Below are 103,766 nucleotides of genomic sequence, written 5' to 3' on the forward strand. Positions count from 1 at the left end.
TGAATCAGTAAAGCAGCTTCCTACAATTGATGTTAATAATGTAAAATAAAAGCTACGCAGTTCTAAAATGGTCCAGTAGGTAGATTTTTTTTTTTTTTTCCCCCAGAGAGCTAGGGAACCAAAAGAACTTTTTTCTAACTTGAGCATTAACTGACAGTCATGATAGTAGAACCATTAGATTTTTAGTTTTTAATATTATATGTGTGTTATCTTTCATCAGTTAATAATGAGTCAGCCTATTCAGAGAAAAAAAAAGTAAACTGATCAAAACCTTGGCATCTCCAGCCTTTCATTTCCTGCTGTTGAGGAAATTGCTGAGAACATCTTGATGTCCTTCTTGTTCTTCCTGGACAGGGGCTTTTGGGGAGTTTTTTTCTACTACGTAATATAATATCTACTTCAGAGTTTTAAAAAATCGTAATACATTTAGTAAGTTGAACTTTTGTCAAGTTCTATTATTTTAAAGCTACTTGTTAAAAACATTTTTACTAAACAGTCTGAATTTCTCTTTAGCCCATTTTTTATATGGAAATGATACTAATGTAGTGCTAAGTAAAGTCTTACTTAATTAGAGTCCTCAAAATCCAGTTATCAAATACCATGTGAATTTGAGCTCTTTGATATTGCTAAAATAGATAGTTCAGGTAAATGTCTTAGTCTAACTTTTTAAAGATTTGTTTCAGTTTTCACAAGATGCTCTGTCCATGCCGATAACATGTAAAATATTGTGTGCTATATTATGTGATATTTAAAGTTAAAATTCAAGTAATTTAGCTGTAAAACGTATTTTCAGTTCTGATAGGAGTCTATGGGAAACCTTTTTGCATTGGAGATCATTCCTATTTTGATTGTTTCGTGTGTCGAAGATTCTTCACCTCTTTATAATGTTAGAAACTTGGTGATGACTAAAGCTTTTTTGAGTAAGGAAAACAACTTTTTGAGAATGATAGTGATTCTTGCTGAACCTGACCTTTCCAAAGGTTTTTATGGATGCCAACTAATTCTTACGGGAAATTGATGTAATTATGCCCATTATCAAAGCTACTTTGTATAAAGTAACCCAAAATGTTTACTGAAGAACCTAGAATTTCACTTGACTTTGTGTGTAACTATGTAATAGGTAACATTATTCCAGCTTGCATTTCTTTACTTGGGGTTTCAGAAGATGCATGAACCTCTTATTGTATTTGAAATCTTGTGAGTATACATGCATATTTAGGAGGAAAGGTAATATAGTTTCTCAAAAGTTTCTCTGATTTTCCCCAAAAGTTGAAAACCATTGTTATAAATTGTATAATGTGAGGATAATGACGTAATTTGACCCACGCTAATGATTTTATGTGCTGAACCTCCATTAATTAAAATATCTTTAGAGTGCTCATTTCCAAATTCTTGGTCTGTATTGTCAAAATACATGTCCAGGCTCTACTTCAGAGCTACAGAATCAGAATCTTTGGAAGTGAGGTTAAGGAATCTGCATTTTAACAGGCTTCCATGTGGTTCCTGAGCCTCCCTGAAGTTAGAGAACTGGCATTATATAGTGTATTTTATAGTTTAACATTTTGACTTATGGTCAGATAGGCAGGTCCTTAAGTTTTTAGAAAGTAGTTCCTTGATTTTTCTCAGGTGGATTTGCCCTAGTTCTGGTCACCGTTTTTAGTAAAAAGTGATGACAGTCATCTTAGCCCATAGGTTCCCCCTCCATTCTTACATTTTGAAGACAAACTTTCAGTGTCATTTTATTTCTGAACATGAAACAGGATTAAATTTGAGATGAATCTGAAAGGTTTCCATCAGTATCTAATGTGATTATCCAGTACTAAACATCTGTACTTATTTGTACTTTCAATGTGAATACTGCCATTTGAATGATATAATGTATTTGGCCTATTCTCCCTTTGGGTCCTTATAATATGCGAGTTTTAAGTTATAGATTTTTGAGGATTGCTCTCATTGCAAGTATTTTTCTCACTGTTTTATAAATAGACTCCTATTTTTCAGGTTATCTGTCCTGACTTAAGGAAAAACAGTGTGTCATCCTTAGATGCAAAGGTGGGGTGGGGTAGGGCAGTGCGATTGGACATACTTCTATAACTTTTGGGTTATCCAAAAGCACTCTTTTAGCCCATGGGAAGCTACATTGTTAACAAAGTCACTGTAAAGAAAAACTGATTGTAATCTAAGTCTCTTCTTCAAGAACTATCAGGAATCAGAAATATCATATTTGCCTAATGCAGTTCAATCCCTAAAGTTAGAATTGAAATGTTAGAATAATAGGTCGGCTGTTAAATATGTTTCTCCTCAAATATCTATGTGGTATATTGTTCCTCACATCTCTCTCTATGTGAAAAAGTAGACAGAGTGAAAAGAACAAATTCCAGTAAGCTTAGCTGTGATCAGTGAGCAGTCCAGTTCTCTTTCAGCTTTTTTTTAATTAAGAAGACTATCAACTTCAGAAATGGGCTTTTGCTGTAACAGTCAATAATAGATATTTCCAACACCACACTAGTCTGGAGGTACCAGACCCAATGGGTTAGTAGACTGCTTTAAAAAAAAAACTAGAGCTGTTTTTAGATTGCTTTAGATGTTGTATGGCCAAATTGTGTATCTCTTTTCCATGGGTGTTGCAGGCTCACTTTCATCTGCTGTAGTACGGGTTGAAGTGGTGGAGGCCACTTGAGTTGATATAGCTTGGAGCTTTTCTTCATGTGAGCACAGGCCCATCCCTCATTCTGACTATCATGGCATAACCAATTTTATGAAGACTTCTCATTCAAAGCATGGGATCTTCTAAGGTCTCAGGTGAGCCTAAGCCTTTTTTCCCCCGTACTGCTACCTTTTTTTTTTAATTCATTTGTAGATACTTAACAGGATAGACGACAGCTTCATTAACTATGTATGTGACATTGGTTTGTGAATATGTTGAAAAGAAAATGCTGTTACGTAGAAGCCTGCTTGAGTTTCTTAAAAGTTAGTCATGGCAGGCTCATTTCATTTCCTTTTATTGATAGTATACTACCAAATCAAGAAAATACTTTAGCTATGGCATAAATTTATTTTGGTATGGTATTCATGTGGTTAGGTTGGAGGAATTAGGAGTGGATGGTAGTAATAGTGAACAATTCCTGCCAAAGAACCTAAAATGTACCCTGTAAGCTCTAGGAGTCAAATGTCAATGGGAAAAAAAATCCAACCAAACTGATTGTTAGGTTGGTTTTGTGCTGTAAAGTTCAACCTTTTCTCTTCTCCTATTCAGTGTACTTTAAGGACAGAAGGCATACATGTCAAATTTGCTTGTGACACAATCAAGGCTGGAATGATGGCTTAAAACCAAAAAGACAAGCTACTTAAGGGAAAGAGATCAGACTTTTTGTTGATTCCCAATCTCAAAGTAATCACTATTGATTTTTTTCCAAATATCTCCATACTCTCACATCCCGTATCTATCCTTTAATAAATTCACCTGCCTTCTCCGTTCACCTTGGGGAATGACCAGGAGAATTCTTTCTTACTTTCAGTTTATTTCCTTTTATCCTTCCCCTCAAACACATTTCTTTACGTCTCTGAAGCTTAGCTTTCCTTTGATGACATTTTATTCCCAGTTGGATTTTTATTTGGCCAGGGTGGCGAGGGTGAATGGTGAGGGAGGGAGGGAAGAGTAAGAAGTCCTCGGGGTCTCTCATCTTTTGCCTACAAATGGAAGTATGTGTGTGTAGTGGGGGAAGTTGATAGGAGTGGAAAGATGGGTCTGACCCAGTTGTGCACCGTGGATACTCCTTTGTTTATTTATATCACCTTGTCCATATTTTTTTCCTAGAAGTCTTCAGCCTCCTAGGATCTACTTCCATTTTCCAGGTGGTTTAAGGACTGGCTTATATTATTTCTCTCTTGTTTTTACAACTGTCTTCAGTAGGACAGATACCTACGTTGAGGACTCATTGATGCCCTTAACATAAAACTTCCCTAATTTCATGGACCTTGTCTCATCTGTCAGCTGTTTATCAGCATGGCCATTCATGATCACATGGCCCTCTTCATCGGTAAGATCTTGTGTTTGAAGGTCTCCTTATCTGGCAATATCTCACCTTATACTTTCCCACTTTCTGACTCTTGGGCTCTGTAACTGCTTGGTCCAAGCCAATTCTGTAGGCTCTTCTTATGACTGTTGGCTGCCTGGTTATCGTGGACTCTAAGGACAGTCACTTCATCAAAACCTAGGTATATGTATCTCCTTAATTTCTGCTAAAGATTCCAAACCATTCCCCTATTTATATCACTCTGGCTTCAGAATCAGTGAAGGATAGGGAGATAACTAACACTTTGAGCATTTAGTATCTGCCAGACACTGTGATAAGCACTTTATACACATCCAATTTAATCGGCATAATAGCCCTATAAGATGTAGGTATTAAGACTTCCCTGGTGGCACGGTGGTTGAGAATCTGCCTGCCAATGCAGGAGACATGGGTTCGAGCCCTGGTCCGGGAAGATCCTACATGCCGCGGAGCAACTAAGCCCGTGCGCCACAACTACTGAGCCTGTGCTCTAGAGCCCACAAGCCACAACTACTGAAGCCTGCGTGCCTAGAGCCCGAGCTCTGCAACAAGAGAAGCCACCGCAATGGGAAGCCCACGCACCACAATGAAGAGTAGCCCCTGCTCGCTGCAACTGGAGAAAGCCCGCACGCAGCAATGAAGACCCAATGCAGCCAAAATAAATAAATAAAATAAATAAATTTATAAAGAAAAAAATGTAGGTATTATCGCCCTGTATTACAGAAATGAAGGCTGAGAAATGTGACATAACATGTCCTCAAACACAGCTAGGTAAGTGGCAGAGCTAAGATTTAAACTCAGGTTTATCAAAACCAATGCCCTATTTCTCTGCAGTATAGTTTATTTTTAAAAGTTTTAGTTTTGTCATCAACATCACACATGCACATGGTTTCCACAAGATTTGTTGTTACGAGAATTTTTTTTCCTTCTCCCTACCCTCCAGTTCCTCCTCCCAGTGGCAAGACTTTCAACTTACAGCTGATTCTTTTGGTGTTTATTTCCATATCTCTCAATGCTGTGATATGCTTGTATTGCTCCTACTTTAATTTCCAGTTTGAAGAATTATCCATTGACTCCCTGTCTTCAAAGATGGAGACTTAACTTTCTTCCCCCTCCCCTCAGTTTCCACAATATACCCTTCTTTATTGTTCCATCTTCCAATATAGTTGATATAATATTGGCTAGGGCAATGCAGTTCTTAGCTGAGACATGTCTTTCTTTGGCCCTTTCATTTTTCTTTGGGGGTTAATTCTTATTAAGGTTTTTTGTTTTTGTTTTTTTGGGTTTTTTTTTTCTTGCTGATTTTATATATAATTGTCACTAATCCAGTCTACCAAATGTTTAAATTGGGGCTTGTCAACTACGGGGGCTTTATCATAGGGTAATCTAATTGTTCCATTTTGTTCAGAGCTCTTAATGTATTTTTAGGTTTTTCCTTTTTTCCTGGTCAGAGTCTCCAAGCTTTTCCCATTACCTCTCAGAGTGATACTATTCTCAACCACGTCTAGTGCCCTTCAAACCGGAGGCCCTCTGTTTTACCGTGCCCAGAGAATAAGCTCCATTCATCTACCTGGGAGCAGGAGGGGAAGTGGCTTGGCTATGTAGAATAGAGGGGAATATGGGGTTTTAACTGCCTTTAAAAGAAAATAACAGTTTCATTAGGATATAATTTATGTGCCATAAAATTCACTCTTTTAAAGTGTGCAGTTCACTGGTTTTTAATATATTCACAGAGTTGTGCACCTATTCCAATATCTAATTTTAGAATATTTTCATCACCGTCAGAAGAAACTCTGTACGCGGTAGTAGTCATTCCCACCTTCCGACTCCCTCCAGCCCCTGGCAACCACTAATCTACTTTCTGTCTGTCTGTCTGTCTCTCCTCTCCCCCATCCCTTTTCTTGTTTCTTTTTGCCTCTTCTAGACATTTTATATAAATGGAATCATACAATATGTGGTCTTTTGTGACTGGCTTCTTTAACTTAGTATGATGTTTTCAAGGTTCATTTATGTCCTAACACATTTCAGTACTTCCTTCCTTTATATTACCATTTATGGACATACCATGTTTTGTTTTGTCTTCTCAGTAGTTGATATTTGAATTATTAGGAATTTTGTTTTTTTGGTTATTATGAATAATGTTGCTATGAACATTCACGTACAAGTTTTTGTGTGAACATATGTTTTCATTTTAGGTGTATACCTAAGAGTAAAATTGCTGAGTCATGGTAACTCTAGGGTTAACTTTTTGAGGAAATGCCAAACATTTTTCCAAAGTGACCACACTGTTGTAACATACATCTAGGAGTAAGATTGCTGGGTCATGTGGTAACCTGATAGTTAACATTTTGAAGGACTACCAAACAAAGTGGCTGTATCATTTTTCAATCCTGCCAACAATGTATGAAGCTTGCAGTTTTTCCACTTCCTTCCAGTACTTGTCTGTCTGTTTTATCTTAGCCATCCTAGTGGTTTATAAAGTGGTATCTCTTTTTGTGTTTGATTTGTATTTTTCTAATGACTAATGATGTTGAACATCTTTCCATGTGCTTATTGTCTATCTAGTCTTTGGAGAAATGTCTGTTCAAATGCTTCGTCCATTTAAAAATTGGTTTACTTGCTTTTTCATTGTTGAGTTGGTAGAGTTCCTTATATATTCTGGATACTGTCTCCTTTGAGATACATGATTTATAAATATTTTCCCCAGTACTGTGGGTTGTCTTTTAATTTTCTTTATGATGTCCTTTGAGGCACAAAGTTTTTAATTTTGATGAAATCAGACTTATCTTTACATTTGGTTGCTTATGCTTTTATCATATCTAAGAAAAAGTTGCCTAATCCAAGGTCATGAAGATACTCCTATGTTTTCTTACGAGTGTTACAGTTTTAACTCTTAAATTGAGGTCAGTGATCCATTTTGAGTTAATTTTTGTGTATGAAGTAAGGTAGCTTAACCGAAAGTGGGGCCCAGCTGCTTGCTGACTGCTCGCTGCTCAAAAGCCAATAAAGAGGTGATCTTCAATAAGTGGTCCTGGGAAAACTGGACAGCTACGTGTATAAGAAGGAAATTAGAACACTCCCTAACACCATACACAAAAGTAAACTCAAAATGGATTAAAGACCTAAATGTAAGGCCAGACACTATAAAACTCTTAGAGGAAAACATAGGAAGAACACTCTATGACATAAATCACAGCAAGATCCTTTTTGACCCACCTCCTAGAAAAATGGAAATAAAAACAAAAATAAACAAATGGGACCTAATGAGACTTAAAAGCTTTTGCACAGCAAAGGAAACCATAAACAAGACGAAAAGACAACCCTCAGAATGGGAGAAAATATTTGCAAATGAAGCAGCTGACAAAGGATTAATCTCCAAAATACGCAAGCAGCTCATGCAGCTGAATATCAAAAAAACAAACAACCCAATCCAAAAATGGGCAGAAGACCTAAAGAGACGTTTCTCCAAAGAAGATACACAGATTGCCAACAGACAAATGAAAGGGTGCTCAACATCTCTAATCATTAGAGAAATGCAAATCAAAGCTACAGTGAGGTATCACCTCACACCAGTCAGAATGGCTGTCATCAAAAAATCTACAAACAATAAATGCTGGAGAGGGTGTGGAGAAAAGGGAACCCTCTTGCACTGTTGGTGGGAATGTAAATTGATACAGCCACTATGGAGAACAGTATGGAGGTTCCTTAAAAAACTAAAAATAGAAGTACCATATGACCCAGCAATCCCACTACTGGGCATATACCCTGAGAAAACCATAATTCAAAAAGAGTCATGTACCCCAATGTTCATTGCAGCACTATTTACAATAGCCAGGACATGGAAGCAACCTAAGTGTCCATCGACAGATGAATGGATAAAGAAGATGTGACACATATACGCAATGGAATATTACTCAGCCATAAAAAGAAACGAAATTGAGTTATTTGTAGTGAGGTGGATGGACCTAGAGTCTGTCATAGAGAGTGAAGTAAGTCAGAAAGAGAAAAACAAATACTGTATGCAAACACATATATATGGACTCTAAAAACAAAAAACAAAAGGTTCTGAAGAACCTAGGGGCAGGACAGGAATAAAGATGCAGACGTAGAGAATGGACTTGAGGACACGGGGAGGGGGAAGGGTAAGCTGGGACGAAGTGAGAGAGTGGCATGGACATACACACACTACCAAATGTAAAACAGATAGCTAGTGGGAAGCAGCCGCATAGCACAGGGAGATCAGCTCAGTGCTTTGTGTCTGCCTAGAGGGGTGGGATAGGGAGGGTGGGAGGGGGACGCAAGAGGGAGGGGATATGGGGATGTATGTATATGTATAGCTGATTCACTTTGTTATACAGCAGAAATTAACACACCATTGTGAAGCAATTATACTCCAATAAAGATGTTAAAAAAAAAAAAAGACAGTAAAAAAATTTAAAAATAAAAGAGGCAAGGTCAGTGGAAAGGAAACTGCTTTATTTTGGATGCTGGCAACTGGGGGGTGGGGGTGGGGTGTGGGACGGACGTCTGTCCAAAGGCCGACTCCCCCCCCCCCCTCCACTGACAGTCAGTGGGCAAGAGCTGTTATAGACAGAGGGAGGGGCTACGTGCAGAAACAGCACAGTCGGCTCTGACAGTCATCTTGAAATTGGTCATTGGTGGTCTGACCAGCGTCATCTTGATTTAAGTACAGTTAATCTTCAGTTCTAGAATCGGTTTGTTTCCATTTCTTTGAGGCCAGTTCTCGGAATTGTGGCAGCTCATGTCATGACTGTAGCCTGGTCATCATGTAGTTGACTTCTTCCACCTGCTGGGGGTTTCAGTATCTTTAAGACAGCCCTCAGGATATGGCTCAGAATATTATCTACAGCCCTTGAGGAGGAACTAAAGATCCTTGACTGTGCTTAATGACTGAACTATTATTATTTGGTCTCCTTTGACTGTTTTCCTTTGTTTCTGCATTTTCTCACTTCTCTGATTAAACTTATACTTTGGCTAAAGTTTTTCCACAGATAAAAGGCAGCCTGAAGACATGGGGGGCAAGGACCATAGGGTCCTGCTCCGCTTCAGTAGGAGTCTGACTTCATTGTTTTTCAGGGGGATATCCAAAGTTATTCTTTCGCTATTGAACTGCCTTAGCACTTTTGTTGAAAATCAATTGACCATAAATGTAAGAGTTTATTTCCGAACTCTAAATTCTATTCCATTTACCTGTATTTCTATCGTCTTGTAGTACCACACTGTTCTGATTAGTCTAACTGTTGTTAAGTCTTGAAATTGTTTCACAGCTTCTTAAACAGTCTTTGAGCCATTCTTTTTCCGTCTCCATTTACCTCTACTTCTAGAGGTATTTGAGCCTTTAGGGGATTCGACAGTGTTAACTGAGTTGCTTCTCAGTCTTCTTCACTGATAGCTTAGGGTTCAGCTTTCTCATGTCTGCAAAGTCTTTGATCATTTGTTCATCTCCTTTTAAGCTTTCAATTTTTTTGTTGCTGTTGTTTCTCCAATTTATGCTACTCTTCTGTGCCTTAAAAAGGAAAGGAAATCTTTTACTGTTGCTTTAGTAGGATTTCTGGAGGGAGCAAAAGTAGTGAAATCTACACTCAATTAGAAAGAGTCCTTTAAAATCTCATACAAATGATCTAGACCTATTGCCTACACTTCAGCACCCACACCCTTTAACTCCTGTAATCTGGGTCTTACTTCCTCTCTCTTGTTAAAACTGCACTCTTTAAGGTCACCAGTGACAGTTTCATCACCAAATCTAGTGGTCTTTCTGTAGCTCTCATTCTTTTCCTCTTCTCTGTTCTAGTTGAAACCGTTGACCACAAGTTTTATCTTATCTCCTTTCTATGTTTCACCTCCTTTAATCATCTTTTTACTTTGACGACTTCTCTTTTTCATTCTGCCTTTAATTGTGAGCATCTTTCGTGGTTTAGTTCCTGGGTTCTCTATATATTTATTATTTTAAAAACTTTAGATTGTGGTAAAATGCACATAACATAAAATTTACCTTCTTAACCAATTTTAAGTGCATGGTTCAGTGGTGTTAAATACATTCACGCTGTTGTGCAACCAACCTCCAGAACTTTTTATCTTGTAAAACAAACTCTGTACCCCATTTTCCACTCCCCCCAGCCCCTGGCAAGCTCCATTTTGCTTGTGAGTTCAACTACTCTAGATACTTCGTATAAAAGGAATCATACAGTATTTGTCTTTTTGTGACTGACTTATTTCACTTAGCATAATGTCCTCAAGGTTCATCCATGTTACAACATTTGTCAGAATGTCCTTCCTTTTTATGGCTGAATAACATTCCATTGTATGTATATACCATGTTTTGTTTATCCCTTCATTCACTGATAGACACTTGTGCTGCTTCAGCCTTTTAGCTCTTGTGAATAGCAATGCTATTAACATGGGTGCAGAAATATCTCTTTGAGTCCCTGCTTTCAATTCTTTCAGAAGTGGGATTGCTAAATTGTACGGTAATTCTGCTTTTACTTTTTTTTTTTTAATAGATTTATTTTATTTATTTATTGGCTGCATTGGGTCTTCGTTGCTGTGTGCAGGCTTTCTCTAGTTGTGGTGAACGGGGGCTACTCTTCATTGCTGTGCGAGGGCTTCTCATTGCGGTGGCTTCTCGTTGCAGAGCACAGGCTCTAGGCACACAGGCTTCAGTAGTTGTGGCTGGCAGGGCTCTAGAGTGGAGGCTCAGTAGTTGTAGCACACGGGCATAGTTGCTCTGCGACATGTGGGATCTTCCCGGACCACGGCTTGAACCCGTGTCCCCTGCATTGGCAGGTGGATTCTTAACCACTGTGCCACCAGGGAAGCCCCATGCTTTTACTTTTTTGAGGAGGCACTTTACTGTTTTCCACAGTGGCTATACCATTTTATGTGTCCCTCAATAGTGCAAAAGGGTTCCAATCTCTCTAGAGAGGCTTTTTCTCTCTATGTATTCTTTTATTTGGAGAGTTCATGTCCAACATCAGCTACCATCACTGAATTACTCTCAAATTTCTGTTCCCAGCTCTAATCTATTTCCCAAATTCCAGTCTCACATTTATAATTGCATGCTATTTAAAGTCACTTGATAGTACTGCAGTCAACTCAAATTCACTGTCCCTAAAACTCCTGTTTTTTTCCCAAAACATTCCTTCTTCAGAAATAGTGGAAATACTACTATTTACAACATGAAAGCTTGATAATTTAGTCTTTTTCTTATATTGGAATTCACCTATTTCCGAAGTAATAGGTCCTCGCCCCGCCCCCTCAGGCTCCTCCTCCTCCTCCCCCTCCGCCTCCCGCTTCCCCCCCACCACCTCCTCTGCCTTTGCCCTGCGCTCCCGGGCGGCAAAATGGTGGCGCAGCCACAGGACCGAGAGGGTAGTGTGTTGCTGGCCAGGCTGGGGCCCCTGGCGGAGGCCGAGCCCCTGGGCTGCTTCCAGTGTCCCGTGTGGCTAGAAGCCAGTTCAGGTGCCCCATGGACACGTCCTTTGCTCTGCATGCCTGCAGGAATGTCTGAAACCAAAGAAGTGTGGAGTGTGTCGCAGCACTCTAGCACCTGGCTTCGGAGCCCTGGAGCTCCAGCGACAGATTGACAGCACAAGCACAGAGACTTCTTGCCATGACTGCCCTAAAAACTTCTTCCCATCCAAGATCTGGGCGCACGTGGCTACATGTTCCAAATACCAGAATTACATCATGGAAGGTGTGAAGACCGCCACCAAGGATGCATCCCTTCAGCCAAGGAATGTCCCAAACCGTTATACTTCTCCTTGTCCTTACTGCCCCGAGAAGAATTTTGATCATAAAGGACTTGTGGAACACTGCAAGTTTTCCCATAGCACAGACACCAAATCTGTGGTTTGTCCAATATGTGCCTCAATGCCCTGGGGAGACCCTTTTGTTCCACTACCTTCGGCCATTTTTTTCAGGCAACTTCATAATTCCGTTTCCCCAAAACTTTTTATCTTTTTGAGCAAAGAACTGTTCCAGGTGCCATTTAGTCTTCCAGGGAATTGAACATTTCTCCATTAAGGTAATTTTGTAAAGACCGAAATGAAATCTGAAGGTGCAATGTCTGGTGAATACGGCAGATGAATCAGAACTTCCCAGCCAAGCTGTAACAGTTTTTGCCTGGTCATCAAGGAAACATGCAGTCTTGCGTTATCCTGACAGAAGATTATGTGTTTTCTGTTGACTAATTCTGGATGCTTTTCGTCGAGTACTGCTTTCAGTTGGTCTAACTGGGAGCAGTACTCGTTGAAATTAATTGTTTGGTTCTCCGGAAGGAGCTCATAATACAGGACTCCCTTCCAATCCCACCATATACACAACATCACCTTCTTTGGATGAAGACCGGCCTTTGGTGTGTTTGGTGGTGGTTCATTTCACTTGCCCCACGATCTCTTCCATTCCATATTATTGTACAGTACCCACTTTTCATCGCCCGTCACAATTTGTTTTAAAAACAGAATGTTTTCATTACATTTATTCGTTTTGCTTTTTAAAATTTATTTATTTTATTTATTTTTGGCTGCATTGGGTCTTTGTTGCTGTGCACAGGCTTTCTCTAGTTGCAGTGAGCGGGGGCTACTCTTTGCTGTGGTGCGCGGGCTTCTCATTGCAGTGGCTTCTCTTGTTGCGGAGCACGGGCTCTAGGCACGCGGGCTTCAGTAATTGTGGCATGCAGGCTCGGTAGTTGTGGCTCGTGGGCTCTAGAGCGCAAGCTCAGTAGCTGTGGCGCACGGGCTTAGTTGCTCCGCGGCATGTGGGCTCCTCCCGGACCAGGGCTTGAACCCGTATCCCCTGCATTGGCAGGTGGATTCTTAACCACTGCGCCACCAGGGAAGCCCTCATTACATTTAAGTAGAGAATCACATGCGGAAATACCGTCAAGGAGGGTTCTTTTTGCTTATGTGGAACCCAAACATTAAGGCGATTAAAATACCCAAACTGGTGCAAATGATTTTCAGTGCTTGATTTGGATATTTTGAGTATTTTGCAGGCTATCTCCTGCATGGTATAATGTTGATTGTTCTCAGTTAATGTCTCTGTTTGATCACTATCAACTTCAGCTGGTCTACCTGACCGTGGAGCATCGTCCAGTGAGAAATCTCCAGCACAAAACTTCGCAAAGCACTTTTGACACATTCAGTCAGTCACAGCACCTTCTCCATACAATGCACAAATCTTTTTTTGCATTTTGGTTGTGTTTTTACCTTTCTTGAAATAATAAAGCATAATATGCCGAATATGTTGCTTTTTTTCTTCCATCTTTAATATTAAAATGGCTACACAAAAATTCACCAATTTTGATGTCTTTTTTAAAATACATGCTGATATGACAGCTGTCACATACAATCTAACAAAATTGTTTTGAATGAAGTTAAAGACAACTAAGTGCTACTACAGCCACCTTATAGAAAAAAACCGAATGAAACTTTTGGCCAACTCAATAGCTTACGGGAGTTGAAAGAGGCTTCTAGGAGATGTTGCCCGAGCTGAATATTTAAAAATAAGTTTGTATTTGTTAACTGGAATGGAATGGGTGATAGTAAGGAGGTGATTCCAGGTAGAGAGAATTAATATAAGACAATATATAGAGAACTGTTGTTGCTCAACAATGATGGAGTGTGGGTTTGGGGCAAGGGTGCCAGTGAAAGATAAGACTGAAGAGGAAAGTGGGATCCCAATCCTGATAAACCTTGAATGGCATTCAGTGGGCTTTTCACTTTATCACCTTATCCTGTAGGGGAAAGAGATCAATTGGAAGGGCTTTGTGCAAAGCAATAGCATAACCATACTGGTATTTTAGAAAAGTAGCAGCTCAGAGGAGGACTTTAAGACTGAAGGCATAAACCACTTAGGAGTTGAAATATAGCCAGGAGATTTTGACCTGGATTAAGGCAATAGCATTAAACATGCAGTGAGAAGAAAAAGAGATGTTAAGATGTAAAATCCATAGGACAACATGTCTACTTGGATGGGGGAGCAGATAAAAAGGTGCCAGAATAACTCCCAAGTTTCTGACTTGGGGGACTGGGTAAATTGTGTCATTCAATGAACCAGACCACACATAAATAATAGCAATTTAAGGAAAAAAACTCTTCGAAGTTAGATCTTATACATATTGCATGTGAATGGCCAAGTGAAGCTGTCCAATAAGCATTTGAATATATGGGTTTAAAACTTGATATGAGACCTAAGCTGGTTATAGAGATTTAGGTATTGTCAAATAACTGAATCTATGTGATATAGCTTCACTCACAATATATTGTTTGAGAAGAGAGTCAAGAATAAAACCCTGTGAAACACCAAATTTAAGAAGCAATTTAAAAGAAAAACAAAAAACAAAAAAAAGAAAAAAAAATTTCAGAGAGGTAGAAAAAGGAACACCAAGGGAAGATAAGTTTTTGGAAGACAAATATTACACTTGAAAGACAGATTGAAGGACTGATTATTTGGAAATTTGAATGCCAGGATAAAAAATTTATATTTAAAAAGGAAGCATTTATTATTTTTGTATCGGGACTATAGCCTAATGAAAATGATGCTTTAGTAGGATGTAGTCTAGGCAGGAAAGTCTGTTAGAGGGAAGAAAATTGATAAAGGCTTCAACTAGAGTGGTGGCAGTTATGACTAGAAAAAGGAATGTCAAAATAAGAATCAACAAGGAGTTGGTGACTCACTGAATATTACTTCTTTTTTTGGATAAATTATGAAATTTATTTATAAAATTTTTCCTTTTAAAAGCCAGAACATAACAAATATCACTTTCTGGAAACTCATCTTATTAGAAATATCAATAACATTGAGCACTGTGTCCTCTGTGCTTCTAACGTCTTCTGTAGAGAATTCAATGTATTTTATTTCACTTATTTATTTGCACGTATATTTCTTTCAGCTAGTCTGTGATTTGCTTGAGGGTAGGTACTGTATCTCATTTATCTTTGCATCCCCAGGACTCAGTTTCAGTGGCTAACAGAGTGAGTGCTTAGCAAATCTTTACAGCTTCCCAAAATTACACAGCTTCCCAAGTCCTGTTCTAGCTGAAGTAATCCATGTATGGTTTCTTGAGCCTACCTTGAGTGACCTTGTTACCTACTTTCTTGAAAGTACTTTCTTGAAAGTTACCTACTTTCTTGAGTTACCTTGTTTGGAACACTCAAGGGGCTGTGTAATGTAATAGTTGAGAGCATGGATTTTGGAGCCAGACTGCCTGAACTTAAATCCTGCCTCAGCCACTTTTTAATTGTGTAAACCTTTGGCAAGTTACCTAAATTCTTTGTGCCCCAGTTTCTCCGTATATAAAATGGAAATAATAGTTACTGCATTGTAAGTGTTGTTGTGATGATGAATCACATTTTTATCTAAAAAAGTGTTTAGAATAAGAATTGGCAAATACTAAGCACTCAGTAATATTAACTATTATTATTATTACTTCAATGTATTTATTGATTTAATATTTATTTATTTTTGGCTGCGTCAGGTTTTCTTAGTTGAGGCATGCGGGATCTTCACTGAGGCATGCGGGATGTTTCGTTGCAGCGTGAGCTCTTTGTTGTGGTGCGCGGGCTTCTCTCTAGTTGTGGCGTGCCTCTTCTCTAGTTGTGGTGTGCGGGTTCCAGAGCGCATGGGCTCAGTAGTTGTGGCACGTGGGCTTAGTTGCCCTGTGGCATGTGGGATTTTAGTTCCCTGACCAGGGATCGAACCCGCATCCCCTTCATTGTAAGGTGGATTCTTTACCACTGGACCACCAGGGAAGTCCCAATCGACGTATTTAAACTTCACTTTCCTATTAGGTTATCAGAGCTGATTTTTAGAGGAAATTCAAGCCAAATGTTTAATATTTCAAAGATTAGATCAAGTAATAATTATGTCCCCTCCAGACTCCAGAAACAATTAAAATCCAGTTAATTTTTGCTCATCCATTCCTGTTTTGAAAAGTTTTCATCCTGTTTTCTATGTAGACAAGTAGTGCCAGTCCTAGGTTTTGTTTAGTTTTACAGTCAAACAAGTCCATTTGGTCAAGAGTCTTCCATCCTTCAGGAGGCTGGTAATATTTTCCATGGTTATTTTATGACTTACTAAAGTTTGAATAGTAAGTACATCAACTGATCTGTGCATTTCAAATTGTTGGACTTGTTCTAGTTTCAAGTCATCAAAGGAATGACTATATGGGCATTTCATTTCCTTTTCCTTCCCACTTAGGAAGATTCTAGGGTTAGTGTCTCAACTATATCTATATGTGGCTAAATCACAGCCTCACATTTCCTTTACAATACAGTTGCCTGAACATCATTGCATAGTGGCATCACATGATTGGAAAGCAGTGCATTTTATGAACGCCATCACACACACAGTCATAACACATCAGATCAGAAAAAGCTTATTAACATAAAGTAAAATGGCTTAGGGATTCTGCAGTGCTGATCTTTCTTGAATTATTTTCCTTGGAAAACTTTGAATTCATAGTTACCTAAAGGCTGAGGTTAACTTGCCAGTAGCAGGTTTGAGAGATGAGAGCTAATGTCAGGGGATAGATGTTTTCTTTTACAAATAACACCGTTAGATACTGTTCTCCACCACCCACGCCCAAACCGCTACTCGACCTATGAAACAAATAGCACCACAAACACAGATAACCCCAGGCTTCAGGTCTGTAATCTGACTGTGGCCATCGGCAGCCAGAAATGAGTTTCTTTCTAATCAGCCTTCCATCAGTCCCCAGTCACTCATATAAAGGAGCCTGGGAAGGGGAAGATTCACATTGCTTTTTCTTCAGCAACAGGGTTCTGGGCAACGCCCTGAGAGGTCCACTGCTCGCACGCCTCTTCTCTCAATCTCCACCAGCGCTGCCACTGCCCCTCTAGTCCCCCCTGCTGCAGAGAGAGAAAATTACATCGGAATCCATGCAGCCGGCAATGATGATGTTTTCTAGTAAATACTGGGCAAGAAGAGGGCTTTCTCTGGATTCAGCAGTGCCCGAAGAGCATCTGCTGCTTGGCAGCTCAACAGTGAGTACTGAGTAGCTGGCACTCTCTAGAGGAGTGTTTTCTAGGGTAGCGATAGTTATCCTTGCCATTTGGACACCTGCTGTAAACACCTCAATTCTTTCCTCTATCATCTGTCTAACCTGCCTCCACTCTTCCTTCTCTCTCCATAAAGTAAAGCGGGTGTCCTGATGGCTACGTGCTAAACTTCCTTTCCTCAAAGTTTATAAGTTGAAAGTAAAGAAGTTCCCGAACATTATGAATGAGAGGTTGTATAAACCAGTGTCTTATATCAAAACCAAAAAAAAAGGGTGCAGAATTTTGAAAGGCCATTTATTATGAGTTGGAACAGGGCGAAGAAATTAAATAGATTTCTATGGTTCCTGCAAGATTATTGTGTCTTCTGTACCCCCTTCCATCTACAAAACCTGGTCTTTAAACACAAAGTAATATTTTCTGTTTTTGTCTGTAGGTGCCGGTTATTGGAATAAGAGAAAGATCAGATTCCTCTCAAAAGTTTTCCTGTGTTCCTTATTACTCCATTATTTTTCGGTTTAACTGATGGAGTAATGAAAGCAATACACCACTTATTTCAATGTTTAAGGCAGTTTCTGTGTTTAAATAATAACAGAATAAAAAAGTAATATTTTGCAGGATTTTAGATCCTGATATAGGGTAATAGTCATAGGATTTAATAAAAAAGATAGTGAAAGAAAAATGTATTCAGATTTCTACTTACTAAAAATATTAAATGATATTTCATTACTGTCTACCAGAGTTTATCAACCAATTGCAATTTAGTCTGTATCATAGAAGAATCTGTTTTAGTATTGTAGCTCCAAATATGTGCCAGAGGGTTGTATTGTACTGGTATATTATTACACCTAAAAATGTTGAAAAGTAATCAGGGCAAGTTTTGGAGAGCTGTTTAAATCAATTTGCAAAAATGAGTCTAAAAACATACATAGGTTTTCTAACATTTAAGTATCATGTATATTTGAATGCGATATTACAATGAGGAATTCTGAAGCCATAATGAACTGCTAGAAGGAAAACAAGGAAAACTCAGAGTTATGGTTAATGTATAATAATCCTTTCGTATAAAAAATGCTACTTAAATATATAAGATCTGTGGCAGATGTTGAGAGTACTACAACATTTGAGCTTTTAATGACTAAACATACTGTCAAATGCGAATGCCTATATAAATTTCTTCTCTCCCTCAAGTCATAAATTATAAAATATTTATTTCTATGACATATAAATCTAGTGAGTGAGGCAATAGTAACTGCGTGAAAATAAAGCCAGTAGAGAAATCAGAGGAAGAAAATAGCAAAGCACTATTCACTGGGTTCCATATCAAATGTACATTTTTCAGTTTCATGAGGAAGTAATAGATTGGAATGACTGCATTATATTACTCTCTGCCAGGGAGAAAGTTCTGTTTGCCCAGTTCTTCATTTGCATATGAAGAACACGAAAAAGTACACTCTAATTTGATTTGTCTGTTAAGTAAAATTTTCCAGCTTTTTAATTGTGTATTTCTGGCAATGTGATCTGAGTTTCTGGAATCTGCCATTTTTGTCTTTAGCCAATAGGACTAACAGTCATTACTTAGTCATGTATTATAGTATTTGACTGGCCAATGAAGTGGTAATCTTTTCCAGTTTCTCAGATTCTCCTCTTGGCTCCTGAGGATGAGCTAGTTTTTCTTTCTTTCTTTTCTTTTCTTTTTTCTTGTGGCTGAATTTTAATAACCACTTTTCAGAGATCATCTGCTGACACAGACGGCCTTAATTGAATACACTCTTTGTGGCGAACTTCTGCAGATAGATTCACATTGACGATGTGGATCTAATTACAGAATGTAAGGTGACCAATTTTAGTGCCTGTCCTGACATATTTCAGAACAAAACGAATATTTTGTTTTTAAGATTTAATCAAAACAAAAATTATTGTGAAAAATATATGTTTAGTCTTAATTTTGTTACGTTTAGTAATTAATATAGCTTCTATTTGATTCAGCTAGGCTAACAGATCAAATTTCATGCTGTAAAATAAACCTAGAAAGAAAGACAGGAATTATTCATACATGATACTTTATACTTTATGAGGATCAGATTTTTGTTGCTATTAAAGTGAAGTAAGTATGATTCCCCTTTCATTTCAACCACTGGTGATATCTTTGAGCATTGGAAAATAGTGTCCCTGAGTAAAGTAGACTTGTACTTCCGACTGAAAGTTATGAGTGACTTGGCAACTTCTCCTCGAGCTTGTGAGATTGCTGGGGCTTCCAGCATATGAATGGATATTATAGAGAACTCTGGAATCCTAACTAATACTTTTATGTGTGTGTTTCTACCTTCTTGAAGCTAAATAAAACTAACGCTGGCAAAAATGATGATAAAAAAGGCAACAAGGGAAGCAGCAAAAGTGACACTGCTACCGAGAGCGGCAAGATGGCAGTTGTCTTCTCCTTGAAAAATGAAGTTGGTGGATTGGTCAAAGCACTGAAACTCTTTCAGGTGAACGTAAAATATCATTATCTAACTTTAAAAGCGTCTGTGTGCCGGGTTACAAACGTGTCATCTGTTACGAAATATTACTGAATCCATTTCTGGATAATGTGTTGAACGTTCAAAGAAACCAAGCTTCATGAGGCTTTACAAGACGAGTTGGTCTGTCAAACAATGAAATAAGCAGATTCGTGGAAACCGTGTTTTATTAATTCAGCGTCAGCCTATTAGTAATTCTGCAGACTGTTGCCAGGTGAGGAAGTCAGTAATTAAAAAGTGTGAGCCTCACACCTGGAAATGCAAACACAAAAGCGGTCAAAGAGGTTATCTTTAAACATCAAGAGCCTGCAGCCTGATTTGATTTGTTCATATTTGAATCGTGCACATGTCCTAGAGCACATTTATTGCATAAAATGAGATATATTAGTATAGGTACTCGGTATTCCCCGAAGCCTCATTGTTTCAAGAACTTAATGTGTCTTTTGTAAAGATGAGTCATTCTCCTTATATATGATCTAGGGCTAGCTCTCTTTTTATCTTGTAGAAATGTAGTAACCTTTTCCTAAGCCCAGGTGGGTGGTTTGTAACCTCAAGAAAGAGCCCCGTTAAGGGAGAGGTTATAAAAGGCCAGGAAAACTGTTGCCTTTTTGCCAGGGCACACCTGATGGCTCCCCTACCCTTCAGCAAGCGCCTCCTTTGCCAGTGCATTTTGTTTGGGGGCATGGGCTGTGATTAGAGCTGTAGGATAGGGAGCTTAGCTCTGCATGGTGCCTTGGGCTGCTGGTGCAGTGGAAAGAGGGTTGGAATTGCAGTCAGAGGATTCAGACCTGTGTTCTCCTGGCTTGGCTAATCACTAGCTGCTTCCTAGGTTCAATTGCTTCATTTGTAAAATAGCAATAATAATTCCCACCTAACAGGGTTGTTGTGATGAAATAATATGAGTGGAAGTGCTTTGTAAAGCGTACAGATATGAGGCATTATTGTGATGCCTCTTTGAGGACCATAGAGGGGGAATTAGCAGCCTGTTTTTGCAGATATTTCCTTGTTCTCTTTTGACCTTGAAGAAAGGATCAGGCACCATAAAGAGTGGTAATGGAAATCTGGGGAAATATTTTACGCATAATTATATCATCCAGCACTATCTCCATACAGTTCCCAAAGGCAGGGCAATTCAATTAGACAGCTGGGTGCAGTGGAAAAATCCCTGGAGAACGAGTGAGCAGCCATGAGTTTTCACTCGGCCATCAGCTAGTCATGGGGTCTTAGTTACCCCATCTGGTTAGTTAACCCATCTGGACCTCAGTTTCCTTGTCTAAAAATATCCACTTTGCTTCAACCAAAGGACATTAAAAGCCCAAAGTGACACAGTGTGTGAGAAGACTCTTGAACTTTGAACCTAATGTTAGTCTTACCTTTATTATCTGCTGATTTAGAAAATATGGCATTATTGCAAAAGTTATTAAAAACAGAAATAGAGCATTTAATGTCCTGGTCAAAAAACTAGTTTCTTTATACAGAGAAGGATGTCATCAGATTTATCTTAGTCTGGTACCGGAAGCTACCTATCTGCTGCTGTGCTGAAAATTCTGAGGTCATCCAGGATTGTATGTGGAATTGTGCTGATAATCAGAGTGTACCATGGAGTGATGGGGAGGGATCTGCTTATTTGGGGGTGGGTTAGGGTGGAGAGGAGAACTTAGTCTTCAGTTAACTCAGGACAAAGGAAGACTATATCACTGGGAAAATTTAAACCTGAGATTTAAGTATTAAATTGCTGCCCTCCTACGAACACCTTATTGTAAGGAGATTTTACCCATGAAACCCATCATGATAGTTGCAGCAACACATCCTTGGATGAAGGTAGCCTGGAGGTAGCTGAAAGAGACCAGTTACTAAGTGGTTCCATTAGGGATTCTTCTTCTTCTTTTTCTTCTTTTTTTGCCTGCAGAGATCCTTTCTTCGCTACTTTTCTTGCTTCCTTTTTTTTTTTTCCCCCTACAATGGGGCCACACTTTGGCCAGTGTTTCCCAAACTTCAGTCATTTTCATATCACTTTCCCGGTTTCTGCCTCATTTGCCTGCTATTCATACTATTAATTATTTTTTCAAAGATTTTAAGCTTTATTTCAAAAAGAGATGTTATACTACCAGAAAATCAGGAGTTTGAGTTTTAGGTTTTTTTTTTGGAAAATATATAAAAATAAATAAATAAATCTGGGGATTATATGACAATAAACTAATTTCCTCCCAAACAATCATGCATACCACCAGTGGGATGTGGACTGATCTGGGAAATGATAAAGTTCATAATTATCACACATTTTATAGGGCCCTTTATATATCTGAATGTCCCCCCCCCCTTGTTAAAAATGAGACAGGAAATCCTACACACAGTTACTATTCTTATTAATAGAGACAATGGTTGGAAAACATTTCCATGTTTTAGTCAAGCAAACGGTGAGAAGGTCGTCTTTTCCTCTTTTGTGGGCACTTGGTACCTTTTTGCTTACGAGTTGAACAAGAGCAGCCCATGGCATCCCTTTTATTGTGCCCTGAAGGTGATTAAGAGATGTTGCTTGTATTTCCACAGGAAAAACATGTCAACATGGTTCATATCGAGTCCAGGAAATCCCGGCGAAGAAGTTCGGAAGTTGAAATCTTTGTGGACTGTGAGTGTGGCAAAACGGAATTCAATGAGCTCATTCAGTCACTGAAATTTCAAACCACGATCGTGACGCTGAATCCGCCAGAGAACATTTGGACAGAGGAAGAAGGCAAGGCCAGTTTTTGCTTGTCGGGTGATTTTGCAATCTGACAAATGTTGCAAAGGGGAAAATACAATCTGTGAGCTAATATTTTGAACCTGCACTGTGTTTCCAGCAGAGCTAGAGGATGTGCCCTGGTTTCCCCGGAAGATCTCTGAGTTAGACAAATGTTCTCACAGAGTTCTCATGTATGGTTCTGAGCTGGATGCCGATCACCCAGTAAGTGTGCAGTCAAATCCATCCCACGTGTGCTCTTCCAGCTCCGCCCGTCTGCCAGGCAGTGTGCCATATTCTGTGCTGTAATGCTGTATTATAGAGCAATTTATTATTTATTCCCCATAACTGAGAGCAGACTTTTAAATGATAGTTTCCCTGTACATATGCGTTGGCTGGAAGCAGGTTAGAAGGATGGCATTTCCACCTAGCATTTATTTTTAAAAGGGTTGGAGAGAGGAGGAGGGTATAAACCTTGGAGAATATTTCCGTAGAATTAGACAGCCTGAAATATACTTGCAGATGGTGACCCTTGGAAAAACAATGAACTGAAATTGATCACCTCTTTGGGAAACTGGGGAGGACTAGGCATTATGGGGCTCGGTGAGAAAGTAAAATTCTCCTTGTTCTTTTCCTTGATTGGAGGTAGTAAGGGGTAGAGTAATGTGGTGGACTTTAGTCTCAGTGGAAAGGCAGAGGGTGATAGAATAAGACCATAATGGAAAATGCCTCTCTTTCCCCATCTACCCTGAATCTATTTATCGCCATCTCTCCTCTACTCCAATAAAAATGACCACCTTTAAAGAAATATGATATGTAGTAAGCATTTCCCATTATTCCCTCTCTCCCCCTTTACATCAGTTTTTATTTAATACAAGAGGCCTGGAGCCTCTTTATGGTCGGAATGAAGTACAGTTAATAGTCTGGGAGAAGCAATCAATATACTCATTTGTTACAAGCAACTTTTTCCCCCGGTGCCCCTTCTCTAAAAATGAGCATATATAAAGGGTGAAACCCAGGCAGATTGGTCATGATTATAGGAGACTTTGTGGTCTGAGGGTAATGGTTTTCAGATATTCATTTTATTTAAATGGAGGATATCTGGAAATCTGATAGTGAGACTGTATGCAGTGGTTCTCTAAGTGTGGTCCTGGGACCAGCCACATCAGTATCACCTGGGAGCTGGTTTTAACAAGCCCACACTTCGGTTTGAGAACCATTGCTTTAAAGGAAACTATGACAACTTCAGCAAGAGGGAATTTTTCAGTCAAACCAGTCTTCTGGCATAAAATACAAATTCAAACCAATTCATAGCATACCATTCAAACGAATGGTCAAAAAAACCTAATTCAATTTCATGATTTTCAAAAAGCTGAATTCGCTCAAAGACACTGTGTGTTATATTCGCCAGCATAATTCCCAGCAGTTCACATGTAAGGCTCCTGAACTTTAGAAAAATACTCAAAAGTGTCTTTAATAATCATCCATTTGTTTATCTTCCCCTTCCCCACCTCAGAGGAGTCAGAATTAGCACAGAAGCCTGATTTAAGAGCTTAGCAGTTACAGGACTGCCCAGACACCAGCTGTTAATTTGCAGGATGACCTTGGGCAAGTTCCTTTACTTCTGCAACTCAAATTCTTTATGCAAAAAGTGGAAATAAAATGCTTATTGAGCTCAAAGGGGGTGTTTGAAAAGCCTAGTTAATAAAACAACTGGAAAGCATTTTGGCAAGAGTGAATGCTTAATTCCAGGAAAGGAAATGCTGTATTAAATCATCCTGATCAATGCCTGGACAGTAAAGGATTTTTTGCTAACCTCTTATTTCCAAATGCTCCCCTTAGTCTAGTTTGGAAATTACTCAACCTGGAGAAGGGGGTCAAAACAACCACAGGAACCACTGACCTTGCTGTGAAAAAATTTATTCTAATACCCAGCATACATTTTCCTGGGCTTAATTTTGTTCCATTACTCCTAGTTACACCCACCTTATGATACCTTCTCTTATTTTCTATGCAGCCATTTGAAATAATTGCAAGTACTTAGCAATCTCCTACCTCACTCATCATTTTTTTTTTACACCGTATTTCTTTTATAAGCACATCAAATATTCATTATGCAAAATTTGATATTGGTAAGTTGGTGGTTTTTTATAAGTTATTATTTGATGAAGATAGAAAAAAGTTTCTAAGGAATTTTTGTGCTTGGGAATAATTCCAGTCCTAAGGCAGGGCTTATTACGTTAGGATGGCACTCTTGTGCGGAGATGGCTCAGAAGGGGCTTGGAATGTGTCAGGCTGCTGAGGCTCCCTAGAAAGGGTTAAATATGTAGGTCCGTCCATCTTAAACTTTAATGGACAAACAGATCATGTGAAGGATCTTTGCAAAATGCAGATGGGTGCACCTGAGAGTCTGCATTTCTAGTGAGCTCCCAGTTGAGGCTTACAGTGGAGGTCTGCGGACCACACTTTGAGTAGCAAGGATCTACACTGAGAGGGTCTTTCAAAGTGTGATTCAACGTCCCCGCACAAGGTGCTTATTAAAAATGCAATATGTTGAGGCTCATCTGAAGCCTACTGAATCGGAACTTCCAGGGACGGACCCTGGAATCTGCATTTAAACAGATTTGCCGGAGATTCTGATGAACTCTAAAGTTTGAGAACTAATGTCCTAACTCAGTGATTCTCGGCCCTAGCTTTCCATTCAAATAATCTCTGGGGAACTAAAAAATTTCCTATGCCAGGGTGTCACCTCAGAGTGCTTAAATCAGAACCTCTGGGAATGTGTCCAGGTTTGGAGTGTTATTTAAAGCTCCGCAAATGATTCCAGTATTCCCCCAGGTTGACTTTTTGGGAGAGCCAACGTACATTCAGCTGAGCACTTTTGGGTACCAGCTGGGTCTTGATTTAAATCAAGTTCCTCTTGATTTAAATTGAGAGAGGAAGGGTGGTGTGCAGCAGATACTCTCTGAGTGCTAGTGTTGCCAGATTTAGCAAATAAAACTATAGGCTGCCTAGTTAAATTTGCATTTCACATAAACAACAAATTTTTTTTAGTATAAGTATGCCCCAAATATTGCATGGGTCTTCTCTATTTTATCTGGTAACCTTGTCCCTGGCATCAATTTAGAATGGCTGGCCAAGGAATGCTGTGTCTCTGTAATCGCTAGTGTAGGCTAGCATTGTTTTGCCAGTCCACGGTTCAATGCTGGAAGCTCTGGTTCACCCATAACACTTGTGTAATCACCGCCACACTAGGCTGATGAGGCATGATGAGTAAATCACTCTCTTTCATGCCTGGAAAAGGTGCAGGTGTTTGCCGAGGAGAGCTACTCGAGATTCTTTGGGAAGCCCAGCAGATTACGGTGCTGTTACCATGGTGTCCGGTTTGGCAGGAACCAGGGAACAGATGCTGAGCTTTTCACATAACTCTTTTCCTTTTGTCACGGGCTGCTTTCTTTTTGAGTAATCAAGGTGCTTGGAATTCTTGTTTACCACCACCAGGTTGCTTGGTGTGACTAGTGAGTGTTGAAATTCATACTTTCTAGCGACCATGTCTACCCTCTATGGCATAAGACCTTTTCTTAGCTCACATACCCATTTGTAAAGGTGGTCACACATTTTGTAACTATGGTCACAAATTTTGCATATACACATTTGAAGGCTCCACAAGCCTGCCTATGAACTCCAGTTTAAAAACTCCCAATTTGTAGCAGAAGAAAGAAAGTTCTAGCTTTAAGGGCAGGGGTACTTCACTTCTGCAGGGCCTTTGGGTGACCTCAGGGCACTCGCTCTCTGCCTCTGTTAGTGACCTTTTGTCATTCCTGAGAGAAAGGCTGTTGGCAATGGACGTTCTTTGTTTCTGTTCAGCGTACAGTCCTGTGACGATTTCTGACCTCAAGGCCAGTTCTCCTTCAGCTGGAAGAGAGAACAGAACGAGTTTCTCTGAGTTGAGGTTCCTCTTGAGCAGCCCCCTTGCGTAAGGGTCTGAGTGGACACTGGGTGAGCAGAGGTAGTCCAGGCCTTTGTGGGCCTGTCCCAGTTCTCCTCCCAGAGCCCACGACCCCTGCGGCCTGTCTCCTTGCCTGGCCTCCCTTCTCAGACTGGTCAGCATGTCCTGGTTTCCCTTCGGGTTTTCAGGGGTTGTGCAGGTAAGAAGTTAAATTGAAACAACTCCTGCTGGGCTTCCAGCTGTCTGAAGAAACAACCCTGGAAAGAACTGATTGTCTGAAAGTACCTGAAGGAAAGGAAAATGGAAAGTCTGTTGACAAGAGGAGATTCTTGAGTAAACCAGGAAGTCCTCTCAGGAGGATTCCACTTGATGGGAGAATGGCAGACAGGAAGTTTAATTTCCCAAGTGCATGATGATGGGTAAAATCTTGAACTTGGCTGAAGACTAGTCAGAGCCATAGGAACTCAGAGGGGAATGGAGCTAGCCGGCTATCTCGCGTGGATCCCTTGTAATCGATTTTGCATTGTGTGGCTGCGCTCATAACATACAGCAAAACCTCTTTATTCATCCTAATTTGGGGTGTTGATGATTATTCTGAACGATAGAATTTTAATACATGTACACTTATTGGTAATTTACGCAAAGCAATTAAATTTAGGTTCTTAGTGAAAAATCCGTGTTAAAGGGACCTATTTTAATGAACAGATAAGATTAATTTGTAATTAAGATCAATTACATGTAAATGATACTTGAAAACCAAAGGATATTTTTCACAATATCAATTTGCTTAACTAAGCCGGTCTGCCTACTTCATGGAAAGGTTAACTTTAGTCTGAATTCCCACACATCCCAAATTAAGACAGCCCAAATTTAATGAGGTTTTACTGTAAGTACAATTCGCTTCTGCCTGTGTCATCAAGGTGGTTATCCAAGGGAAAAAATTTACATTTGAATTGGACACTCAATAAACATCACAATGATTTTTTTTTAGGTCTTCTGCAGCTAATTTTTTTGGCAGTCCGTTAAATAACTTAATCTCTTTTCTGTTGAAGGGATTTAAAGACAATGTCTATCGACAGAGAAGGAAGTATTTTGTGGATGTAGCCATGGGTTATAAATAGTAAGTACCTGTGTAACTCTTTCCTGTGACTTGTTGCTGGCGAGTTAGGAAAAACACATGCTGTGTTAAACAGACCCGTCTTCTACTTCACTTTAACTTTTGCAGAAAGTAGACATGAAGCATTTTAAACACTCACCAGCTCTGTAGGCTTTAAATGCCAACACGGACATTTGACATCCGGGATATAATTGTAAAATAATGAGAGCTGCGGGCCACCTACCAAGTGCTACGTTTTCACCATTGTACTCATAGCTCAGCTAAGGCAAGGAGCCATTTTTGTACACTCTGCAGGGCCTGGAAAATGTGTTTTAATTTTACTTTTGACTTGACTTTTTAGCAACCCCCTTCCATGTCCGGCTTCCCCAGTGAAAGTAGAGGATTCAGCAAGAATGGTGAAAAGACTCATGTAAGCAGCCATCATAGAAATGTGTTTGCTTTACAGGAAAAGGGAAGCTTCCTATAAGCTGGAGGGTTTATGGAAGAGTTTCATATCCAGTCTGGGATCAGTGTTGGGATGGAACTGGAGAGCCTCAGGACCGGGCTGAGGATGTGCAGAGTGCGTGGTGCTAAGTGGCAGTGACAGGAGGTTTGTGATCGGCAACAATGCAGTGGTCGTGACCGCAGGCCACATCTAGAAAGCTGGAATGGATGTTAGGCCTCTGTTTATTCTGCTCACACTAATAAAACTTACAGACCATTGTAGCTCAGTCGCTGTCTTTCCTTTGGTATGTGATCAGCTACATGAATCTTCTGATCAGAACAAAACGTAAATTCATACCTGGTAGGGAAGTGTCTTTCTTATTCTAGTTGAGACTAGTGAGAATCTTGACTGTCCTGTAGGGCAAGTTTGTCTTTGGTGAGAATTTAGGACATTACGTGTGTTACAGTGGGTACCAGTGTTTGCTTTTTTTTTTTTTTTTTTAAAGGAATCTGACATATAGGTGCTTAAAGCAAAGTGAGAGGATTCCCAGCCACACCTTTGACTGCCAGTCATTTGCTCATTTCTAACCTCCTTTGTTGCTTTGTTGCTCTTCTCTTCCTCCTCCCAAGCCCCAGGCATCCTTCATTCTTTCTCCACCATGCTTATTAGCATGAAAACCAAGATTCTTTGGCACACGCTTTTCCACGTGTGTCTACTCCAGTCCTGTCTCCTCTGTTCCAAGCAGGTTCTTGACCCTCTTTAGACAACTGTGACTTTCTGCCCCATCACAGCGTCAGCATGCTCACGGCTTGTCCTGGCCCGAGCCCAGCCTCATGCCCCCTTTTTACCCTCAGCGCCATCACTCACTAGCTCCATCTCCCAGTGTTTCCCAGGCAGATGCCAAGAGAGGACTCTGATAGGCCACATTCACTTTTTCACATCAGGCCCTGATAAATGGTTATGAGCTTTAATACTGGTACCCCTTGGTTCACAGATCCTCCCTGTGGAATCAGGTCCTATCTGCATAGATGGGTGTAAGCAGGACAGGCCTTTGGGGCCTGACCTGCCTAGGACTTGGTAAAAGCTCAGTTCTTGGCAGAGACTTTCTCTTTAGATAAAACAGATAGATAAAAATGTATTTTGTACATAGATGCTGTATGTGATGTATTATATATATAAGAACAAAATATGTATGTATGTACATAAAAGATTTTGTTAGCATGGTGATCAAGGGACTACCTCAAATATTAGTTATTTCTTCCTACTAGAGCCAAGAAACTGGACAAAGGCAAGCTGATAATGTGGTGGCACTAATAAAACTGGTATGTATGAGTCAACCAGTTTCAAGGAACATTGATAATGGGGGGTCTTATGGTTTTAAAGAAAACATATTTATGTGGAGAGGAGAGGAAAAGAGCATATAGTTAAAACGATGGAGGGTGAAGCCCTCAAAGTGTTAACAAGAGTTTGCATTTGACATTTTTCCCTTAGCTAAAGCGTGAAATTGAGGTGTGGTGTCCATGGAAGGCCAAAGTAAAAACTGGAGGTTGGACGTGGTGGAGGTTTTCTACGAAGGAGGGCTGCATGCAGGTAGAGCATTCCAGGATCTGGTCCCGGTTTGGAGGGGCCTGACTCTTAGTTCAGGAGGCTGAGGTAGGCAGGGCACCACCAATTCATCATTACACAGGGAGAAACCACTCTCACAGGACTCACAAAACTCCCCCTGTCATGACGCCGGAGAGGCCAAATTACGCTATTCGGTGGATACAGAGTCAAAGCAAAGGGCGTTTAGCTGAGAGAGTCTGGAATCCAGGGACATTAACCCTCTCCCTTGGGCAATGCTGACTACGTAGAATAACAAAGTGATTAAAACCTAGGGTTTTGGAGTCAGACAACGTGGGGTTCGAGTTGTAGCTCCACTACTTCCTAGCTGGGTGAGCCCCCTCACTCTGCCTCTCAGGTCCTCCGTCTGGGACGTATGTCAGGATTACGAAAGAGAATGCATGTGCTGAGTTGAGCACGGAGATGGCACATGATTTGTGACCATAAGTGCCTGTTACTGCTATTACATCCTCCCTCTCCCTTTCCTCAGGCTGTCTTCAGTTTCCTGTTGATCTGCTGGTTTATTCTTTAGCTATGTTAACGCCATTGTTTATGCTCCAGCTTAGCAAATACTATAGCTCAAACGTCCCTAGAAGTAATCCTTGAAAGGAAACTCCTCCAGTTTCTCACTTAAAGGCTGTTCATGTACTGATACTTTTCGTGCTGACCAACCTCGCTCTTTATGGAGAGATTTCATAGAAAGCGATCGTATTCCCATTTGGGTGTGCGGGAAGCTGCCAAGATACTGAGAACAGATCGCCAGTTGCCTTAGGTGCTTCTTGTACGTGGGCAGTGTGAGGAAAGTGCCTGCCAGGAGTGGTTAACCCTGGAAAACCCAAACCTAAGACTTGAGGAAAGTAGAGAGAAAAGGATCGTTCCTTAATGCCCCTCATGCCATCATTGCTGTGGCTTCTCTGAGTACGACCTTGAGAATGGATAAGGGCTAGCCATTGTGTGTGTGTGTGTGTGTGTGTGCACATGCATGTGCAAGCTCATGCAATAGTGCTGGTGGGGTGGGGCACAGGTGCTCACAAATCCCAAGTGGGTCTGAGCCACGGTCTCCATTGTGCCATGCAGTAAGGAAGGTTTCCTTTTGGTTTAAAAGAAAATAAAGATGCAATTTCTAATTGCAATACGTATTTTTCTAGTGCTGATGGCTTTCCAAGTGAGCAAAGGAAAAAGACGTCAATACAATAATTACTTAAAATAAGCTCATTTGTGTGGCTTCTGGCAGCCTGCTGCGATCTGATTTTCCAAAACAAAGCTTGGAACCACTGGCTTGAAGAGAAGATTATCTGAAATTGGGGTGGTCCTGAAAAATCCAGCATGTGCCATCTCTGCAAATATAGTTTGGTAATACTAAAATTAGGGACTATTTGGACATGGGGAGAATAACTCAATTCCCTGTTGGTAATTCGTTCAGGTTTATGGGCACTGAGAAGAAGTCAAATATATGGTGGTGTATTTGGTGGTGGTGTTGTAGCAATTGGCAGGATGGAGTCTGAGGTGTCAAAAGATAAAGAGAAGGAAAAGAAGAGAAATACAGAATAATGTATATTGAAACCACGGCCAAGAAGCCCTCTGGGGAATTCGTGTTGAATACTGTATTTTCTCTGATAGTCTTGAAAGGATAAAGCAGGGGGAAAGAATCAACACAAGCAGAGAAAAATGAAAAAAAATTCCACTCGATGATGGAAAAACAGCAGGCTCAAAGTCTGTGTTACCATGAAACCTAAAGGGGAGAGGGAGTGGGGACGTTCAGCATGCTGGGAACTGTCAATAGGTGCCACTCAGGGGAGTTTCTGATTGACAGCGCTGCCAAGAAACAGGGTTGACGACCCAGAGGCCCGCAGACAGACCTGAGCAGCGGGGCCACGAGGGTCTGGAAGGCCCAACTGCCTGACCAGTAACAGCAGAGGAAACATTCATTAATGCAAATATCATTCTCCATAGCAGACCTGAGAAGGAAGGCTGCGGATGGGGAGGGCACTGTTTCTAAAATAATCGGTGAGGCAACGGGCAGATCACACCCTGTCCTCCTCCACCCAAATAAAAGAAATCCTAGTATAAACAGAAAAAGAAGCCCCCCGTGATTAGACAATGTGAAGGGCCTATAGACGTGCAGTTCAGATGAAATGGAAGTGCTTGGGGGAGGGGGGCAGATGGCATGAGGAGGAAGAGAAAATTATGACTGTGATGGTGTAGCTGTTAGGTTTGTCTGAAACTCTCCAGTTCTCTGCCATTGGCACCTTCATATTTTAAGCCTGGCATTAGCTTTGCTACGTTTCTGTAGGTTTCACAATTGCTGTATTGTTGGGGAAGAAAACTCAGTAATATCTATTTTTTCAACTGACTAGGAATAAACACCTTTTTCTTTGGGAGCTACTGTAATGATTATTCCTCAACAATGGGCATGCATATTTAATTTAATTATATCTTTGGTTGGGGTAGCCCTAGTTATTTCAATCCATCTTACTGTCTTGGAAAGAGGCCCCGAGCTCTGACTTTAATTTTGCCACTCTTGTTTGCTTAAATTGAATATTACTGTGATTGTGTTTTGTTTTGAATGTGTTTTCTTCTGGTTGAAATTGAGGTGGTATATGATTTTCATGTTCTTTCCATGGGGCTGTTTCCTCTTTGATTTATTATTTTGTTAGTCCATGGAATCTGAAATGTAAACAGGTAAATGCAAATATCAATGAGTAAGGTAAACAAGGGAGTTCCAACATATCAGAATTTGCTTGAAGTTGAAAAATTCCCTAATTTGCCAAGAAAACTCATTTGATTTCACATTGAGGGATCCAAGTGATTCCTTAACATCACTCAGCCTCAGTAAAATAGAGATAATAGTATCTCCTCTGTAAAATGGAGATAATAGTATCTTTTCTGCGTCTCTCCTGGGAGTGTTTTAAGGGTTAAATGAAATCAATGGAACATTGCTCTGTGGTGTACTTTATTATTACCTTTATCAAAACAATAATGAAGGAATCTAGACCAAAAGCTTGGGGGTTTACTCAGACCCCTGACCCACTTGGAGGGCTTTTGTTGCTTTCTCCAGTTTCTCTTTTGATCTGAGAGACAGTGTGTGGAGGGGTTAAGAGTACAGAAATTGGAGCTGGACTGCCTGGGGTGAATTCCAGCTTCACCACTTACCAGCTGAGTGACGCCTGCAAATTATTTGTCTTCTGTGCCTCAGTTTCCTTGTCTGTAAAGTGGGGATAACTCTACCACTGCTTTATAGGATTGTTGTAAGGATTAAATGAGCTAATATATCAACAGCGCTTTGAACACTGCTCAGGAACTGCTGTATAAGTATTTGCTACTACTGTTATAATATTTTTCTCACTTCAACCCATCTCTCCTTTTTGTCTACCCTCATGCACCAGATCTTTTTATTACCCTTTGGTGAATACCCTTCTTCACTCCCCTTGGCCAAGGCTTTCTTTAAGTCCTGACTTCCGTCTGATTTTTGTACTGTATCATTCATTGCTGTGTAACAAATGACCCCCAAATTGGGCAGCTTAAAACAACAAAGTTATTATCTCACAAAGTTTCTGAGGGTCAGGAATTAAAGAGCAGCTTGGCTGGGTGGTTCTGCATCAGGGTTTCTCATGAGGCTGGAGTCAAAGTGTTGACCAGGGAAGCAGTCATCTGAAGGCTGGATGGGGGCTGGAAGATCTGCTTCCAGTATGGTTATTCACATGGCTGTTGGCAGGAGGTCACAGTTTCTTGCCTGAGTGTCCTTAATATAGGGCAGCTGGCTTCCTCCAAATCAAGTGGTCCAAAAGAGAACAGGGCAGAATCTACCATGCATTTTATAACCTAGCCTCAGAAGTGACTTACCGTCACTCCTGATATACTCTGTTGGTTTCATAGCCCAACTCTGATACACTGTGGGAGGGGACTACACACAGGCATTGATACCAGGGGGTAGGGTTCACTGGGGACTGTCTTGGAGGCTGCCTACCAAATACCTTTAACTTGTGTTTAATTTTATTTCTTTAAGACCCTCCCTAACTGCTCTACCACAGTGGGAACTAATGCATTTTCTGCAGAACTAATTCTCATGAAAGCAGAGGGAGCATGGTGTAGTGGAACATGTGGCAGAATGTATAGGCTTTGGAGCTAAACAGAACTGGGTTTGAATTCCTGCTGCATCACTTACAAGCTCTGTGGCTATGAGCACTGACCTAGTCTCTGGGTCTCAGTGCCCTCATCTTAGAATAGGCACAATATCTACCTTGTATGGTTGGGAGGATTGTCAGTGATTACAGGGCTGATTGGTAGAAACTGGTGTTGAATCTGTGATAGATATGATTATTATTATCAAGTGTTCAGTAGCTGAAGGTTCCTCGATTCCGTGTTGTCATCTGTTAAGCTCACCTAAAATGAACAAAGTACCTGAAGGAGTGAACGAATTAGGGAATTTCAGGCTCCATGATGGACTGGGTTAAAAGAGCTTTTAAAAAAATATGTGGGGTGTGTGTGTGTGTGTGTGTGTGTGTACACTACAGTTTCAGGTAACTCATGCATGCACACAGCTTGCTTCTTCAGTCTGAAAAATTGACTCTCTCCAATGCCTTCGCAGGCCAGTGAGTCTCAGCTAAGGTTAGAGGGAGCGGATGGTGGCTGGGCTGTGTTGGACTCATTTCTGAGTGGCTGATGGTGGTAGAAATGTTCACCAAAGCTGGACTTCTCTGCCGTCAGGCTCAGGTAGTTTTAGCTTCCTTTTGTTAAATTCCTGCCATGTGCTGGACATTGTGTTAAACATGTTGCTTATAGTCTCTCATTAGCCTCACAATAAGCCTTTGAGATAGGTGCCATTACTGCTCTCATTTTGAAGATAAGGAAACTGAGGTTCAGAGACATTAAGAAACTTACTAAAGGTGACACAGCAGATTGTGTCACCTGCATAAACACCAGTTGTTGATGCTTTAATTTCTCTGAAATTGAGTAGTAAACTGAAGAGTAGAATGAAAGTAAATATTTTGTAGTTCTAGGTTTATTTCCCAGTGACCAGAACAGTTTCTGAATAAGATCACTTTCACGGGTACCTGTCTTATAGAATCTAAATGTCTTTCTTTGCTCAAGAAGGCACATCTTTTCTTTCCTTCTTCTCCTTTTTGGTCTGGAAGTGGCCGTAGCACTTCCCTTTGACATAGGTGGCATCATACACAGGTTGAATATAACAGTGACAGAACTCAGGGACTTGGCATTTTAAAAAGTCATTCTTCTCTTTACAGAATTCAGCATATTTGAAATGCACATTTCTTGTGTGTACTTAATACACTTCAGACTCTGTGGAGCCAGGGCTCAAACCAGCCCTGTCTGACTTCAAGGCTGTGCTGTCTCTCCGAGGCGCCCAGGACAGGCGCCCAGGACATCTGCCTGGCCCTGGCACGGCAGGGCCACGTCCTCGCCCTGCACAGCGACTTTGCTCTGCTCTCTCAGGCCCTGTGCTCCTTTCCTCCCGCCCGAAGCCTGACCCTCGTGGGATATATATCGGCTGGAAATAAACACAGCTGGCCTGAGGCTTGAAAAACAATTGCCAGGGATTTGTCCCTCTCTGGCTTTTTCTATGTTGCTAGCCTATTTATTTCTTGATTTTTTAATTTACAAAATTGCACCCTTTGTGATTCATTTGCTTGGAGTGTAAGTACACAGCTAAACAGAGACTCTAAAACAAAATAGCCCCAAATGGGGACTAGCATATTTGAAAAGTGCAATCACCCAGCCCAGCAGGCTCATTCAATTTGGGTGAGCTTGTGAATTTTCTACTCAGCGCCATCGGGGGGAGAGAGAGAGAAAATTCTCTCATTCAACATGGTATAGTGATGATTCTAACCTCCTCTCCCCATCAAAGCAGAGAGGGGCATTTTCTTACCACCTTCCTTCCTCCCACCCACAGCCCCAAATACCCACGTGTTGTCAGATGACACCTTCTGGGGCTAAGATTCAATAATATGCGGTGCATTCTAAGATGTTGAATAGATACATAATTGTGGAATGGATTTGCCTTGGAATAAACATATTGGGCTTCCAAGCCAGCACCTCACTTCTCAGGAGGTCTCCTCAGTTTTCCCTTCACTAGGTGACTCAGCAGGAGTCAGCCATAGGTTTGTACAGAAAAGGAAGGAGATGGATGATCAGAGACAAAGGCTCCGGACAGATATGGGGTAGAGCTGTTTGCTGCCCCTCCTCTTACCTCCGGATGCCCAATGCTGTGCATACTGGGGTTTCCCTGCTCCCAGGTAGCTGTGATGATTTAGCTTACGTGTGAGCTGGAGGATTACTGATGCTGAGTTTTTCCTAGGAGGCATTTGCAATTATTGCAAATTGCAGAAAAATAACTGGGGTGGCTCCACCTCTCCACCTTTCCAGAAATTTCAGTTGACCCTAGCATTTCTCATTTCATGCAAGAAGAGGCATGATTTATGGATCCCGCTTGGTTTTAGAATGTAGCTTAGAGGAATACATTACTAACAGGGCTCGTGAGTGCCACATTACCGATTTTTAGATAGACAAATCTTAATTGGAAACATAAATAGAAGGGAGAGGAAGAATGAAAGGGAAAAGTTATGCTTTCTTAGTGGGAAAAAAACGGGGGTTGCAAGTTTTATCCTTAATAACATTTTCCTTATCAGTTTCATTGGCAGATGGTCACCTTGATGAATTGTAGTCTTTATTGTGATGAGGGTCCAAGTTTTAATTTTTTCCCTTCTCTGCCCTTTTGAGAAGAGGCACCTGAGAAGGCAAATATGTTTTCTTCCCGACTGAGCTAATTTTATCCCGTTCCATTATCCTCCATTGATTTGCTTTCTCAGCTTTTGAATGAAGCTGAGATGTATGCGGCTGTTGAGGTACTTTGTGAGTCCTGCATAAGCACCAGTTGTTGATGCTTTAATTTCTTTGAAATGGAGCGGTAAATTGCAAAGCAGAACAAACCCAAATATTCGTCGTGCTGGGGTCATTTCCCAGATGACTTGAATAGTTTCTGAGGAAGGTCACATGAGGGATTTCAGGAGTCCCTCTCTTGCAGAATCTAAATATTTTTTCTGCCCAAGAGGCAACACTTTTTTCTTTTGGTTTTCTTTAAAAAAAATCTGCATAGCTACTTCCATTTGACATAGGTGGTATTATACACAAGTTGAAAACAAGAGCAACAGAATTAAATGACATGGGTTTCTAGAAAGTTATTCTCTGTATAGAATTCTCTGCATATTTGAAATGCACAGTTCTTGTAAGTATTTAAAAGACGTCAGGCTTTATGGGAGAATCATTTTCATGCCAAATGTTTCTCTCTACCTGGAGTTCAACTCAATGGCTGAAAAGGAAGGGAGCCTGAGAGTCGCAAAGAAAGACAAAAGGGAAAATTGATCTGGAAAAGGTTTCGCCGTTCCACTTTCGGGGCTTGGTGGGTTTTTTAGATGTGCGTCAATGCCTCAGTAGGATGTTGTCTGATTATAGCACGGCTCCCACAGCTGTGGAAAACGTTAACACAATACGGCATACTGACAAGGACAGAAGTTGCACCAAATTGTAATGTCTTTCACGGAGAATGAGGTATGAGTACTTTTACTTTGAAATGATTTCTGCAAACATGAAGGATTAAAATTACTTTCACAAGTAATGTCTGAGAGGTGAATGGATTTATACGGAAGAATGTGGTTTTTTATCTCCAGACCCATTTCCGACCCTGCAGGGAAGTGATGAAATGTTTTTTTTTGGTTTCTATACACCTGGAGGAAGTGAACCAACTATATCGAGTACCTGTTAGGTACTAGGCATTGGCCCTGGCACTTTGCAGATGATGCCTCATCTGATACTCTGTGTTGTGTGGTTGTCTTACTTCCCTCAGTTTCAAATGAGGAAACAGAGGCCAAACTCAATGCTAGGTACTCAAGACCTTGCTCTGAGGTGTGTTGGTTTAGAGTGGGGTCTCTAGGGCTAGGCTTCCTGAATCCAAGTACCTGCTATGCCACTTACTAGCTGTTTGATCTTGGATAGATGACTATGTCTATAAGCCTTAGTCTCAACCATAAACAGTCATTTAATCGCTGTATAAGGTGAGCATTATATGACAAAATTCATGTCATGTGCTACTATGTTATTGTTATTGCTACAGTTAGATGGATGGATGAATGGATGCTATTATTAGGCCTATGAACTGTAGGATAACTGCATTCCCTCATCTACTACCGAAAGAGGGAGGTCAGGGCCCAGTGGTCAGCAACATTTGGTCCCTGTTGATCAAGATGCAAGATATATGGGATTGAACTTGGAGTTCTTGGAGAGCCTAGCCTGTGTGTCTTCATCCTAGTGGCCTGAGATTGTTGGCTGCTCTTAACTTTTAGTTCTCTTCTGGATTGCATTCTCCGAGTTCCCCTTGTATATGTTGAGCCTGCACATGTTGGTGGATGTTAGACCCACTGTTGCTGCTGTTGATATTTAATTTCATGGTAGTTTTGGCAGAAGAAAATCACTCCTCTAGAATGTGACAAGGGCTTTCTGCAAGGTGAGCAAATGGTGAGAAGCCCTATCCTGGGGTGCACAGGACAAATAAAAACAAATAATTTCCAGGAGTTAAATCTTCCCTCTTCCTGAGGCTCCCTAGGTGCAGTAGTTTATTTTCATTATGTCTCTTGTAAAGGCAGCACCAATATTAACAATGTGAACAAAACAAACTAACGTTTCTGTTTGCTACCATCTGAAAGTTCCTTAGGGCCCGTAGACTCATTTACGAAAATTCATGTGCGCGAAACTCATTTGCAAAAGCAAATAAAATATGTGATCACAAATGCTCTTTACCTGACTAGCCTAGGGGACTTGCTGAAAATGAGTTTGTGCCTTTACAGTTATCTTTCTGGTGTAATTTACCTGTCCTAGTCTGCCCAGTCTCCTCATCAAATGAACCCCTTATCGAGCCACTTAATGTCCGATGACTTGAATGGTTTCAAATCTTGGTATAACTCAAGATTTGGTTTGTGAGTTTCCTTTTTGAAAAATAGCATTTAATCATCGTGCCTGTGGCTTTGAGAGTTCATTCATTAAGATATCTAGCCAAGGGAACATCTCTGTGTTTATTTATGTCTCTTTGGGTTTGCATAGGCCGCTTTCTTTCCAGGTGAAAATTTTGGCTACAAGTGTGATGGGTGACAATGCCTAGAAAACCTGAGTGAGAACATTAGAAAAGAGAAACCCTACCTGTAAAGTAAGCAGGACATAAGGTTAATCGGAAGTTACCAGAAAACCTCTTAAAATCTCAGTCTTAGAGTTGCTTTTTCCATAGCAATTAAAATACATGAGGTAGGGATGAGGTAAGACAAACGCCTATCTGCCAGGCTTCCTGATAAACAACTATACTTTTTTCTCAAACTTTAAGTGCGTGGCTTGTTTTGGTCTGATTGGTTGATTTACATGTTCAACGAATATTATTTATTGAACACCTATCCGTTCTAGGCTTAATTCTGCGGGGCAGGGATATAAAAATGAACAAAGCAAACAAAAATTCCTGTCTTCAAGGAGTGTACATGGTAATAGGGGGATAGATTTAGCAGAATACTAATTTTGGATATTTTACTTGTTTTTTTCCCCTGAGTATTACTGATAGTATTTTATCATAAAGTTATTGAGTGTCCTCTATGGTCTGAATTCTGAAGTGTAATTTTATCAGATTCGAGAGCCTTAGACTTTTCTCACTGACTCTTAAAAATCAGTAGATGAAAATGGCATTTGCTTTCTGGTTAAACTTTAACGGAATTCATCCACTTTACTGAGGATTTTTTTCTTCTGGCTTGTAGCAACATTTTTTTCTGGTCTCAAAGGCATAAGCCATCATCTTGTGGAACACTTATTGACTATATGGCTCTACTCTGGCGACACCTGGCTGCAGGTGATACTATTTATGAAGGGGGTACCAGCCAGCATAGTACTAGGTGACACTACGTCACTGGCTATGGGTGAGAGTCAGTACTCAGTACTGATTGAAATTTCTACACATTGGTGTGTCACCTCAGTTGTTAGAAGTATAACAAATGCTGGGTAATAATTAATAATTAAGTTTTGTGAATGATGACTGTTTCCTTTTTAAAATTACATTAGATCAAAATCAAGATTATTCTTAGAATAATGTTGGAATAATGTCAGTCTCACTTTTCCGTATTCTTGTGTGGTTTCTTGAATGAGGAGAGAGGGTGAGTTATAGATAGCTCCCTGGAAATGATGCAGAATTCAGGGTATGCCCATTGAGGAGTGCCGCACACACATCTCATAACTCGAGGAAGAATAGAGACCTCCTGCCTTCATGCTCCAATAATCGTTCTCCAAAGGCTTTGTCCAAACCCTTAGAGGAACCGCTAATTCCTAATGAGTTGCAAAGATGGTGGATTTTTACATATTTCCTGTTCTCATTTCCCTTCGGCACCCCCCGGGTAGAAGTGTCAATCACAAGAGAAATGCCTAAGGTGGGGAAGGAGAGAAGAGATGAGGCGGAGGTGAAAGGGACGGTTTATTCCAGGCAGATAAACAGGTCTTGAATAAGTGAGGCATCTCCAGCCGGGAGGAACCTGTAATGAAATAAAATAGAAAATGAGTTCATTCCTAACTGTTTCTATGAGATTCACTGGTCCCCCCTCAACCAATTCTCCGTTTCCCTTCTGCTCTGTTTCGTCCTTGCCACTGAGGAAATCCAACTGTTTCCAAAGAACACAGTCTGCACTGTGATTCAGTCAGTCTCGCCATCTTGATGTAAATACTATCAACTTCAGCCTGTCTCGTCTTCCTCCACTGAATAGGGGAATTGCTTCCCCGCACTGGAGTTCCTCTAAAGATAACACAAGCAGAGAAACTGCATCTCACGTTAGGAATTCTAGCAGCAAGGACTCCAGGAGGTAGGCAGGCTGTACCAACATAATCAAATGTTTTCCAATTCCCCAAATTAAAAAAATATGTATAAGAAAAGGAGCTTGCTGTTGGACCTGCTGGAGGAGAAGATCAAACAAATAATTAAAACAAAAGCATTATTGCTTATTCATCTGGCTGGAGAGAGAACTCCCATAATTTCAGCCCCAGTGGGGTTTATGTCCCTGGATTTCAGTGTAAAAATGTGTTTGTTAAACAGCATTGTTCTAACAAGCTCAGGACTTAACATAGAGTAACTCTATCGGTACCTGCCCCCAATTAGGTTTGTCTATGCACTTTCTACTTTCTCCTCTCTGCAGGGAATGCGCAGGTTTTTCAGAATCATCGCCCTGCCTCTAGGAAGAGTGGGATTTAACCTTACAGGCAGAAAGATGCCTCCCACAGTCTTCCGTATTTCCAGAGAAAGTTCTTAGTCATCTCTTAGTCACGTATTGCACCAGGAAGCTTTTCCTATTGTCAAGCTAAACCCTGACAGTGAAGGTTTCAGCCCTTTTCCTTGTACTGTCTTCACTGAGCAATGGTTCCGTGTCGTGTTTGTAAAGTCTTAGTTTGCCATTCTTTGGCAAGAGGGCAGAATCTGCACTGAGTGGAAACTGCTGAAAGTCACATCTGTTTTTCTCCAGTAAATTAGGAATCTGTGAATAATAATTTTGGTGGGTGTTAAGGATTCTGGAAGCCCAACTAATTCCATATAAGTGGAAGAGATTCCCTAGAGATCTAAAGATAATATTCACTTGTAATTAGTTTCTTGAGGAGTCTCATCTTGTTGGGGTTTATACCAACGTAAAATGGTTTTATTTTCCCTACTCACTGCTTTCCACTGTATTGTGTTGAATCCTACTTTCCTGCTGGGAAGCAAGTTCCTTAGCAACAACTGATTTCCTTTCATGTTCAATTATTAGTAGAGTCTCATTGGGGTATTTAAGACCTAGTCCCATTCATTTAAAAAAAGATTAATCCTAAATTTGATTCAAAGTGTGTTCTCCTCCTCCTCAGTTCTTTGGAGTGTGTGTGTGTGTGTGTGTGTGTGTACGGTTCTGAGATACCTTTCCTTCTCTCTTCTATGACCTAGTTCCTCTGGAGTTGGGAGCTGAGAGGAGGGAGAGAGGAGGCTGAGGGCTTTTTGCAGGCTCGTTAGAAGGTCAGGGGTGGGCAGGCCTCTGGCCGCTCTCCGCCTGGTTCGGACAGGTTCTTTCTGAGGCGGTGGTCTCTGTTGAAGTGTTCTCTGCACAGTGCTGTGTGTAGTCTTCCTGGGGTTGGACCATTTCCTCCACTTCCACCCCTGCAGATAAGCTTCCTGTCCTCCCTTGGCCTTTCGGTGCTCACAACATCATCCTTTTCTCCAGGTTGGCCACGTCGTAACTTGGGTACCCCTCATGCACCTGGCCCTTAGTGCTTCCTCGTCAGGGATGAGGGGAGCCCCCGGAGCATTCTTCTGTCTCCTGAGAACTGAGCAGACCTGGATGGGGTGGGGCTTCCCTATCTTCCTACCGGGCACACCACATTGGGTCCCATGGGAATTTCTAGATGTCCCTGGGCATCAGGCTCCATGTTCACACAAACCTCAAGTTTCAGAGGACACCTGTCAAGGGTCCCCTCGTCTCCCCCATAGCACGCCATCGTCCTGGGCTTCCAGACACTCTCCCAGGGCCCATCTCTATTGCTCCAGTCTGGTGGCAGCACCAGGGGGAGCAGGGCATCCTGCGGCTCAGCAAGTGTCCAGATGGGAAAGCAGAGGCCAGACCCTGCTTCTTGAGGGCGCCTGCAGTCCTTACAAGTGATTCTTGTGGCACAGCCTGCCCTCCTCCCCTAGGGAAGGAGAAGGAATGGGGCCTTTCCTTCTAACACCAACCTTCCCCACAATCCTGCATGTCTGATTCCCTGTTAGACTGGTAGGTGAAGTTTGGGGGTGGGGTGGAAAGGGTGGTATGAGGGGGGTTTGTTGGTGGTAGAGCCATTTCTGCTGCCTCTTCACAAGCCCTGCAGGGAGATGGTTGGCTCCAACTGCTGGGAGCTTTCTCTAGAATGTGGAGTACTTAAGTGACTTTAGTTGTAGGCCAGAGCAGAGTTTTAGGACACTGGGATATGATGCTTATTACATACATGTTATGACATGTACTCAGAGATAGATGCATAATGATATGGGGGTATATGTCCTAGGCCCTAGAAAGATCAGGACACCCCTCTGTCATTCTTCTCATGTATAATTCACAAAAAGCCCACTAACCCATAACAAGTACCGAGAAGTACAACACATTTTGATTTTTCTTATGACAATTTTTATTTTTCCAAATGTCAAATTACAAAGTTTTAAAAAAATAGGTGTCCCTGCATTCCTGGTGCCCCAAGCATTACCTACCGGTCTTACTGAGAAGGTTAAATGAGTGAATAAATATGAAAGTATTTTATGTGATCTATACAAATACATGCGAGTATCATGATTACATGATTGTATATGAGATTTTCTATATATAAGTGCATATACCTATAAGCCTTATTTTAATTTGGTATGTGAAAATAAGCTGGTGCCTGGGATAAATTTTTTATTTCATTGGTGTACACTAATCAGTTAAGACCACAGCCAGTCCTGAGCCTGACAGACTGGGTTTTAAGCTTGGCACCATGAGTTTAGTCAAATGGCTTAGTTTCTCTGAGCCTTAATATCCTTATCTGTAAAATGGGGGGGGGGGGTCTACCTCAATGGAGTTGTGAGAATCAAATGGGCTAAGTTATATAAAAACACTTAACTTTAAAAAAGTGCCTGGCCAATAGTAAGTTCTCAAAGATGAGCTATTATTATATACCTTTATTAACTACATGGAAGAGTGGGAAATTTCTTATTTTTTCTGTATTTGGGATATGTTTTAACAGAAATCAAATGGATAAGAGTAGCCTTTACTTTGTGTGAAGTTGATTTTTAAACATTTACCTTAAATAGTTACCCGGGATATGGGGGTCAGAGCGGTGTGAGAAATCTCTTGGCGTGACCAGTCAGACTGACCCGTTCAGGGTAGCTGCAGGGTACTGCACCAGCTATTAACTTAAGGAGAAGGCTCATTAGTTACCCAGGCAGGACAGACAAGTGGAAACAGATGAGACCGTATGCGTGGTCATTTGTATTCCCAAGGTCGTGATGCTAGGAATTCATTATTAACTGACAGATACGTGCTGACAGGGCCCGACTTAGGATGACTCCACTTCGCCGTGGTGTGAAAGTGAAATGCGTTCAGTAGAAACCGTACTTCGAATTTTGAATTTTGATCTTTGTTTTCAGTGCACTATGCAGTGTAATTCTCTCTTGTGATGCTGAACCGTGGCAGGGAACCATGGTCAGCCCCCCCTCGATCGCCAGGGTGAACAAGCGATACACCTACAATCATCCTGTAGCTAGGCAACCGTTCTGTTTTTCACTTTCAGTACAGTATTCCATGAAGTACATGAGCTATTCAACACTTTATTATAAAATAGGCTTTGTGTTAGACGAGTCTGCCCAGCTGTAGGCTAATGTAAGTGTTCTGGGTACGTTTAAGGTAGGCTAGGCTGAGCCATGATGTTTGGTAGGTTAGGTGTATTGAAGGCATTTTCGACTGATGATATTTTCAACTTACATTGGGTTCATCACAAGGTAACCCCATTGTAAGTGGAGGAAGGTCTGTATAACTCCTTCTTCCTACCCAGACCCACACTTGGCTTTCTTCTGCAGCTTCCTGTTGGCTACAGTCAGTTCCCCTTTGAAACGCTGCATGTTTGCAGACTGATATCGAAGGGAAAAGTTTGACCTAATGATTCTTTTCAAATGGCTTCTCGGTATTTCATTTATTGTTTCAGCCTCATCGCTTTCCACCTTCTGATTGTGCACAGCCCTTATCAGCTTTATTGGCTTCCCCGACTCAGATTGATTTTGTTGACTTTTCTGGTACCCGAGGCAGACCGTTCATGTTTTTATTTCCTTACATCCTTTCTATTTTTATCTTTCCATTTCAAGCTTTCTTCTAAATTCATCACAGAGGCTAAGCCTTAGCAGTCTTGATCTTCTCAGCAAATATTTGTCAGGTTGTAGTTTTTTATTTGTTATCAAGAGTCATATTTAAACAAGGTTAATCTTGTTCTAATTTGGTTTGTCATAAGCCCTAGTCTTGGTACTCAGAGAAAATAAATGTTAATTTCTGTTTTTTTTCTTCAGTGTGTGTTGTTCCCTCATCCCTCATGTACTGCAGTTAATTTTTTTCAGTAAAAATAATTTGAGGCAGTAGGAATCACATTTGGACCTGAACCTTCAACAGAAAAGATTTTGGTAAGAATACTTTGAAGTATGCAGAGAGCTGGGGACAGGGCTCTGCTTATGAGTCTGCTCTTCTTACTGTCCTCCTGCCCTTTTTTCTACCTAAGGGGGCGCTTCTGAATGACCCCAGCTTGCTGAAGGTGCCCGAGGCTGCAGCAGCCCTGAGGGCCAGTTGCTGCTTGTGCAGGCTGGGTTACTGGATTACATAGCTCACAGGGGCAGAATCCCTAGGTTTATGTGTATATATTGGACTTCCATATGTTGTGTGGGTCTTTGCTGACTGCAGGGGCAGAATCTGTGACAAGTGGCCAGGGAGGGCAGTGGGGGACTGCTGCAGGTAACTGTTGAGCAGGTCATGAGAAGTTTTCACTTTCAGGATAGGTTTCTTAATCAGAGGCTAAATTCAGATTCTGGCTCTTCAAGCCACAGTTTGCAAAAAGCACGTGTCCATAATCTCTCCTTTCTCCTGACCTCACGTGGCCTCAGGAGCTATGGTCCCTGCTCATGGCTGCTGGCTGCTGTTAGAAGAGCATTTTTAAACTCACCTTTCTTTCTGTCAGGGCACCTGCAGATCCTACCTGGCCAACAAGTCTCGGCTTAAGTTGTGCCTTCTCCAAGGAAGAGCCCTGACCACCCCGGTCCAGGGCTGCCTCTCAATATTCCAAACCAGGCATCGGCTCCCTATGACTTACAGGCTGAATCTGGTCTGTTTTTGTAATGCAAGTTTTATTAGAACATAGCTATGTTCATGTGTTTACATATTATCTGTAGCTGTTTTCAAGATATAGTGGCAGACCTGGGCAGTTTTGATAGAGACTGTATGGCACACAAGCTTAAAATATTTACTTTTTAGACCTTTATGGAAAAAGTTTGCTGACCTCTCTCCTAACTGACAGGGCTTAATGTGTACACCTCTCAGCATGATGTATAATAAATGTTCCTATTTTGCAGTTGGCAAAACTCTCACTTTTAAGTTTGGCATAGGCTTTTAGTATTTCCCAGACATTTCTCTCACTGAATAAATAACCTCAAAATTACACTAGGAGATTGGGGTGAGTTTCCTACAAAGGACAAAGAGGACCCACAGGCAACTTTATTTTCAAAAGACAACATCCATTTATTACTGTTGTCAGGTGATTGCAGAAAAGGTTCTCAGAGCACGGCTTTGGACCTAAACCAGTTCCTTCCAACCCAGAACTCTTAACTTGTTACTGATCCCAGTGTCAGAGCAAAAATCTTATCAAATGTCCATAAGGATGTGTGAAGACGTAACTTAAATCATTTATATGAAAGTTTAAACACAGACACAAAATTAGAAGGTTAGCATTTTCTTCAAAAAATAATACTTAGTGGGATCCTTTCGGACACTCAGGTGTCCCACTTTACAGGAATCTGACTCACATAGGTATGAAGGTGAGAAAACACTTAGCCCAGTGACCCAGAGCTAGATTCATTCATTTCTCTTCTCTCCTGCCTAGTGGTCAGCCCATCCCCAGAGTGGAGTACACAGAGGAAGAAACTAAAACTTGGGGCGTTGTGTTCCGAGAGCTCTCCAAACTCTATCCTACTCATGCTTGCCGGGAGTATTTGAAAAACTTCCCTCTGCTGACTAAATACTGTGGCTACAGGGAGGACAACGTGCCCCAACTTGAAGACGTCTCGGTTTTCCTGAAAGGTAAGCTTCACACGGGCTCTCTCTTCCTACCCAACATCCTCATGGGCCGTCTAAGGACACACCTGGCAGCAATCGCCCTTTTTCCAAATAAGAGCTCCCTTTGATTTAAAAAGAGGAGCGCTGCACCAACAGTTACCTGGGCCACCTGTGGGAAGCAGAGCAGGGCCTCTGGGCGGGGAGATGGACTCAGCTTTTCACCCAGCCCAGGGCCTTGGTGAGGTCTCTCTGGTGGGATGTTTTATACAGCGAACCCCAACCGACATTTGCAAGTTCAGCTTTGAGCTTTTTCTGATCCAGGAACGACTCTGTTGGGCTACATAGGCGTGGAATGATCTCAAAGGTAGCTCTGTATTTGCTTTGCTAAGAATGATGTGCTGGATGAAGGAATATCACGGATAATGTTGAGCATAGTGGCTTTCCTCTGGGGAGGAGGTCAGTCAGTTAATCAGATCGCTACTGTAAAGTATAAATCGTGCCCGGAACGGTATTGCTGGCGTGAGAGCAGGGAGCGAGGCGAAGCAGAGTCCCCTAGCGTCCACCTTCTCTGTGTGGTCACTCTCCTCGCTGACCCTCCTGGGACAGCAACTGGGAAAACTTCAGGCTCTTGTGGGGATGGGGGTGGAGGTGAAGTTTTACAGTGGCCGCACTTCCTTCTGTGTCCTTCACTGCAGGGAAGTCCTCGGGTTCTACTCTTTTCTCTCTCGTCCCCATTTCAGGCACAGCAGTTCTAAAAGCTAAAGCCTTGCCGCCCACCTCTTTCCCTGGAACCCCCTTCCTACCCCGTCTTCCCTGTTTCTATCAGCGATGATAGGTTCTCTAGACTCATCAGGCTCTAAGGATTCCTGGTGCCGAAACTCGGCCTCTGTTCACTGGTGCCGAATAGAAATGCGGAGACAGAGTTTGGGGTGAAGTAGAAAAGAATAGCTTTATTGCTTTGCCAGGTAAAGGGGGCCACAGAGGGCTAATGCCCTCAAGACTGTGTGTCCACCCTGGAGGGGGTAGTGAGGAGTCTTACAGTGTTCAAGGAGCAGGGCGTGGTCAGCTCATGGACGTTCTTCTGACTGGCTGGTGGGGAGGTAATTGGGAGCCAGAATCAACGACCTTCTGGCTCCAGCCGGTCTGGGGTCTACGTGCTTGTGGGCAGCATACAGTTAACTTCTTCCACCTGGTGTGGGTTTCAGTATCTGCAAAACAGCTCAAAGGACGTGGCTCAGAATATTATCTATATAGTCCGTGAGGAAGAACTAAAGGTCCTTGACTTTGTTTAATGGCTAAAGTATTATTATTTTGTCTTGCTTGACTGTCTTCCTTTCTTTCTGCATTTTCTCACTTCTGATTAAATTTATTCTTTTTTAAAAATTTAATTAAATTAATTAATTTATTTTTGGCTGTGTTGGGTCTTCGTTGCTGCGCGTGGGCTTTTCTCTAGTTGCCGTGAGCGGGGACTACTCTTCTTTGCGGCGCGCGGGCTTCTCACTGCGGTGGCTTCTCTTGTTGCGGAGCACGGGCTCTAGGTGCACGGGCTTCAGGAGTTGTGGCTCGCGGGCTCTGGAGCGCAGGCTCAGTAGTTGTGGCGCACGGGCTTAGTTGCTCCACGGCATGTGGGATCTTCCCGGTTCCAGGGCTGGAACCCGTGTCCCCTGCATTGGCAGGCGGATTCTTAACCACTGCACCACCAGGGAGGCCCCCCTCATAGGGTTCTGCTCGGTTACACTCCTCCTCTGAAGTCCTACCCCGCTCCCCTCACTGCCACACTTAATCAGCCTTTGTATAAGCTTCTTATTCAGCTGTAACACATTACCGCAAACTTAGTGACTTAACATGAATGTATTATCTTACAGTTCTGGAGATTAGAAGTCTAAAATCAAGGAGTTGGCAAGGCTGTGTTCTTTCTGAAGGCTTCTGTTCCCTTGCCTTTTCAGCTTCTAGAGTCTACCCACATGCCTTGCCTCGTGGCCCCTTCCTTACCTCACTCCAGCCTTTGCTTCCATTGTCACATGTCCTCTGACTCTGACCCTCCTGCCTCCCTCTTAAAAGAATGCTTGTGATTATATCGGCCCCACCTAGATAATCTAGGATGATCTCCCCAGCTCAAGATCCTTAACTTAATGACATCTGTAAAGTCCATTTTGCCATCTAAAGGAACATATTCCCAGGTTCAGGGCATTAGGGTAGGGGCTTATTAGGAGGACCTAATTAGGACTGAACTTACCCCAGTCTCCAGGTATTGCCACTTCTAGCTTTGTGACCCATCGTGAACCTGTCCTTTTCTTTCCATTCCGCTGCTACCATCCACATTGAGGTCCCCATCACTGCATGGACACCTGTTTCTTCTCCCCTCTACTCACCTGCCCACTGTTTCCAGATGAAGCTTCCTAAAGCATTTCTTCGTTCCTGACATCTCTGCTCAGAAGCTATCAGCGGCTCCCCTTTGATTTTACTGGGGTTGGCAAACTATTTATTTTTTTGTAAAAGGCCAGATAGATAGTAAATATTTTAGACTTTGTGGGCCAAGAGGCAAAATCGGGGCTATTAGGTAGGTACTTATTATAACCCTTTAAATGTGACCATTAAAAAATGTAAAGGGAGTTCCCTGGTGACCTAGTAGTTAGGATTCCGGGCTTTCATTGCCACGGCCCTGGATGAAATCCCTGGTCGGGGAACTGAGATCCCACAAGCCGTGCGGCGTGGCCAAAAAAAATGTAAAAACTATTCTTAGCTCACAGGTGTACACAAACAGGCGGCAACCCGGATCTGGACTACAGACCATAGTTTGCTGGCCTCTGGTTTGTACGCGCAAGTTCTGAACTGCTCAGCCTCAACTCACGGCCCTGACTGAGCTTTCCAAGTGCGTCTGCTGCTATGACTGCACCACACAAACCCTCTGTTCTAGCTGTGGGTCTTCATACCACTGCTTAGGCTCTGTGCCTTGCTACAAAAGTCATTCCTTCACCTGCTCAGATTCTACCTGTTCTTCAAGGCTCAGAGCAAGTCCTGCCTTCTTTATGAATCCTCATCATAAGAGCCACCACAGTTTCATCCTAGCTCATGTGTGTATCAGGAGAGAGGTAGGCATGGCCTGACAGCTGGTCCACTGAGAACCACACTTAGCGTGATGGGAGGGCCCCATGCGTGGATGTCACCCATGATATTTGTTACCGAGAGAAAGAGATTGAGGACCATTGATCAGTGTCATTTAATTACCGCCTAAATGCATAATGCCTTATGCCGTTGCTTAACTAGATTATATTCTCCCTAACGGCCCTGCCTCTGGCATGTCCCTCTTTGTTTCCCATGGAGTTATGTGCGTATTATATATTTACCATGGTCTTGATTATTCCTATGTGGGGATGCTTTTTACTGCTTTGTTTCTCAAACCCCAGGAATTAGATTACCATCTCATAAGTTTTGCCATATCTGTCACCCAACTTAATATTTTTATGAGGGGCAGTATAGTACAGTACAGATTCTGGATGCAGAATGCCTGGGGTTGGGTCATGCATGGCTCTGCCGGTTCCTGGCTGTGTGACCTTAGATAGATGAATTACCTTAACTTCTCTGTGCCTCAGTTTCCTCTCTGCAAACAGATAATAATTTTATCTACCTTACAAGGTTGGGAGGGGAAACTAATTGATATACCCTAAAGCCCTAAAGTTATTGCTTGACACACATTAAGCATAGCAGAGTTTTAGTTACTATTACTACTATTATTGTTATTGACTTTCACACCTTTGATGAACTGGGTACTGGGCACTCAGTTTGCATCATTCATTGGTACACAGCAAGCACAATGTAAATGTGTGTATTTTTATTTCTTTTAATTGGCTCACTTTTAAAATACCAAATTTATTTTTAAAAGGAAACTTTTTAAGCAATGGTAGTCACAAATTCAAATTTCTTGATGTGATAGATACATATATTTTTAAATTTATAAGAAAATAAAATACGTAACTATTAAACTAAAGGATGCTTCCCCTGTACCCCACATGTGGGATACTGACTTTGTTGACATAAAATTCAAAAAGAAAAAAAAATACACTTATCTTTTTGATTTTCAGTGGAGAACAATCAATCCACCTGAGAACTTTTGGAATAAACTGAACACTGTTAGAATTACAGGTCTGAGGAGGCCTGAGAACAGGGTTATTTCCTTGTAGGTACCCAGAATCCCAGGGTGGACTTGTTTTATATGCTTAATTGCTTTTTATCTTTCAAAACCATTTCTAACCATTCTGAGATGCTTTTCTAATGAGCTGAGGTTTTCAGAATGGGAGCCTTTACAGTGCTGGCATCAGAAGAAGAACCCCTCCTGTTGAAATTTTCTGGGCCTTCATGAGCAGGAAGTATTAAGCAGTCCTTAACTGGGTTAGCAGTCTAGGCTGATTTCATAGATTTTATTGTATTCTGCTTATTTTGTTTTTTTCCTCTTACCATAAACCAGCAAAGCATGCAGAGCTTTAGCGTACCTTTTCAAACTGCGGTAATTAATATAATTGTTTTCATAATATCAAAGAAATGGGATATTGCAATGTGGAATGAAGGGGTTAGGTGGTTTTGACAATAGAAAGCTGTCGTGTGAACTGATTCCAGGATGCTAGTCAAGGGGGTGAATTAGCTCTGTGTTCACTGACCACGTACACGCAGAAAGAATCCCTATCTAGGTGTGTCTTTAGAAAGATATCAGGTAATCTGTAGTAAGCATCACTTTATTTATTTATTTATTTATTTATTTATTTATATTTTTTAGCAGCTTCATTGAGGTATAGTTTACATAACATAAAATTTACCCACTGTAACTGTACAATTCAGGGATGCTAGTAAATTTATAGAGTTGTGTAACCATCACAGCAATTCAGTTTTACAACATTTCCATCACTGCAAAAAGTTTTCTTTTGCCCCTTTATGGTCAGTCCTTGTTCTTACCCCTAGCCCTGGGCAACCACTGATTTGCTTCCTATCTATAGATATTCCTCCTCTGGACATCATATAAATAGAATCACAAAATGTGTAGTCTTTTGCATCTGATGTATTTTAAAAAAATTATTTCTTACTGAGGTCACATTGGTTTAGAATATTATATAAGTTTCACATGTACAACCTTATATTTCTACTTCTATGTACACTACCTTGTGCTCACCACCAAAAATTTAGTTTACATCACTTTAGATTGTAATCTTCTCCTGCGTATTTGAGCTTTCTTATCCTAATTTGGCCTCTGAATTTAAATCCTTAAGGTTTTTTTTGCCTTTCTTTCCATTTTAATGAACGTCTTATTCCCCTGGAAACCATCATTCGTGAGTGTATTTTAGTCATCCGAAGCCACAAACACGATAGCTGTTAACAGTGTATGTCATTCAGTTGTCAAGAGTTTTAGGACCTTGATTACTTTGTTTCTAGAACAGCCTTATAAATAATAGGAAGCCCTGCTTGGACCATCAAGTCCTGTCGGGTTAATATTTAGTTGACTCTTTCTGTTTCCTCTTTAGAAAGGTCTGGCTTCACCGTGAGACCAGTGGCTGGATACCTGAGTCCTCGAGACTTTCTGGCAGGACTGGCCTACAGAGTGTTCCACTGTACTCAATACATCCGCCATGGCTCGGACCCCCTCTACACCCCGGAACCGTGAGTACCCACACTGGAAAGCTGGGCTGGATGGAGACCGCCACATTGGAAAGTGGTCAGGGCTCACTTTACTTGAGAGTAAATTGGGTCCAGGAACCCTAAAGACCACTGTCCTTAGGCCACCGAGTTTATCACTTTGCTTATGATGCTGTTTTACCTGAATAGTCTTGTGATTAATGGGCTGCCAAGGTCTTCAGGGGAGCAGAGAGCAGTAAAGTAGCTGATGGTGACAGAAGTGGGCGGGGATTAGAGCTGAGTCTCCGAAGCCCCCTCCCCTTCCTAGGGGACAGAGGTTCACTGACCAGCTGGGTCCCTGCAGGGTCACTACATTGTTTTTTTTTCTTTTTTTAGCTCCTTTCAGCATCCCTGAAAGTGTTTTCAGGGTAAACAAAGGTTACTTATAGGACTCCAGACATTTGGGAGAGAAATGCTTCTTAGAGTGGATGAATGCTCAAAGGAGAGCTGTCAGAGCTAAGAAAGGCAATCTCTAAATCTAGCCCAGAGGGTTTACAAATAGCAGGCACTTTGTTAGTTGCCTTTGAATAACTGGTCCTCCTGAGACCCGCGGTAGCTGCCACAGTGTATGCAGAGAGAGAGGGCAAAGAAATGAGATTTTAGCCACAGAGGTCTATAAAATTGGAGGAATAATGTGTTACATTTTTACCAACGTACTTTCAACCAATTCATTCAGCAAACATTTATGTGCAATGCTAGCAGGGAGGTGCAGCGGATTCAAAGATGAATAAAATGTAGCAGCTGTTTTTTTAAAGCCTCTCTCATTCTGGCCGGGGAGATAGAAACATAAATAATTACAAAAGAATGTGTTTAGGGCTGTAAGGGTGTGTGTGTGCAGAGTATCAGAGTAGCAAAGGGGAGGGAACAGTCCCGAAAGGCATTTCAGAGAAAGTGAAAAGTGAGTGGGGATCTAGAAGGGTGGGTTGGAATTTCTTTTTTTGGGTAAAGCTGAGTGGGGAGGGAGGGGAAAGCTTTCAAGTCAAGGAAAACAACCAGTACAAAGATGTGGAGGCATAAAAGAGGCATAAATGAGCAAGGCTTGTTACTTTAGAGTGGCCAGAGCATAGGTATGTGTTAGGGATGAAATGACTCTTCTGTCCACAATGAAAACAGTCATTTGTCAAAACAGGACCTTTGGGCTTAATTCTGTAGGCGGCAGGGAGCTGTCCAAGGTCCCTAAGCATGATAAGATAATCGTCTTTGAGAAAGATGATGAGGGTGGGCACTGGGAAGTATGGAGACTGAACTAGCTGGAAAACCAGCAGGAGCTCCCGTTCCAGTGAAGGAATACAGTTTATAAGCCATCAGTGGGATAGGACGAGAGGTCACCTCGGAAAAACATCATCAAGATGGAATTAACAGTATTTGGTGACTATAATGAGGGCCAGGAGATGAGAGGGTCCCTAAGACAATGCTAAGGTTTTTATCAATAGATTGGGAAGCTGAATGGGTAGTTTTTTCTAATAATAATTGAAAATATTGGAGGGGGATTAGGCTTGGAGGCAAGAGGGAATAAAAGAGGGAGAAAAGAGGAGGATTTGTGTTTGGAGCATCCTGTCTTTGAGGGGCCCACGGGTGGGACCTCCAGTTGGAGAAGCGCCTGGTAGTTGGAAATAAGGGCTGAGAGTTCAGAAGTGAATTAGAGCTCCTGCTGTCGATCTGAGTGATTTCTTCTTCCATGACTCCTGACCACACAGACAAGAGGAAGCTAAGTCAGAGCATGGAAACTCGGGATTCACTACCTTGGGGTTGTTTTGGCAGGCTCCTTTTTGTGGGTTTTATGTCATTCATTTGTTTCTTAAATTATTCTTATGATTTTATGAGTAGGTAACACATGCACATGATTCAGCATTCAAAGCTTACGAAAGGGCACACTCTGAACAGTGACTTTTTTCCCTCCTCTGCTCCCTTGACACCTGCTGCATCCTCCCCAGGGGCAACCACTGCTACCAGTTTCCACTGCGTCCTTCCAGATATACATTGTGCAGACACAATTCTCTGTAAAGGTCCCTTTAATCCTTATGTATAACAAAGTCCCAAGTCTCTTCCCAGCCACATGCTGTAGTTTGAATCTATGAAAGACTAGATCGGGAGTGCTGTTTCCTGCCCAAGCACTTTGGCAGGCATTGTCTTTGAAATGCAGTCCCATTTCCTCAATTGAGAACCAAGAGGGCAGCTTCTCCAATTTGTGAAGTTCAGCTTGGCTCCTGTGTTTTGTGCTTGTACTCTGCTTCCAAGTAACTGCTTCTAATTGCTGAACTGTTGTAGTTGAGGCAGCACTAATGAGACAGAGACGGGCCCTGAAGAGGCAGCTAGAAATGAGAGTGAAAGCAGTGAAAATACAGTATCTGAAAAAAGAATTTTGTTATTTTCCTCTTCACTGTGGGAAGAATGTATTTTGATAGCCTAGCTCTCAACACATATTGGGTGTTAAACATAGGTTGTTTTACCATTTTACATTTTAAAACTGGTCAGGTACTGGGGCTTGAATTTAAAAAAGCAGTGGCAGATTGGGTTGCTTCCCTGGGGAGGTTCTGGCCTGGAGGACAGTAGAGAAAGTCCTGGAGAATCAGTGACTCCTGATTTTCTTGGTGGGAAGGGTTGCTTTTCCATGTGTTTCTACCTGGATTGAAAGGTCACCGATTCTGCTAGAAGCGAGGCTCTTTCTCCCTGGAGCACTGCCTGAGGCAGGGATCCTGCACACTGTTGTCGCATAGCTACTTATTTTGATTAGCTGTGATCGCAAGCAACTTTGTCACTAATCGAGTATTGAAGTTTACAAATGATTTCTTTTAAAAAAAAGTCAATTGGGTCAAATTCAAGGTTATTCCAATAAGAGCATCCCTCTCACTCAGTGGAATGACAGGGAAAGAGACAGAGCTCTACGTTACGTGGGTGTGCGAGCATCACCTGGCATGCGAATAGTGGCAGAACAAAAATTTGAGAAGACAATCCCCCAGTCTCCTGCTCTCCTCTTTGCTTCTCTGGGAAGTCCACTGTGTTCTGTGTCATATTGCACCCTCTGGCCACTTTATCTTTTAGAACAGGGTTTCTCAACCTTGGCGCTATTGATATTTTGAGCCAAATAATGCTTTGTTGTGGTAGGATGTTTAGCGGCATCCCTGGCCTCTACCTGCTAGATGTCAACAGTACACTCCCACCCGTGCCAGATGTGACAACCAAAGATGTCTCCAGAAACTGCCAAATGTCCCCAGGGGGCAACATCTTCCCCAGTGAGAACCACTGTTTGAGAAGAAGAAATTTGGCAGGTCATTGTTGCTCTGTCTGACAATTATTTTTCTCTTAGAAGCAATCTGTAGACTTTGTTTCCGTTCTAAAACACCAATCTGGCTGTAGCATTCCCTTGTTTGACCTCTGTTGGTTCCCTGTTACATACAAGGAAAAAATTAAAAATGTTTTATGTCATCAAATCACATCTTCTGTCTCTCTTTCTACCCCCCTCCAAAACCTTATGCTCCAGCCGTACTGGACTTCTCACCGTCCCCGTGAGCCTGTTGGTTCATGCCTTTGCACAGGCATGAGCCAACGCAGGTGGTTCATTTGGCCTGGAATGACTCTTGTGAAATCATTTTAATTCTCAGGATTAAAGCTCAGTAGCAACCTTTTCTGTGAAGACTTTCCCAGGCAGAGCTAGATATTCCTGTAATACTTTTCCTTCCTTCTATTTTAACACAACACTGCATGGTAATTATTTGTTCATGTGTCAGTCTCCTTCATCAGACTGTAATTAACTCAAGGCCAGCTGACAAAGGCAATACAGGAACAAGAAGATCCAGACTGAGGTTGGAGTGGATCCCCAAACCTGGCATATAAAGTAAAAACTGAGTCCACAGTGGGCTGAAGCCGTGAATGCCACTGCCACCAGAAGGTGCCGGGTTTGAGACATGCGCAGAGTTCCAGGCTCAGTCTGAGATCTGTGGAGTGAAGGGAACAGGGGAAGCCCCAGCTGCACCCTGTGTGGTGGTAGCACCTCCATCTGCAGGGTTGCAGCCCTCCACTCCTTCCTGCAGCTTTACTTTGATTTCAAGAGCTGCTGCTGGACACCCCTCCATCAATAAGGCATTTTAATATATTCAGTGTCTTCAGGCAAAGTCATGAACCATTAATGGTGGAATTTTAGACACCAGTTGAGACTGGGAGGATAGGTCACTTGGACCAGAATAGTCTTCTCTCCACATCACACCCAGGAGGGGCAACCTATTTTGCTCATCTGTTTTGCTTTGGGAATGAAGATCATTTCAAAAGAAAAAAATGGTTGTTCACTGTGAAGCTGAAGGAGAGGAGGGAAAAGAAATGTGAAGCTTGTCCCCACCTCCCCCTTATGAAAATAAGAGAGAGAGAGAGAGAGAGAGAGACAGAGGGAAGGAAAGAAAAAGAGAGAGACCCAACTGCACTTCACAGGGTGCTAAGAAGACATTTTCCCCCTTTGGGTAACAAACCCTGAATATAGTCTCACCTTAAAGGTAGGAAAGCTCATTGCCCTCTCTTAAAAAACAGTGTCAGTCTGTGATGTGTTCTGAGTTTTATTTGAACTTCTTAAATGTGACGTCAAGAAGATACGCTCTGAAATTGGCAAGCAGTGGTGCAGGTCCCTGCAGGACTGTCCTGCGTGTGGGCGTGCTGTGCATGTCTGAAATCAGGGGGAGGACAGCGGACCAGAACAGTGGTAGGAACATCTCTGGACTTGCCTCTAGAAGATTCTTGCTGGAGAGGGGCGGTGGAGATCCAGTGTGTTTCCTAAACTGGTCTTGGGCACACTGCAGGGAGAAGAGAGTTGGAGGGAGGTATCTTTCCCTCACTCCTTGGTCTTGTCTGGTCTGGTCTCGTCTCTGATGTCAGCCTTCTGGTGTTCAGAGGGCACTTTGGATTTTCAGCTGTCGTAGCATCCTACCCGCCCACTCCCAGTTCCTCTTTAGTTCGTTTGGCTTTTCTTCCCCGGACACTTCCTTCTAGGGGATCTGTGGTCTCTGTGCTTCGTAGTTTCAACAGACTTCTTGAACGTGTTTTGTGCAAGGTGGAGGTTAAATACTTGCTCACTGAATTTGCATGTGCACATGTACTTGTGTATATGATTTCCAATTTTATCTGTAGTCCTGACGGCCAGTGGTATCTTAGAAATGCAGAGCTCTTTAATAAGAAATAAGGTTTAATAAAACCATATTTTCCTGGGGCCAAATCTCATGCTTTTCTTCAGAAGCTGTGTGGACTGACAGAGGTCTTGGAAATGAAGGAGGGTAAGGCAAGAAGGTCCTATTTTCTAAGGTATTATAATCCAGTCTTGTTCTCTCCAATATAGCCCAAACCCACCCATCCCATCTAGATTTCTGAATGAAGACCAGAGGCGGCCAGATGCCTCAAGGTTCTGTACCTTTGTAACATAAAACATTGCCCAGAGCAGTGTTGAAACACACATCCACAGCACAACCCTCTCACCCCTTGTCCTCTGCTCAGGGGGAAGCAACCGGGCATTTTCAATATAAACATACATTCTTCAACATCAGTTCTTGGAGGTCAAGCCAGTACAATATCTGTCTTTCCAGTAGAGCTATTGCCAAAGTAATAGTGCAGTTTTGCACCAGAAATCCCTTTAAAAAAATGTTTTAATGAAAACATTTAAAAATATGCCTTCTGTTTTGTTTTTCAGATGTTGTGCTTAATATACTAGTAACAGAAATATCCTTTGCACAGCATAGCATAAGCTTATTCAGTCAGGGAGTTTCGGATTCAGGGCTGCATTGGGATGATTGAGGATTCAGTACAGACTGATGCGGGTCTATCTTCTTCTGCTCTTTCCCGCTGTGTCACTTTTCAAATCAGAGAGCAAACTTTCACCACTAGGAAAAAAGTCATGGCACCATTAACTCTTATTGCACTGTTTACTGCCATAATGCAACTAAATGCATCTGCGTTAAGGAAAATCTTTCTTGTCACAGTTGGACACTTTAGGGGCAATTAATGTTATTTTTAAATATAACTGTTTTAAAGTTTAAAAAAGGTTTTGCAGTCAGGTGATTTTTCTTATCATTGCTGCTGTGTTCCACTTTTACAAGAAAAATAAAAGTGAATTATTTCTAACTTTAGTTTTCATCTATTTCTAAGCTAAGCAAGTGAATTTTATGCTTAGCCCTTGCTTATTAGAACAGAACCCTCTCTAAAACTGGCAGATGTCATTCATTTCCTTTTCCTGTGGGTCAGTCATTAATGCTGACATTATTTGTTAAATAACAATACCAGCAGGTGAAGACACAGGCTTTCAAATTTATAAGAAACATTGACTGCCCCTCTCTTGATCAAAGAGATGCCTTTCACTAGGTCTGTAATGAGAGGGAAGATAGGACCTTTCCTTCTGTGACTTTCCCTCCTTGCTGCCGTCTGAGGGATTCTGGGTCTGTGAACTTGTCTGCTTTAAGCCCTGACCGTGATGGGTGTTTTTAATATTGGGCCTTGCTGAAGTCACATCTGGGCAAGGTCTTACTGAAGAGGCAGGAAGATAAGCCAGGGTTTTATAGAGTTTAACCTTCATTCCTATGAGCTCTGGTTTAGCTTAAACTTGCTCTTTCCCACAGATCACCCTCATCCCTGCCAAGCGCAGTGCCAAGCTTCCTGCCCAGCCAACTGGCTTCCTCCATGGTTCTGTCATCATTTTGCTGTTCAGGAGAGCAGAGCAGCATCGTACCAGCGATTCTCAGAAAATGACATGTTCTCAGAAAGCTGATCCCATCTGGCCTCCCTTTCCTGAGTTTTATCCCGGAGCTCACACTCCAAGCTTAGCAGCCATTGTCTCCCTCGGGAGAAACTTGGTTTGGGCTACACCCAGGGTCAGTTAAGACGTTAGAGGCCCTAAGCCGAGAATATTTTCACCCCTTCCATTCTCCAACATAGATAAGTTCAACAACAACAACAGCAGCAGAAGCAATAATAATATATTTTTTTACTACAAATAGCCAACATGTATATATCAATATGTGCAGGCACTATTTTAAGTGTTGTATGTGGATGAACTCAATAATCACGACAACCCTCTGAGTTGTGAGTTACTATTATTATTCTGAATTTATGGATGAGGAAATTGAGACACAGAAAGGTTAATTAACTTGCTCAAGGTCACACAGCTGATAAATAGGGGAGTCAGGATTTGAACTCAGGGAGTAGTGCCAGCATCTGTTGGATTAACCACTATTCTATATTAAAAAGTAACACTATAGAGGAAAAGTCAAAACTTGTATATGTGCTGAAGTTGAATAGCTTCTTTCTTGATTTTCCAATTATAAATTTTATGTAAGATAATTGAGAGTGACACTTTCTTTCTTTAATTTGGTGGCCCTGCTTTGCCAGAACCCTAAGTACTGGATGTGCTTATTGGATGGTCTAGTGCTGTGCTGTCCCATCCAGTGTTCGGTCCAACTACCAGGCTTTGTTAGAAGCCCGCTGTCTCCTTTGATCTTCACAGGGCCACCGTTAGTCTGCCCCTTTATCAAGAGGAGGCATCTTTTATTTCACTGAGAAAAAGAAGGGGAAAGTGCCTCACTACAGAGCAGTGATGCCTCCTTCTGTCTGCATCCTCAGGCAGAAGGCCCTATGGACCGCATGCCCAAACTCCAGGCCCCACCATCAGCTCTCAGTGTGACTGTTGGTAAGCCACTTAACCTCCCTGTGTGAGGGCTGATGAAATAATGCTTTGATCTTTGCAGAGAAAAAGGCTTTATATAAATACCAAATAGGTCTACTCTTCCTTGCCACCTCTTAAATTCACGTGGAGGCTGAGGTGCCTTGTAACATTCCAGAGCAGCCTTAGTTACAAGGCCCGCGTTCCTAGACCTGGACTCCCAAGTTTTCAATCCTAATACTGTGTCTAGTTTTGTGAGGTGCCTCAAAGCAAAAATAACCCCTAGGACTTTTTATGGGAGCCTTTTGTCTCCAAAGCTCCAAGCACTCTAACAATAGACATTCTATAAAAACCCCCGCACACAACCCTATACATTATTTAAAACCTGTGCATTTTGAAACCAAATTTGTACCTAAGTGCCTGCTACAGCCCTGTTGTTCTCTTAGGCTGTTCATGGTAGTGACTTGGGATACAGCTTTCAGCTTGTGTATGTATATATTTTAGCAGATTCAAAGCAGGATTCCTTTTTTTCCCACCGCTCCACCCTCGCCAAGGTTTGCCTTCCTCGTGTGGTGCCTGTCACCCACAATTAGCACTCATAAGCACCCACACCTGAGTCACAATTCATAGTCCCTCAGTGCCATGTCGTCGGGGAGAAGCTCATTTATGTACCTTCAGGTGTGGAAGACGGGGGTGACCTGGGAAAAAAATTATTTTAGGAATATTTGCTTTTTAAAATTGCAAGTTCAGAAGAAATTCAAAATGACTGAATTTTAGGCAAGGAAGAGGTAACCACTGGTTGTACCTCTTCACCACCGTGTCGAGAATTATATCTATTGACAGGTAGAGAAGCCACCACAGGAGAGAAGGAGAAATGTCCTTTCTGACATTTCCCACATGTGCTCTGTTCGGCTGACGTCATTCCACTCATGGCTACGAGGTAGGCAGGATTGTCACCATTTTACAGATGGCAGTTCCAAAGATCAATGAAGTCAGGTCATTTCCCTATGGACACACAACTAGAAAATACCAAAACCAAGGTCTCGTCCAAGCCCTTATGCTACACTGGAAATTAGGAAAACTATGCTTGGGATTTATTTAGATTTACCTCTATATGGTACAGTAGAACCCCACCATCTCTGTTTTATTCTGTTGAGTTCAGAAAGCAGTTACTGAACATCTATTATGTACCAGGCTTTCCTAAGCACCAGGAACCCAAAGATGAACATGGCATGACCTGTGTCCTGGAGAAACTTACTGCTGCTTATTTAAGTGATAAAATATCTTCCAAAAGGGCAAAACCTCCTGAAGTACAATAGACTTAGGTGTAAGTATAATTTAATGTGCAATAATACCTAACTTGTTGGGAATTTATGTTTCTAATGTATTATCTTACGACATTGTTTAAGAACTCCATGAGATAAGGACCCTTATAATCTCTAGTTTACAGATGAAAAAACAATACATCCGTGCTGTCCAATATGGTAGACATGTGACTATTTAAATTTATTAAGTAAAATGAAATAAAACCATAAATTTAGTTCCTCAGTAGTGCTGGTCACATTTAAGATGTTCAGTAATCGCCTGAACCAAGTGGCTTACCATATTGGACGATGCAGATACAGAATATTTCCATCATTGCAGGAAGCCCTATTGCACATCACTGCTCTAAGTAACTTGCCTACACAGGAATGTGTAACATGGACTTAGGGCTGACTCCTGACAATATACAGTTCTTATAACCCTTATGTTATATTACCTCCTTAATATCTAGTGAAAATTTGGGGAGGAGGAGCACACAGGGAAAGAGTTAAAAAAATCTCTTATTTATTCAAGAGATGAGAAATACCTGAGATGATGGGGAACTGGAGACCTATGGACAGTTTCCCTTGAAGCCCTTTTGTGGTACTTGTAAGAACTGGAAACTATTTCTTTCACTAGATCAGGAAAGTTAGTACTTGCCGTTTGCTCTTTTATGGAACCATGAGGTAACTTTTGCTCAGGGTTATTCTAGGATTATGTCTTATTTACTTTTAAGTCTCAGTTCCTAACATAGCACTTGGCATATAATAGGTACACAAAAATGCTTCTTGAACTAAATTCCAAAAAAAATAAGTGTAATATCTTCTGCTGGTCTTAATAGAGTTGTACTGAAGAAGAGTAACATTGATGGCCTTCCTTATGATTCCTAGGGGGAAAAAAGGAAAGAAGATTTCCACCAGGGCAATATCCAAGTGCTTGGCTTCATAAAAAGAGGGCCACATATGTATTTATCTATAACCTGACAGGGACATAAGGCGGAGTGATCATCAGAACGGCCTAAAATCTTATCGGCCTAAAATCTGATCTTATCGGCCAGATTTTACAGTATGCTATTTTAAATCTAAAGAAACTCTGTATATGGCTCTAAAACAAGCACTGAAAACAATTGCCCCAATACCAAATTAATTCCTGTTATTATCTCCTCAGTGAAGTGAAAACAAACCAAGTCACCCCCTTTTCAATGTGTCCCGGTGTGTTATCCCAGATTACTTGCACTTACCCATCGAAGGTTGTGTGAAAGCTGAAAAAATACCCTGTTTTGGCTTCCAGCTCCTCCTCCTGTTTCTTTTCATCAGTGCAACCTCCACCCCCCATCCCCCAACCCCATCTTCCTTTTCTTCTCTTCATGATTTAGCTAAAGTGTTGGCTTCTGTGATATTTAGAACAAACAAAACCTATAGAAATAGGGTTTCAAAGACAGATGTGCTGATTTGGGATGGGAAGCAAATGCTGCATGCCCACTCACTGCTTCTTAAAAGCTTTAATTTACAGCAAAAATAAAAAGTTGTTCAACACGAAGCAGGACGAGTCAGCTTTGAAAACTGATAAAGAGGAGAAGAATGCCAGACCCATTTTGAATTTGAATTTAACAACTAGGACCCTTCTTTTCCCAGCAGCAAAGTGATTGCAGCTTCCTTAGAATGATTTAAGAATTCCCTGGAGGCATTTTGCCCAGGTCCCTTTGTAAGCTTTAGAATCCTCCTAACAGGGCTTATCAGAGAAGATTCCAATTTAGAGCAGCAAAAAGTTTAGTGTCTGTTATCAGCTCTAGCTTTTCTTTTTCTATTTTTTTTTTTTTCAAAAGGAGACATGATGTTTTACAGTGTTAACAGTTTTGAAAGGTCCTACATTTCCAGTGAACAGAGTGCTTCTGTGAAAAGGGCACTGAGAAGCATTATTCAGGCGAAAATGCATCAAAGGGATGTGAGTTAAAAAGAGAAAAGTTTGCCGATGTGGATGGAGATTGGAGGCAGCGTGTGCTGACAGGTGCAATTATAGCCAAATAATTGAATCTTTTAAGAGAGATCTGGTGAGATAAGGCAGTAGTTGTGGACTCACATGGGAAACCTGTTCATAATTAGATATTCAGGGTTCCAGCTGTGGATGAAACACCAGCAAAGGGATCGTGAACTACTTTACAGGCAGGACATAATAACTATTGCACTTTGTGAAGCGGTGTGAGACAGCATGACTTCAGTCCCAGGGAAATTAATTGATACAAAGTTTGGAGAGGAGGCTCAGTCTTCTCCTGCAGATTCGCAACAGTCTGGAACCTCTTTCAGCCCCTGAAAGCTAGTCAACCCAGCTTCCAAGTCCTTTGGTCTCAAAGAAACAAAAAAAAAATGTCAACTTTTCAAAGTTAATTAATTGCTTTAGTTAGCAACATTAAACATCTTTCTTTGTTGTTTGAAGAGTTTCCAGGCACTTCAGTTTCCTTTGTCCATACCACGTGTCTTAGCCAAAGACACTGGGATGAGAACAATCCGGTGTTTATTTCTGAGAATGTTCCACCAAAGTCATAAAAGATAATAACCTTATTTATGGTCTTGAAATATAGGTGCTTGAGCCTTGACTCAATGAGAAGTGGGGTTACTGTACGAACTGCATCTCTACTTGCTCAGAGATCTGAACAGCAGTTCCTTCTTAGGGTCTCTACGTGGAGACAGAGCGGCAAAGAAGGTACAAACTAGCGCAATCATTTCTACTTAGAATAGGGCAAAGGCATCCCCAGCATTCCATTAGTAATTCTGTTAGACTTCTTGCTTCAGGTTTTCATTCTTAATGAAACAATATAACTTATTCTGCTGTGCTGTATGATTTTTTTCTTTCAAATTTATAATTTATCTTCTATGTATGGTTGGATTACCTTGTAATGCTATTAAAGGTTCTTAAGTTGGCTGTGAGTTATAGGTTTCTGATAATTACACCTTAACTTAAATCTCAGGTGATAGTTCCTTTTCTACCACAAAGAATTGACTCCTTAAAGCCTTTGGATCTCTCGTATTTTCCTTCTTCTTTCCTTTTTAACTGCCAACTTTTCACTTTCCCTTCTACCTATAAGCCTTTGGACTCCATTGGTACTTAGGCAGGTAGAAGACTGTCTTCTTCAAGTATTTAACAAGCTCAAAAGTAAACCCAGTTTTGCAACAAGAATCCACCACTGTAACCATGACCTATCCCATTCTCACATTAGGAAGCACGCAGCACCCTGCCTGACCCATAGGAAGCATTCAATACATGTTGGCCACAATAGTTGTTCTTTTAGCTACTGTTTAATTTATTTATTCATACCATGAGCTAATACTCACCATCTTTAGTATTTCCCTGGAGTTTGACATCTGGTCTAATTTTGAAATTATTGTTGTCATATTTTCTGCCTGGTTCAGTAAGGGTGTTTTAGTATTTACATCATAAGCTACAATGGGGGTACTCAGATTTATCCATGGTGGGCCTCTCAATTCCAACACTGGTGCAGACTGCGTGACCTTTAAAAAACTGATCACAGGAGTGAGTCTACAGGGTCCACTCTCAGCGTAGAAGTATGCTGAATCAAACACCTTTAACTGATCTCTGAGTCAAGTGCATGTGGAGGAGTAACTTGCTACCTAGTGAACTTTCCTTACCACCTTTCATTGTTCCTCAGTATGTATGTATGTTTGTATGATGTAATTTTAGTGGCATTAAATTTGGGCAGCTCAAAATTACATAATCACATTTAGCTTTAGTTTTAAGTACTAGTTGCTTGAAGCCTGTTCAGGGTGTTCCAAGCATCACCTGTTATGCCAGGGCGTCTCCACCCTGCCTGTGTCTTATGATCACCCTGCGAGCTTTCAAAACAATGTAGCTGCTCAGGTCTGTCCCAGAGAGTCTGACTGCATTGCTCTTATGTAGCGCCCAGTGATTGGTATTTTTAAAAAGGCTCCTCGGGTAATCTGGAGGGTTGAGGACTGAGTGGCAGGAAAAGAGACTTAGGACACACTGGCTACATTTTTACCTGTGCTAACCAGCTTGGTTAAACTTTCCCCACAACTGAAGCTGTGCCCCGCCCAGCCCTTCTCGTTTACTCCACCTTGTAAGTTAATAGAACAGAAGGAGCATAGCTTTGAGTCAGAGGAATCTGATTTCAAATCTTGTCTCTGTCTCTTATTAACAGCGTGTCCTTGGGAAAAAAATGCTTAAATTTACTGAATGTTAGTTTCCCCGTTTATCAAATGGGTATAATAAGACTTCTTTGTAAGTGAAGATGAAATTACTAATGGGATATGAAAACATTTAGCCCAGTACCCAGCATATAATAGGAGCTCAGTATATGTTAGCTTTCTTTTTTTTATTCTTTTAATAAATTTATTTATTTATTTATTTTTGGCTGCGTTGGGTCTTCGTTGCTGTGCACGGGTTTTCTCTAGTTGCGGCGAGCGGTGGCTTCTCTTGTTGCAGAGCATGGGGTCTATGCACGCAGGCTTCAGTAGCTGTGGCTCGAAGGCTCTAGAGCGCAGGCTCAGTAGTTGTGGCGCACGGGTTTAGTTGCTCCGTGGCATGTGGGATCTTCCTGGACCAGGGCTTGAACCCATGTCCCCTGCATTGGCAGGCGGATTCTTAACCACTGTGCCACCAGGGAAGGCACTATGTTAGCTTTCTTTTTTTCCTCCATCTGTCTTTAATTTCTTCATAGGTAAAATGAGGGACTCTGATAACATTTAAATTCTCCTTATTCCCTAAAATCCAATGAGTCTGATTCACCACCTTAAGGAGTATGACTGGAGAGTAACCACCACATATGCTTTTCCACAAATTCAGTTTCTGTACAAAAAGGAGGCTGTTGGCACCCAGTTGATAGAGAATGAATTTGGAGTTTCCTTCAGTATCATGTCCACGTATTCTCAGTTGGCTGCTTTTTCAACCTGATGTGTCTGGGAAGTGGCTGGCCAGGGTTGGGCATGTGGTTTGAGCTGTGGGAACAGAACTTTTTGACCAAGTAATGCCATATGTCTTATGTTGGCACCCATCATCTGCCCTTGACCACCATTCCCCTGCTTCAGCCTCATGACCATCCAACTTACTTTATACTTGTGATATTGGTGGTAGTACCTGGCATTTATGTTATAGCATCTATTTGAAGTGATACACTTACGAGGAGCCCAGGTGAAATTAGGAAACATCTTTCAATTACTACCTGGCTCATTAGTTTTTGTCAAGAAAATAAAATATTGTTGCCTTTTGATTCATTTCCAGTGAGTCATATATTCCAGGATAGCTTGGTATCAGGAAACGGTTTGTGATTCATGGCAATGACTCAGGAAGGCATCCGCCTTGCTTCATTGTGACACATACCTGCCTTTGCCTGGTCTCTGGCTCCAAGTGGAAGCACAGGCAAATGAGAGAGGATGTAAACTTCTATTATTACCTAGTTCAGGCTAGCCAAAGCAGGGGACTGGGAGGGTCTTCTAGTGTGAAGGCTCAAAAGAGTTGCTTGTGTTGTAGACAGATAAATGGTCCACGGGAAAAGACATCTGTTGATGACAATAGGATCTTCTGCTGTTTCCCAGTGCCCTGCAAAGTGTAACATGGGATGCAGTGTAACTTAAGGGTTGAGAGCAAGAGTTTAGAAATCATGATAAGCTGGATTCAAGTTTTGGCTTTATCACTATCTGTAGCAAGAATCGACAAGCTTTTTCAGTAAAGGTCCAGCTAGTAAATGTTTTAGGCTTTGTGGGCCATATGGTCTCAGTCACAACTACTTAACTCCGCCGTTTTAGGCAAAAGGAGCCATAGACAATACATTAATGAATGGGCATGGCTGCGTTCCAATAAAACTTTATTTACAGAAACAGGCAGTAGGCCAGATTTGACCTGCAGCTGTAGTTTGCACACCCCTGGTCTATAGAACATTGCACCAATAAGTTACTTTAATTCAAGTTTCTCTTGAGTATTCAAAGAGACAGTGCATGTAATAAAACACTTAACACATGTTTGGCATATGATACGCTCTTGAAAATAGTAGTTGCTATTATTTTGTTAACATATCGTATATCATATAATTTAAGATGCCATGGTTGTAAGATGTATCTGGATTTCAGAGTTGATAAAAAACCTTAGGATTGGTGAAATTTGGTAACATTAATTACGGTAACAAGGTTATAATTAGAATTTTAGGTCTTGTTCTGCCAGTGATAGCTTAACTTGTCTAACATTTCTCTGTGATGTTTTTCTTTTCAGAGACACATGTCACGAACTCTTGGGACATGTCCCTCTACTTGCGGATCCTAAGTTTGCTCAGTTTTCACAAGAAATAGGCCTGGCATCTCTGGGAGCATCAGATGAAGACGTTCAGAAACTAGCCACAGTGAGTTCATTTTCAACCTAAAAACCCATTCTGTTTATGTCCATTTGTAAGGTAAAGAAAGTTTTAGAGTTACTGACTGTGAGTGATAAGGCAAACATTCTGGAGAGGGCATGGCGTGTTTACTTTTCCCCATGTGTGTTCCTTTGAAGCACAATGTGTTCTTGGCCTATTAACTGTCAAAATCTTTGTATTTTATCCTTCTCATTCAGGGATTGGCTAGATTGTAGATATTTGAGGCTTGCAGGTCATGAGGTCTCTGTCATAACTACTTAGCTCAGCCACTGTGGTGTAAAAGCAGCCACAGACAGTACATGAATGAATAAGTGTGGCTGTATTCCGATAAAACTTTATTTATAAAAGCTGGCGGTGGGCCAGGTTTGGCCTGTGTGCTGCAATTTGCCAACTCTTGTTCTAGTTCAATGTTTATTTCCTAGAAACATTTGTAATAATGAAAATTATGCATTTATGGTAAAGTAGAGGTTGTACTCGGGATTATTTCTGATTAGTCAGTATGGGTTTGGTCAGACACAATTTGAACCAGCAATAAGCAGCTCATGCTAAACAATTATTATAAGTGAAAAACCAGAAAAAGATTTAATAAATACTATAGTCTCAGCAAGGTTCTTCTCAAAACAAGCAGTATGAGAGGAAAGGTGTAATGTTGGCGGCTACCTTTAAGCTGCTGAAAAGCCAGATCTAGCAAGCTCATATGCCTCATCCTAGCCCCATTTCAAGGAGCCCCGAGTAAGAAAGAGCAGGTTTAGCAAACTCACCTACCTACAGGGTCCAGTGTGTTAGCCTCAATGAGCAAAGGTACTGGAGGAAGAAAATATAGGATCCTAAATTGTGTGTATTTGACACAGACACACATTGATGGCGTATTAGGCATGTAGGAATATTCTTCACTCCCACCAAGAAACAAGTGTTCTCCTAGATTTCTTAAGATGCAAAGCCCTTTCAGTATACCTTTTGTTTCCTAATTTTGATAGAGATACAGGAACTGAGAAATATTTTTCTACTAAAAGAGCAATAGCAGTGCAAAAGCCATGCTGTTGGTGTCAGTGTGGGGATGAGTAGGGTTGAGTGGGGACTGCGGTGAACTCAGGAGAGCATGCCTCTTCTACAGCAGAAGCCTGCCAGGTGGGAATGTGGGCCTTTGTGTGGCTGGATCTCCAAAATTTTGGGAGAGGCTGGAAATCTAGATTTCTAAGCGAAATTTAATGATTTTAAAATGTTGGCTCTTAAAAAGAAATCTACCATTACAAGCTGAGGAAAATATATTTGTAGACTGAATTAGGAGCTAAGCTTCCAATTTGTAACCTCTACTCTAGGGATTGTATCTCACGTATATTGGCTATCTATTACTGCGTAACAAGTAATTCCAAAATTTAGTGGCTTAAAACAATAAACATTTATTATCTCATAGTTTCTGTGTTTGGAGATTTGGGAGCAGCTTAGGTGAGTGGTTTTGGCTTAGGGACTTTCCTGTGGTTGGCGTTAAGATGTGGGCTGGGCCCGTAGATGTCTTCAGGTTTGGGAAAGTTCTCCCAAGATGGATCAGTCATGTGGCTGTTGGCAACAGGCTTCCTTCAGAAGAGAGAGAGAGAGAGACAGAGAGAAAGAAAGAAAGAGAGAAAGAGAAGGGAAGAGACAGAGATAGTTACTGAGGGAGGAAGTTGTAATGCCTTTTGTGGCTTGATCATATGCTGATCACATCAGCCACATTTTATTCATTAGAAGGGACTCACTCCAGCCCATACGCAAGGGGAGGAGAAATCGTCTCCACTGTTTGGAGAAAGGAGCATCAAATTATTTGTAGATGTATTTTAAAACCTCCACAACATAAGTCCTGTTATTTAATTCTCAAACCTAAGCTCCAGCCTTAGACTCCACATTTTGGAACTTTTCTGTGTCTTTCAAATTTCTCTTGAAATGTTTTGGTTTCAGCCTTTGATCCCTACAGTTTATACTCTTGATCAGAGAGGAATGTTTTGCTTACTAGTCTTATTCTGAACAGCTACAAACTGGGATTCAACCTTGCCAGGCGGTGTGAGTGTGTGTGTGTGTGTGTGTGTGTGTGTGTGCGCGCGCGCGTGTGTGTGTGCGCGCGCGCGCGCGCCCGTGTGTCCAAAGAGAGGAGGAGAAGGAATGAGGTAGGACTTCATGGATGTGAATGTAGGTAGATCCTAGTGGGTGATCTAATTTCTTTCTTAAAAGTAGTGACAAGAAAGCAGTTTTATTGCCCCTTCCATTAAATGATGATTGATTAATTCCATCATTCAAACTAACATTTACAAGGAATATGACAGGGTCCTCACTTTTCAGAAATTCATAGTCTATATAGATAAAACTAAGATTTGTCAGAGGAGAGAAACTTTGTGCTGAGTCTTGAAAGCTGAGAAAAAGCCAGCCAAGTGGTGAAGGGGGAAAGGAAGAGTAGAGGGACAATTTCATTTAGAATAAGAAATCTTTCTGGTTTGGGGGCTAGACAGGGAATGCCAGGGAATGCTGAAGCCAAGGATTGCCTTTTGTGTTCATTTTCTATCCTTACAATTAACAAATTACTCCTGACTTAAAACAATATAAATCTGTTATCTTACAGTTTCATAAAGTTACAAGTCAGACACACTTCTCACTGGGCTAAGATTAAGGTGTCAGCAGGGCTGTGTTCCTCTCTGGAAGCTCTGGGGGAGAATCTATTTTCTTGTTTTTTTCCAGGTGCTAAAGGCTGCCTGCATTCCTTGGTTTGTGGCCCCCTTCCTCCATCTTCAGAACAGTAATGTTGCATCTCTCTGACCTTCCTATCATCGTCACATCTCTCTCTCTTTCTCACTGACCTTTGCTTTTAAGGACTGTTGTGGGGTCTACCTGGATAATTCAAAGGTATCCATTCAAAGTCCATGTCTACAAAGGTGACATATTCACAAGTTCTGGAGATTAAGACATGGATATCTTTGGGGGGCCATTACTGTTTCTATTTTTACACTTGCAAGATAAAACTAATAATTGAACCTTGAAACCTGTTTTACTAGGGCCAGTGAATTTGGAGGATGAGTAAGTTTTCTTTTGGAATTTACATTCTTTAGCATGGTTCCAACACCCTTGGCCATGGATTGCCCTAGCCCCAGTAGCCAAAAACACTTCCATCTATTAGAGATCATTAGATCATTAATCTTGTTTCTCTCACTTTCTTTTGCCCTCTTTTTCAATTGTTCTTTGCCTAGAATGTACCTGCTTTTCTGTAGAAGCCAATTTGAGTCAACAGATGTTCTTTAAGTGGCTAAAGAATCCTAGGTACCATGAGGTAGGAATAGGGAAAAGACAAAGAAGTTGTACTTACTTCAAAGAACTCATGATCTAGTACACAAAAATACAGAAAACCCAGAGTCAGTGTTAACTTTTATTTACGTACATAAGCAGATGTGTAGGAGAAGTGGATTTAAGGTCAATCTTCTAAGTGTGTGTGAATTCTGAGTTCATTGTCGGAGACCAGGGCTCAGAATCGGGCAGGGACCAGCAGAGAGGTTCTTCTCTGTATAGAAATAATTGGTGACAGGTTAGGGAGGATCAAGAGTCTCCCAAGGGAGCCAACATGTCTGGAACCTCATGGTGGCTTTGACTTTAAGTCTTTTGAAAGTTTACACCAAAGAGAGTATAAACTTTCAAAAGACTGAAAAGATTTTGAGTCTCTTGTAAATGCAGTGGAGAAGTTCGGGCTGGGGGTGGTGCCTCACCAAGGTCTTGCCTGATCTACTCATTTCTCTTTTCCTGATGTTGCATGTTGCCCCTACCTCAGCTCTCTTTGATTTTCTGTCTCTCACAAGCCTTGCAGGTCCAAGATTTTCCAATTTTATAGACTGCCCACTTACTTTGGAAAGCGTTTTGCAGACCAAGGAGACATTTGGAAGGCTTTTTCCATGTGATGGGAAGAATACGAAGGAAGAAGGGCTCACAGTGTGAGGAAGCTAGGGAGGCTTTTTTCTGAAATGATGCTGTACCTGCCTTTGACTTCTAGAACCACGTCCCAGCCCTCAGTTAAAAACAAAGTGAATAGAAAACTGCTGGAAGTTGGTTTTGAAAGAAAACACAGATTCCAGCCAGGCAGTTTCACAGTAAACCCAGGAATAAATAACCTACTGGATGGCATGCATATTAAGGACTGTCAAGCCATATACTGAAGCTAGAAGACCAATTTAATGACCCCATTGCAAGGACTAAGAGATTAAGAGATAAGCCCTCACTAGGAGGGGTAAAAAGTCCAATGGTAGGGGAAGAGTGGTGGTTAGCGAGGCCTCTTGGCTGTCCAGATGAGAAATGGAGGTATTATTAGCTGATTTCCTCCAAGTCGTGTTCATTAAGCCTCCTGAAAAAGTACTAGAATAAAATGAGAGATGAGATGCACCAAAGGAGAAAAATCCATAGAGAGGACAAATGGAAAACCACAGAAATCACTATTTATGCAGAACAATGAGACAGCCCATATTATTCTTTTACTCTAGGTGAGATTTATATTATTAATGACTCTGTTTGTAGAGTGCCTGCTTTTCCTTGTTTAGTGAACTTAAGCACTTATGAAAAAGAGAGTCATGCCTGGTGAAAGTAGACAATAACTTTCTGTGATGTGCTGTCAACCAATCCATCTAAGGCAGAATACAGCCTCCCCCAAGCCTAAGGGGCGCCGCCAAACTCTTGTTTTGTTCAAAGCTGCTTCTGAACTTCTGGGTCTGATTTCAGAGGGACTAGGTGATTGCCTATACCTACTGCCTCTTCTTGCTATATTTCTGCATGATATTTATTTTGACATTTTAATAATGCTCATTTTTGAGAATGAAGCTATCTCTGCTGTTTTATGTGGGCAATGGTGTCTACTCCCTGAGAACCGTTTAAATGAAACTCTTTTGTATCTGAAGAAGTTGATGATGATGCTTGGTGACTGTATGTGAAATGCATTGTTATACACGTAAATAATTTGCCCTCTGGTGGATAATGAATAAGGCCGCTGGATTTGGCAGCTGCACCCTTTTCATACTCATCGTAGCTGTCCAGGGTCTGTGCATGACAGATATGCAAAAATAGGCCCCAAAAGGGTTGCGTAGCGTGTGCTGTAATTTTCAGACCAGCCATTTCCCACTGTAGTACTGGCTTGCATGGATTTAATAGATTAGTGTCTTCTTTAAGGACGGTAATCATAAGTGCCTTCAGGGGCCAGACAGGTAGCCAGTATGTGTGAAATAGCCTGATAGAAGATAACAAGGAGTACTGGAGCCTGTGGAGAACTAGAGAAGACACATTACATTGCACCTAAAGGCCTTCGAATTCAAAAATGAAAATAAAACAAAATGTTCTTTGGCTGCAAATCATGTTTGCAAGCTGAACCGGAACTCTAGGCTCTCAGTTGCCAGCCCTTGTATTTAAAGTTAGATTATACATTATACTATACCATGCTGAGTGACCAGCCCATGCTAGATTCGTCTGTATATCATATTGGACGTTCTCAATTACTGCTTACTGGACAACTGACTATTTTTCCCAAGAAAGGACGGCTATTACCATCTTCACTAGAAATAAATATCTTATTGCTATTGAGAGGTGACTGGTTTTGAATTACAACTTTAAACAGTCACAAGCATGACTGTCATACATATATGCTGAGCATGTGTCAAAGATTTATTTAACTCGGTCATGAGGGAAAAGCAAGATGGTAAATGTAGCTCAAAGAAGAATTTGAGAGACAGACTATCTAGTCACTGAAAGAAAGAAGCCTGGAACAAGGTGCGAAATGTTTTATGTTCTACAGGGCAAAGAACTGTAACCTTGAAGTTATCTTTTCTACCAGGCAGAAGTCATTTGCATGTCTAGCGGACAAGAATAACTTGCAGTTTATCAATCTTCATAAAATTAACAGCATCTGGGCCTCAGTCAATATAAATAGGAAGTCAGACAAAGGGTATATTCCCTAGACCAGTGTTTTTCAAATGGTAATGTGTATAAAATAACCTAGGGATCTTGTTACGAGTCAGATTCTGGCCAAGTAGGTCTGGAATGGGGCCTGAGATCTGGCATTTCTGATAAGATCCCAGGTAATGCTGATGCTCCTCGTTCAAGAGAAGCGGGTGACCGTTACACAGGTGCACCTGTTAGACAATGCTTGAGAATGTCTTTCAAAAGGCATGTGGTAAGCTTTTAGCTTTATTTCCATATTCAATACTTTTGCTAAAAACTAAGCTTAATAGGGTATTGCCAGGTAAATATTGTGCGGTGTGACATGAGTTTATTTAGGACTTATTCTGGGCCCGAAAATGCACCCTTGTATCTCTGAGTGCCATGTCACTGCTTCCATTTTGTGTGTCTGCTCTCACACTCTCCTGCCGCCTGCTATTTTGCCATATGACTTATATCATTCAATTTTACAGGAGTGCACAAACAGGAACTTGCTGATCAGGTAAATTTAGGAACTAGTCCTAGAAAATTATTGATTTCTCTTTCCCCAAATGTTAGGAAATGTAAAGGGACGCCTTTCACCAAACACTGTGTCCCATCCTATGATGCAGATGGCTTCAATTCAGTCTATTCACTTCTCACATCATAAAGGCATTTGAAACAGACAAAGCTGTGCATCATTTGTTGGAGAAAGCAATCAGTAGGAATACACCACAGATGTTTCCCAAGCAGAATAAATCGGCCTCTGGCCCATTTGGAATTTTCCCTCTACAGAGAGTTTTAGGTTATCCATTCAGTTCTGTCAATCCCAAAACATGTTTACCTTCACTTCCTGATGAAGGGCTTCTGTCACTGGGTCTTGGTAAAGCTGATGAGCAACGTGTCTTGGCCAAGGGTAATGAAGGAGTAACCAGAATGTGTCCCCAGAACATTAGTCTCATGAAATGTTACTATGAGTTCTATGCCAGAAGGGATCAATGGGCAAATATATTTGGGAAAAACTGGGTCAAGTGAAGTAAACAGCTTTGTTTTCAAAGTATAGGATTTTCAGGGCCTTTAATAAGATAATGTGCAGAGCGAATCGTATAAGTGATAAAAATTTTATTTCTACAAACTGACCATGTTCCCTCCATTTTAAGATGCCATTAAATTAATTTAATAGTTTTTTTTTTTAAAGGGGAAAAAGATTCAACTAGCAAAATTTTTTGACATTGTTTGTTAGAAGCTCCATTTTAGAAATGTTGAAATGTGAACTTGAAAATTAAGAAAGTACGTTATATGGTCGCCGAAGTCTCTTTTTATGGAAGACATATTAGCATCCCAAGCTATTAATAGTCCAAGGAGCACAGTTTAAGAGATACGAGTCTAGAATATTTTTTAAAAGGGTGAAAGTCACTGTGAGCAGAGACCTGATCACCAGCTAATTTTTTTATAGGAAAGGGCTGTCAAAAAATTAGTACTATAGGGTTCTGTTTGTACTTTATCAAAGCAAATAATTTATTAGTTCCAAGTAAAAAGTTTGCGTTGTTTGGGGTTTTTGATGGCCATGAATCAAGTGTGTTTGAATTTCCAGGTATAAACAGGACTTTTTTCATGCTGAGAGCAGTAATGAAATATACAGTCAGCCTTAAACTAACAATTGACTATAATTCACATTAGAAGTATAATTGTAAAGGTAACCTTAGTTTATGAATTCCTAATTAATGTTTTCCTGTCTGTGGAGGACCTTAGCTTGTTTCCCGGTCTCTCATGACCTTGCCTACCTGGCTGGAGGTGGGGAACTTTCGGCTTTTAAAAGACTTATGCCCAACTCTACTTCTTTCTGAAGATGGATGACATTAAAAATGACCATTTTAGTATCTCTACAGGAAGCTCAAAATAAGCCCCAGGCTTATTTATTCCATGTAGAGTCTTTGAACTAGTTCAGCTATTTGGATCATTTGATACAAAGCTGACAAAAAGCTGGAAGGACTGCACTTTTATACATTCTTAATTGAGATGTTTGGGTGGATGATGAGTTTGTGTGTTAATTCCAAGAGTAACTTAATTAAAAGTTAATAATATCTATTCCAACTCATTACTTTCACTTTTATGTCTTCTGTGCATATAGAAAAGTGGTCTTGCCTTGCAAGGAGCACTGTATTTCTTTAACTAGCCCCTTAGAACTTCACTTCTGTCCTTTGTCATTGTTTTCACTACCCCCTCCCTTGGTCTTTTTCTACCTGAGTGCTCCAAGGCCACACTTCCTTCTGTCTATACCCTCTTTTGAGATCTTTGATATTGGAGCTAAAGGTATTTTGCTCTAGCTGTATATGTTTCACTTACAATATTCATTGTTGACATTACAGGTGTTTGTCATCTATTTATATTATGATGAGAATACCACCATTATTTGGAATTAAAAAGTGAGCTCTACATTGCTCACTATGTTTAGAAACAAATCTATTTGCAATCCGGAATAGTTGTACATTTTTTGCAACTCAAATCTTTCTTCATCATTTGTAACTGTATCCTAGGGGCCTCAGAGAGATATCATAAAACTGCAGATGAGGAAAAAAAACCCCAACAACCTATTTTAGATATTTGGAAACTCATAAAAATAGAGCTGCTTTGGTAACTGTTCATTCTCTGTGTGCTAAGCTCTGTGCCCACTTGATTTTATCCTTACAGTAGCATTGCAAATCAGCAGTTGGAGTCTCAGAACTTGATGAAGATGCTAGTAGGATGTTCTGATGGGGAGTATGGGGTGTGGTGTGGTGGGATGTGGTAGGAAGGGTCTGAACCTGAAGTGATCCCAGCGGGGTTTGAGTGCCAGCTTTGTTTTTTTCTAGCTTTATTGAGAAATAACTGACTTAACGACATTATTTAAGTTTAAGGTGTACAATATGTTGATTTGATATCCTTATCTATTTTAGAATGATTACCACGACAGCGTTAGCTAACACCTGCATCACCTCATATAATTACCATTTCTTTTTTGGGGTGAGAACATTTAAGATCTACTCTTTCAGCAACTTTCAAGTATATAATACAGTGTTATTAACTATTGTCAGTATACTGTACGTTAGATCCCCAGAACTTATTTATCTTATAACTGGAGGTTTCTATCCTTTGACCAATATCTCCCCTTTCCCCCCAACCCCCATCTTCTGGTAACCACCATTCTACTTTGTGTTTCTATGAGTTCAGCTTTTTTTATAAATTTATTTATTTATTTGTTTGTTTATTTATGGCTGTGTTGGGTCTTTGTTGCTGTGCACGGGCTTTCTCTAGTTGCAGCGAGCGGGGGCTCTTCTTCGTTGCGGTGCGCGGGCTTCTCACTGCAGTGGCTTCTCTTGTTGTGGAGCACGGGCTCTAGGCACGCGGGCTTCAATAGTTGCAGCACTCAGGCTCCAGTAGTTGTGGCTCGTGGGTTCTAGAGCACAGGCTCAGTAGTTGTGGCGTATGGGCTTAGTTGCTCTGTGGCATGTGGGATCTTCCCGGACCAGGGCTCGAACCCCTGTCCCCTGCATTGGCAGGTGGATTCTTAACCACTGCGCCACCAGGGAAGTCCGAGTTCAGCTTTTTTAGATTCCACATATAAGTGATATCAAACAGTATTTGTCTTTCTCTGTCTGACTTATTTTACTTAGTGTAATACCTTCAAGGTCTATCCGTGTTGTCACAAATGGCAGGATTTCCTTCTTTCTCATGGCTGAATAATATTCCATTATATCTATACCAGGTTTTTATCTGTTCATCCGCTGATGGACACATAGGTTGTTTTCATATTTTGGCTATTTTGAATAATGCTGCAATAAACATGGGAGTGCAGATAGCTCTTAGAAATATTGTTTTCATTTCCTTTGGTTATATACCCAGAAGTAGAATTGTTGGATCATATGCTAGTTCTGTTTTCAAGTTTTTGAGGAACCTCCATACTGTTTTCCTGAGTGGCTGCAATCATTTACATTCCCACCAACAGTGCACAAGGGTTCTCTTTTCTCTGCCTCCTTGCCAGCACTTGTTGTCTTTTGTATTTTGATGATCTGAGTGCCAGCTTTGTTACTTCTTGATCTTGTACTCAGGGACAAATTACATTCCCTGTTCGTGCTTCAAATGTCTTCTCTAAAATGGAGATGTTCTTCTACCACTTGATGCTGAATGAGGAGCAAATGAGATGAAATACTTTTGTGATGTATGCTGTGCCATTATCATTCCCACGTATGAGACTACTCGATCTCACCATCACCCCTCAAATCCTAACTGCACTAAAGGAGTTATATTGTTGATTAAATAATTTCAAAGTCATGTCAAGTCCCTAAATCCTCTGGATCCTCATCCAGAGCTAACTTCCTCCTGTGATTCAAAAGCCCTGACATTGAATCCTCCTTACTTTCTCTTCTCAGAGTAAGATGGAACGCATTCTTCAAGCACAGAAGATTTGTGCAGTCATTTTAATTTCCATAAAGATGTACAAAAGAAGGAATTTTCTGATTTAACTACAGTAAATTAGGTTTTCAAAATCTTAGACTTGTATTAACAGAAATATCTGTGGTGTAATTCCATTTCTAGCAGAAGCAGAGAGAGATGGTTGAAATTTTTTTTATGAAGAAGAATAGCCGAGGTGATGTTATATCGAACTATAGGAATTTAATTACCCCATTCCACAAATGTAGTTTTCAAAATAAAGGAGTCAAAAGGATTTCCAAAGCTATTCTTCTGAACTGTGATATAAAAACCCAGAACACATTTAGTAGATGTAAAATGTATTACTGTACATTATGAGCCACAATGAATGAAAGAATAATAAGAAAAGCGACGTGAGATTGAACACACAGTGATTAAAAATCTCTTTGCTCCCTTTGTAGGAATATTGTAATTTGCTTAGAATTTTATGTATTTGTCACTGTAAGGATGGGAATTTCTGGAATATTTCTGATGGGTGGATATCATACTGGGGAAAGATCTCCCAGAAAATGGAAATGTTCTCATTTGAGGGCTTCGGTACAGACTAGGTGTAAGTAAGAAATGCTGGGAGGGTGGGGAGGAATACATCACCTCAGGCCCTCATCATTCTTTTCAGAGTCTGAAAGTCTGTCCTTTATAGTGTCCATATAAAATCATGAAAGTTTTCAATCCTAAGAATCCTAAGAATTCTCACCACAAGGAAACACATTTTTTTTTTGCTTTTTCTTTTTTACTGTATCTATATGAGATGATAGATGCTAACTAAACTTCTTGTGCTTATCATTTCACAGTATATGTAAGTCAAACCATTATGCTGTACACCTTAAATTTATACAGTGAAGTATGTCGATTATACCTCAATAAAACTGGAAAAAAACCTATTCCCTTAGCAATGAAGAGACGGCAGGGTGAATTAGGGACTCCTTTACTGAGAAGTCTTTACAGATCTTTACAAAAACCTTCGTTTCTCTTCCTTATTACAAAAATGACACATATTCATTGTAGAAAATTTTTAAAAATGGATAAGCAAGGAAAAGAGTATAAAGATCATTTGTAACATCACAGCAGCAATAACCAGTGTTAACATTTTGGTATATAGCCTCCTAGTTTTTCTGAAAAGTCATTTTGCCACGTCAAATAAGAACTTAGTAAAGGGGAGTCTTGGCTTTGGAAAAAGAAGCAGCAAGATGTTCATCCATTTATCAAACACTTGTGCTGTCAGGAGAGACTTTATCTTTTACACCAACAGAAGAAAGAATAAATTGGAAGTACTCTAGAAATATGGGGTTTATGACTTTTCACTCAGGTAAGTTGCAATGTGTTTTAGTGAACATCAGATGTAGCTAATGTGTTTTGTTTGCTTTTCCTTTTATTTTTTTGAGAAAAAAGTTAGCACATAGCACTTTTTAAAATTAAAATTTGGTTTTCATATATATTCTAATCTTCAGTCTTCAAATTTTGCATTTTTCTTGTCCCCATTAGTGAGTGCTACTTTTGTCTAATGAATATTCACCCCTCTTACTGTTCTTTTTTTGGGTAAGATCATGAACATCCTTCCCCATAGCACATGATCTCAGATAATCATACAGGTAGGGAGGAAAAGGGAAAGCTGGAATGAAATAGAGTGAACCCTCCTATATACGACACTAGGTGGTTTTCCTTGAGCCTGTGCGCTTTAGGGACTTGCTAGCGAGGCAGTATAGTGTAGCAGGTATTCAGAGTGCAGGCTTTAGGGTCAAATTACGTGGCTTCACATCCAGCTCTATCACTTCCTGGCTGGGTAACCTTGGCTAAGTTAGTTAACCTCTCTGTGCCTTAGTTTCTTCATCTTTAAAACGAGAATAATAAGATATCAAGTCTTGTAGCTCTATTGGGGATTAATGAAATAATGCATTGTAAAGCTGCTTAGCACAGAGATGTGTTCAATAAATGTGAGCTAGTGTATTTGACATGATTGCACTCATAGGCATCTAGGTGGCCACATCAGTAAGACTCAAGTGCAGGAAAGGTCCCTGGAGAGTATTTCTACTCTTCGGGGTGACACTGGTTAATTCTCTAACTTTCAATAGCTCGGGTTTTCCCTTCTGAAATGCAGACTCTGCAGTTTATATTACAAAGGGGTTTTAGGTGGAGCCAGCGTGCTGCTTTGCAATGTAAAATGTTTTAACCATAAATAATAAAGGTAAGGCCTCATCTGAATGATGTCAAGCTTCTGCCTAGAGATGGAGGAGGCCTCCCCTGAGTTAATAGCATACCTCCCCTGAGCGAACACAGAGAAAGGCAAGTCGCAGGAAACCGCCGGGGAGAACAAATGAATAAATATTGTTTGTGCCAGTGACAGCACGTGAAATAGGAATTCCTGACTGAACTTTTCAAGCAGATTAGGAGTGGTGCTGTTCATTGGTACATGCAGCACTCCCTGAATAACTCAAGAAAGCCGTAAATTTGGGGTTTCAAATCTTGGCTGCTCACTCCTTATGAGTTCAAGTTCCTGAGAATTTAAGCCAGGTGTTTGCAGTTTGGCTGTAAGATGGCTGCATTAACACAAAAGTATGTAAAGAAGTTATTGGAAGAATTCCAAAAGATGTTGTTTGCTCTAGTTTTGAATGTGTCTCCATATTTATATACAGAGGTCCTAGGCTGGTGTCTAACTAGCAAGGATTGAAAGTTCTCTGTAATAAACCAAGGGGAGATACCTTAAAATAACATACTTCAGAAACGTTTAAACGTTTAGCTCTCATAAACACTGTTATTGCGCTGTTCACCTTTTCTTCTCTCAAATCTAATTAAGAAGAGTTCTTCCAAGATGAAAGTCAGGGCTATAACTGGCTAGAAAGGGGCATTGGACTCTGCTTCTTTGCACAGATGTTTAGCAAAGGCATGACCTTGCTGGATTTCTACTGCATATCTTTTCCATAGCTCTGATAGAATCAATTATGGCGTGTTCATTTATTCATTCAGTGAATGAGCATCTACTATGTGTCAGGCATCAGGAATTCAACTGTAAAACAGGTAGGCATGGTCCTGCTTCTTGGGGACTTGCAGTTTAGTGAGAGATACAGATAAGGATTTATTTACTTATTAAGATTTTTCTTTTTTTTTTTTTTGATGTAGACCATTTTTAAAGTCTTTACTGAATTTGTTACAATATTGCTTTTGTTTCATGTTTTGTTTTTTTGGCCCTGAGGCACGTGGGATCTTGGTTCCCCTACCAGGGATCGAACCCACACCCCCTGCATTAGAAGGCGAAGTCTCAACCATTGGACCACCAGGGAGGTCCCACAAATAAGGATTTAAATATAACTTAAGTGCAAAGACAGGGAAAGGAGGGCGCTTGGGTCAGGTTCAGGGAGAGGAATGGATGATCAAAAGTGGTTTCCTGGGGGAAGACTTTCTCAGCAGTCAAGTTATTATTTTTTAATTTGCTGTTATATATGCTTACTGAGAGAGTAGATGTTAATACTTCAGGGAACATTTGCATCTCAACAGGCTTTCTTCATATTGCAAAGTGCCTTCAATTGGGTTTCAGGAACTGTTGACCTGTAATTAAGCCTGCCGTCGCCTATCCAGAAGGGGTCTCGCTGTAGAATCAGAGTCCTGAGACAGGGGATGAGTCAGCCATGAACATGACCATGGTCTTAATCACCTCAGAGCAGGGAACCTTCACCTAAATTTCAGCTCTTACATTGATTTAGCATTTGACATGTGTTTATTCATTTGAGTCTCACAGTGGCACTTCAAGATAGGCAGGACTCATATTATTATCCCCTAGCACACTCCTTGGTATCCACATGGTGCTATACACAAAATTGGTGCCCAGTAAAAATTTGGCAAGGAAAGGAATCTCCATTTTATAAATGAATAAAGGGAGGCTTAGACAAGTGAAATGACTTGTCCCAAATCATACAGTACAATAATGGCAGAGACTGAGCTACTAGATTTTCTGCATCCTGACCTGGTGCACCAACCCACTTCTCAGGAGTTTAGCATGTCAAGGCAAGGTGTGATCAGCTGAGGCAGCAGAGACGTGTGCTTCGTGTCCTGGAGGCAAGTTATTGTGACAGAAGTGGGATTCGGGCTCTTTAAATCATGCTACCCTCTAAAGGGATTACAAATTAGAGTCCTCTGCTCTGGTTAATGTCTGTGAGAAAAATAAATAGAGTCTACACCTTGATTAAACTTAAAAAATGGCCTGCATTTCCACTTCAGAGGCCATCACATGACCATCTAGATTCCTAGCTTCTCTTGAAAAGACCAGCACCTCTGGCAGTCAGACTGCCTTTACCCAAGGACACACCTGGCAAGCGCTGAGTTGCTGCCCCCATTAGATGGGATACATGATACTGAGTTGGGAAGTGAAATTTCATCTTCAATCACCTGCCCTTTACTGATCAGGGGACTCTATTGATCAGGGGACGGCAGAGAGAACAGAGGGAATGGCGTTCTAGGCAGCAGCAAACATACCAGTTCTCTTGGTAGCCAGAGCCAGAGGGGAAGTTTGGTTAAAAAGCGTCTCATGAGACACCAAAATATTTCAAGTTTACTGTCTCATGAATTCTCACTATCCTTTACCAAATCTTTTTTGTGCCCATCAAATAATGCATCTGTATCCAATGTAAGTAGATTGCTGTAGTTTAAAGCAATACTAGGTAGTATTTGGTTTTGTGCTGTGTAATATGTCCTTTTAGCATAAACATGATGTATTTAATTTTCAGCCCAGCCTCGTTTACTGTAGTCTCAGCTCTCCTGAGCTGGGTTAGTTGCGGTGCTGTTGCCCACTGGCAAGGCTCAGAAGACTGGGCTTCCTGTTATGGCTGGTTTCTAGTGTGTGTGTTCCTCACTGGCCCCGGGTAGGTCTCTGATGTGCTGCTTGACTGATCTAGGGTCCACACCCTAGACTGAAGGCACCTAACCCAGTGCAAGCCAGGCAAGGATGACTGTAGGCAAGCTAGACAGGCCCCTATCTTTCCTGGCACACACCAAGCTCAGCTGTCACAAAGGTGACATAAACATCAATTCTAGGGCCTGCAGTCACCGAGAACAGAGGCAAACAGTATGGTACAGTACAAGCAACATGGCCATTGGGGGTCAGGCACGACTGATTCCAGCCCAGCTCTGTTGCCCCCAAACTTGCCCAAGTAGCTCAACCTAAGCCTCAGTCTTCCCATTGGTAAAATGGGGGGTGGGATTTAGCACTGGTACATAGTAAGAATTCAATGAATGTTAGTTATTCATTTATTTTTCTCCATTTTACAGACAAGGAACCTAAGACTCAGAAAGGCTAAGTAACTTTCCTAAGGTCAAGGAAATGGCAGAGCCTGCCTTTGAACCTTGGTCTTTCGCTCCAAAGTCAAGCTCTCAAACCACCATATTATGTTACCTTCACATTGCCTGCCTCTGGGGGTGGTGGTGAGCATGATGTAAGGTGTTTAGCTTGGTGGTAGAGTGTAGGTTTCAGTAATTGGCAGTGATTATTAGAGGTAGGGGAGCTCAACTGAGCTGAAATTCTGTCTAGAGGTTCAATTACCTATAGACCCTTGTTGTCACAGGGACCCCAGTTCATAGGTAAGTCTTTCCAACCCCATTTGCACATATAGATGGTTAGTGTTGACTCTGAGTGTGAGAGATGATGATGGTAGTGGTGTTGGTTAGTGAAGGGAAAAGAAACATGACTTCATTAATAAAAGCTTAATATAGAGGACAGCTTAGTGCAATGGGGTGGTAGAAATGGCTCTCCCTGTTAAACGTACTTTTCTCTCCAGTTTTCAGACATATAATCATTTTGCAAGACTCTGGGTCTTGCCTGGAAATAAATAGGTGAGAAAATGCCAGCTCTTTAGTCCTAAAGTCTGGGAGGGCGTTGCTTTCCCCAACACAGGGATAAAAATAAAACGAGCCTCTAAAAGTGGTGGTGACTACCCTCAGCTTACTGGGGGGTCAGTAAGAACCTCCTTTTTCATACAGGCATTCGAGAGCTGACCTTTCAAATCACCACATCTGGGGAGAATGTGTGATTTGATGCAGAACATTTTAAGACGTGCCAAAGGATGAATGCATGAGAATGTGCTCATCAGTTCTCTTCTCCTTCAAGGAGCTCAGAGTTGCTTAGGTTATAAAAGTCAGTTCTTGGGCACTTCCAAACCTATAGCATTTGCTTCAGTAGATCTTCTGTGCAAAGTAGATTAAAGCACATATATACACGGAACGCTGATCCATGCACCCGGTACGAAAATGAAGGGGGTGTGTGTGTCTGTGTCCTCAGAGTGAAGTTTAGCCATTTCAAGGTAGCTAGTTACACAGTAAGTTCAACAAAGGGTCGTTTGGAAAAAAGATGGAATTTCTCTAAAAGAAGAGCCAAACTCTGTGAATCGCTTTGTTATGGAGGCTCACGCACTACATCTAGGGTCCAAGCAGTAATTCTGAATATAAGACCAGCTTTTGATTTGTGAACCCAAATACCTGCAGGTTCAGAAGACATTCAAAAGAAGCTTATTTGTATTCCTAATGCCCTTTTTTAAAGAGCCACAGACTTCTGTGGAAAACGGAATTGGACGGATGGTCATCTCCCAAATTCATCTCCAGGAGAAAATAGCATCTGTCTGATCTCATGTGTCATCATGTGCTAAATGAAGGTCCAGGCAGGGATGCTGATAGAAATTCCTCGTGGGTGCTAATTCTGAACAGTCTGGGCAGTGAGGCGCTTCAAGGGCGGGATTGATCACAAACTCCCCCGTACCCCGACCAAGCATAGTTAGCGTTTTTCTTGACTCGTTTCCAGTCTTAGAAACAGCAAACTGAAAAACTTTCCCCCCTATGTTTTTGGATGAGGATCCAGATGTCAGAACTGGCGAATTTTCAGAGTTGTTCCTTGTCACGAAGCCACTTAACCACAAGATTGCTGAGCTTCCGCAGGAGATACCTGCCAATCAGACGTCATCCTGGCTCCTGAAGGCCTGCGAGAAGGCCGGTTCCTCCCTTCCTCACTGGCTCAGAGGCCCATTGGCTTTTGTCGAATGGGGCATAGAGAGAGGTCAAGGGACTGATCTATTTCTGAAGCGATAAGTAAAAAATGATTTGATGGCTACAGTAGATGGGTTTTCATCTTTTCGAAATGTCTGTAATGTTGGAAAATGTGCTGAGGGTAGTAGTTACTGATCTGGAAGATTGGCATGGACCCTGTTGGCTTAGCCTGCTAGGAAATTCTTCTTGCTTCACTATTTCCTCCCTTCCTTCAATATTTGCTAAGCACCTGCTACATGTCAGGCAGGGGGCTAGAGACTAGCCATGAAACAACAACGAAAACAAGTCAGACCCTGTCCCTGACCTCAGAGTCTGGTGGAGGGAGAGGCAAGAAGACTGGAGATTTCTTTCTGAATCCAGAAGTACAACACTGATGGTAGAAGAAGGGCACCTCATCTGGCAGACCAGCAGGAATTCGGCAAAGGGGCTGAGCAATGACAAGAACATCGCAGGCAGAGCGAGGGTGGTGTGCGAAGGCCTAGATGGGAAGCTGAAAAGAGCGTGTCCATCTGCACAATTGCAAATTGTGCAATTCCCTGGGCGGGAGGGGCTGGGGGGTGGGCAATAGGGAGGGAGGGGGCTGGAGGAGGCCGGGGCCCTAAGGTCCTTGAGGGTCTTTTCTGCCATATGAACTATGGACCTGTACTCTAGGCTGGTGGCGACAGCGAAAGTTTGTAATTGGGCCACCATATGGCCATCGTGACCTGACATTGCGCCCTGGTGGTGGAGTGTCTTAGAGTGGATCCTGTCGGAGTTTTAGGGGTGGACCAGCGGCTCAGGTGGCCCTGATAGGAAGTGAAAGCTTGTCATTCTGTTAGTCCTTGAGCGGGAGGCAAGGGATGAGAGATGCTTCTTTTTTCTTTGTCTTTTTTTAATTAAAAAATACCATTAAAGCCTGATGTAAAAACTAGTAAGTGTTAAATGATACTAAGTCACATGGTCTCCTTTGAAGTTGAAAATGCTCTCAGATAAGCTGAAGAAGGGGCAATAAAACTGAAATGGCCAGAGGGCACTTAAACAAATCATCCATTTGTTCTTGAAAGCAACCAAAAAGATATAGGAAAGGGTAGTTAAGAAACACACAGAAAAGCCCTGACTAAAACAGTGCTGCTGAAAATCGCCTATGTCAATGTATTCTTCACTAAAAGTTGTCTTCTGCTGACGCTTCTTTTTCCTCCCTACGGATGTGCCTTTTGTATATGATGATCAATTTTCCACAAGGTTTGCCGTAATGTTTCCTCAGAGCTTAGGTTTTTACATTTTAATTCATTCCATGGCTGTTCTTAATTGCTCTTTTCACAATTCAGGGTCATTGTTTTCTAGCAGACAGAACATACTCAAATCCCCACCCTCTTCTTTTTCTCAACTTGTTTTTGTCTGTCTTGGCTTGAGGAGAACCACTGATGAAGGAGACAGTCTCTACCGTTCAAGTGGAGCCTGTGATCTGGTCCATTCTATACTTTGATTTACCTTTAACTTCCTACGATTTGCATTTTGGGTTCCCAGAAATCACTCCCCTGCCCCAGCCCCTCGATATTACTCTTTCCAACAACTTCCTCTCTTCCTGAAATCCCTCTGAGATCCCACTTATCCTTCAAAAAGTCCAACATAAACTTCATATTCCTCGTCTTCTGAGACAGATAAGCACACTGCAATTTGACAGAAGTTTATGGTAGGATTAAAACAACAGGACATTATTATTACTGTTGTTGCTGTTATTTTTATATTAGTCTTGTCTACCCGTTTGTATGGTACCTTTCTTTTTATTTTTTTTTGTATTGTACCTTTCTTGAGCATAGAGACCATATCTTTAGCTATTTTTGTAATCTCAAGTAGAGCTCGGCACAGTAGAATTGAACAAGTATAAATTTAAAAAATGTATTGATTAAGTTGTGATCTGCCAAGAGCTATAGTGGTTTTCATTTAGAGGCTCGTGGAAAATATGAGTGTGGAGACAATCCTGCAAGGCATCTGAACAATAATCCCTAGGATGTAGACAGTGACTGGCCCTCGAATCTGTGAACACATAGTGGGTGGCTTCCTTTGGCCAAGGGGAGGCTTCGAGATGGGGTGCGAGGGGCCAGTGGTTACAGAGCGGCTATAGCCCAGGACTGCAAAAAACCAATGTCTTCCAGCTCTAAGTTTCTAGCATTTCTTATACTTTTGTTTCACACAGGAGTAGCCCAGAGTAAACTAATGAGGCCTGCAAAATCCCCCTTTCTGCTATCTTTTGAAGCCCAGTTCCAGAGAATGTCTCTAGCCAGTAACCCTTGCTCTGCAAACAAAGCCCAGGGTGGGGGCGGTAATCATTGCACCCTAGTGTGATTTGGCTTTATGTGTGACTCCTGGCAGTTTAAATGGTCAAAGAAACAACAACAAAAATTGATGCCTGGTGAGAAGTTTTCTATCTTGTGACATTTGCATGGTGACTTCCATGGCTTAAGCAGGGCAGCCTCCATTTTCACTTTCGTTTCCCGGTGTGGATTTGTACAGTATTGCCTTAGCAGTTCTGTTTCAAAGTTTCCCCCTTAGCTATCAAGCCTCATTTCTGTTCCAATCCTATTATTATTTGCAGTTTAATCAAGCTTAAGGGAATTGTGGCCAAAGGTGAGAAGGTACTTGCTGCTTGTAAGCTGAAATTTGATGTGGCTAAAATCCAGACTCTAGTAGCTGGGGATTCATGGTAGAGGAGTGAGTGGGTTGCGATCTTGGACCCTTTTCACTGGTTCAACAATTTTTCAAGTGTATTCTTTGACATGCTAGTTGTTTGATGGAAAGATGTTAGAGAAAGGAAGGCTGTGAGACACATGGCTCTTTTTCTGTGTTTTTATCTGCACTTACTGAGGTGCAGATCCCTGGTGTAAGAACATCTTTGCATAGCATTCTTCCTTTCTGGGACTGATCCTCTTGTTATGACATGGGTACCAAATAGAACGATGCTCGTCACACTTGTGTGGGAGCCGGGTCCTCTAGGCCCCAGCTTCATGGGTGTTGAGACCTTATTTTCTCGATCATGAAGAAGTGGTGGTGCTGGGGAGGGTAGGGGGAACAGAACCCAGGAGAGGGCTGGGGCAGCGTGGCTGGCTGGGGGCACTTGGGGAGTGTGGAGTCATAGCTATTTATACCCATTCTGGAGGTAGTTCAGTATTTCAGCAACAGGGACTGTTGTGCTAGTTTGACGGGCTGGTAGTGGCTCTGCACCTGTAAGCTCACTTGCTGACGAGGAAACAAGGCGGGATCTGAAGCTAGGAAACTGGAGTTTGACTCCCAGCTCTGCCAACCATGGGTCGAGGAATCTGGGCAGATCCCTTGATCATTGAGACTCAGCTTTCCCATCAGTACAATGGAAAAAATAGTAACTACTCTATCAAGTTAGTAGGAAGGGAGCAGATTTGCAGTAAGATGACATATGTGCGAACACTTTGTTAAACTGCAGCTCTACTGGCTAAGTTTTCCTATTATTTTGATGTCTTACTGTCGTGATTGAATTCGGTTGTTTAGTGAAAACTTCAAGTATGGAAGTGTTTAGGGTTGTTTAGTCAAACACCAAATATTGTATTTCTGTGCTTTTTGAGTTGTTGGATCTGCTTTTGGTATATTTTTCTTGTTCCCCTCTCATGTTAGGGTGTGGGCTTAGAAGCTACATAACTGAAGTTTATTTGAACTGTGTACTAGATAAGGGTAAATGGGGTCTGGGTGAGGGCCTGAGGGATTCTTTTACGTGTAAAGCAAATCAAATTTAGCACATAACCTTTTGTTATGTTTAGCACATCTCAGTTAGGGCCGTTTCCAACATTCTTTGTTAACTTCTTGGTTCCTGTCTGTCCTGCATATGTGGATGATGGAATTCTAGATGTGGAATGATGTATGCAATTACTTAGAAGTATATATTATCAGTTTGAAAAGATCATATTTTTAGTGAAGGTAGTAGAGAATATACATCACTCACTCACTCACTCACTCACTCACTCAGGCATTTATTAAATGATGTGTATAGACCACTTTCCCGGACAAAGTAAAAGAAGTAGGATACCTGGCCGTCTTCCTAGGACTTTGCGTACCATTTTAATCCAATTTAAGAATACAGACTGACTCTCAGGAAGAGGTTATATAATTATTTCAAAGGATGCAGAGAGTTGGGGAACTGGGAGGCAACAGGACCCTTCCAGAGGAAAATTGGAACAATAAATTTCTTTTTCACCAAGAATTTGAGAAAGGTGTACATCTCTTTAATTGGAGTATGGTATGTGCCTTAGCAAGAGCTTCAGGTACCTAACACCAAACGTAAGAAGGATGTTGCATCGTGTCCTTTTGTAAATCACTATGTGGGACCAGGTGGATTTTGTTGGTGTGTTCAGTGTCTCTGGACGATGTTCCTTCCCGCTCTCACAATGCCCATTTGGCTAGGCCAGAACTGTTGCGAGAGTGGTGCACTACCAGTAGTGATCGGAAGATGGCAGCATTGGGCGACCTATCTCATTTTCTTAAGCACACTCCCTGCTAGCTGATCCCGTGGCTGTGTTCCACAGCCGTGTTTGGATCTCGGATCGTCACTCAGACCTTCTGCTTAATGACTATGTGTATGTAAATGACTCTGCTTTTCTTCTAGGGAAGAGGTCCGATATATCATTCCTGTTTTGGTTTTCAGTTAGTGATTATATATAATTATATTCGAATAAAATATTTATAAATAATCACTTATAATTAGTGGTATGTAGAACTTGGAATTCATGAACATCAGCTTTGATGAAAGGTACCCTTCAATTTGGGAGGTGTTAGTCTTAGTATTATTGTTTGTTTCTGTTTAAAAGACATTAGTGGCCAAGACTCTGCAATCCTCTTTTACAGGAATTCTTATAGGGCTCAGGTTTTTAATTTTTTGTGGGGTTTTTTTTTTTTTTTTTTTGATAATAGGTAGGATATTTATTTGGTAAATCTCTTGGGAATATATTACAGATCCACATATGGCAAGTGCTCTGAGGAAAACAAATTATATTTTCTTAAAATTTCAAGAAGCAATTAGCTACCCTTGGATTTTGAAGGGTCTCCAGGGGTCATCCAGTCCAACTCTAAGCAGGCTTTGCACTTAAAACCAGGCAGAAGACACGTGCAATTGCCCCCTCCTCCCCATTAGTGATCGTGCCCAGGGTCTTCTGCATTTTGAGATCTATACCTTATGCATTTTGAGGCATTAGAAACAGAAAGGGAAAAATGATCCTGAGCAAGTCCATAATTCAAATTTTGCCAACACCCGAGCTTCAGGTACATTTTATCATCCCTCTTTATCTGTTAGCCACACATGGAGCTGCAAATGGAAAGCTATCTCAAGGTGAAAGGTCTAATTCTCTGGTGAGAGGAGGCTGTAGAAGCAGCATCTAGGCTCATTCCTTGGTCGAGGACAGCAGGAAACCAGAGGGAAAGGCAGCTAGGGGATGAGCAGATGGAACTGTGTAAGGTCAGAGTTTCTGGAAGGATTCCCAGGTGAGGGATGGGGCCAGAGAGCATTCTAAGCAACGGGAAAGAAGACACCCAGTGGCTCTTGCCTCTGAGGTTACCCTGATTCTAGAAGCACAAGGATCGAAGACACACTGATAGATTTAGCTTGGAATTTTTAGCCGAGTTGACGCAGACCTTGTAATCCCTGCCTCACACTAGGACGGGATGCCAGATCTAGGTGAGGACCGTGAGAATGGTGCATCAGATTTTCTCAGGGGCTCTCTCAGCCTGCTTTGATTTGGATCATAACCATGACCGTGCATTATGTATGCATTGATATAGCGTAAGGAAAATTAAAAATGCACATAATAGGCTGACCTAAATGCTCCTGTAGCTGGCTCCATATGTGTACTATTCTGGAGGCTTTTGAACTTGAGAGCACATTTTTTCACAAACTCTTCTGTATTCAACGTTAAGGCTCCAAGGATTTCACATCATGTGCTATAAATGCAATACAAATTAGAGAAATCAGCCAAAGACATACTAAGAAGATGTCATGAGATTCTAGTTTTCCTGATTTAGCCTTTCATTTCCCCATTTTTTTGGTTGTAAGGAAAAAATCATGCATCTCTTAATCTTTTACCTGGAAACTTTAAAATGTGACAGATGTTGAGCTCATAAAACACTGAGCTCTAGATCTCTTAAATATCACCATCTAGACTGGTCCTGGGTAAATCACTTCATCTCCTTAAACCTGAGTTTTCCTTTTGGTAAAGTAAGAGGCTGAACGTCCAGGCTTCCCGTTCTATGACTGTATGATCACTTCTCCACTGTGCCCAGGACTGTGCAAAATTTTTTGGAGGACAGACTTGAGGGCTGTATTTTAACATTTCTTTATTTTTTGTAATTGAAGTATATTTGACTTACAATATTATGTTAGTTTCATGTGTACAACGTAATGATTCATTGTTTCTATACATTACAAAATGATCACCAGATAAGTCTAGTTACCATCTGTCACCATACAAAGTTATTACAATATTATTGACTGTATTCCCTATGCTGTACATTTCATCCTCTGTATTTTAACTTTTCAACACATTTTCACATCTCTTATTTTGGTTCTTCTCATGAGGCCTCTGTGATACTGAGTTCTCCCAACCCCCTGCTACCCCTGGCCCAAGTCATCCTCTAAGTCGCTCACCACCCTTGTCTTGACTGCCACTGCCTTCCAACTGGTCTCTCTGCTTCCACTCTTGCCCCTACAATCTATTCTTTACCCAGCACCAGCGTGATCTTTTGGAAATGAAATCAGAACACATCTCTCTCCAGCCTAAAACCTTCCAATATCTTCCCGACACCCTTGGAAATACACATCTATCTGTGCCTCAGGGCCTTTGCATTTGCTATTTCCTTTGCTGGGAACACTTTTTCCCCTAGGTCTTTGTACAGCTGGCTTGTTCATTTTCTTAAAGAAAGGGCCATTTTCAAGCAGATTGCAGCTTAAAGATCAGTCCGGCAGAGAGGCTTTCCCTGATTCCTCCATCTAAAACAGCCATATCCTCTGCTTGCTCTCTGACAGTTACATGATATTATTATTTATACAGCAGATTTATATAGCAGATTTCACCTGACATGCATCCTGTATGTTGATTTTTGTTGTTATTGTTGTTACTTGTCTCATCCCAGGAGCATACCTGCTTCATGGGTCGGGGAACTTTGTTCCCTTGTTCTCTGCTAGAGCGGAGTCTGGCATTTAATAGGTTTGTAGGAGTGTCTGTAGAATAAGTAGACGAATGAATAGACGTCATAGGCAGGAAAACTACAACCCAGAGAGGTTGTGGTCACAGAGCTAATTAGAAGCAGGGGTAAGACTAGGACTCAGGCCTCCTTGTGTGTGTCTTTCCTCCAGGTCCTGCTGTCACACAAAAAGCCTAATTTAGAAATACTTCATTCACTGTTTGTTTATTTATTCACCGGATATTTACTGAGCTCTTATTATGTTTCTGGCACTGGTCTGTGTCAGTTGTTCTCAGCCAGGAGCGATGTTGCCCCTCTGGGAACATTTTTCAATGTCTGGAGACGTTATTGGTCGTTGCAAATGGGGTGGGGGTGGGGTGCTACTGGCACCTAGGGGACAGAACCAGGGTGCTGCTAAATATCCTCCAGTGTGCAGAATAGCCCCCTGCAGCAAAGAGTTATCCAGCGCAACGTGTCAACACTGCTGAGACTGGGAAACTCTGCTCTAGATGAACAGATGGTGATACTGTTCTCATGGAGCGGATGGTTTAGTGGGGGAGACAGACGGCAAACAGTATGTTTCATACATCAAGACCACGTCAAAAAAGTGATGTGACAGAGAAGAAAGACAAGTCAGAACAGAGTAAGAGGTGGTGCCGCTGGGTGCTGTGGGTGGTGACAGGGTAGGAAGGGCTGTAATTTTCGCCTCTTCGGGAGATGAATCAAGAAAGGAAATTTTGCCTCTGGAGGCTCAGCTCCATGACCTGGGATGACCAGGCCTTCGGGTCCAGCCCAGGGCTGCAGAGCATTGACCACTCAACTTCAGAGATCGTCCGCACATAATAAAAATATAAAACCCTCCAGAACCAAGGGACATCTTAACCTCCAGATAAAAATAGGGCAAATAGCCATGGGCTAGAAATAATTAGTATTTTCTGCTCCTTTTCAGGGGTGTCTACATTCTCTTTCTCAGCCCCTTCATTGCTCCATCATCACTAATGCAGGACAGTGTTAATTTGATGAAATTTTTTATTGCTCATTGTCAGCTTCTCACTTTCCTCTCGGAGCACAAATTGTGTAATTTCAGCCCCTCTCAAGAGTCGTGAGTTTTTTGGTTGTATGGAGATTTCTGCCTGTCTAGGTTGATTTCCTAGGAACTCAACAGAAGCAAGTGTAGATTTTAATATCTTGGGGAAGCTGTAGTAGTTGATGATGGTAAAACTCGGGCCAATGAAATGGTTCTTACTATATGTATTTAATGTATATGTATATAAGTATGTATACATGTAAGTGCATACATAGGTATCCATTTAAGATTTCGCTAAGAAAATGGTAATTTGGTAGGTATATACTTGTTTTCTTGCTCTTTCCTGGTTTCTTCACCACAATTCTTTACCAAGCATTGGCACATAGTAGGTACTCAACAAATGTTTGTTGAATGAATAAACAAACTGCAAAAATCAGTTTAGGATTACTGAATTCCAAGTTATTTTTCCACATTTACACAGTGCTACGGAACCACAACTTATTAAATATAGTAGCATATTCTTCTGGCATTATCATTGTGACATATTCATTCTTTCTAAATCTGTGGTTTTTTAAACTTTAGAGTCATTGCAAGGACTATGATTTGACTCATAGGGTTTCTGAATCCAGGAGGCATAAGGCTCTTAGTACTTAATACTTTTTCCATTTACCTTTAAACTAGGGAGGGATTATTAGGCAATAAATGTCAATAAATCTTCTTGACTTAAATGTGTTTTAATTGACAGTGCTGAAGAAATTATGCAGAGTGCACCATTTTATTTTGGGTGCCATTTTATTTTACAGAAGAACTTATTGCGCAGTTCACTGGATGTGTGCCCACTTCTTTTTCAGTGCTATTTCTTCACTATTGAGTTTGGCCTTTGCAAGCAAGAAGGGCAACTGCGAGCTTATGGAGCTGGACTGCTTTCCTCCATTGGAGAATTAAAGGTATGAAGCTATAAACGAAAGTATCCTTCCCAAGCAAACTGGTTCAAGGTCATGGAAAATATTGATTTGTCTGTCTGAGTCTCTCTACTCGCAGATACCCCATAAATATTTAGTGTAGGGGATTTGGTACCTCATACGTGGGTGCTGACCTAACTTTTTGCACTTCTGAAAATGGGTCATGCCTTTCTGGGTTTGTGGTGTGACTCAAATGAATGAGCAGCCATGTGCACGAATCAACAGGAATGACAAATGTATGCTCAAATGTTGGGTAACAGATGACTGGCCTAAATTTAGTGCTGAAAAGTGGGCACTGAGCTAGCAGTGATCCTACTGATTGAAATTCCCTTGGAAGGGTGGCTTGGCCTCTCTCATTTCTGTCATCCCCACGGCTCCCATGGATTCCCCAGCATCTGCTTCCCAAAGGGGAATCAGAGGTTATTTTAGCTTCTTCAGAATTAATGTAAATTCAAACATTTATGGGCATATACAAAAAAAAAAAACCACCTAAATAAATGTGTGGTCCAAGAGGTATCTAATATATGTAGTGATGTCTAAGGGATGCTATTTTTTTTTTTTTTTGCCTAAAATACAGTAAAATAATCATTTATTCAGAAATGTTGGAGTCTGAGGCATTCTGATCATTTAAATATTCTGGTTACTTAAGAATTGCTCTCTGTATACCACTGGGCGATAGCAAGTTTTGATGAATTTAGAATGCATTGTGATATGTAATCTGGAAATGGTACTGAAAATAATTTAATCTTTCTTTGATTATTCAGACTAAGGTCAGGATTATGGACGATCCTAGGGTTTTTATTTTGAGTATTTATTATCCTTACATAATGTAACTGGGATATATATGATTATTGGAACTTTTTAGATGTTTGTACTTTTGAAAGGTGCAATTTAACTGTAGTTTCATTGAGTCCATTCACTTTATGACTTCATTCATTCATTCATTCCACAAATATTTGGTTGAGCATCTACTATGCGCCATGTACTATGCCAGGCACTGAGGCTACAAGGACAAATAATGATGATGAAGAATAAGAATATGAAGAAGATAACAACTGCTTCAAAAGACACTTAAATAGACTTCAGTATTTTAGGTGCTTTAAACATATTAACCCACTTAATTCTCATAACAACCCAATGGGATAAGTAACACCATTATCACAGATGAGAAAACTGAGGTATAAAGACATTAAGGAGCTTGTTCAAGGTCACACAGCTAATAAGTGTTGGAGGTGGTCCCGAGTCCAGGCAGTCTAGGCTCCAGGATCCAAGCCCTTGACCATTAGGCCCTATTGCCTGGGATCCCTGTTATCAAGGAGGTTACATTCTAGTGCAGGAGATAAACGACCAAGATAATACAGACAGTGTGACAAATGTGCCTGGCACATTTTAGCCCATGCCTGGGAAGGCTTCCTGATGAGGGTCCTACTGCCCACGCTGATTCTGGAGGAGTGGGAAGGATGAATAAGGGGCGGATGAGATGCTGAATCAATCAGCAGATAGCAGTGTGTGTGCTCTACTCAAAGCCTGGCCCATTAAGGGAGCTGCCTGAGGCCCTGCCTGGCTGGAATAGATGATAATATTTAATGTAACAAAAGCCTGATGTAATGTGTTAAATTTTTTTTTTTTTTTTTTTTTTTTTTTTTTACTAAATTCTCAACAACAAAAAAATCCATTTGGGGTTAATCTCAAAACCCACAGCAATAGCATGATGTCATATCTCTGTAAGACCCATGTCTTCTATAGATTTTTTTCTTGATTTCCCTGAGAAAAGAATTAGTCAGAAAATTATGTAGCTCTTGAGCTACGTCTATTTACATTCTCTTCAGAGGGCTTATAAATGATACCAGAAGCAAAAGAAGCAAATCTCTCTTATTGCCCCAACTTTCAGCAGGGTGCTCTGGTCTGGTTAATGAGGCATGTGGAGGCAGCACTGGGGTGAATCTGTTGTTTTTGTTCCTATTGGTATGGACCGAATCATCTGGAAATGGAAATCAGCCAGAAACATGTGAAGGGCATTGTCTGCCGTGAATCTTCTTGTTCTGGTCCATCACCTCTGGTCATTAGCATTCTTCCATTCCCAAATTTCAACACTCCCAACATCCCTATGATTGCTACTTTAGACCATTTTTACAACTCAGAAATTCCTTCTATATGAAATGTCTTCTGACTGTTCACAGAGAATACGTAACATGAGACCTTTCCTTAGAGTCTTAGCTTTACCCTCACCCCATCCCTGCCCCGCTCGGTGTCAGCGTCCAGAGCCTTCCCCCAGCGCTTGTGAATACATCTGTCCAACTTTTATTTGGAAGAACAAATGACAGTTCTGAGCGCAGGTGGGGATAACTTTATTAATAGCATTATAATAATTCCTGTGCAAACCCACTTACAGTTTCTAATGCAGTTACCTCTTGTGGTAAAATGTGTTTTTGCTGTTCCAATTATAGCCCATATGTAGGTCCCGGGTAAGTTGTTGGAGGTTTTGGTGTAGTCCTTATAATTTTTACGTAACTATGCACAGTTCATCTTCTTTCCTTGAACTGAACACATTTTTAAATGTGTGCCTTAAGAGGCTAAGTTTTCAGAGTGTAAATGTTGCATGTCAGAGCTGGCCAAGCACTTCCAAGTAGTATATCTATAGTTTGAAGGATAGCTTTCATTTTTCCCTCTTATTTTTTTTTTTTTAATAAATTTATTTATTTATTTATTTTTGGCTGTGTTGGGTCTTCGTTTCTGTGTGGGGGCTTTCTCTAGTTGTGGCAAGCGGGGGCCACTCTTCATCGCGGTGCGCGGGCCTCTCACTGTCGCGGCCTCTCCCGTTACGGAGCACAGGCTCCAGACGCGCAGGCTCAGTAGTTGTGGCTCACGGGCCCATCCGCTCCGCGGCATGTGGGATCTTCCCAGACCAGGGCTCGAACCCGTGTCCCCTGCATTGGCAGGCAGATTCTTAACCACTGTGCCACCAGGGAAGCCCTCCCTCTTATTTTTTGACAGTGCTTATTTTTTATCTTTGAAGAGAGAAAAAAATAAATATGGAAATGCTTATAAAAGCTAACATAAATCTGATAACTGTAAAGACAATTTTTTAAAAATCTCAGCAATGATTGCTCTCTCTCTTGTTCTAATTATTTTTTCTGTGATGTACTTTTATGAATTCCAAAAATGTATTTGGGAAGGGCCTTTCCATACCTTCATCACTGTGGGGAACAGTTACTAATGAGCTAGATCATCTGGAAAACTGACTTTAAAAAAGGTTGAAAATAGAATAATTGCTTGCTGTTCACCCACAGTCTAGTATGTGTCTTTCCTTTAATGTTCTTTTTCTCTCTATCTCAGAGTTGACCTAACTATGTAAGTCTCTCATTAAAAAATTTTTATTCACTCATTCATTCATTTATTTTATTCAACAAACTCAAAATTGAAAGTTCAGATTTCAAGAAACTTGGAGTCTCTAGAAGGGAAGGTCTAAGAAAGTGATGAATGTGGGTCTTTGCTGAATCCAGTTCCCTTGGAGAAGCAACAGTGAGGAGATCTTGTTCACACGAGGTGGTAAGCAACTGATTACTAATCGATGAGTTGGCTGAGTCTTATCTCAAAAAGTTAATCCATCTCAAAGCAAAAGGCAATCTCTCCTTCTTTTTCATGGGTAAGGGTAAAGTCTAGTTCTTTGTTTCCTTAAGGGCAGAGATTAGCTTTTTTTTGGTAAATAGCCTTTAGCACCTACCCCATAGGAGTTGCTGGAATATCACATACAAATACATCTGTTCTGCTTTTCAGGTTTGGACAAAGCTGGTGGTTCTTAAAATTTTAATCATTATTATATTTTGGCTTTAGTTTTAGGATATCCTTGCATGGTGAATTTATTGCACTGCTTCTATAGAGCTTTTCATCAGCCTTCACAGAACAGCCTTATATTTCTTACAATCATTTGTATTTACAACCACTTGCAGCAACTCTGTGAGGTGGTCAGAATTACTGCCAGGCTGTAGAGAAGAGACCCAAGGCCCCTGTGGGTTCCCTGAGGTCATCCAGTATGTCAGCGGGGTGGCTGGAGTTGGGACTCTGAGAGTGTCTGAGCTCTCACACCTTTCCCGCGTTCCGATGGCTCACAGCTCCCTTCCTCTTGCCTCTTCCTTTCCTGCAGGAGCACTGTTAGTAATAACAGAGCAAATGCCGGACATTGGGAGCCGGAGAAGGGTCTTTGGCTTTTACACAGGGATTTCTTGAAGAGGGAGTTTGTTCCCTCCCCACTGCAGCTTATTCAAACTGCTGAAACTTTCAACATCACTGATGAAAAGAAGTGTGATGCCCTCATCACCCAGTTTGGCAATAGGGATGTTGCTACCACACTGTGCTCGGTTAGCAGGAAGAACATTTGAGGAAGGTTCAAAAATTTAATAGACACACATACGTACATACATATACAAATGTATATATTTGTTGTTCTGACGAGGGAAAAGATGATTGTAGTGTGAGTGTAGGGGTGTTTGCAAATTTTTATTCAGAATCTAGGGCCCAAACTACCTAGACTTCACACTTGAGTTTTTTCCTGACTTTAACCAGTCCTAATATAGAGGGTGAGGATCACAGGTTTATATCTGGAAGAGGTGAGATAATAACTCTGTGTCATTGCAAAGGCAGGTGGCTGGAAGGAAGGAAGATTTTGAGCTGATGAACTCAGCACAGGCACTGTTGCGGTCTAGGACCTGGCAGCCTCATAGCTAGGGCCATGCTCCTTTTCTCGATGGGTTCCAGAGGAGCTGTACCAATGGTGGAAGGTGTGGCTGGCTGCATTTGTACGCCAAGCATCATCTGGAGACGGAAGTAGCAAGGATAACATAACTTACTGAACACTTCCCATGTGCCAGGCTCTTTGCATGTATAGCCTCCTTTAATTCTCACCATATTCCTGGATTATAGATAACTGTAAGTATTTCCATTTTCCAGATTAGCACTGGAATAGGCTGACAGAGGTGAAATCATTTGCCCCGGATCATGTAGGAGCTAATTGGGTTCTGGGAAATTTTTGATGTTGAAAGAGATTTTTTATTTAAAAGACTGGAACTGGCAAATAAGTCTGAATTTGTGCGCTAAAGCCAATTAATTGGTAACGGCCATCTCTGTTGGGAAGGGTGGGAAGGCCATGCCCAGGCCCAGTGGGAAAGGCTGCTATGGTGAATTTATGCTGGTTGGGGTGGAGGGAGGGGATGGTGGTATGAGAGCTGTGTTCTTGCAGGCCCTGTTCAAATCGTATTGCAAGAAGAGCTTTAGAATTCATGTAGATATAATCTTTTCAGTTTATCGAAGAGGAAACTGCATCTTAACCTGCGGAATATTCACTCATTTGATAAACCTGTGGGACAGCTATGTTTAGAATCTAGGTCTCCCGGCTCCAAGTCCTGGGTTGTTGTCTTTGGCCCTATGGGTAAATGCAAAACAGTCCTTTCAGAGAGCATGTAGACGAGAGGTGATTCTCAAGTATTCCTGCACTTTAAAAATGGCTTGAGAGTAAAAGACTGTCAGCCAGATTCTCTCAGCATTATAAAGCCTCTCTCTGCAGGAAGTTGGATTAATTCTTGCAGACTTCAGGATATCAGACTGTTAACGCTCTGGAAAGGATTCACCGTGGAGCTCTCTGGGGACATCAAGCAGTTTGGCTCTATGTTTACAGAGAAGCTACGCTGGACACAGAGGAGAGGGCATGATAGCTGCTCCCCAAAACCAAGGTCGCTTAGAGAGAGACGTGGATAGGAGCTGAGAAGCAAACTCAGTAGGGCTTTGCTCCATTGGACAGTGGAATCAGGAAAGACATGAATGCTATTTTATGGCCCTTGAGCTATGCTTTAGTGTTCAGAAACAGGGGCCCTCATGGGCTGCGCAGATGTTCCTGGCAGTCATCAGACAAGAGAGCTCCCCATCAGTAAATGGGACCACTTACAGGTGTGATCACCACCTCATTTGTTGGCCTTACTCGTGGCTGCTCCCCCAACTCTGGGCTCTTTTCATTCTCCAGGCTAATCCTTGGGTGCCATTGTCATTTCCATATTTGTAACAGCCAAGGGGTAGAACTGGTCCCATACTCCGTGGATGGAGAGGTCCCCAGCACGTAACCAGGTATTGGACGCAGCAGGATCTTGAGGATAGACTGCATTGTTGAGAGCTTAGAACAGTGAGCTTCCAGTTTTCCTTTTGATTAGTACATTAGGCAAGTGTGAGATATATTACCTGATGGTCTTTGCTTCAAATCATAGGCTGTGAATCCACTGACTTTTCTTAAAGTCTGGGGCAGAGCACCCTGCCCTCTGGGCTTTTTCTTGATCCACTCTCATCCAATTTACCTGTTAAGAAGATGAAATGAGCTCATTTGAGTATCCAGTAGAATCATAACACGATACATTTTTCTAAAACTACACTGATTTCAGTCTCTGTTATTACATACACATCTTCTGGAGGCATCCTCTACACAGGGTGACTGCTGAGGGTGCTAATGTCCTATCACAGCATTCCAGACCTAAGCAGACAAGTTTCACCCTCTTCCTGTGCTTGTCCTTGACCTGGTGAAAAGTCTGGCTCAGCAGGAAAGCCCTGAGGGAGCCATGGCTTAAACGTTCATATAGCCTATGTGGCTACCACTCTGCCATGCCCCTGAATGCGGGGGTGAGAACGTGGAAACATCTAGGACACTGAGTCAGTCACTGTCCTCCTTTTCATATGTACTGATGGATAAATGGACAATTAGAGCAACATACTAAATAAAATGCACCCAGAGTGTGTGGCTGCGAAGAAAGGAACTTCTAGTTCTGAAAGCACTGGTGAGCCAATAGGGGGCCTATTCTTTGCAGAGGAGCAACAGCTCTCATCAAGGCACATTTTGTTTCTTGAAACTGTGCAATTGTTTGAATTATTAGTCATGTGGAACCCCAAATCCCCTGATGTTCACTGCACTGCATTGAACCTATAGCACAAATGCATTTGCTGGTGTAGTGACCTTCCGCTTACAGTGAAGTTGTTCTGTGGGCCAAAAAATATGAGCCCACTCCCAAGAGGTCCTCTGCATTCCCTGATTCACATATGCACTGATCTGGACAACGGAACTTCGTGGGAAAGCAAATCAAACACAGGGTAGGACCATGTGCCCTTTCTCTTGCCTGTCAGTCCTTGGGTTCACAATTACATTTTCAAACTTAGGGAACTATAGCCTTCTTCATGGAAGGCTGTAAATCATTCCATGCATTTTGAAATTGTTGGGGGAATGTACCAAGAACACTGAACAGGAAAGGTTTTTCAGCGTTTCTCCAGGAAATCTTAGCAGTTAGAGATTGAAAAGTGCTTTGGGTGGAATCCAGAGACTGGAATAGAGTGTCTTCAGAAATCACCCAGCCCAAACCTTTCACTTACACTTGAGGAAACGGAGGCCTAGAGAGGTGAAATCATTTGCCAAGGTTATCCAGTTAGTAGCAACGCCTGGACTAGAGCCCGAGTTTTCTAATTCTCAGTTCAAGGCTGTTTCTGCTACCCCTCTCTCTCTTTGCCTCTCTCTCCCAACTAATTTACCCTTTAAATTAAGAAAGAGAGAATCTAGAGGGGTATTTCTCAAAATATAGTTCACAACCATCTGTGTGTGAATCACTTTGGATGCCTTTAAAATGCAGACTTCTGGGATTTATCCAGACCTACCAAATAATATTGAGGCCTGGGTATCTGCATTTTCTTTCTTTCTTTCTTTCTGTTTTTTTTTTTTTGGCTGCGTTGGGTCTTCGTTGCTGCGCGCAGGCTTTCTCTAGTTGTGGTGAACAGGGGCTACTCTCTGTTGTGGTGCTTGGGCTTCTCATTGCGGTGGCTTCTCTTGTTGTGGAGCACGGGCTCTAGGCGCGCGGGCTTCAGTAGTTGTGGCACACGGGTTCAGTAGTTGTGGCTCCCGGGCTTCAGAGTGCAGGCTCAGTAGTTATGGCGCACGGGATTAGTTGCTCCGCGGCATGTGGGATCTTCCCGGACCAGGGCTCGAACCCACATCCCCTGCATTGGCAGGCAGATTCTTAACCACTGCGCCACCAGGGAAGTCCCACGTCTGCATTTTCTACAAGCTCCTCAGTGATTCTTAGGCATATTCTGTGTGAGAACCGTCAATCCAGGGGCTATAAATAGGCAGGTGGCACGTGGCAGGAAATGAGCGCTAACTTTTAGCATCCCTGAATTTATCCTGAGAATACAATCATTCATTGTTCCTTGCTCTTCTTAGTGCCAGTCATGTAGTGAGCTGAACGGGGCTAATGATGGTTCAAAGAGTAATTACTTTGGCTTTCCTGTTTCCCTAATGCCTGCTCTGGGCATAACTATAACTATTAATATTAGCTCTGTTGTTTTTTCCCACCTGGCAATGTTTATTTGCTGTATATTTCTCTGCTGTGCTTGGGGGAAGGTAAACGAATGCTTCGCACGTATCCCTGAATATACAGGCCCACTGCAGCCTCTGCTGGTACACAGTACCTGGCCTCAAAATGTCTCACAGTGAGTCCACAAATAGTTCAGTCAGAGTCCCCATCACCTCTCCATGCAGGTAATTATTACTTTTGCCATTTAAGGGAAATTTCAGTACATTGCTTATAGCAGTAAATTTAGGACCATATTTGTGCTCTCCTGCTTCTAATTCATAGCATAGATTTAAAATTCCATTTCTGTGGGGTTACAGCTCTGAACTGTCCTTCAGTATGAATTTTGTTGATAATAAATAAAATAATACCATGTCTCATTTTTTTCCCTCAACAACTAACAGACTTACAAACAAACAAACAAAAAACCCCTCACCACTCAATTTCCCCTGCATATGGGAGAGTTCCATATGTCATGGTAGATGAGTAGCTGAATAGTTCTGTAAAATGTTTGAGCTGTGCTGTAGGAATGTGACATGGTGGCACTTTGGAAAGTCTCATTCTGGAGTTTAACGGGTTTTGCGATATGTTTTGCAGCATGCTCTTTCTGACAAGGCATGTGTGAAAGCCTTTGACCCAAAGACAACTTGCTTACAGGAATGCCTTATCACCACCTTCCAGGAAGCCTACTTTGTTTCAGAAAGTTTTGAAGAAGCCAAAGAAAAGATGAGGTAAATTTATTTTTCTTCCATCTAGAGAAAATAACTTTTTATTTTTCTGGCTCTGTTCTTTCCTTCTGTCTGTCTCTTGAACCAGTGAGGATTGATCCCATATCCTTCTCTTTGCTGTTTATTTTGCAGGGACTTTGCAAAGTCAATTACCCGTCCCTTCTCCGTCTACTTCAATCCCTACACACAGAGTATTGAAATTCTGAAAGACACCAGGAGCATTGAAAACGTGGTGCAGGACCTCCGCAGCGATTTGAACACCGTGTGTGATGCCTTGAACAAAATGAACCAATATCTGGGAATTTGATGTCTGGGACCTGTGTCATTGCCAGCCTGATCTTTTTGGGGCTTAGCAGCAATTCAGTCAATGTCATATAACACCAATAGCTTTCTGTGTCATGGCTTGGCTAGTAAGCATGCAATTCTGTATATTTCTACCTACTTGCAACTTACTGTGATAATGTATGAAACACCATAAAGAACCCAATGACAGATAACCACTCATTGTATGAAAGATCGTAATACATTTCAATGTCTTAAATAGATTTGACATTCCAGCTTAGTGTCTTTAACCAAACTGCAGCTATTGAAAATTGGTAACAAATAGCCCTCTTATGATTCTAGCTCGTGACCTTTTCTTTCTCAGATCTGAGCCTTTCCTCTGTGTTCATTAGATAAAATGAAAATAGCAGTGAAACTGTTTCTGTTTTCTCTAGTATCAGTGTTTTCGCAGCACTATTTGAGATAAACCCAGAATTGTATGAAACTTCCCATCACATTAACAAAAGATTCAGTATTCTGTTTCAAAAACTGAAAGTAGTGAACACACTAGTTGGAATGGTTTTTAGGTTGATTATTTATAAAAT

At 41.4% G+C, this 103,766-nt stretch overlaps 1 protein-coding gene and 1 pseudogene across 1 annotated transcript; both read left to right on the plus strand.

The window, feature by feature from the left end:
- The first annotated feature begins 11,416 nt into the window (after positions 1–11,416).
- On the plus strand, positions 11,417–13,878 carry LOC132373768 (E3 ubiquitin-protein ligase RNF114-like; annotated as a pseudogene).
- Positions 13,879–16,975: 3,097 nt separating this feature from the next.
- On the plus strand, positions 16,976–103,460 carry TPH2 (tryptophan hydroxylase 2). The gene is made up of 11 exons (XM_059936535.1): positions 16,976–17,080; positions 19,429–19,581; positions 22,162–22,345; positions 22,455–22,555; positions 27,332–27,399; positions 46,103–46,299; positions 51,786–51,921; positions 67,103–67,229; positions 93,693–93,788; positions 102,770–102,903; positions 103,033–103,460. The coding sequence occupies exons 1-11, from the start codon at positions 16,976–16,978 to the stop codon at positions 103,205–103,207; spliced, it is 1,476 nt and encodes a 491-aa protein (XP_059792518.1). The 3' UTR covers positions 103,208–103,460.
- The last annotated feature ends 306 nt before the right edge of the window (positions 103,461–103,766 follow it).

Source organism: Balaenoptera ricei, chromosome 10 (assembly GCF_028023285.1).
Source record: "Balaenoptera ricei isolate mBalRic1 chromosome 10, mBalRic1.hap2, whole genome shotgun sequence".
Lineage (NCBI taxonomy): Eukaryota > Metazoa > Chordata > Mammalia > Artiodactyla > Balaenopteridae > Balaenoptera > Balaenoptera ricei.

What these genes read in the sequence shown, in the direction of transcription:
- TPH2 (XM_059936535.1), top strand. Translation starts at nt 16,976, where the DNA reads ATGCAGCCGGCAATGATGATGTTTTCTAGTAAATACTGGGCAAGAAGA. An exon ending in GTAGCCATGGGTTATAAATA is followed by an intron (nt 27,400 to 46,102) that starts GTAAGTACCTGT and finishes TCTCCTGCCTAG; the next exon opens with TGGTCAGCCCATCCCCAGAG. An exon ending in CCCCTCTACACCCCGGAACC is followed by an intron (nt 51,922 to 67,102) that starts GTGAGTACCCAC and finishes TTTTCTTTTCAG; the next exon opens with AGACACATGTCACGAACTCT.